The sequence below is a fragment of the Enoplosus armatus genome, chromosome 24 (assembly GCF_043641665.1).
Source record: "Enoplosus armatus isolate fEnoArm2 chromosome 24, fEnoArm2.hap1, whole genome shotgun sequence".
Taxonomy (NCBI): domain Eukaryota; kingdom Metazoa; phylum Chordata; class Actinopteri; order Centrarchiformes; family Enoplosidae; genus Enoplosus; species Enoplosus armatus.
In genome coordinates, this window is record NC_092203.1 from 1,554,321 (window position 1) to 1,695,872 (window position 141,552).

The window sequence follows — 141,552 nt, forward strand, 5'->3', positions numbered from 1 at the left end:
GGTCAGAATCAGACTCAACATGTTGCAGATGTGTAATTGTAGAAAGTAGGCCTGGCTAAACTCTAGCTCTGAACCATGTACAATATTAAACATAAATGTTACCATTTGATGTATTGTGTTTTCATTTGCAAACCACAGGTTTTGAATTAAATCTGCGTTAAGTTTTGTCCACTGGGGGGGGCAGCAGAAACAAGCTGTAAACACAACACTGACATGTCGACACCTTTTTAAGGTGCTGTAACCAGCTTGTTGGCATTCGGTTGGCTTATTCCACTCCAGCAGATAGGGAGCAACATTAGCATTCATTTGGAGTCATGTTTATGTCCACCTGATGAATATGAGTCCAATACTCACACCCTTTAACTCTTTAGGATCTGGCTGTTTAGCTGCTGAGTGCGCCACTATGTTCACCAGCTAGTGGCTAACTGTGTCTGTCTGCCTTTATAGCTGCTTTAAGTCACTGTATAAATAAAAATGCTGGTCTTCTTAGCTGATTCAATTTAAATGGACGGCTTTCTTTGAGTTTTGGGCTGTTGGTCAGACATAACAAGACATATGAGGATGAATAATGATTATTTGATTTGATTACTTTTTTTAAGGGGTAGTGACAAATACACTAAATATATATAGTATTAACAATATGAACAGTGTGATTTGAATATGCGAAGATATATATAGTATGAGGAGTAGATACCAAAATATAAAGTGCAGGTATAAGTACACGTATGGGCAGTAATATAAATATAAGTGCCACTATATGTCAGATATATACAATATGAACAGTAGTATAAATATGTATGGGAGGAGAATAAATCAATATGTATGGAAAGAGTTATATCATATAGTTAACAAGTAATGTATAGTTAAAAATGACTATTTTAACAGTCGGGTGACCAGCTGATCCCAGAGTTGTGCAGTAGGACTGATCCCCTTCATTTTTTTTTATTCAAAAGTTACATAGTCTCGCTTTAAAATGGGATTCTTTTAATTCCAGGCAGTCATTTAAGCAGGGCAAAATAAGAGGAGAGAAATGGAGGGAGAAGCACAGTGATGGAGCAGGAGAAAATGGGAGGCGCATGAAGGAATATTATTGTTTCTTCTGCATACTAATGACAAAGCCAGAGATGAGACGGAGAGAGAGACGAGAGGCCGAGAAAGCAGAGGTGAGCAGTTTAGGGAGGCAGGCGCCATCCGCATGTTTATTCAACCGGAAAGAAAAAGAGGGGATGGAGAGACTGATGGAAGGAAGAGATGGCCTTGTTTACTCTCCATCAGGACAATAATGAGCGATGATGGGGGAGAGGCAGGGGAGCGAGAGAGAGCGCTTGGGCAACAGATAGAGGTGAAAGAGAAGGATGGATGGATGGAAGCCTGGAGGAATGAAATGTTTTTTTTTTTTTTAGAGGTCTTAATGAATCGACTTACTGTTGATCCACATCGGTCATTCGCAGCTTAATAAGGCACTGTTTTTATCTCCGAGACACACCGCCTCTCAGGCAAAGACATCGCCTCCATACTCCTAAACATTAGCAGTTAAATGACAGGAAGTGCTGGTGTGTTTTGGTGGCATATTACTGAATAATGAAGGAACATGCTGATTTTGTAAAAGCCAGTGAACTTTGTTTATCCTATTACAGGGCCCACAAGGTTGTTTTTTTTTTAGCGGTAAAACACAACAGGAGACTAAATTTAATACTTCAAAAAGATGCATCAACTGTTACAAATGAGACGGAGAGTCTGTTATGCAAACAAGTTTAATCTCTTACTTTCGCAGTAAAGTAAAAGCTACATAAGCCTGGAGACATAATGCGACTTTATCAAGGACATTTTGTTTTATTTCTGACTTCGCTTCCCGTGCTTCATTGCCGTTTAGCGGGAGAATAATGAACGCACTCGACAAATTGTACTTATGTTCTTTATGAGGGGACAGATCCAGTTTATGCGTCCCCCAGTGGGGACGCACCTAACAGTGTGGGGGTCTTCTGCTGAGTGTAGCTGCGTGGAAAAACTCCAGGGACAGTGCAAAGATGCTCAGTGGACTTGTCATTCTATTTTTCACCCTAAATGTATCGGGGCCTCAAGCTAAAAGAAAACGCTTACCTTAATATTCTTTTAACTTGAGAGGCGAGATTCGTTTGGAACAATCGCACAGTGGGGAAGACAATGTCCTCAAAGCAGAAATAAAAAGAGTAAAGAGCACGATATTGCCATACTAATGTCTTACTATTCGTATTCTTGACTTTATACTTACTACTTTTTATAGAATAGAAATCAGCAAACAAACCATGCTCACAAATTAGCATTAGCAATTAGCACATATTAACACCAGCCTACAACTATCCCTTACATAAATACATACTATCAAGGAAGGATAAACAGACGGAATATACTAATAACGGATATAAATATTAACTATCACAGGAGGATAAACAGATGGAATACACTAATAACGGATATAATGGTGACAGATTTACCTCTCAAAATTCTCCTTCTCATTTCTAGCTAATGGACCATAGATTTTGCAGGTGGAAATGTTGACTGTCGCGAAGCGATTTGTACCGTTGTAGCCGGCCAACGCAAGGTACCACTGACGCTAAAACTCCACTCGGTTGAAAACTCAAGTCTCCAGGGGACTCTTTCTTAGATTTCTAGTGGATTCATATTAAAATGAGAACAATGTAAAAGGGTCTTAAATATGCATATGACGGCTACCTACGTGATCCATCTGACAAACACAATTTAATCAATTTCCTCACACTTTTGCTCTCATATCTTTCCCTTTGGAAAGGCAAAAAAAAAAGAAAAGAAAAAAGACGTAAGTAGATGCCCGGTATAAATATTGACATCGTTTGAAATAGAAATAAAAATCACGCCATAATCAATAAGTTAATTTTACCAGCCAGGGTCAACCACCATTTCATATGTTGTTTAGCTTTATCCAGTAAAATGACTGAGAAACAGTACATCTATAAGTCACAGACACACCTAAATACGTAAATGTAATGTACTATTTTTGTGTTTTCAACTCATATTAGAACAAGGAAATGTAAAAAAAATATTCATAGGTACTGCACAAGTTTTAAAGCCGCTGGAACCTTTTTAGCAAACTTTGGATCAGAAGCCTCGCTAAACTATCCGATAAATAAAACATGACCTTTTAGCAGTTAATCTCGCCATCTGACTGGATGTCTGCTCCGTTTTGTAAGACAGTGAATTCCATGAATTCTTTTCACAACAGAGAGTAAAAGGCACCGATTGTACTGTTGGCTGGCTCAACTTAAAAAAAACAAAAAAACAACTACAAACAACAATTCAAATGTACATATGCTAGGAACAATATACAGACTGGGCACTGAAGACAGGTGAACGGAGTGAGGTCTTGAGTTTCTCTTCATGGTAATCGCAGTGTTGGTGGTCTGATGCTACTGAAGAACTCCACTCGTTTCTTGTCTTTCTGCATGTCTGTGCAGAAACAGGGGCAGAAGGGGTGAAAGGCCAGACATACAAACTGTAAGGGAGGAATATTCTTCACAGATTATTTATTAGTTGGTGTCAAAAAACACAGACTACCATTACACCTGTCCTCTCCTGTATTCTATCAGCCACTCAGACCTGTCTATAAATTAGACCTTGTGAAAGGAGAACTCCAAAGTGTATTTAAAGGCGTACTACTGCATGTGTGAAAAAAGTTGTATAAATAACACACACACAGACACAAAAAGGTCTAATGAAAGAATATATCACATTGTCTGCCTGTTATATACAGAATATCTGGAAGATCATCTGTAACCGCTGGTGGATGTATTGCCATGGTAGCTGGTTGTAAATGAACCGCCGCTTTCAGCTGAACACCACACTTGTGTGTGAAGCAAGAGCTTTGGCCCTGTAAGTAAAAAGACCTGGATCCTCACCTGTTGAACAGATGAAGTGAAGGTGATCTTGACACGGAAGATCCGTCCAGCGAAAGTGGCCACTGGTGTCAGCACCACCGCAGGGACTGGTCATTTGCCAGACAGAGTTTGTCTCCAAGTGGGTGTAGTTCATGGAAGCACCGGACATCCAAAACCACTTGCCGTCCTTCAGGTACCTAAAAAGGTGCCTTGATATTTCAGTGAAGAATGACACAAGTGTTCTGTCTTGTGCGCTGTAACAAAAAGGCCTTAGGATGTGAAATGCAGTGGAAACCATAAAATCTAGCAGCTATTCCCTTGTAGAGGTGGGTCCTTCCTATTAACATGGCACGTTGTCACAATCGGAGCTTATTGGCTGCGACTTTTGTTTGATTATTATTGCTCCTTTAATGGCCTGTTGTTAACGTACCAGATGGCTGTCTGGTGATGCAGTGGTGTTATAAATGGCCCCGATATCAAACTAATGAGGGTGAATTATCTATGAGGAGAATCACGATCGTCCAAACACGACGGGTTCAAATGTGGTTTGGGGATCACAACAGCTTTTGTTCACCTGTGCCAAACAAAAATGATTTCATAGCACTTTTTCGTCTTTGAATACGAAAATATGTTCAACTACAGAAGGTGTCGTAAAGACAGCATTGCTGAGGACACTTTTGGAAGTGATCCTCGCCAATTCAAAAGTCTGAGAGAGTAGAGTATGAACTGCACTGATTAACTATTGACCAATTTTGGTATGTATGTATGATAAAAGTAAAGAATACTCATACTAAGTCATAAAACCTGATGCAGTATTTCATAATCATATATATATATATAATAATAATAACAATAAATAATAGTATCACATCATTACCCAAACTTTTGACTTACTATCATCATTTCGTGAGTAAGTCAACATCATGACTTACTACTTCATAATTTTGACTTTGTATGTTATAATTCTGACGAAGTCAGCCATAATTTTGATTTAGTATCACAAACCTTTGACTTACTATCATATAATTTGGACACAATTTCTCGATAATTCATCGTTTTGACATTGTACGCCATCATTTCACCTTGAAAATCAAAATCATCATGGCTAACTTTTATTTATTTATTTTTCTTTTTGGTGGCAAAGGGCTTCCATAAAAGCCTACGCAGAGCCAGCCAACAGTTTTAATCTGTATTTGATGTGATTTTAATTGTAATATCAATATCTTCTCTTTGGACAAGGAGAAAATGTTTGACTTTTAAAAGTATACTCCAAAAAGTAAAAGCACAAAAAAGCCTGTAAACAGGGGTAACATCCTCCCTAGGTGAAATGGACCTCGTTATTAGAAAGAGCACCTGCGCAGTCCCAACCAAACATGTTTGGTGAGGGGTTGGGGGGCGGTTCTCAGCACTTCTTCCACCTCCTTCTGCTCCTCCTCACTGTGTATGCTGAGCAGGTCCCAGTAGAAGTCTCTGCAATATAACAGGGCATCCGACCAACACAGCTTCCTCTCCACCACTGATATGCCGCGACCCATCACCACTGCACTGAAGGAGGGCAAAAAAGCAGCCACTTCTGGAAAATGAGAGCAAGAGTACATCTGGTTTGGAGATGCTGCAGCAAAGACAGCCCAGCTACTTCTTTTAAAATCAAGGACCAAACAGCAGTTTTCCTCAGTTTCTGATTTTTAGAAATTCTACACTAGGGTTTAAAAAGTTTTGATTGACTAACCTCCATACACTTCCACCTCACACAATGTCAACACAACGCTACTGTCTGTGGTTTTGATACACACATTGACCAAGCGACCAATCATCCCTCCACAGTCGAAGGTGCTGGTACCTCCACTTGGAATGTCAGGAATAACAGTGCATCTGAGAAAAAGACAAGAGACAGAAATCAAATGATAATCCTGGTTCATCACAACACATTTGGTACATTAAGTGCATAAAGTTGAATGACGCAGGAAACAGTTCATTTGGTGAATCACACAATCATTTCTGGAAAGCACTGAACATCAGACTGGTGACATCTAACAATGGAAGAGTATGTGAAGGTGGAAAAATAAAAATCACAATTATAATACTCTCCAGGATTACCTTGGGTTGTTGTTGCCGTTGTTCTCTGGGGAATTTCCAATGAGTATCTCAGCATTATTGATCCTTTCAGGTAATTCATTTCTGTTGGTGATGCTAACAGCTGTGATCCTGTACACGGCCGGCAGGAGCAAACTCCACCACATTAACGGTTCATAGTTCGTATGGGAGCAGGATCCAGCCGAAAAGCTCGGGTTTTTATCCCCATCAATTGCTTTTGAAGCAATAGCAGATCCCATTGTCGAAACCTGAGATGCTGTTCCGCTGGGTGCAACATTTGGCAAAGAGATAGCTTGGTGGTGACGAAAAAAAAAATCGAACAGCTGGTGTCATACTGTGCAGTACAATTTTAAAGCAATTTCACATTTTACATGTCAGTTATTCTTTATCCAGACTCCAGCTGCCTTGGCATTTATCCAGTTTTAAGTAATTGAATGTAGATTGCATCAGACAAACTTTAAAGTGTCAGTTCACAGAAATCACAAAAACAAGGTTTCATCTGCTGAGGTTCTGCAATGTACGTCTCAATACTTCTAGCGCGGTACAATGGAGGCAAATGGAATGCCATTTATGGCACTCAAAGCACTGAAAATTTAAAGTTAAATAAATCAACAGTATGGCGGCTTTCACTGTTACTCAGGATACTCCAAATGCCTCATGCCCGTTTTCAATGGAGAATGTTTTCTACCAAAGGCAAAATATGGTGAAATCTAATTGGGGCATTGTTTCTAGAGGGTTGCCCTTGTCATCATTTTTTGAGATATGGGTGAATTGACCTTTAAATGATCAAAAGGGAAATCAGGGCTGTCATGGAAGCAAATAACAAAAGTATGCAGCTAAGAATAGTTGAACATAATTAACAGGGGAAATGGTAGATCTGCAGTCCTATTATTTTAATACGGGCAGTGACACAAAATTTACTATGACTTCCATTTTTATGAAGTTTGAGCACTACAGTAAGGCAGCAATAGTTGCAGTAGAAATTACTGAAGAATGCAGTTCTCCTAACAACCCTAACAAAATATCTATGTGCGGAGTGAACTGATATTGTGTACAATAATTCCATGTCATTGCAATTGTACAGTTGAGTTTTGAAGCAACAGTATATTGAGAACATAAGTGAATCCTGGATCTTACCTATGAAGCCAGGGAGGAGCCATAACAGGAGGAAAAGACCTTCAAAATGAATGAGTGGTCATAAATCAAATAAGTCAAAATCAAAAATCCTAGGTCAAAAATCCTACATTTTGTTGTTATTTGTTTTAGGCTATTTTCATAAAAAAATATATAAAAAAAAGATAAAAGGTATGCAGCTTCATCTTTCAGATCAATAACTTTTAATGAAAAATTGCATCACAACTTTGCATCATTTTCCAGTTCAGTGGAAAAAGAAAGGGTTCTCTGCTGCTAAACTTGGAATACTTTTTAAACAACCTTTTCCAGCAACCTGGACTGGAGCTATTAAAGGTAAGAACAAGTACATAGTCAAGCACTAAGGGAAACAGAGGCTATTTTAAAAGATTAAAAGTTACTTTACAGTAATAGTGTAATATTCTTTACTGAAGTCACTGAAGTGCTTTCATTGTCCTCTGAACATCAATTTCATAGGTCTATCCACTCCTTACATATAAAAATTTATTTCTCTAAATTAGTGTTATCTTCTGCCAAGCAAGCATGACTTGAATAAGCAACAAGGTAATGGATGGATGGCTGATATTAAAAAGTCATTTAAGTAGAGCTAAACCGGAATGAAATTTGATGCCAATGTTTGTGATGACGCAGGCCCACTTGAGCCATTACATCGGCACACATTGGTTGAACTGCACCCTTGGGTCTGCCTTGGGGATTACCTATCCGACACAACATAAGGGTCCCCAAAGGTTCCATATTAGGCCCTTTACTGTTAAGTGTCTCAAGAAATTACATACCCTTGGCTTGGTCTGAAGTTCAAATACAAATGTATGCAGATGATGCATTTCCGTATGTTAATGTAACTTGTAAAAAGGCTTTGGCTGGCTGCCTCCTCATTGCACCTAAACATAAATAAAACTACATGCATTTCCCCAAGAAGATTGACTCGCAGTTTCACTGTCCACAGTTTCAGGAGCAGTGCATCTGTTCTTCAGTGACTACATTTACAATATTGTTTTGTGCTGTTTTATAGTCATTTTTTTGTGTTTTACAAGCTTTTTTTTTTTTTTTTACACATTTGCAGTCCATTCACACGTGGTAACGGATGCTTTTTGGCTGACCTTTTGTTGCTTCTAACTTGCTCTCATTTGAATTGTCAGTGTAGCTGATCTCACAGTCTAGCTGCTGCGGTAATAATGTAACAGTTAATGCCTGCTAGTGAGCATAGTGTTTTACGAACTGCAATCAAATCGATTGTGACTGAACAAAGTGTAGTGATACATTTCCTAATTTTTATTTTATTTTATTTGCAGCTTTGCTACTCTATGTATTATGTTTTTTTTTAATCCGTTTGTCAGTTTTTAGTTGAGTTGGAACCTCAGGTGCAAAGTCAGCACATTCACACTGATGTTGTTAAAATGTCAATGTCGATTAATATGCAAACAGCCTTGAATACTAAAGGAATCAAAATCTTAACAAAGGAGATTTTATATTAGTTGTTTGATCTCACATTAGCTTTCAAACAATTCAAATATCATACTCACAGTAAAAGTCTTTGCAGGTCGTTGGCCTCATCATGCATCCAAACATCAGAAACCAGTATAATCTATCCTGGGTCTTGCCACAGCATATGTGGTGAAAGAGGTATGCAAATCACCTCAGATGGTTTGAACGTCAAACATGGTAATGACCTAATTTACAAATCAAAAGCGACCTCACCAAAACATGACGGTGACACAATTCTTACACCTACACAAATATTCCACTGGCATGGATTCAGTGTCTTAGTCAAGGAAACCAAAGTGGTTGTGGGAAGCCCCTCTGTTCAAATGAGACACCTGAGACACTGACAGACACCACAATAATAATGTGAGGTATTCCAATCCTTTGCTTGAGCTAAAGGACAAACATATGATAGCAATGTAACAAAGCAAAGGCCCTGCAAACAAAATCCTGTGTATTATCAGCAAAATGTACTTTAAGTATCAAGTACTCTTCTACTTCTACAGTAAATGTCCCCTGTGACTGGTATATTATTCTATTTTTAGATAGAAGTTTTTATTCTTGGCTGAGGTAGCAAAGTTGTTCTATTGATAAAAAGAAAATGCAACAAAGAGCAATGGAACCAGACTTGGTGAATAAATCATGACTTACATGAAGCATGTGACTTAAACGTCCACTGAAGCTTCCACTCCACTGAAGGGATGAAAAATTGAAATGGATGAAACCATCAGATCTGTGTGGAGAGATGGGGAGGCTGCGACCTTTAATACATTAAAACAAACAGAGATGTTATATTCCCATTGTGTTCTCCACATCACCTTCATTCATTTGAGATTTGACTGAAGCTCTCTTTAATTACGGCATCTCATCTCTTTTCCTGCAATGGTTTAAGAGGCACCCGACTGCAGAATTAGCGCCACCAACTGTTTATCTTGATGCGCCGACTCCCAAATATTCACACGACCGTAGTGGGTAAACTTGGATATAGACATCTAAAACGTGAGAAGGGGTCCCAACTCTCACTGTTTTTTGTTTTTTTAAGGGGTCACAAGTCAAAAAGTTTTAGGACCACTGGTTAAATATTTAACATTGCCTTGTATTTTACGAGCTTGTGTTTTTTTTTAATGTAAAATCTTAATCTGCCAAATAACCCGTAACTCCAGGTGTCAGATAAATGTAGTGCAGTAAAAAGTGCAATATATAGTGGAGTAGCAGTATAAAGTAACATCAAATTCTCTTAAAATTTTACTTATTTACAGTACTTGAGTAAATGTACTGAGTTACTTTTCACCACTGCTGATCTGTGTGGTTTGTGCTTGTTTTCCGTGGTAATCCCAGCTAAATGAAATCAGAGAAGGAACAACACATTTCCAACACTAGTTCTAAACATGAAGAACAAACGCGACGCAGAGCAAGTTTGTCTTTAAAATTCCACCCTGTGTTATTTCTAATTATATATATATATATATTTTGCAAATAAATGATGAAGGAGCACTACAGTGTTTTTAAGCATAGCTCCTGGTGAGCATCAATAATGAATCCAGTGATTCTTCAAAAGAGAAATGGCTCTCTGAGGGTCCTTGACAAAATGAATCACTTAAAGTCCCCTTTATTCCATTTGCTACTAAGTAAACATGATGGAAGAGTGCACAGTACATCAGAGTGTGATTACACTGGCTTTGCGATATGTACATATTAGATATTATATAAAGCGTATAGTGACAAATCTGTCCCATGGAGTATTCATTCATTTCGTTTCGGTCCGTTTTTGGTCCTTGATTATGAAGACGTTTGGAGAAAGGGATTAATATGGGATGTTCATACACACACACACACACACACACACACACAATGGACTTGGACCATGCTAATGGGATTATATCATATTCAAAACACGTCTTGAAAAGATAAAAGATGTGGAGATTTTAATGCTTAATTTGGAATACCGTCTATTGCAGGTGCCTTCTTCAATTTTGCTTTGTCGAAAGCCCTTTTAACTCCTTCTATGGTACTGTCGCACTGCAGAAATGTATTTGGGCTTTAACTTTGCCATCATCATCAGGTGGAATATGGTTTCCTGAACATAAATCTGCAGTCTTTATCCCCATTTTCCAAGCAGTACGTCTCTTTTGTTTTCACTGTCAGCATTATCTAATGTAATTTCCTTCGGAATGTTCTTTAATTTCCTCTGACCTGATTTATTTATTTATTTCCCGAATTGTTGTGGGTTGTTGCTTTGTAATCGATCCAGCTGTAATGCTTGCTCCTCTTCTGAACTGCCATTTATCGAGCCGTAGACTTTATCAAAAATAAATGGTGGACTAAGTTGCCTTCTGCATTCTAATATGGCTTAATCCTACCTGTTTTCTGATGTGACCCTTGCTGACGTCTTACAACTTTAAAAATGTTTTTTCTGTTTGTATTTGATTATGAAGAAGTTTGGAGAAGGAGCCTTAATAGGGGATGCTCATTCACACACTCCAAGTGGGCAAATGTCAGCATTTTCCTTATGCATGTTATTTGAGTATATTGTAGGTTTTTAAATAGGACGATTTGAATATGTTTTTAGTCTCTTGAAATAGATTTGATCTGCCTCTGCGGGCCACCAAGTAATGACCATAAATGTTTACTATTTGCATACTCCCCTACTGTGTGAGGCATGGTGGCTTTTTGAATGTAAACTCCCTTAATGCGTGTACTGCAGGAAATAAACTGTTTAGAAATGTTAATGTAACTGAAAGACTTTGTAAGTAACCCCTAATGTTTGGCGTGCGCCCTTAAACAAAAAGAAATGAAATTGTTTCCCTTATGACTGATGTCTTAATGGAGCTTGTACTATCCTGATGTAAGTACTATTTCTCAGACCCAGCAAATGTTGCCCTCGGTGAGGATAAGATAATTTCAATTTCGTCTCGAAACAAGGTCGGAAAAAAGACAAAATCCTTTGCAAAGTTTTTCATTTTCTTTCTGCTGTGTGTGTGTGTGTGTGTGTGAGATGATGGGATATTATTATGTCGGTTCATTAGCATATTTCATATCCTGCTGCTGAGTGTTTCCAGCTCCCTATCTGTCTCCATCGGCGGTGGAGACAAGACACAGGTGCTGGATGCTGAGGATAGCTTCATGAGAACAACAAACACAACACACACACACTATGGTAAACATACAAACAACGCTGGCTCATCATTCGCCAAGATATGCACACACACAACCATCAGTCAGTGTAAGAGCTTCAAAGGGTGTAATAGCACGTTTAAATGAAAGCACACACACAACAGCATGTCATACACTCTCGTACAATCTGTCAAGTCATCAAAGCTGCTTCCCAATGTGTCACAGCACTCAACCATAACCAAACAAACACATGCCTGCTGTCCTTCACACACAAGTGCTGCTTTGTCAGACACTCGGAACAGAATGATAACTCCTACAATCATCAGCAGCATGAAATATGTAACGATGTCTCTCTCTCTCTCTCTCTCCCACACACACACACACACACACACACACAGAGTGTGGTGCTTTTTATGTGTCAGAGCTGAGTTTTCAGGCAGGAAAAAGGGGGGAGAAGATGAAAGAAGGGTTGAGCAGCTTGTTCTTTCTCCCCGTCTTTTCTGTCATGTTCACCAGAGGGAGTTTTGATAGGTGTACGCTAACACACACGCGTGCACGCACCCACTGACGCTCAGAGGCGTAAGTGTAGACACACACATATGCAGTGTTCGTGGAGAAGTGCCGCAGCAATAATTAAATTTCACTTCAAAGAACCACGCAGTTGTTTCGGTGGGAGACAGGGCTGATGCATGATTGGCTACCCAAACTAGCTGGTGAGGGACTGTGGGTGCCCTCCTCTGTTGTAATACTGGACGACGGGCTGGATGTGTATCATTGTGCATCGCTATGTGTGTTAGTGTGTGTGTGTGTGTAGATATTTGACAAGTAGGTTCACAGTAATTTACTCTTCTAGTAAAAATATTATCCACCACTTTGGCATCAAAGTAAGCATGCATGTAAAAAGAGTAATGATTAACAGGCAGACAGATATCAGCTATGAGATGTAGACTCAGATGTAGATGAAATGGTGAATGTTAACCATGAAAAGGCAAATAAATGTTTAAGAATCAAATTCTCAACGTTTCAATGTCAAAGGCAATTTACCAGCCACTACGTTTCTTCTGTGGCTGTGGAGGAAACTATGTCTCGGCTGCGGTCGAGGAGTCCTTTTTGCTTAAGAAGCTTCCTAACTGAGTGAAATGGTCAAGTAAGTGGCAGCCAGGCGATAATGCCGCCCCACAATTCCTCGCGGCATCATCTAAAAGTGACTACGGCAGTCCCACGTCAAGAACATCAGCCGTCGCACAATTATGTAGCCTAGTGCAGGTGCATCTTTCCTCGACCTCATGGCATTTCCCATCGAGGTTTAGGAAAAGACATAGGACAGCATTTTTTATTGTTTATTATTTCACCGCAGCACTAGTCGCAGAAAATGACGTCACCCGAGTATCTCGGCTTGGGCTTAGAGACTAAACATTTTTAGACACTGAGATTGAAAAGTGCCTGATGATATAGCACTCTTGTATGAGCTGTATATACCCATTCTGCATAGCATGTCACGGTTGGTTTTGGGGTATTTGTATGTCTAAAATGCTTTGTCGTGGCCAATATCAGAAAAGACGAATTGTCAATAGCATCCTTTGTACTTTCATTTATAGCTGTAAGCCTTATTCTTACTTGCAGTGACCCAGTTTCCCTTTAAGAATCAATGGATTTAATCTTAAAGTGAAAGTGCTGACACCCAGACTCCAGAATGAAACGGAACAAAATGCTGTGCTGATTGCAAATTTGAGCAACTGGAGTTACAAAAGTCCAATGGTAATAAAGCAGAGTGATAATGTTTAGAATACGTTGACACTGTCATTGCTGTCACAAACTGTACAGGAGTGTGCGTGTGTGTATGTCTTGGTTGGCACAATTACATTGTGTAGTGACAAGTGAGGATGATATCAGACAAACAACTTTTGACGGAACAGTGTCCTCTTACATTCTTTCATCACCCACTCACTCTCTGTCAAAATGACACACACTTCTTCCTTCTACTGGCAGGCTGTCAAATAATTTTGTGTGCATTTCAGGGAGAACCAGCCCCTGCTTAATTACTGCCATGCTAATTGAATCCCAGTGTGAGTGATGTATGGGGATAGGAGTCTCTGTGACAGAATGAAAATGAAATAGTATTAAGCGGCCAAGTAGATAATCCATTTAGGAATGTCTGGGAAACGGGAAGGATTAGTTAATGCAGCACCATATGGCTCGCCTGTCAGAAGACATCAAAGTTGTTTGAAATCTAAAATGTTTTAATTCTCCGTCTCTGTCTTTTTTTAAAAAAAATTTTTTTTTACTGGAAGACAAACTCCTTTTACCTGAGCTTGGACCCAGTGGAAAAACTTTGGACTTAAAAGAAAAGAACTGAACACGATTGTTGTTGGATGAATAGCTTTTACTCAGATTGTTAATCTATCAAAACGGGGGTACTGACACGTCTGCTAATTGCCATCCACCATAGAGGACTTGTTTATTTTAAGCTGTAAGTTTCTACATTCATATTTTGTATATATTTTTGATGGTAGGGTGTGTCTTCTAATTGGCTAAATGCACCTGAGGAGGTGTTGGCTATATCTGTCTGGAATGTTCTTTGTTCCTAAGTTTTACCTGAGGAAGGTCTAAGACCTTATTTTAATTATTAAAATGTATTGCAAGTAAAAGGACAGTGTTTGGGAGTTCTCTCTCTTCTCTGGCCTATAGACATTTCCTCCTATCTACAAGGAGCTGAAGGTGTGCATGAGCCTTCACAGTCAAGCAAAGTCATGTTAACATCTCATTAAAGATGAACCTTGTCCTGAAGGGTCTTAATCATAGTTGCAGACAGTGCTACAAAAGGTGGGTCATGTAAGGTTAAATCCCAATTAGCAGTGTCTGTTGGCTGTCAGAGGAGTGATGAACAGCACTTTTCAAAGCAAAATGAACCCTTCAAAGAGGTCATTAACATCTGGACAAAGGTCAAAATGCAATGACAAAGGGTTACTGCAGGCAAACTGAAATTTGAGAAATGCTACTTTAATAATTAATAATTGTCACCAACTATGACCCACCTTTGTAACAGTGTTTGCAATGGTGATTTTAGTTACTTATATATAAAACGTTACATATTTATCAAGCGTCTCAGAGTAGTCCCAGCTGTAATAGTAGTAGTGACAGTAATAAGTCAGTCTTTGGCAACTCTAAAGGGGTGTTCAGGCAGAAAGTGAAGTGAATTTGGCTGCTGTTGGTGATTATTGTTGCCCTAAACAGCCAATGTCCCAACGTTATGTTAGCTGTAAGCTTGCTTGCTATGGACGCACCGGTTGCTCATGTTGAAACTTTTGAGTCAAGTATGTTTCAACTTGAGTGAAAAATCCACTTCAAAAAACCATTTAACACGGTGATTGGTGAAAGAGGAGCCTTCTCTCTCAATGTATGTACATTTACTTTGAGCGTGTTTACTTAGAGCCCATTATGCAAATGCCAATATAAATTACCTCTACAAAGCGGTGCGGTTTCCTGCACTTTGAATTTGGCACTGGCTAATATCAACCCGTAATTGTCCGAAAACTACAATATAGCATTATAACTTCTACTTTGCAGCTTCATCATCTAATCCATCTACTTTCTTAAAGTTAGTGTAAGCTTCATGAATATTTTTCAGTCTTATGTTGAGGTAGGAGTGCTTTTAGTCCTAGTTAAACTTTAAGCGTCGGTCCTAGGAGGGATTCTGAGATGCTTGTTTAATAAAGCTGTATCCTTGTCACAGATGTGCGATACCCATACCTGCGCAGAGCAGCTCAACAGAAGCCAATGAAATGTCTTTGTGTCACTGCACAGCTGTTCAGCAGTGCTACACAATTGACACAAACTGTAGCCTTAAAGTTTTCCAGAAGGCAGTGAAAGTTAAACTAAGATCCACTGGAGCTGGTCGGTGGATCTTGTCAGTACATGTCATCATGATGATTTCATTATTGTTGAGTCCGACTTCGGTGTGGTCTTTTGTAACTGCAGGCAACAGAGCAGAGACCCTCCACCAATTACTGTTTGCTTGGCTCATCTGTTGCCGGGGAAACGCACCCGCGGAGGGAAGAGGGGAGCTCATTTGCGCAGGTAATCCATGGACAGAAATCAACAAACATGCTCATTGATGCACATTGTCGGACAGGAGCACAGGCTTCTGCAGGGACACACACACACAGCCACTCACACCCTCTCGATTTCTCTCACGGATGATTTGCAAAATACATGCAGCGAGTGTCTTCCCTTCATCCTCGACCTAACAACCGCTTTTTACTGTTCACTTTATCTGCTGCTCTCATCTTTTCTCACTCTCCCCTTCCTTTGCTCTTTCCATCATCTACTACTCCAACCATATGATTTGCTTTCCCTCTTTGTCCTTCATTCTTTCCCCTCTCTCTCTCCAGCCTCCATCTTTTGCTTCCTTCCTCTACCTTTCCTCTCCCATCCCATCCCGTCTCTCTCTCTCCCTCCATTCTTGCCCCAGCAGGCAGCAGATGGGGCTTAATGGACGCATAACTGAGCGTAACGGCCTCGTGAATAATTCCACAGGCACAAGGTGAGCCATAGGACAGCACCATATGTGGACGCATAAAAAAAAAGGTAAGAACACATACGCACAAGCTACACAATGTAACCATCTAACATATCAGGGTACCATAACTTTCTACAAATTTATTTCCATCATGATTATCATTTTGTTTCAAAAATGTGTTCAAAAATGTGTTTTTGTTTTAACAATGCCTACAAAAAGTATTGGAAGTATATTGGAAGTTTTTATTGTCTTACAACATTGAGAATTAGATTTAATGTGGCTTTTGGGACACTGATCAACAGAAAAAAGATCCTTGTGTCTAATGTTTGAAAACAGATCTCTATCAAATATAAAATACATCAGGATTCACCCCCTCCAAGATGCACCTTTGGCAGCTATTACCGCCTTGTGTGGATAGGTCTTCCCCATTCTTTTTTTTTCTAAACCTGCTCAAGCTGTGTCAGATTGCATGGCGATTGAGTCAACACTTTTCCAAGTCTAGCCACACATTCTGGATTGGTTTGAGATCTGGTCTCGCAGCCACCCCAAGACTTGTTGTTTTAAGGCCACTTCTGTGGTCCTCTGGTTTTGGCTACTCGCGCTCATTGGGCCTCGTGCAAGAAGCACTCATACGAACAGACTTGTTCTTAAGTGGCACATGTGAGTGACGAGGGAGATCTGTTTTCACTTTGACATTAAAAGGGTCTTTTTTCTGTTGATCAGTTTCAAAAAATCCACATTAAATCTGCTTTGACTGAATGCTGCAAAACAATAAAACATGGTGAACATTATACTATACTACTACTTTATAGGCACTATATGTAATATTTGAATATTGTAGAACTAAATTGGACATATCCATTGAGACAAGCCATTGAAAAGTCTTGGCTTAAAGTGGAGCTGCAGACACAAGGATATACAGTAGAGCCATGTAGCCATGGGTGGTGTGGAGGCTACATTTGCATGCACACAGGCCCACACGCTGGACAACCTCTTATGGCTCATGTGGTTTGATTTATTAAATGGAAGATACTGAGGTTTTCAGAAAGGTGGCTGGATATTTCAAGGTTGTCCTGGTTAGTGTTATATAATGTGTGGTGGGAATATCCGCAGACCAGCAGTTTGAGGTGGATCTAATTTATGGCCAGACTCTCTCTGCACTATCCAACAGTAAGGGAAGGGATGAATAAAACCAAGTTGGTAACATTTTACTTGAAGTGGGCTCTGAGGCATAATAGGGACATCATCACCATTACTAGCATTTATTGCTCATCATATATCTGATATCTGCTGAATATGTTAAACTCCAAGGACACTTTTCATGAAGCACGCTCATGAGGTGAACCCAGGAAAGGCCATTATGCCTTATCGATTTTTACTTATTAAATCTATACCAATCATAAAGAAGGACAAAGAGATGAAGAGATTTTTCTGTGCCGACTATGTAATGTGCGATATGTAATAATGTGTTACAACATGCATGGTGATGACTTTGGAGGGAATTGTTAAAATGAAGGCATTACTTCGAGGTGATGAACGCTGATTTCAAATCGACTCAAAAGCCAAAAAGGACTGGGCAAAAAAAAAAGTAGTGATCCTCATTTCAATTTCACCCTGCTGAGTTTCCTTCACTTGCCACAAGGTAGACAAAATACATCTTTGTATTGGCCCGAAAAATAGCTCATTAGCACTGCTGATGAGAAACACTAACATGACTAATGAGCCATTTTAAGAGGAAAAGGGACAAACGCTGAAGCCCATCACCATCACATGGTCACATGGGCTGTCTAAATAACAGTTCATTTTCAAAATATTAATTGAAGGTGACACTGTGTGGTAAATGGTGCTAGATAAAAAAAAAGGTACTGTGGCTATAATTCAAATAAAAAAAGTTTAAAATGGACAAAAGTGACGATCCTTAGCTCTGTGAGAGAGTGACGATGTCCTTTATCTGCAGACTTTGAGAGGGGACGAGTTAGCCAGGGAGGGAAGCCGTAGGTTCCGAGCCACAAAGTTCTGCTGTCCTTCATTGGCTGGGCGCGGCACAGAAGAGCTGCCATTGGTGGATGTGGTACAGAGGGGTGGGGAGTCACGGGGGGTTTTCCCTCTCACCTCGTAGGTCCACTGCATGTCTGCTGCCTGTGACAAGAGGAGTAAGCTGTCAGTCATGAAAATCAAAGACTTTTTCACAATGTATCACCATGAAACTGGATCTACAAATAGACACAACGATCAATAACATTATCAGAGATTGAAATACCTGGATGGTTAGTCTTGCTCTGTGCTTTCTGTGTGCGGTGGGTGTGAAGGACACTGTGATGAGAGCTCCAGTAGAACCAACAGGAGGTAACATCCCTGAGGCTGGAGTCACTGTGAACTCACTGCTGCTGCCCGGGAGGAACGTTGCTGTGAATGGCTCTGGCCTTCTGGAACCACAACCAAGAGCCGACCCAAACTTGCAAAAAACTCATACTATTGAGTTGACAAACAAATGACTGTTACTTTCCATTTTTCACAACAGGAACTCTCAGGGGACCAAGAACCTTTTGAGGAACTTCATTTGCATATAGACCAGTGGAACAAGGGACTAACTTTGGTTCCCATACGGCAGGTCCTGGTGCCAAAAAAGTGGATATGGTTCACGGAATACTTTGGCAGTTTGCGGGCTGAATGTATTGACTGTTTCTTTGTGTGTGTAAATTGCTGCCGCCATTTGTAATCCATCAGCAATCTAATTTGCCTAATCTTTTCCAGGTGTGATGGAAACAGGAATGTGTTTAGTTCCTGAATTTAGATCGTTTGGTTCCATAGTTCCTGGGTTTATTTGGTCAACAAACTATTACCTACGTTTTTACTGGAGGAACCAAAGGCAAAATTTAGTTACTAGAACCAAAAAGTCCCCGTGCTGGGGGTAGTACTTTAGATCACAGATTGGTGCTACAACTTGTGCACAGTTTCATTCACACACAAACACTGGGTGCCTCTTGTATTAACATTAGGAGGGGTGGACGTTTCTTGTATTGTTTATTGACGTTACAAGTAAATATATGATGCCAGTCTCCTGAGGAGAAACAAAGCTTAATTTGATGATTGTTTTATTGTGCTTTTGTACTAAAGGAGAAATAAATAACCATAAATCTAACCTTGCACAGTAAATACAAAGAATAACAGGATGACTGCGTTGTTATTTCCCATTTGCTTTTCAAAGCCACCGTTGTTTCTTAATCTGCTATGGAACTAAGTTTAGATCCTGTGGTTCAAAAGCTCCTGGAACTTTTTTTTTTAACAAAAAGAGCTATACAGCTTCATGTTAGAGGCGGAGTGAATTTCAGTTTGTATTTAATTTTTAGGAAACTTGGATGGAATGGAAATGAAACAAAGAAAACACACACACACACACCTGGTGGTGCTGGTCAAACGGAAGCCCACGGCTGAAGTCTTGCCGAACTCAGTGCCTTCAGTGAGGATGACATCATCCACTTGAGGCTCCATGGCGATGAGAGTGAGGGGAAACTCCCAGATCCTGCCGGACACACACTGCACAGCTAGGACTGCTGTGCACCTGGACACACACACACACACATTACAGTTTGTTTACATTTGGTTACACTCGCAATACTAGCAAGTTCAATTTCTCAAAATTGTTCACATGGTCAGCAAAACAGAGGCACTGTATGTTGGACCTTTGCACTGTCACTGCCTATATAATAAACACTGTGGGGAACATAAATGTTTAAATTGAACATTTGATTGGATTTGGAAAATCGTGACTCCCCTGATGTAAAGTGAATACGTACAAGTTTGTTTTGTATTGCATTACTGGAATGACTGTAGTTTAGGAAAATAAAGCCTACTGAAGCATACTGGAGCATTCTGATTATTCAAAGCAAGACTTGAGCAACACCTCAGGACCATGATAAGAAAGGCACTGCCCACACTCTGAGAGACGGACACTGTAAGTAAAGGTTTACACTAAATATTGTGCAAAAATAATCTAGAACACCTAAAACACCATTCTAAGCAGGGATACTGTATATGTGATGAAGGGCCACATTTTTGCAGGTTTACAGGTATTTCAACCAGAGAAGTACACTGGCTGATGTTACTGATTACCTACATCCAGCGAAGAGGAACTAATTAGTGAAATGAGCTGCACGAGGCCGTAACTGGAATAAAAACCTGTACACAGTCGGCCCTCCATGTCACACTGCTGAATACTACTGATTTATAGTCTGCTTTCCACCCGTCTGTTTTCTTCAGATCATTCCTCCACTCTAATTTATCTTGAAAAGTGTAATTTCAGCATTCCTATTTATCTTTGAAAAAAATCACAATTCACTAAACCGGTCTTTAATATTCCCGCTTTCAGCTTATGATACTTTGCCTCCTCATCTCAGTGCCCACGGCAGAGAAATAACATGTAGATAATGGAAGAGCCTATTAGTGGCACCACACCCCCCCGTCAATTCCTCATGGAGAAGTCATTAGCTCTCGGAGGTATTGATTCTACCAGGGCACGCCTCATTAATGGACTCCACAGATGAAGACGGGGGCTGATAAATGAATGTACTCTTCACTCAGCAGGATGTCACATGCAATGTAGAGTAACAAGGACAATAGAGAATTTTGACTTTTTTCCATTACATACAAGTTACAGTGGTAACAGAAGTTGGTTTAACGCTAGTCTACTGATCTATGGGTAGTGGTAATGCACCAAGACACGCAGCAATTCGCCAGCAAAGGCAAGGAAGCAAGAAGACTGCAAGCTAGTAAACCTGGATGTAAACAATGTAGGATTTAAAATACTTTAAAAATCAGCAGATGTTTTACGAAGAAGGACATGCGGAATACTGTTCTCTGCATCACTGATTGATTTCCAAACTGATTTTGACATTGAATATCCCCCGGGCCAATAAATTTGCCGATATTAGCTTATTGTAGATATATCGCTATCGAAAAGACAGTACAGAAAAATCAAACATAAGCTTGAGGTAATTTAGAAACTGTTTCTCCATTTGATCTTGTCTTAATGCCTTTTTTTGTCTTATGTACAGCACTTTCAATTGCCTTGTTGTTTAAGGTGTCACATTTCGAGTAACGAATGACATTTACTCTTGTTATTTATATTATACTCTTGTTATTTGTATACTTTAAGTATTTTTAAAAAATCGATCATTTTACTTTTCCCTAACTGCTTTTTATCACAAGTACTGTACTTTGCTACATTTCAAGTCGCATAGAGTGAAAGCAAAAGTCACATGAAAAAGTCCTGATAAACAGTCGGGGCCAAAACAGCAGCAACAGCAGAGGGGAAGCAGCTAATGTGTCTGTAGCTGCAGCTGACACTGACACTCTGGGAAACATACATGTTAAATGTGTAGGTTCACTGGCCGAGTGTCAGGGGGGTAATGGGTGTGTGGGCCAAGCCGCGCCGGGGCTAGCAGTTAGTGAACAGCACAAAAAAATGCACGGTAATGCAATAAAATGAAGGACGACGTCATTATGGGTTAAAGTAGGGACGTAATGCACCAGAGAGCAAAGCAACCTTTAGCTACAAACATTAAGACTCAGCACATGTAGACAGTTGGTAATAAATGAATGCAGAGGCCACACCCACCTGAGAAAGAGAGAGAGAGAGAGAGAGAGAGAGAGAGAGAGAGAGAGAGAGAGAAGATGGGAGAAAGAGTGAAGTAGGGGGAGAAGAGACTGTACCGTAGAAGCAGAGAGACACGAGATGAATGAATGCAGTGTTTACTGACGATGCTCAATGCAAGTGTGTTATCTGTGCAGAGAGAGAGAGAGAGAGGCTGTGTCTGTATGCTTGCTTTCCTGTTGTGTGTCTGTGTGAGAATGTGCCAGTACAGTATGTGCTTGTTTTGTTCTTCAGACTTATTATTAGCATCCTTTTGCCCCCCCCCGCCCCCACACACAGAGAAAGTATGCATATTTATTTCTCTGAATGTGTGCACTTTTGTGTTTTTCTTTTTCTTTCTTTTGTGTGTGCTTTTTAACGCTGCATCTGCATAATACTCTCACAGTGTGTGTGTGTTTAGTTCTCTCTGGTGATGAGTGTTTGTGTATGTGTACATCTCTCTCTTTGGCTTTTAATGCAGTGTGTGTGTGTGTGTGTGTGTGTGGTTTATATCTTTCAAAATGTGCCTGTATGGTTTCTTTTTTTCCATGTGTATTTTTTGAGGTGTTTGTTTGCTTTAACTGGGAACACAACCAGTGGAGTGGTTTTGTAGGGAGAATGGGATTTAACTCAAAAGCTACTGAATCCCTGAAACAAAAAGACACATTCCTCCTCTGGATATCTTTCTCAGTGTGTTCCTGCCTACTTGTCTATGTGTGTCACCTTGTCTTTGAACAGGTTTGTTTGTGTGTGTGTGTGTGTGTGTGTGTGTGTGTGGTACTGTTACCTGCTTGGCCTGAGGGGAGTGTAGACTAGATTAAGAGTGAGTGTTACGACGCCAGTCTCAGGGTCCCTCCTCGCTGCCTCGACGGAAGCAGAGAGGCAGTCCTCCAATTCTGAGCGCTCGGTTGTTTTGCTGTCTGGGCGAACCTCGCACAGGAAGTCTTTCATCATCACCTGGGGAACTGTCCCGACGTAGGAAGAAGGTGTTTGAGCAGGTGTAAGGAACTCCACGAAAAGGGAACTTGCTGAGTGCTGCTGTACTGGTGATGATCAAACTAACTTCAGCCTAGCGTGTGACCTGCAGTGCAGGGTTAAGTTATTTTTCTCACACATCGCCACCTGATTGCGACTGGCTGGCCTGTTGCTTTAATTAATTACTGCAAAGCAAACATACGACGTGATCATCAATCAATCACCTGCTGAGCTGAATCAGACAGATCCTGGCACATCTCATCTCATTATCAATGGAGCTACTAGATGACAGTTTAAACAATCTCCTCACTCATTAAATACGTGGCCTTTGCTGTGTGATGCAGTGCCACTGCTCAAAATGCTGTTATCATTTGGTCATCTTTTTGAAAAGTATTCCTCCTTCTGCTTTTTCCACCTCTGACTATGAGGACAATTCCCAACAAGTAATGACTTAAATCATGACCCTCAAAACATATTGCAGGACCACTTGGCCTGGAGTAAAAATAACAATCTGGCACACACCTTCCTGTCCTTTCCAGTCCTGATTCCCCGGCACGCATCCTGTTAGCAGTACATCCACTGTCCTTTCCAGCTGGCAGCCCGCTTCACAGTAGACCACGCCAAGCGGTGAGTTCTCAACAGGCACCTCCATGGGAATCCCACAGAGAGGGTAAATCCAACAGATGGTTGACAATTCCTGCTCTGACCTGAAATATTGATGGGGTGCATTTTCTTTTACACAGTATTTATAAAGTATTTGGGATTAGCAATGAACCACAACTGATACCTAATCTAGACCCACATGATTTGATTTTTGCTTTTCTGCTTTTCACAGGGCTCAGGATACTAGCTGCTACATTTATTTAAGTGAGCACAAATGGACTGAAGGGCATGGACTGATTCACTGCATCATCCTCTACTCTGTATTGACCACAAAGTTTGCTGCAATGCTACTCCCCCAAGGTAATGGAAATATGTCAAATAAGGAGATGCTTGTAAACACATTCAGTGATCTGTATGTTTAGTAATAAGTATTTATTTGTGTGCTAATATGAGGCGGGACTGAGCATGTGTGCTGCACTTTGTATGTAAAGACAGCATTTTGTGTTTAAAAGGTAACAATTTAACAATTGGCTTTTTGCACTAAGAATTATGCACATTGAAACACACTGAAAACTGAGCCAAAGCCATTGTACAATGCTATAAAAGAAATGGATTACAGTGTCTTTGCCAGCAGGGGCTTCCTCAAGCTGTTCAAAGGTGTGAAAGGGAGTGTGAATGTGTTTGTCAGTGTGCGAGCCCTGCGATAGACAACTGGTCCAGGGTGTACCCTGCCTCTCGTCCAATGGGACATCAACTAGGGATCCTGAGTGGGGATGAAAAATGGACGGATGGTACAGTGTAGGTACACTGTACTGCTCGCACTGTGTTGTCGTACCCTCATACAGCACAAACACCATGTATGGAGCTGATTTAACTACTCTTCATTTTGTTTATAGTGACTTTGCTTAAGGAGCTAATTTAAAGAGTTTTACTGAAAGACAGGAAACTTGTACGAGACCAGGCATTGACTCAGATATAGCTTTTTATGCAGTCAATGAGACAAACACACCTCATGCTGGCTGTACTGGCGGTACTGTTGTTGCCCGGGCTGCTGATGGGCTTCATGGTAATGCAGAGCCAGGCCTGCTGTAGATCCATAGACTTAGACGCAAACACCACAGGCACATCAAAACTGGCCCCTTCACTGATCTGTATACCTGCAGCCAAGATGGAGGACAGACACAGACGCTCACTCTGGAAACCATGGCTCATTAAAATGCATTGCAATGGTTCTCTGCAAAAAGATAAACTAAAGTCAAGTAAACAAAAAGACTTCCACTTGTACGTAAATTATCTTTCCTGGGATGTAGTCTCAGGTTGATTTATTTAGAAGCTGTGAACTGCTGATTCAGAACTGCTGAGGTGAGTGATAATTCTCTGTGGGTGCGTCACTACAATTGGCCCCTATTACATTTCACAACTTCAGTGTTTCAAAGACATTTTGAGTGTACACGTTTTAAGCTTAGTGTGCTTAGTGCCTTGTTTTGGGAACTGTATGTGTTGCCTGGTAAAATTGGTTTACTCAACATTTTATCATAATGTGGTGAAATGTTATCATATCAGTTAACACACCTTCAGTCTGGTTCAGAGGGATAGAGAAGACCTCCTTGTCTGTAGTGACTCGATGGCACTTGGCGGCCCCACTCGGGTCCTCATCTGAGACATGAAGAAATAGTACACACAGTATTATGAACATGTCTGAGTCACATGCATATGGCAAGAACAAATGAGTGTCTGTTGGAGAAAGACAAGAAGTGCTTGTGACCTGTGAGTGTGATATCAAGCACGACCGGGAGCTCAGTGGGGTTTGTGAAGGGAATGGTGATGGAGGCATTGGAGCCAATCGGGGATGAGATGCTCAGAGGCCCCTGGGTCTCTGGTTTGAGGCCACGCCCACTCAACGACACACACCATTCCGGCGTGCAGCCAGGGGGAGAGGAATTAAGTAAAAACTGAGAGAGCATGACAGGAATGCAGAGGAGGTAAGACAAAGAAAAGATTTGGTCAAGAAACGGCAGTACGCACACTCTCTTCACTATTACCATGAATCACATTTTCAGATTCACGCCATTTTAGGAAACATTTTACAAATGTACTGTAGACAATAAGGGAACAGTGAGGCTGGGTGACAAAAATAAACAAAAATTTGTAATAGTTCAACATTTTGGGAAACCAGTTAGCTTTAGGTGGTGCTGGTAGGTTGTTTTATATTGGGACAGAGCCAGGCTAGCCATTTCCCCCGTTTCCCCAGTCTTTATGCTAAGCTAAGCTACCCGTCTTCTGGCTGTAGCTTCATATCTACTGAACAGACGTGAGAGTGGTCGCGATTCTCTCATGTCTCGGCAAGAACACAAATTTCGTGTCTCATCCACTTTGTAGTCGAACGGGGCTTTTACGTCAAAAGAGTATCACCGGTCCACGGACATTTTGTTACTCATTTATCCACAATAGGCCGTCGTGATTAAGGTGACTTCTGCACCGTTGGAATGTTTCCTTGGAGGGAGTGCTCATCTCTCCCAAACACCAAAACAACATCATGTGGTGTGTTCAGCAAACTCAAACCACGTGATGTGATCGGTTGTAAGTGTCAAGCAATGAATCTTATCGACAATTTATCCAAGTTTCTTTTCATAGAAATATTCCTATCATTGCTTATATTGTTTATATTGCCGGACCCTAGTGACCGGCCTTCCATGCCTTAAAATGAAATGTACAATCAGGGCCAATGAAAAGCTTTATGAGGAGGATTGGGAGTGATGAGGCAGTAAATAAAATGAGAGAACCTGATTTAACCAATTTAAGAGGAAAAGGAAGTGAGCTATCCCTGCACCTATGTGTGTTCTTGTGTGTGTGAGTTAAGGCAGGGGACAGTGATTTATGTAATCCATTTTCTCCGAGTTTGTGTGTGTGTGTGTGTGTGTGTGTGTGTGTGTGTGTATATATATATACACACCTGAGGGCATGTGAAAGTGATCTTTGCCGTGTGGTTCCCCTCTCCGATGGATGAAGGACTAAAACGGACACCGAGCTGGGTGGAGGAGTGGGGCTCCACTATAAGCTGGAATGCACACACACACACACACACACACACACAAACAAACAAACAAGCAGAGGGAATAGCTTTCATGGGGACAGAAAGGAAGGATAAACACACTCATGCTCCAAAAGACAAATCCCTTAAATCACACTGCTAGGCAACCTACAGTTTTCCATCCTGGTATCCTGCAAGTCTTTTCCTTCCACATGACAACAGTGACTCTTTGTTTGTTTTAGGATATGTGTAAAAACACAACAACTGTGTTATCAAGTGTCTTGGTTTACTGTATGGTATTTTATAAGAGATGAAATCCAAAGCAAATACAATCAAATATCCATTGAACTACAAAGAACATCACACATAATGGTAAATCAATTTCCCCAGGGTCAGGAACAAAGCAACATCAGATGTATGTTGTGACAAATTAAGTTTTATACTGAAATAATGGAATGGAATACTGAATTGATAAAACTAAGGATGGGGCACAAAGGTGAATGTGAGTGTGTGTACTAACAGTACTTCCTGAATCCATTTCCAGGGCGTAGTGTCTGGGGTTACTGTTGGCTACGATTAGCTCAAGAGTTTCAGCTGTTGGGTTAACCAGGGGAATGCTCAGTCTGGTCCATCTGACACACACACACACACACACAACGTTTTATTTAGCAAGGTGAAAAATATACAATAAAAAAAGATTACGAAGCTGTTGAAAGTTAAAAGTATGAATTTCCAAACATCAAAGTAAGGGTTAGGGTTGCATTAATTATTTATTGAGCTAATAAGCAGTGTGCACAATTCATATGCAGCTATAATGGCCATTCATTAGGCTGTTAGTGTAATAACAGGTAGACGAAGTGATTCGAGTGATTCGTGAATTCAGTACTTTTGTCCCTGTAAGGATCCTGTAGGAATGATGTTGATAACATTCTTCCAGGGAGCTGACTGGTCAGTGGGTGGCCTGTTTAGGCAGCCATTTTCTGAACTGAACCTGCGAAACCTGAGTTACACCCAAAGGTCACTTGTTCTGCCAGACATAGTTGGCTGACAAGTAAATGTATGTGTTTTTATTTATTCGCCTTTCCTATCATTCAGCTTTAAAAATGTCCATTCATTTACACTGATACATTTTAACCCTAACCCTCTGACGCCCATGTTTGTATGAAAATGATTTTTTAATTAAGGTTATTGTGGGATGTTTCAGAGTCTTCTGCCCCACTATTGCTGACAGAAAGCCCGCACACACATCACTGAGGTGTGGGAAAATCTTGAGGATGGGATCGCTGGTATGAACACATTCACAGTGGTGTCAGTGTGTGTGCAGTGTTTGTGCATGCATTCCTGGCCAATAACCCTGCAGAGAGATAGTGTCTGTGTTGGTGTACTTGTGCACCTACTTCCCCAGCTGACAGCAGGCCTGTGGTAGTGTGAAGACTGGAGGAGGAAGAGCATAAAGCTCCAGTTGATACCAGAACTCCCCAACCAGCTCTGACTGGAACACCATACTGGCAGGAAACACACACAAATCGTATGCAAATACTGTATACGGAGACAAACAAATTGCTCAGAACATTCATTACCAAGGTCACAGAATCAGCGCACGTATATCTTTTTAGATGAGTCATGCAAAGCATTTAATTAACGGGGATCTGCATTTTAAATGAGTAATTGTTTAAAGGAGATCGGGTCAGTTACAGCGTAGTGGATCTCACCTGCCTGTGCTCTTCCCTACTCTGCCAGGGGAGAACATAGCTTTGTAAGTGAGAGTCTCCCGTGGGGGAATTGAAACCCACTTGGCTCCACTCAGGTCGTGTCCCTCCAGGTACACGTCCAGCACCAGCAGCTCTCCTCGTGGGTTACTGACCGGGATCTCTATGGCAACTGAGCTCTGGGAACACAACATTTCAAAGATGATGTCTGTTTTTGCTTTTCCTTGTCATGTTCTGATAGTCTTCTGATCCAAGTGTAGAGGGAAGATTACGTTTTACTGTAACAGGGGCTGGCAGCAGAAAACACTACTGTAGGCCCGGCATGTTCCAAATGTAATTATAACTGAACTGAATGTGCTCTTTTACTTAATTATGAATTTAGTGTCTCGTTTACAAACTAATGGCTTGACCAGGGTCTCATCTCAGACCACTAGACCACCACACTACTCACATTTATATTGAATTAGTGTTTCAGACACAAAGTAAGTTATTATAGAAGATGATGACATTTGTGGAATAATAAAATATGTTTCTTATTCTACTCTGCCTTAATTGCATTAAAAGTTGTATTGAGATGCGCATTTGCATTCTTACCAGATGAAAAAATGGATATTCAAGAGTGAGTGTGTGTGCTTTTGCTAACTTAAGCAGAAGTCTCTGCCATAAACATAAGAGAGAGTTCTAAGAGGGGATATTTACTGAGAATTTGTGACCCCTTTTTAAACAGTCAAATTGCACTTGTCCTGATTTACTGGTGGACCACACCGAGGTTTTGCGCAGGTAAAATGGAATAAAAGTGGCACAGCTGAAAATTGAGCGTTTGGTCTCATGCAATATGTATTGTATTGTAGGGCATTCCTGTTCAGAGGTGCAAAACATGGGAGGAGGGAATGGAAATGAATACAAATAACATCTGCAACTGATTTATCACAGCAGAGTAATGGCGGAGGAAACTGAAATTTAAGCATTCATTTTCTGCGTTTCATCAGACGCACAGAGGGAGAGAGAGACTAGCCATGTCCAAACAGGGAGAGAAAGATTCATGATGTTACTTTACCACCACAATGCAAGACTGAAGAGAAGAGCAGCAATGCAACAAGCTGTTTTTTTCCCCCCTCAACTTTATGTTCCTGCTTCCTCACTGGCCCCCTGTTTATTTCACTTTTAAAGGCTCACAGCAGCTCCAATCCATTGTGATGATTGAAGCAGCCAGCGATACTTATCAAGTAGGTCGTTACATTATTTTTTCATCTGGTTACATGAATAATCAGTGGAATAATCAGTAGCCAGTGGAGTTTTAAAGTTTTACCAAAAGTGTCTTCTCTTCAATCAATATTCCAAGTTCAGCAGCAGAAAGCTGCTCATTTACATCAGGAGGATTAATAAAAGTGTGAAAGTATGTAAGCAGGACTTACCTGAGCTGCACACTGTACATCAATGACCTTGACAGGCACTGCTGGCTCACAGATTACCTCGAGAGAGAAACGCACCTCATATCGTCCTGGATGACAGGCACGCACATGTATGAATATGCTATGAATGCAAGTTCAATGAAGTTCTCTGAGCGCTAAATAGTTCAACACTAAGCTTACCTTTGGGCTTGTCTGCCTTTTGCGTGTCATCAATTTCGACAAATGACACACAGCCTGCAAGAAAAGTTGTGGACCAAGTGTTCAGTTGAGTGTTTTTTAATTATTTATAATTAATCTAGTTATTTTAGCTTTATTTAGTTGATGCAACAAATCCATCATAATGAGCATTTTGTACACTCATGCACATACACGTTTCTTATTTCCTACTTAACATCTAATCCAACTCAATTGCAGATGCAAATATGATGCAGATTACAGATTACAGTTATACAAATAAATAAATACGAGTTGGCCTAAAGGCATGCCACACAAACACTACAACCCTTGTGTACACAGTAAAATGGCAGCATTCAAATGGGGGGTGGGGGGGTCACCTGTCTGTTTTCCTCGATTCCATGGGGACACAGCCAGGGTGTACGGACCACTTTGACCGGGTTTAATCTCCAGGGAGGGGGTTCCACTTACAACAGATAGGTCTGTCACCACCTACGTGCATGTGCAAGCATACAAACACACACACACGACAAAGAAGAACCATAAATACAGAGATAGCGTCAGTGAAGTAAACAATATACTGATACAGCTGAGCAGCAATTAGATGGGTTGCTGTGAAACTTTGTACAGACATTCATGGTCTCCAAAGGATGACTCCTACTGACTTTGGCAATCCCCTGACTGTTCCTCTAGCTCATCTGTTGTGTAGTGACAATCTACTTTTAGTTTTAGGAGTAATGAAGAATCTAACTATATTTTCAAAACAGAAAAAGGCAGAGATTCCTCTGTTCATCACCAACCCTTGGTAGAACACTGAAATCAATCCACCAAAACTCTCCCAGTACTCATTTCACAGTATCACAATTACTATATTATTTGGTTTACATGGGAAATCTGGTTTTATCTCTGTTACAAAAATAAACGGTTCTGGTTTAATTTTTATAAAAGCAAACAAACATCAATGGCAGTGCATTTCCTTTACAGTAAATGTAAAGTGCTGTGTAACCCTTACCAGCAAGCAGCAGTGTGTGCAGCAGTTACTTGCATGTGTGATTATACCTTGAGAGTGAGTTTGTTTGGACTGTAGTTGGGGACATCCAGCTGTGCGTGCGTGGTTTGACCTACGGAGCAGTGTAACACTACATGGTCCACAGGCAGGGGTTGCTCTCCCACTCCTCTGAGGGTAAACACGTGCTCAGTACTGTCGAGGTCATTATGTAAGGACAGCTTGCCCTGTGGGGGTAGGGATAAAGTCCAGGCAGTCAAACACACAGAGGAACAAAAGCATTCTCACACTGACGCATGAACGTGGCTGATTACAGAGCCCAGGACAAGTATCTATAGGACAAACAATTTTACTATCAAAGTCTAAAATGCATTAGACTAGAAAAATCGAAGTTAGTGGGGTTATGTCTGTGTGGGCAAACAAAGCAACACAGCAACTTCCTGCTGCAGCATGTCTCCCATTTATGCCCCACCCCCTGAAGATGCAACAGAAATGCATTGGTGGTTCAGTGGTAGAATTCTCGCCTGCCACGCGGGAGGCCCGGGTTCGATTCCCGGCCAATGCAAAAGTATTTTTCCCCCCCAAGAAAACTGATATATCTACAGTAGACACACTCTAGAGGGAAGAATTTTTCCTCCTCCATATTGCCAAGTATAATGTAAATTGCTGTTATGGAAATACATATGTGCAAAAGATAACTGAGGGAGAAGGTATTCATGGGACAGACAAAAACATCTATAAGACAAAGGTGTGTTTTTTATATCTTTCACTGATAAAGTAAAGAATAATTTTTAGCTTCTTGTCCTCAGATGATTTAACGACTGAATCATTCTGAAAAGGAAAAAGTCATTCTATGAACCATTCACCATCCTTAGATGTGAAAATAGTGAGGTATTCATTCATCACTGTGAGGGATCAACTACCATTCTAAATTGCAGGACATTGTTATCAAAAGACTGTTTCTCAAAAAGAGAAAGCTCATTTGCAGTAAAAAGAAAGTCTGCTGTGCTTCTTAGAAAAGCACTGGAAGATGACGCTGGCCACAGAGGAAGCTTAAATTCCCAGATATCATCTTAACAGCCACGAAGGCCGGACAGCGTGCTGCTGTTTGAGGCATCAAGATAAGTGGTTGTACTTGAGCTGATGGTTCCCTGAGAGGATGGAATGGAGGAAGCTAATGAGAAGAAAGGCCAAATATGAGGGCTTGGTGGATGAGCATTGGTGGCAGGGGATTTTCAAAGTGGGCTTTCTCCTTAGTGTTGCTGATGTTGAATTATCCTGAATATATATGCCAACTCGAGGCCACTGAACTGTAAAGATTTCATGGACTATCAGAAAGTCTATAATAAGCAAGTTAAAAAGCAAGAATGTGACAAAGGAAGACAGAAAACAAAGAAAATATGCAAGAAAGAAACAATGAAAACGCAACAACAACAAAAAATGCATTACCATGGCAATGCATTGAGCAGAAGGGTGAAAGGTGAGGGGGTAGCAGGCTCTTGTCCCTGCCGGCACATCCAAAACCTGTGGGCCGGAGAATCCTTCACCACACACCTCAGCTTGCATTCTCCAGTCTTGGTGGGTCTCGTTGTGCTGCGAGACACACATAGGCCTGATCATTTTCTATTAATATTAAACACTTTGGCAACATGTTAAAAATCTATTTCCCTAAACTACCATAATAACATCATCTAATTTTCTATCCTAAAACTTGTTTCAGTCAAATGATGTAATTAGTCAAAGATACATTTCAGCCATGCTCTTTTGTTGCTGTATATTCAGGATTACCACTCTCTTCCAAGAAATCCCTTTCTCATTATGGAAGTAATATCTCAAATCATTCATAATTAATCAAATGCTTTTAGGTTGGCCCTTAATAAGCAGCACACACACAGACTGATTAATACATTTTCTCTTTCACCTCACCAGTGGTATGTCTTGCGTGACTGAACGGTAGGCAGGCGAACTGAAGTCCAAGTGGACGGATCCTCCCTGTGATCACAAATGAGATTAACCATAAACCACACGAACCGACGAGCAATGCAGCATTTACAGGTTTACTAAGCTCCGACAGCTGAAATCTACCTGTGACGTAACCAGCGCCTCTAGCACATAGACCCTGGTATCACACCAGGACCTCAGGACCACCTGACATGTAAACTGCCCCACGGAGTCCCCCTGGAACCGTACTGGAATGTCCACACAGCCGCAAGCTATTGAACAGAGGGAAGAGGAGATCCAGGGATTGGAGGAGGTAAACAATCAAAAGACAAGTGTTGACAGTTAAGTAAATGACATGAACATGAGTGAAGCCATAAGGACATTTTAGTTGCAGGAACCTTTTTCAGGGGATCAAGGACCATTACCTGGGTTTCCACCAGAGCAACCTGGGACTAAATGTACCATACAATAGTTCAAAAAGTCTGTCAAAAAAGTCTGTCCCACTGGCCACTACAAAAAAGACCCCTGCAGCTCAAAAAGCACCACCATTATAAAAGAGGTGTTCAATTTTCATCCAAGTCAACAGGTCACCATTTTGGAGGGAGAGGTGGTCGAGAGAGCTAGTGAGTGAATGAGCGAGTCAAAAAGGGCTACATAACACTGCATTAGAAGTTGGTACTGCTAAATGTTAGTCAATGCGGCTTCATCAATGATACACAAAGTCGTTTCTCCTCCTGTGCCAAGAAGAAATGAGGTATGACCTGGTTATGCTGGAGTGCAGGTATTCATGTGTGAGTATGTGAATGTACCTGCAGGATTCTCCCACGGTAAGTTGGTGTCTTCTTTAATTGGTATTGTAACAGTACTGGGTAATACAAAGTACTGTGGCAAAGAAACTTCCACACTGTATTCTACCCCTTTACTGTGGTCAACACCTCTCAGCTGGGTCTAACAGGAGACAAGAGAAAAAGAGGGACAAGTAAAATATGGACAACAGTAAAACATCTCACAATACTGATGTGGAATCCCCCCCCCCCGCCTGCTTGCAAAGATCTGCTTTTCCACAGTGTGCATGTGTGTGTACCTGTTGTTTGAAGAGCTTGCGTGCTGCTGTGGCTGCCCTCACGGTGCTGCTGTGCAAGGTGTGTGTCAGCATCCGCCTCCTGTGTTCGTCAGCACTCATGCTGTGCTGGCCCCAGATGGCCAGGGCTTGTTCCCAGGCCATGTTGATCAGCGGCACGCGCACCACCTCCTGACACAGTTGCCCCACCTTGCAGCGTAGGCTTAGTGCTGATACACACACAGCTGGGTCTATTTTTGGAGTAAAGCATCACTGTAACTATAAATACACAACTTTATATTTAGGCGATACAGCTAAAGAGCAAATATTACTACTGGTGCCTCTTCTGATAATTTGGATGACAGGTTTCCTACCAGAGTTGTTGGGGATGTTGACTATGTTAGAACTGGGCTTGGCAGAGAAAGGGGATGGAAGGGGCAATTCTGCTGTGGCCTTTACCATATAGACCATATCTCCCACCTAGAGGGACACACAGAGACAGACATGGTTGTGAATAAATGAGGAGACCCCATATAATCAAACATGAATACCAACAGTATGTTAAATATGCCTGTTCTCAAACTGATTCCTATCTTGCACTCTAGCAAAGAAGAGCTATAGATTTGACTGGCTGGGGTAATATGGCGCTACAATTATATCATGATATTGTATTTTTGCAAAAACAATATTTATAAACATATGAAAAAAAGAATATGCACAATTAGCACACATACTTCAAGATAAAGATTTCATTTCGTATGCACTGTAGATTTTCTCTACAGTCTGAGCAATTAGAAACTTCTCTTCCGTAAGTGTTCACAGCTGTCTGCTGCTATTAAAAAAAAGCAAGTTAATAGTCAATTACTAAAAAAAAAAAAAAAATTGGCAATTGACAGACAGCCCAGACACACACACACACTGACCTGAGGGCAAACTAGCAGCACAGAGCAATACTTGGTGGCTGGGCAGAAGGGCAGGTAGTGGATGTTCAGAGTGTCTGATTGGCCTGACTTCAGGCAAACACTCCTCACTGCACTCAGGAACTCACTGCCGTCACCATCTGGGCACAAACACAAACGTATATATAGACCACAACCAAGCACACACGAATAAAGGCACAGCATTCACATGCACATGTATAAACAGTAATTAAGGTAGAGTACAGAGCGAGTGTGTGTTTGTGGGTTCGTACTTACTGAGCTCTGAGCACTTCCCTTCCATCTCCTCCCCACAGCTCCTGTCTGAAGTCATCTTCTCTATACTGAAAAGGGGAGGAGGAGGAAAGAAAATCATAGTGATTCATAGTATATGGATATCAAACTATACAACCTGATTCAGGTGAACCTCAGATGACCTCAGTCCTACTTCAGATCCTCATAGTTAACTCGTGATTAGGAGGAGGAACTGGAATGTTTGGCTTTGAAGACGTCTCAGGTGTTTGGCTTTGAAGACGTCTCAGCTATTCTTAATGACAACCCAGTACTCTCCTGAGGAACAACCTCATACTTTACCTCACCTCCTGAAGCAGTAACAGGCAGGAGGAACTCCCTTTTTTTACCAGCTCTTTTGATTTAGTTACTCTAAAACATCTGCATACAGATAACTTCATGTCTAAATCTTCTTTTATATGTAACTAGCTTGGAAAGTCTGCTTAAGACTGGAAATAGGGGGAAACAGCTAGCCTGGCTCTGTCCAAAGGTAACAAAAATCTGCATACCAGCACCTCAAAACAAGTTACATCTGTTTTGTTTAATTCGTACAAAAAAATGAAATGTAATAACGAAAAAAAATATGTTGCCAGGTAACCTGTGGATAGACTCCAGACTCCAGGAAGATACTGCATCGCAGGAACAGTCCTACATATAACCCCCTTAAAACCACAACTTGTACAACTTTTCACTGTCGATTTTTTGTTACCTTGGGATAAAGCCAGGCTAGCCGTTTCCCCATGTTTCTAGTCTTTATGCTTCGTCTTGCACTGAATGTTTACATGTCATTTTCGAGGTTGTGACGTACATCCTTTGTGTGGGTGACTTTGGGACGCAGCGACTTTTGTCAGGTTAACCCATGTCTGGCGCCCAAGAAAGTAAATATAAAACGTTTGTCCACAAGAAACCGCCACAATACAGTTTGTGTCTTTGACTGTGTGTGTGTGTATTAGCTGTCTCTGCTGTGTGTTGTGAACAGCGCATGTGTTACTTGGCTCTGGAGGAGGCCTGTTGAACAAGGTCGTGTTTTTTCTTTTCAGGGTCCAGTGGGTTGGACGGAGACTCCACCAGCACCACCCTAAACACACACGCACATACAGAGACGCAGAGAGGTTTGAATTCAGCAATGCAACACAAGAAACACACTGTACTGGGACTTGGAAAGCCACATTGCTGTTGAATTTTTTAAATATAATTTTTCAGTGCAGTAAGTACTGCAAACTAAATTAATTCACATCCATTGCCAGTATCAAAAATCTGGGAAAATAAACCCAAAACAATCTGGATAGCTAGATTCTACTAGGTGGAAAATCTGTCGTTTTGTATTTTGGGTACACAGACCCTTTAAAACGTTCACTTTCATGTCAATTTAACAGTCACAAGTTGCATGTATGCACGTGTTAGTGGACACAGACACCTACCTAAATGTAGCTTCTTTGTCGAAAGGGTTAGTTATGGGCACCTGGATTACTTTCAGCTGGTAGCATGGAGACTTGCACTTGACAGAGCTCTAAGGAGAAAGAGAAGGAAGCAGACAGCCTGTCATCGAGTTATCATCAGCCAACAGCTGTGGCCAGCCACTCTCTTTTACAGCTAGCCTTCAGAAACACACTGTACTCCAAACTATGTGTGATGTGTGTTAAGACACAGCATGCTAGGGAGTAGCGATTCAGTCAGACAGACACACGGTCAGCAAGCTATCAACAAATCAGTGGAAGTGTAGAGAGACAGTCCACCCTTTCAGTTTATCATACTCACTGTGGGTGCGATGTGACTGACGTGGGTCTTCAGATTGAAGGCCAGAGGGGTGCTGTACAGGCCGAAGGGAGAGCTGGAGATGAGCAGAAGGACGGCCTCCATGGGCTGCATGAAGGAGCAGCTGAACTGGACGGTCAGTTCACCGCTCGCCCTGTGAAAATCACCACAGCCATCGGCACATCAGCTGATAATTCAGCCTCTCTTCTACAGCAACCAGAAAGCCCTCCACAGTGCTTTCACAACTCAATGACTTTATTGTACAACCTCCCCATTTTCAGGTTATGATAGTAATGCATCAGCAGAATGTTAATACTATGTTTCTGAATAAAGACAACATTTCTGAGAGTAAAACCAGGGATTCAAAATGGGATATGGGCTATTTTTATAGTGCGACCTCACTTGTGAGCAAAACTGGTACATTTTAATGAGCTTAAGTCTCAAGGCAAAACTGAATTTACTCCACTTGGACTCTGAGCTGAATAAGTTGAAGAGGGTTTTTCCTTTTCTTTGCAGGGCACAAGTCTGCCCCAAAAAAGCTATTTTCGAAGTACAGATGCAAAGGCAGCACTTCTTCACTAACGATACCAGTTTTAGTCAAGTATTTATTGTTGATGAACACTACAAAGGCATGCACCAATGTTTCATAATTACAATCTTATTGCATAAGACTTTTTTTTCCCAAAGACTATTTATGCTCTAACCTGGAAAAGTAAGCCTGTAAACACTTCAATATATATGTGTCCCGAGCAGATCATTTTTAGTGTATTGTGTAAAAATGGAGTTCTTACATTCAAATGGAAATAATGCAAATTTCAATTGGTGACCCCAAGGCAAGGCGATGTCAGTCTGAATCCCAATCCAGTTAAGTGCATAATGCAATGCTAGACAGCTTGCTCAGGTATAAAACCGTCCTTGTAAGATGTTTCTGTAACCTTCTGTCACCGAGTGTTGGCAGGTTTGGTTCCATCATTACCATAAAAAGAGGTAGCGCACTGTGCACACACGTTAATCATTCTTGAAACTTGAATCTATCCGTAATTACTTAACTGAATGAAGGTCAATCTTTAAGACAAATTGCAAGAGATCTGAAAGTCTCTTCAAAGACCATGAAATGATTTCAAGACAATGGTCAATGGTGGGTCATGGAAAAAAAGAATTCAAGTTACACGTCAGAAGCGACTAGTGCTTACAGGCTCTGCATTATAAGCTCAACTAATTACTACCAGCTTTTTTGGAACTCCTGTTTCATTTAGTTACTTTTAAGGTGTTTTAACACCTTGAACCTGAGGCTTTTTTGCTCAGTTCATTCCCTTAATTACAGGCTTTTAGCAGACTCACGACATATCTTAGCTAGGCATGCCATACAGATATCAGCACACTTTTTGGAATCAAATTCAATGCTTTTAAAAACCTTTTTAAGACCTCAACAAAGAAAATTGTAATATCCATTTACTCTCTTCCCATCTAGTTTGTACCGCACGTTTGCATGTTTTATAAAAGCATCTGGTGATTTTCATTTTCTAGGTAAAAAAAACATACTTTGGAGGAATCGTGACAGTGGATCCACCAGGGAGGGAGAAGAGATGGGCATCCTCGCCTAAAAGGAAGGCCTGGTATTTGACAGGCTTAGGGGATGGGCTTTTCAGACGAACCTGGAGCACACACACACACACACACACAAAGGCAAGTTTTTATACGTTCAAACACAGGCGAGCACGAACACACAGACAAATGCCGCGGCCAGAAAACAATACAACAATGAAATCCATCTTCCTTAGCAAAGACAAAGTGACATCTAATTTTTGTTAGGCTTGTATTGCATGCGGCTTAACCTGACAATGTGGATCATTACCCAAATGTATATTGGTCTGTGTTTGTAATCATGTTGGTGTGTGTGTGTGTCTATAATCCTATTAATGTAGGCTATGTGTGTGTCTATAATCCTGTTAATGTGCGTCTGTGTGATCCCAGTTGCAGTTATTTATATGTGTCTGTGTTTGTGTCATTATCTGTCCAGGAGGTTATTATCCAAGCCATTTTCTGTCTCACAGTGCCCATAAATGTGATTTACAAGGCATGCAGTCAAAGTTTTATGAAGGTGTCTTTTAAGACCAACGTCGGTGTTGTGTGTGTTACCTGTTTGCTGAAAGTCCTGTGCAGACCTCCTGAGAGAGTAATGGTGCGCAGTGGCAGGTACTGAGGCAGCCTCTCATAAAGGTGAACGCACAGCATTAACATCTGCACTGGATTGGGGTCTGACAAGTCTGTTGGCTGAACACACCACACACACACACACACACACACTCAGATACGGGGACAAAGTCACGACAGTGAGTCAGAAAACTTGGTTCATTATGAAAAGCCTGACTTGAATGAGCCTAACAAACTAAACCAGGATGTAGGTGTTTCATAAAGCTGACTCAGAGCCAGTGGGGTCAGACTAATTCAAGTCTGTTTAAAGAATTGCATGTTTATACCTTCAAGGCACAGACCTGCGAGGACAAGGACAGATCATATCAATTTAGAATGAAGCGGCACATATTACATAATGTGAAGAATACAAGCAAAGCAAAAACTGACAAAACCACTGGCATAAACAAAGAAAGAAAAAGAACTTCTGGCAGCATGTTGAACCTAGACTCTGACATAAGTAGAGCTCAATTGCTGAACTCTTTAAGCTCCATTTACGGCAGAGCTCCGCTGCAATCATGTCATCCTAGGTTCAAGTGCAGTGTGACTAATGCAAATGTTTTTTTCTATCATGTCTATCAAGTGCTTTAAGATAATGTACGAGATGTGTAACATGACATTAAACAATGTTGAAGCATCAAATGCCTTTAGATTGCTTCTCTGTTTTAATTAGCATCATTTAAGTGTTTCATTTCTTTAATTTTTATTAACATTACTTACCTATAATTAAAGCTAATTATAAAAAAAAGTTACTTTCATTATAAAGTTATAGCCATGGGTCCACCAATTTTACAAATCAAAGTGTGTTTCCAGGTTCCAGTTGGGGAGTACTGCTGCATAAGTGAAGAAAGTCTTTTGTGGCTCCAGAGGGAGCTGTGTGAAGTCTGTTAAATGTCCTCAAGGGATGTCGCTTACCCACTTCCCAGACCTCTGTAAACTGCTCCTCATCTCTGCTTAAGGCTAGAGGCTAAAAAAAGATTGATTTAAACCTCCCTTTTCTGAAAATAATCCTGTTTTACTGAAGTAAGCCTGGTTTAACTCGTAATCGTGCTGTATGAAACACCCCTCTGATCACATCTGGTATTTACCTGTACATCTAGGTTGAGACAAAGTGCAGTTAAGGCCTGGGCCACTATGATGTTGTTGTGAAGGATCTGCTCCAGGCTGCTAGTTGTGGTGTACATCCTCCGGAAGTGGCTGCAGATCTAATTAGGAACACATCTGGTATAACGCCACCACTAAAATACAGAGTGAGTTGCACTCTCTCGCTCTCGCTCTCACTCTCTCTCTCTCTCTCTCTCTCTCTCACACACACACACACACACACACACACACAAAATTGTGTTTGGCATGATAAGAGGATTTCCCTAATCTTGTTCAGGACTAATTGTGTCCTCATCACATCAATCACAGTGCCACTTACAGACATTAACCGCCATCCCTCATTGACTCAAACACACTGAAAAGGGTCTGCACAAAAAAATTAACAGACACATTCAGAGACACACACACACGCACACACACTAACCAGGTAAGGGCAGTAGGTAGCAAGCAGTGCAGCCAGTACCAGTCCATCTGTCAAGTCCAGGTCAAAATTCACTATCCAGCGTGCTGATGGGACACCACCTGCAAACCAACACCATGCAGAAATGACCTATCAATCAGTAATACATATTAAGGAATCAAAAGGCACCGGAAAAAAAAAATCCATACTCAGGCCTTACAGTAGGAAGCGTGTTCCACCTGTTGAAGAAATGCTTTCACAATTTCAGAGTTATAGAAACACCACTTGAAAATGGAATAACTGAGCCTATTTTAAACTGTTCAAACCTTTCAACCACGTCTGTCACAGAGTATGCATAAATTGTAGTCGTATTGATCACGAACGCTGCTAATTCAACATCACCAGCAGTGATACAGTCGATACCGTAGACTCTTAACCGCGTACTGTAGTTGTTTAATGACATACCATGGATCTCAATCAATATATACATATATTCCTTTTCTGGTTCTTATTTTGACTCTAATTATTATTCGATCATTGCACGCTAGCCATTTTTAGCACAGCATATCCCACCCTGCATTTCACTGCACGTAGTGTATGAGCATGGGACAAACACAATAAATGTTGTGTGTCCTACCTGTACCCCACACAGTCTTCCTCGTGCTCTGGTAGTGCATGTTGAGCCACGAGAGCAACCGGAGCTCCCGGGGCGAGTAGATGTTACTGGCCAGTGGCTGTAAGCTGACGGGGAGGATTCCATCTGCGTTTTCGTGGTTCAGAGTCGTGCTGGAAGCGCTCTCTGGCACACGACACAGCACCAGCACCTGGGCATGTGCAGAGCAATATTCAACACTGGTATTCAACAAGAGGACATTGACGTTTTTCAGCACGAATCTACTTTACATTTACTCAGGCTTCCATTAAGCTGTTCGGAGTTAAAAAGCTTTGCCAAGTCAAAGTGCTTTGATTCAACCTTTACTTGACTGTCAATAAGTATTAATTATTTCTGACAACCGCTGCCTTGAAGGGACAGAAAGAATAGAGTGAGAAAGCTGAAGTATAAACAAGGGATTGATTGATGGAGGTAAATTGTAGCTCCATTCTATTAATTGCACAGGTGAGGAAAATTAGGACATAAATGTATTTTAAAAACTGAGCTATGGTACATTTCTGCAAGATCAGTGTGTGACTTAAAACATGAAGTGAACATACATATAATACATATGATATGACAAGATAGACAGTGGATTAGGACAGGGAAAAACAGACAGAGGGACCCATATAGAATTTTTCACCTTGTATATCTGCAGCAGCATGTCAGTCCAGGATTGTTTGCTCAGTGACTCGAAGTCAACACTGCTGTAGTCCAGACCATATTCTTCCTCATTTGACTGAGAGAAGCACAATAAGCTCTTAATATGATGTGTGAGTGAAAGAGAGAGACTATGATTGAGACCAGGATGGGTTTTTTTGTTTTTTTTTATTGTTGGAGGAATATAAGGCATCACTAATGCAATTTCATTTACATGGTGCAGGTCTAGGACCAAATTGTTGTGTGTGCATGTGTATCTGTACCTGCAGGGAGCACCAGTGTTTGAACTCCTGCATGTCTAGCAAGTACTCTGGTCTGATGTGACCAAGGCAGGCTCCCTGCACCCTGAACACAGAATTACAATGGACAGAAAAAAATGAAAGATGAAAGAAAAAATAAAAGTTCAACATTTCAAACCTTTTCAAACATGGAAAATGTCACGTCACTGGTTTCATCTATCTGCTAAAGTGCATACAGTAGGTGTCCGTTACATAAATGTTCCTTACGGCTTCATTCAGGCATGGACAGGACATTCAAGGAAAGAGCCACCATGCTCGGATGATATTTGACCTCAAATATGGCCCACTTCACCAAATTTGCAAGCTGCAATTAGCAACATGACACATTTCACTAATCAAAACTAAAGCATGAGCTTGCAGGAGCCCTGTAGGACATGCAAATGTATCTGCAATTTGCAATTATTTCTGAGCAATGGGAGCGATGGCAAGCATAAGAACAGTGTGTAACAGAGTGTTACCAATGATATGATATATCACATCAAGGAAGGAGACACGTTCTCGGGGCACTAACAGGCTGCATCAGTGGTGATGAACGTTCAAGCCTCAAGTAAAAGACAATTAACTACCACTGTGAGCGCGAGGGAGGCTCGCCACTTCTCCTCACAGTGAATCCACCAATTCATTTTCTCAGTAATTTCATCATCTATCAGAGAGCGAATTCTGCTGCCTGTTTTAAACAGTGAACAATCATAGAATGACGTGACATTAAATTAGGACTCTCATTTCATTCCTAAAATTGAAAATATAGGGAGGGAGGGCTGGTCTGATTATTACTGTAGTTGTATGGTTTCTTTTTTTTCTTGCCATACCTTGTACTGCTGACGGACTCAGTTCATACTTTTGCCATGTACCATGTTGGTAGTTTTACAGAAATGTTACTAGATACGACCCCTTGAGATTGCTGTTGTGACTTTTGCATAAATATAACTCAGGTACTTCTTCAAACACAAGACCAACACATAAAATTGCCATCACATATACATAACAAAATGCATGTCTGAAAGGGGCTTTGGTCAGAAGTCAGACAATGTCAGCAGTGTTGTAGCATTGTATCCATGGGTATTCGGCCTACCTGAGAAAAGCAAGCATAGCTTCATGCTGTTGTAGCAGCTGATTTGTGCGCTGGTCAATATCACTGGAAAATGTCTGACAGCGAAGAATCCCAGGAATCTGTTTGCCAGTCAGGTGATGAAGCATGTCCACTACAGACCTAGGCATACCAATAAAAACAATGCTATACAATTATGTCCCTTGCATCTAGAGTCAGATCAATGCTCCAACTGATGTGAAATTAAATCCCACCCAAGTTTCAGTTAAACTATCATCTATTATTTTCCTTGAGCCTCGACTTTAACTCTCTAAATATTCAATGATGAATACAAACCTAAGTAGACTGCCCACTGCCATTTAAAAAAAGAAACACTATTTGCACATGAGAGCCTCTGCTTATTCTCCAGATTTCCACATAAAAGCAGTAGTCAGCAGGCAGAACCTGCTTTCAAGGTGCCCACTTTTAATCCCTTTCAATAACATAGTTTCATCATGGTTGGTGACTAGATTCAAACCTCCAGTTCTATGTTATGTTGCCATGATATTAACTAAGCCTTCACTACATTGCAGCACAAGATTGACTTATTTGAGAACTACAAAAACATTTGTGTATATCTGCTCAGAGGGTGTGTACTGAAAACCCATACTCAACTCATATACACACCTGGAGTCTTTATTTTGACTGACTTGGTAAGTCCGTCCACTGGAATGACCCGTTTGAATTTTTGACACAACTCTGGAGGAAGAAAGGAGGCATACATTATACTAGAAGAAGGTCTCCAAATGTGACTCCTGAGCTAAACTTTTGGGAAGTCTCTTGGGTATACCGTCTGAGCGTGTGTGGTACAGAGATAGGGTGTGGTCCACTCGGCCACCCAAAGAGGCTAAACCACCTCTCCACAGCCAATAATACATTCTGGTAATATTGTCCTTCCTCTGAGGTTGCAGCAGGGAATTCTGGGATACCAATACGGGTTGGGGTGTCTCTGTTAGGGGAGATGGCTGTATCCCTGCTGGCCTCACCACTCACATTGTCACTGTCTGGAAAGGAGTCTGAAGAGGACAGATACACACACAGTGCTGTACATAAAAACACACTCCTGCTGAGAAAAAACGGAGATACACTCAAACAATTACAAACAGACACATAAACACATCATACACCCATACATGTCATTTTCTGACCTGAGGCTGAGTTCTTGTTTGCTGAGCTGTTGTGATCAAACAATGAGGAGGAGGAGGAGGAGGTCGGACCAGAAGCAGGACTTGGTGTGTGATAGCGCTGAAGGATCGCCTCTACAGCTGTGGCCCCTAAATGATAGTCACACATAAACCAATCAGATGCAAGGGGATAAATATTGATAAACAATCATAGCTGCAGCATGATTATTAGGTTTAAAGGTGACACAGTTTGAATTCCCATCCACCAATAAACTTTAATGAGGTCTGGTCCTTCAGTCTACCCATGCACTACATAGGTATATTGTGTCATGGATGTGTGTTTGTGTACGTTATACAGTACCAGTCTTGAGAACTATCTGTTGCTCGGAGCGGTGCAGGGCCATGAAGGGCCAGACTGTCAACAGACAGTTGTCAGCGACAGCATACAACTTGACCTTAAACCTGGAGGGAGAATTTGGTAGATTGGGTCAACTTTAAATGTATGGGTTTAAAGGACAATGCTGTTGACATTCTGTATTTTTGTTATTGTCAATAAATCCCATAAAAAGACCAAAACCAACAATGTGTTGTCCGTCTGTCAATACTTTCCGACTTCCCTACGCTGCAGGTTCTGAGCCCCAAGCCCATTGGTTCCTAACAGCCGATCACTGTAGTTTTTAATCAAACATTACTCAAACAGGAGGAAATTTGTTGGGGACTATTTTCAGCAGTGGATGAATGGCGCTGCTGTGAGTATTTCTGGCAGCAGGACGGGGTTTGGCACTACACATGGGATTTGCTGACAAAAAGAGAAAATATAGGATATCACCAGAAGTATCTTGTGCTTGTGAAGACAACAGCCTAGGCTTGGAACCAGGGAAAAAACTTCACAACAGGTATTAATGGAGGGTGGAAGAGGAGGAATAGAAAAATAGAAGGTAGCAATAGTAAAATGGACGAATGAGAGAGCGATTTCACCTTTGTTGAGGATGGTTTGTGAGCGAGATGAAGGAAGAGAGCAGGCAAAAAGACAAACAGACAAGAAAAAGTGAAGTGAGGGGTGGTGTTTTAGAATAACTCATTACCTGTTGTGGAGATGGTCGGTGAAGGTGATAGCTGTGCAGAGGGACAGAGGGATGGTGGAGCAGAAGGACACACTGCAGATTAGAGATGTCACACTGGCCTCATGGCTCTGGATGCCTACTGGATGTCTCTATGGTTGAAGATGGGGGAAAGTGGGATCATTTCACAGATCATGACAAGTGTTTCTGTTGAAGTGCCACGAGACCACAAGACACAAAACCCTGCACTGAGGTAACGAGAACAGCAGCCATTTCATCAGGACTGTACCTCATCATGGTTTTGGGGAGGGATGTTGTTACCCTCTGGAAAGGTGACCGAAACAGGCTGTATCTTTGTGCCATCCTCCAGTTCCACCGCATCCACTTCAGCTGATACCATGATTCCACTGCAAGACAGAGAGAGGATATGTCAAAGAATATCCTGCAAAAATAGAAGATTTGAACATTTACATGACACTTAACATTTACACTGAGCAAATTCCATCTGCCAAAGAAGATTATGTGACATGATTGAAAGCTACAGAGCAGCTGCTAAATAACTTTTTCTGGTCCTAGTTTGCACAACTTTAAGGCTTTTTTGGTGGAGAGCATTGCATTCATTGAGCCTGCTAGATATAAAACCTGCATTAGTCAGTGCTCCTCAGAGAAACTGAGAAATTTCAGCTATGTTTTTTGATAAAAAGATTTTGATGACACACCCCACATGAATCTTAATCCTGAGTCATAGATGACACTATCTTTCCTGCTTGTTTTATCCAAGTTGAGTTGTAAAATGTTTTGTGACCTTACTTTAAAGTGTATTGGCATCTAGATTTATTCCATGATAGGCCTGAAAATCAGGCCGAAACACTTTTATTGTTTCATAGAACTATTTAATTGCATGGAGACCAGTTTCTCAAAAATTAGCACCAATGGCAGATGTACGTGGAGATGAAAATGTATGACAAAACACCAAACAACTGTAGTTTACAGTGCTTAATGTAAATAGTTGAAAAGCGGCAATAGAAAATGCTTGGTTTGATAGTACAGCAATCCCTCTAAATCAAATGCTCAAAATACAGTATTATTAACAGTGAAAGCTGGAACAATTGGATGTAATGCATCCAGCTGTTTGTTCACATGTACCACCTTCTGCACATTGCTTGTGGGCACAAAATAGCCCTTTTCTAATTGTTTTATACAAATATTATAGCATGTAAACAATGCCCTAGATGTGTTTTCTTGAGGAGAATAAAGATCTTTATGCACGCCCTATGCTCCTCCTGTTGCTCGTGGGGATGTGTGTCAGAACAGTAATAGTACAGCCAGATTGTTGTCCTCTCTGAAATCTGAATAACAATGTAAACCACTGAGGAATGTGGATTAGCGTATTGGCTTAGAATGCAAGCAAAAGCCAACATTAGTGCAGACCTGCCAGTTAATAAGTCCTGGCTTGACTGATAAAAATCCCACTGAAATGAATAATGTAGTCAGTTTATGTGTGTGGCCGTGTTTCCTCTGCAGTCATTTAGCTCCAATGGCTCAACACAGCTGGTAAATTGCCAGAAGCGAGAAAAATGTAAATACAATAAAAATCCATCACTGTTACTGCTAAGCTTACCCAAAAAGCTGACAACTACAACTGTGATCGTGTGTCATGATCCAAATAATCAAAAGTGAGGCTTCCATAAAATGTAACTGTTTTTGGCCTGGGTTGAATGTGTGTGTATAAACCAACCTAGGATATCCTAAAGCCAGCAGGGTGAGTGTAGCAGTTGCACTGCTTTCCAGGGGTACTGGTGAAAGAAGGATTTGAGGGGGGTGGATGGTGATACAGGGAAGCTGGAGGGTAATAGTGATGGACAGTTCTCGGTAGGGTTGATGTCCCTCCTCTCCTCCCATCCCCTCTTCTCCCTCATCTCCCAGGTACAGATGGAGGGACAGTTTGGTCACTCTTATAGAGCCTAGGAGAAAAAAAAACACAGGTCAGTCACTCCAGGCTAAAGGTGGATTTATGGTTTATGTGTACCTTCATAGCCCCATGCACGTAGCCCCTGTGAATGACGTGCGCCCCCTCAAAAACATTAAGCAAGTCGAAGAAAGACTTTGTCATTTTCTCCTTTTCAGTAACACACATCTAACGAAACCATCTCCAATGTAAACCCTCTTCTCGCCTCGATCGCCACTCTCTATCACAGTGAATGAAGCAACATAAACACGGTGACTGCAGGGCAGTAGTCTTTTATTACGAGGTGAAAGAGAGGTTACATGGAAGTCACTCCAGCTCTGCAAACACGAGCCCACCGTCGCTCAATATCACAAAGTTAGTAAAATAATGTAGACAATGCAATGTTCCCCACGTGTCTCTATGCAAAACTAGAGGTAACCGGGGGAACAGCTAAACCATCTTTTCTTCGAGTCTGGCCAAGGTGCCACCTGGAGCTCCACATTTCAATACAGGTAGACATCTGGCTCCATCACCGACATGATGGCACAGAGACTGTTTGGGTGAAATTTTATAGTGGTGTTCCCAGAAACAAAAACCTGGATCATTACCAGGATCATGTTTATGCTGCAAAATGAAGATTAAGCAGGTAACTATTTAGTTCCCAGAATGTCAGCAAATATTTTAGCACGTAAAACAGTCAAATCTAGCTGAATTATTTCATGAATAAAGAAATACAACGTGACAAAACTAGACCACAGTTTTAATTCTACTTTCATTATTTCACAATGGCGGTATTTAACGGCAGATGGTTATTGTTTGCATCAAGGAGTACATGATGTCCATAGGATCTTCAATATGTCCACCAAAGTGAATTCAACTAAAAAGAGCCGTCATTGCCATTATATTTGACCTGCTGTATTCATATTTGAAAATTAAGTGTTTTATACTCTGGGTTTAAGGTGGACAAAAACCACTGGCCTGTTTCTGGTGGCTCTCAGCTTGACAAGATTAACTACTGCCTCGAGAGGCTTGGTCCCAGTGCGAAGCATAATTCCTAGTTTATGGTCCATCACTAAAGATTATTAAGGCCCCATGATTTAATGGTCTAAGCTGCATGAGAACATTCTTTAACTGATTGTTATTTTAATTTAGATTTAGTTTAGGTTTTACTTTATCGTACTTTTGGCCCATGTGAAATTATATTCAGAGGGATGTTACAGTCTATTAAGCTATGACATATGTTGTGCATTATCAAGTTTTCCTCCAGACATGTGTGTGTGAGAGAGAAAATGGGTCAAGTGATATAAATCGTGATGGTGTGATTTAAGCGTGTGTGTAAGAGAAAAATTATATTTACAATGCCATGACTCTGTATGTGTGAGAGAGGGGAAGGCAGTGAAAGATAAAGTAATCCATCATAATGTGTGTGTGTGTGTGTGTGTGTGTTTCCAATCATTTCTCACCTGTTCTGATAGCCTCAGGGCTGATGCTGACTGCCAAGCAGATGGACTGACCGGGCCCCAGACGGCCTGATGATGGAGCCACAATACATAGCTTCCCCTCTCTTCTGTCCTCAGTTGGTGCCGCTATTGCACTGCTGTCGAACCACCAGTTCACACGCTTTCTGACACCCCTACGCCAAAACACACTCTCTTCACACACTGCTTTCAGCTCCACTGTCTGCGGAGGGGAAGAGGAGCAAGAGACAGACTTTCTGACTCATTTATTAGTCAGAAAGTGGTGTCAGATACTCAGTAGGATGGTGCATACTGCAAGATGACAGGTGGAAGTGAAAATGAAAACGGCAAAGGAGAAGAGGAGGAGATCCAGTAAGAAAGTTGAGGGAAAGCTTAGTAAAGGGAGTAGAGTGAAAAACTTTGGAAATGGAGGGAAGGAAGAAAATCATACGCTGCAGATATACCCTTGTTGATACCTTGGTGTAAGCTTCAGGCTGTGGTGCAAAAGATTCCATGTAGAAATGTAGGCTAGAGGGGGACATTTCCAGTGGGGCGCACAGCACTACAGACATTTTTAAAACAGCAAGGGAAAGAAAAAAACATTACATTTAGGTACCTGAACCTAGTGCCATGTGAGAAATGTGTTCTGTACACATCACATGTAACTGTGATTTTAGTTTCATTACAGCAGAAACATTTTAGTGAGTAGTACATACAGATATCACTCACTAACACACACAACTCTAACCCCACATTAACGACCCCACCTGTAGCCTGTATGCGCTGTGACTGATGTGTCGCCATGGTGACAGACTGGGGAAGAGGCTTGATGACACGCTTCCTGCTGCCAGCTGCCAGCGAGGAGGAGGTGGAAGAGGAGGACGCGGTGCGGAAAGGAGACAAAGAAGCTGTGTGCCATCTCACTCCGTTGACCAACAGCGGCAGGTCAAAGTCATAACTGTCCGCCTGCGGGAAGACATTTCCTTGACTGTCCTTCTCTACTTCTTTGACATTTTAATACATCACTTTTACAAACATTTTAAAGCTTTAAGATGAGAGGGAGAAAGCTCTGCAGTTGACCGTTCGCTAAGCCCTGTCCCCCTCAGTTACCGTTGCTTATTAGTTATGATTTCCACTCAAATTTCAATTTGGGACGCAAACCAGCACATGCCAGTTATGCCATCTTGAATCAACATCTCTGTGTGGCACGTAAACAAAATACTGCGAGTACCAGCAGCATCAACAGTAAACAACACAGACTAATAAACACATATTTCACATGGCTTATTGTGGCTGAATCTAAATTGAAAAAGGTATTGTCCCGTCTCTGCCAACACTTATAAGCTGTGAAAAGATGAAATTAATGTTTGCTCCAGCAGCTCTCCAAGCTGCTACAGTTTGATTATCAGCCGTTAGACATTTAAGGTCATACTTGCTGCCTCATATCCCACCGCATGGGCAGGGAAACACCGCATTTAGCGGTGTTTCCCTGCCCTCGTCGCTACATAACAAGCAGCAAACGCGCAGCCTATGATAAATGTGGCACTTTCACCTTGGTTTCTAGCCTGTCATTAAAACTGAAGAAGGAGAAGAAATCATTTTTGAAACAATGCGCCCTTGATTTCAGGCAGAGGTAGACTAGTATTTCTAGCAAGCTTTTATCAGCTGTAGCTAGCTAGCTAATTCACTTCATTGGTTTTGAAACATCTCGCCAAAGAACTGCATTTGAAAATTAGCCAGCTGGCTAACGCTGGCACATTCACAGAATGTCCATTAATGTGAGTTGTCTTTAATAATAAATAATAATAACAAAATTAAGCTAATGTTAGGCTTAAATATGCACTTGTTGGCGACATATATGATTTTATTGATATTGAGTGTCACTGCACACGACTTCAGCAAGAGGAGAAATCCAAAGCTGGACAGACTAAGCTAAGCTATGATTGGCTCATCGCTGTTCAGAGGAGGGGTTTTGAGAACAGTCAATCCACCGATGCTAAATGTGCATTTGAGCTCGGTCCATTCAATTTTTTACAGTACTGTATCTACTGGGAGATGTTTGGTCAAAATCTCACATGGGTGGGGGAGAAGACGAGGGAGCAGTCCACAGTCTGGTAGCCCTGGACCTCCACAACTTTCACACCCGGCTCCTTCTCTGCTCATAAAAAAGCACAGAAACAATCACAATAACAAAAGCACACACTGAGCAAAACTCAGTAAACACAATACAATATGCTGTGTATTTACTCAACAATTTTATTTCCCGTATCATTTCCAATCTTCTATTCTAGCCACAGCCCACACAGACAGTAATAATATTAATAAATAACAATGACATTATGGCCTATGTTGCATGAACAAAACCGCTTTTTGTTCTTAGGACATATTACCCACCCACCGCCTTATATCAACTGTGTGATATGCTGCATTGTGTGTGTAAATGCGTACTTGCTGAGGGCTGAGGGAGCTGCAAAGAGAAGTCTTTGTATTCTGACAGGTCGAAGGTGACCCGGGCTGCAGCTGACGAGCGGTTTGTCAGAGCGAACAGTATCGCTCGCTGAGAACCAGTATGGACCCCGTGAAACTGGAAATGGGGCTGAAAAGAGGGAGGGGGAAATGAACACCACAGTAATCTCAAAATAAGAGAGAAACATCATCTCAAAAAGGTGGATATCTCGAAACCTAGAAAATTGCATGTATTATGAGGCCTGACACCCGCGTTTTTGGTGTATCAGGATGAATGAAATGAACAAATGCTATTGCGGCGGGTTGATTAATTATCAAATTATTTATCATTTCAGCAGAATAAACAATACTACAAATATCATACGGAAAAGGTGAAATTGTTACCTTTCACTGCGCTTTGAACGAGAGTCAAGCTAAAAGAAAAATTGTCTCTGTATTCCTTTGATCTTTTAAGTTTGAGTGAGAGAACTTATCGCCAAACTCCACTCTTGACAACACCTGACAAGGAGAAAAGTTTCTGCTTTCAACAAATGGAGTTGTACAAAAGCAGTATATCCTTGACTCCACTTCTTTCAAAAGGTGAAACCCCTGCTGTTTCCAAAGACACACACACACATTCACACACAAAGACTGATGTCTTTTCGTCCTCCTTGCACTATCACTTTTCCCCCTATTTTTCCTTTCCACATGTATGAGCCAAGGTATTAACACCGATGTGGAGATTAGTGATGATAAAAACTATGGAAATGATCCCATTTCACAGGATCCATCACCACAAGTTCAAAAGACGAGCATGTTCAAGTCCAGAATGTTCTTGACTGCTGTAAGTGGGATATGACAAGCAAGCTTTTGGTGCAATACTTCTTTCAATTCATACAGTTACAATGACCAACTAGTACATTATAAAATGTTTCATTGATACTATTTCTCAACTCGAAGATGATGCTACTTAAAGATGATTCCAAGTCCAGTATGCTATTTGTTCAACCGCTGCTGATTTAGTTAAATCCTGTATGTATAATGTATCTGAGAGATACACTGTTTATATATAGATAACTATCAAGTTTCTATAAACAGCAAATTGACAAGAGGAGTCGGTGCCCTTCATTATATTTTTTTCTTATCTTGCATTTATGTCAGTCAAGTATATTATATAAATATATGCTATATACATTTTGCTGTTTTGTATAAATGGTGTGAAATACTAACAAAAACTTCACAAAAAAGAATCATTTCATGACAGCACCAGCTAAGTATCAGCTTGAAAATAGGTCTGACGATCCCCAACTAACATTAATACATTTTGCATGAGCTTTCAAGCAAAATGGGGCAACGGACAGAGGCCAAATACTACTCGTGTATCCGTCACACAAACCTGGCAAAATCATGACAAAGGACTTTAAAAACCAACAATGTAGTCGCTAGATACCAAAGGACAACCTGCAACATCATTGCTTTAAAAAGGACCAAAGAAAATCTCTATGGCAGCCCCACCTACATAAAGCTGGTATTTACAGGTAAATGCCTGTCTGCAAGGCCAATGCCCAAAGACACACAGCGTGGAGCAAAGTGTTCAAAACCAGGATTCCTGAGCTATAGAATAATATTTCAGGGTACGATGTTCTGCAGCACAGTATGTGTGTAGGATGTCCACGTCCTTCATATATCAAAGACATACACATTTTCCTTCTTAGAGAAAGAGCTCAATAGACCACCTACACACAGTTCCGGATTTATATGATAAGTTTTCCAACGGGTAAAAAGAAGGCGCATGGAGTCAGTCAAAATGTTCTGGAAAACAAGGACAGAGATCATCTTTACATCTCAGCGTGGTGTAGTTCGTGAGTGAGTAAACTGTGGCAAATTCAAACGAAAATCTAAATGGGTTGCCCAGTAAAGCCCAGGACTCCAATATGCCCCAAACGCTGCGAAAACCACAGTGATCTCTTCCACATCTACACCCCCTCCCTTTTGGGGTGGTGGTTTCTTTATGTAAAGTATCCTTGGGTTACATGAAAGGCTCTTAAAATCTAATTTCTTATTATTATTATTATTATTTACAAATTGATCCTTTGTACCAAGTGCAATCAATATGATGAACAAACCGTTCATTATACTGATTGCACTTGGCGCAAAATATAGATTGTTTTATTCGACAATAATAAGGGTAAATGTAAGACTGCAATCACTCAGTCATAACATACAATTAAATTGTGGAGGATAAGAACACAATAAAGCTAAAAGCTTATTCCCATTGTGGTCCTAATTAGACAGGTTCAAGCAGAGTAAAAGCAAAATAATACAAACAAACCTTTATGATTAACTATTTAACAAGCATTTCTTCATCTTCTGTTGCTTCAGAGATCCTGGAACACTGTTTCAGAGAACTGCAGCAGTGTATACAGACATGCTTTTCCCATGGAACCCCTGAATCTTAAAAAAGGTATAATTTTAGTTGAACTATTATTGTTACATAATTATGATAATCTCTAATAATAAGACTTTTTAATCATTTCGTAAGTAATCTATACTATTCTATACTCATTTTTTATTTTGTCCACTCCTTGAAAATGTACTCCAGTGTACTGGCAGATAATGTCAGTCCTTATTCATTTAATTTGGACCAAAAAATGGTGTCATGAGTCACATCATAGTTATCTTGGTTCCAGTTGCTACGCTGAGATATGTTAAGGAACACACAATCATTTCTTACTTTGAGAGCCAGGGAGAAACTGATATTCAGCCCCGCACCCCCCATCAATGGGTTGAGATGAAAAGGAGTATTTGTTAGGGAATGATGTATTTGTGCTTATAGATATTTTTCTGAAAGTTTTTGTTTGAACTAAGGATAAGGAGATTTTGTAAATGGTGCGTTTGAAGAGAAAGAACACTATGATGATGTATAGATCACAGGTTTAGTGGATAAAGTATGGTATACTGGAGAAGAGTTGTGAAGCGTGCTTTAATTTTGAAGGAGCACACGATACACAGAAGACCTTTCCGTTACTCAAGGGACAGTGTAGTTGATCTTCCCATAACTTGCCGTATCAGCAGAGTCAAAGATGAACAGGATTTTTAATGTTTTAGACTTTGAGCTTTGTCTTTTGATCGCTGATTTTCATGGGGAATAAATGTTTAATGGTGCACTGGGTATTGAGGTTAGATAAAGATAATGTTTTCACAAGTTAATTTATGAGGTTTTGACAAGTTGGCTTTCATGTGGGTTATCGTGTGCTGTACTCTCTAAGTAAATTTAAGAAGTTAATAAATGATTTTATGCTAAGAAACTGTTACGCAATTCTCTTTTTATGTAACCTCCTTTTCTCTTGTCATGTTTATTGCTGTGGTTCGTCACAGAAACTCACCACACCGATGTCTACATTTGGAGGTTCCACTGATCCGCCCACTCTGAGCTCAATGGACTTCATGCTTCTCAGAGCTATCTGCAAAACACACACACACACACACACACACACACACTTAGCGTGCATAAATTCCTCTCTTTATTTCTTATACACACCCACACTCTGGGACAAATCACCATAACATGAAAATTAAGAGCGCTCTCTCTTCTTTCTAACTCTCTCTCTCTCTCTCTCACCTCGACTCTGGTGTCGAACTTGAAGACAGAGTCAGGGTTGAAGTGGATCTCGAGCGCAGCCTGACCCCCACCTGGCACCACGCCCTCAGGTGGACTCACCACCATGCCTGGCAGAGGGCAAATGTCTAGCACCTGCCTCAAAACACACGGAGACAGAGAGCACAGAGTGGGACTGGCTATTTTTCTTGTTTGATATGAACAAGTAACTGTGAAAAAACAAGAGTGTGTGTGTGTGTGTGTGGGGGGGGGGGGGCACCTGGTAGTAGGCATGGTACTGTCCAGTGTTGTGTAAGACAGCAGTTCTGATAGAAGGCATGTTGAGAGGTACTGATCCAAATTTGACCTGTTTCTCTGCTAGCTGGACACTGGCGAATCCAACCTGGGAAGAGAAGTTGTATATCATTGTTCTGTGATATTCAATCCGTAAGTGCTGTATTCTATATTTGTAGTTTACTCACCCTCCCTAAACCTGCCTTGTCTAATTCTACTCCGGACACTGATTTCCCACATTTCACAAAATGACTTTTTGACATGTGTTTGTAGCATGTGTACGACTCAATGAAGAGAGCAATAGTAATGATGCTTCGTTTTTTCCATTGGAAAAAAAAGCATGAAAGTCACAAGCCTTACTTAAAACACAACACTTCTTGTTTCTCAACGGTGTTCTGGTCTACTGAGGCTGCTGCAAGAGAGAGTAGAAATCGATATCTGCCTCTTTGATGAATTTGGCCTCATATGATTGTTGAACATTGGTTAACAAAAAAAAAGAATGAGTCAACAAAGAGGCTCTTTCTGTTTGATCACTGGTTTCATTCTGTTTACCACTGATCTTTTAGATTGTTGACAATAATATATATTTTGCTATTAACCTTCATTGTAGCTGTCTTGAGCCAATCTCAAGGTGACATCACATAATTTATGTTTGGCAAAAATGCAAGGCACATCCCTGATAGTTGTCTAAGAACTGGGTTTTCAACAATGCTGCAAGAGTGAACTGAAAAGTTTCTATGGATGTTTAGATACTTCAATGCTGCTGTGAAAACTAAACAAATTACAGCTGACGTTCAAGTGTACAATTGATACACAAGTGTTTTTTGGACCCTTGTGAGCTAGTTAAGAGAAATGTGCACAAACAAACCCTACCGGAAAACTCGCGTGAGGATTTACATTGTTTACATTTTGGTGAAAATATGATGGCTGGGAACGTACTGAGCAGATAAATCAATCTTTTTCAACGATCGAGCTGCAACTCAATACCGGTCCCCGCAGTGTTGGCTACCGAACAACAAAGATGTACTGCGACGAGAACGGACATCATCTATCGACTCCCACGCCGCTACCCTCCTGACTGCACAAACAATAAGCAGTTTGAGTTCTACAGTTCTCGCCTTCTGTCCATATATGCACACTTCCTCTCTCTGTAACGTCACAAAGCTGTTAAAAGCCAATAAGTAGTAAGTGTGAGTAGATCGTACAAATGAATCTTCCCTATTCTAAGGCCGAACCTTAGCTACACAGTGCAGGCGTTGTTTGTTGCCCTCGTGGACACAGAGGTCAAAGTCTCCTTCTGGAGGGGAAGAGAAGGAGGGATGCCACACCACCTCGCAGTCCAATTCTCTGTACGGCTCCACTGTACCTGGGGGGGGGGGGGGGGGGGTTGTTTTATCAGCTCTAAATCTTCAAATCTTTTCATTATAATGCTCATTAACAACAAAGCTTCTTAAAGACAAACACAACAGAGAGGGAGAAGATGGAAAGTGACATTCTTGATATGAAGGCTTTGAAAATGCTAACTCAGGCACCTGTAGCTGGTCGAATGGAGAACAGGATGCCACTCTCTGTGACCACTGGTCTCCACGTGAACTCTGCGGCGAGGTTACGCTGATTTCGAAGGGTAACTGAGCTCCTGTATCCTGACTGGGCGAGCAGAGTTGGGGTGGGGCGGAGCACCAGCAGGGAGGTGGACAGCTCCAGAGCCAAGGGGACGACCTTGGCCTGGACCAGTATCTGACCAGGGTGTCGCTGGTTCACAGAGTAGGATACAGGTCTGGAGGAAAGAAGTATGTCTTTATTGCACTTGAACGTCCATGATTGATTTTCAGGTAATAAAAGTGTGTTGAGCCGCTTCCCCGCCAACCTGTAGAAGTGACCCGGCTTGTTGCTTTGAAATGTCAGGGGCAGGGAGTTACGGGAGTTGGGCGGCAGGACGTGGGAGAGGGGTGAGGAGCCTTGCAGCTCAGGGCAGCCCACCTCCAGCTGCACCCAGACGAACACTGACAGACGATTGATCAGCCTCAGCTTCTGGACACACACTGACTGCACACACACCTCGCCAAAGTCCACCAACAATGGACCTATTGAGAAAAAAGTGAGACTTTTACCTGGCTTTACAACACGAAAAACAATTCCTGTTTAAAAACTTAAACTTAAAAAATCATTTGGAACATGATTATCAACAATCACTGTAATAAATAAATGTTGATGTTTCATAGTAGCAAATAAGGAGAAAGAACAACACACAGACTACTACTTGTCATACTTAGCGTTTTGCTGTATCTCAAGCTATTATTAGAAACTGTAACTCTTGCACTCCTGAGCTAAATTTCTAACCTATGTCAACTTGGTAGAGCTCCTGAGCTGTCAGAGTCCTGTTGCAGTCTGCCACCTCCTGTCTGGTCGAGGGAACTGCATTCACTACCTCTGAAACCTGGAGAGAATGCAAGAGATGGAGAGAAAAACTGAAATTCCATTCTGTGCAATTATTAATTGATTTGTTACAATTTAAATGAATTTAAAAAAAAAGGTTTTATTGGGACCACCTCTGATCTGACCTGACTGTTGGTCTGCAGGGTGTTGGATGTCATGTCTTGGGGACAGCCGGATTTGGTTGCTAGGAGTGCAGAGCTGTAGTTTGGCTTGGTCTCGGAGACCTTACTGCTCTCCAGGTCACTGACGTGGAGTGTCGGGGGAAGAAGCCCTTGAGAAGGAACAATCCCGATATCCACATTGTCCTCCACTGTTTCCTGCTGTCTAACAACCAAGAACAAAAAAAAGGCCCAACTTCACTATTTCCAACTGTTTACTGTTAGATTGCCTTTAGGTCAGTGATCAGAATATTCGTCAGAAAGCCTACCTCTCCTTGATCTTCTGCAGGCGTGTCTGTCTGAGCTGTTTGACGAAGTCTGAATAAATCTGTTGATGCCGCCGTTTCTGCTCCTCCTCTTCCTCAGTGAAAGCATAGTTGGTGTCCACATAGCGATAGCGCTGTACACCAGTGAAGATGGTCCTGAGTACAATAAAGACAGGAATCTTCCATTTTTATTTCATACTTTTGAGGAAATTTGGATTTGTTGTTTCTGATTGTTTCAAACACATCTCAGTTGACAAACTGGCTGCTAATCTGCACTGAGCCTGTGAATGAGTGTGTTTCTATAACCTCTACCTGTACTGCCTGTGCGCAGAGGCAGGCCTGATGCTCGTGGCTCGGTCATTAGGAAAAGCCAGGAACTGCTCCCCCTCTGTGTTCTGACTTCCCTCCCTGCGATGTATGTGAAGTCGTGTTTTGTCGGCGCTGAGGACAGCGGCGCGCGCCATCTCACGGCAGCAGGCCAGTTCGCTAGGACGAACGAGAGGCCGTGCTCCGGTTGGGTTGGTCACTGCTGGAGTGATGCCTGTGAAGCAGCCAATTAGAGCAGGACAGGTACATGCATCAAAATGATCTAATTAAAGGACAATTCTGGTGATAGTCTTTATTTCTCTTCCTGTCAACAAATCCAACGAAAAGACCCAAACCCTCAGTGAATTGATGCTACTGACAGGTATTGTGTGTGTGTGTCCAAAGCCTGATATATCTTATTCCTCTGTGCTCCATTGTTGTCCAAATCAAAAACACATCAATGAAGCGCACTGTTGTACTGCGTGACATGCTCCTTCACTAATATGAACACACACACTGTGGCTGTGCTTGGGGCCGAGAGCCACAGACAAGTTGGGAAAGTCAAAGTATTGAGAGACAGATATTGTTGGTTTTGATCTTTTCATGGGACTAAACCTTCAATATTCACCAGGATTTAGTTTAGGCGCAGGGTGTGTGGTCTCACTTCGGCAGACAGCAGACAGGTGTAGAGTGACGGTGTGGAAGCTGCAAAGCTCAAGTCCAGTAACATCTTCAGCAGTGTTGCCACCCCTCTGAGCAACATGACCCAAGATGTCTAGCTTCTGACATACCAGGAAGCTCCCTTGCTGCCGTGCAGTAAAAGACAAAACTACATCCTGGGGAATGCAACAGAAAAAAAAAATTCACATTCACTGCTCCACTTGGACTTTTAAATAAGTAACTGAATCAATCGCCATGCCTACCTGGCATTGCCCAGGGGAGATTGTGCCAGTGGAGGGCTTGGTGGTGAAATGCGCTAACTTGCGGAAGCGAAAGTTTATGGGAAGTTGAGGGCAGAGGTTGTGCAGCACACACAGCAAGTCGACACGTTGGCCCGTCACACAGGTGAGGAAATTAAATCTTTGTGAGGGACTAGGCACCAGAGACACAGGCAGTCCGGAGCCTGTCACTGCCAGCTCCACACTACTGTTTCCTAAAGAGACAAAGAAAAATACTGTTTTAATCAAAGTATCAGCCTGTTCTATCTTTAATCAACTAATGAATAATCTGCTCTGAACTGAAGTGCTGACTCGAAACAGTCCTCTGAGCACTTGTATTGAATTTTATTATGCAATGTGAAATGAGTGTGTTGAGAGTACCATTATGGTGAGTGAAGCCATATCTGCTTCCCACTGACTCAAACAGCAGGAAAAGACAGTAGTCTTGCCGGCTGGCTGAGGAATCACGCTTCTTCTCTTCAGTTGTACTGAAAGAGACGGGGTGTTGTTGTGGGGTAGTTTACACAAATTTTGACCATATTAATAACAACACTACATGCTCCTCGTTAGTATAGTGGTAAGTATCCCCGCCTGTCACGCGGGAGACCGGGGTTCGATTCCCCGACGGGGAGTAGTATGCTTTTCTCCCCCAACAAACCCCTATAAAAACAATCTTTACATTTTTCTATTATATCTACAGGATAAGGTACAATAAGTTCAACAGTTTCATACAGCATTAGTCCATTGGCATTTCTAAGCATCAATTATTTAAATATTAATGTTGACATTGACATGAAATTCTATTCTAGTTGTTTGCACATTAATTTACCTCTTGCAGATGGGGCTGAAGCGTACTGCAACAGTGGTTTTGTCATATGGTCTGAGTCGACCCTGCTTGGGGACACACACCAACACCTGAGAGACATCTTGGGTGGCAGAGCTGCACCCCTCCATTCTCTCCAGCAGGGCGGCGTCTGTGCTCTTCTGGAGATCTGTTCCCTACACAGCCATCACAGTCAAAGCCTTGTTTAATTTTCAGTTCAGTGGTACTGGCCGCCACCCATTTTCCAAACAAACTATCAACCTAGCTAACAATGTCCTTGCCTAAACACAAACATGCCTGTCTGCACAGCAGCTGTGCAGCTACACCTACTTTCCCTAAGTGGAATCACTCACCACCTCAGTCCCAGCAGCAGTATCCTGGAGCAGGCAGACCCAATCACATGCCTGGGGCGCGTTGTTTCTGAGAACCACATTCTCCACACGGGACGTTCCAAAGTATACAGGTCCAAACCACAGACAAGAAAGTGGAGCCCCCTGTAAAATTTTAGGTTTTGTTCAGCAACAGCAATAAACACCTTCACACGAACATTATTTAGGGGGGGAAAGCAATAAAAAATTAACATCAATATATGAATTCCACTTGGACCACAGAAATACCTGCAGGTCAAAGACCTCAAGTCGTTGGTCCACCACCTCAGCCCTGATACTGAGAACTACAGCAGAGCGATTCTGAAGTTTCACCCTGGGACAGAGGAAGGGTGAGGTTCAGGTAGAGTGGAAGTGCATAACTCTAACTCAAAACCACCACTTCAATGGTTCATTTCCCATTGAGGTGCACATTTTCCAGAGTAAAATAATGCCAGATTTACCCATAACACTTACTTTACCATTAGTTACAATATTTTCTCCATGACAAAATATCATGGAGATAGCTAATTTCATGACCTTCCATAAAAATCTTAGTGACTTAGTATTTAGGGTCCAATCACTTCAATATATGCTATCTGTGTTCACAGTTATCTTGGACTGGTGTCATAAAGTATTTCTTACAGAGCCTTCTCATCAATCTGCCTGGGTCCATCTGTATTTAGTTCCACGTTCAGCCACTGGGTGGCGCCAGCTGCTATGACTCCAAAGCAAGGCGAAAGTCTGACTGAGGTGTCTCCATTGTACTGCACCTGGAACGCACCTTCATTGCACACACAAATACATATGCATATTCTCACAGGGTGAATTTACTAAATAGTCCCTAATGCTTAACAAGATCACAGTAAGGACAGAAACCTTCACTTCAGACAGTTTTTAGTACAGAAACAAGCTCGCTGCATTAAAAGAATAAAGGAAAACTACTGTAAATTGTTATATATCAATGTAAGTTCTGAAGTTTCCCATTCCATCATCCCACAACTGTCTCTCTAATCTGATTTTTGTTCATGTTAACTGAAAGATTTTACCACTTTCATTTCCATTAAATGATTTTGAAAATATTATAATATTCTGATCAAGTAGATAGAGGAAATTGCAGCTTTCTGCAGCTAATACTTAAATTTGATGGGTCAGGGAGTCTGTGTTTTCGACAAATAATATGTCATCAACTCGTGAGCCACTTAGATACAGTATCTTCAGGCCAAGAAGGAGATGCTTGATTTACCTGGTGCTGACCCCTGATTGGTTATATGGTGATGTTTGCTGATAACCTGACTGCTGGCAGCAATACAGCCAAAGTCTAGCACTGAGTCCATTAGGAGGGAACAAGCCCTGGGAAACCTCGAAAAAGAAAGGCAAGAGTTAAAATGTTAAAACATGGTGTGCGATCCTAAATAATGGTTAATATACTGTACATCAGTATATCATAGGTCTAGCCTGTTTACCCCATCAGTGGGATTTTGATGGTCTCCATATCATCTACGCGAATCAGGAGGCAATCCCTGACCTCCTCCTCTTCCTCTGGTGTGAACTCCAGCACGCCGCTTACAGACAGACCAGGGGCCACCACCTCGGCTAAGCCAGACACTGTGAACTTGAACAACTGCGGGGAAATGGCATAGAGGAGAAGAGGGAGAGCAGGGCACCATTCAAATGTGTAGAGAGAACCACTTTGGTGGTGCCTTTTGATTAAAATACTAACACACATTTTAAGAGATAGACATATGCTAACACAGTAACGGTACACTCAGATAAGGCAGAGAGAGTTCATGGTGGGGCAACTTCAGAGAAGATAGGACACATTGAACACTCCTAATATTAATATTAAAATACATTTCACCAAAATGCTACCACCTAGGGCATGCCTGTTGACAAATAGGATGAAAGTTATGATGAATTGATAACATACGGTTAATAGGACGTGCTAGCATCAAACCAACAATATCCATTAAGTTAGCTGGCTAACTAATTATAGCTAACGCGCGAGGAGTTGAATGGCGTAGCAAGTAATTTAGCTAGCTAATTCTTATTTAGCTAACGTGACGTCGTTTTTTATTTTTTAATAATATTTTTTTATTTAATAGTAGTATTCAGTTAGCTAATTGTTTAAAGACAAACCAGAGTTTACGCTACCTTTAACGCGGGCTTTTCAACCATTATTTTCGTCGACGTTTTCCCAACATTTGTTGCCGCGACGATAGTCTTGTACACCCGGCCGACTTTCACATCTTTGAACTCGACAAACGGCGGGTCAACTCGAACAGCACTTCCAGCCATCATGACTTTCTCGTTACTACTTACTTACAGACGCCAAACGCCACAAATATACTTTTCCTGTAATTAGCGTGCATGTAAAATCATTTATCACGCAATTTTGTCGAGGTGTTGACTCGCATACCGATAGTCAACTTTGCTGTTGCTATCCAAACGTTGCTCACTAAACACTGGTTGACAGTTCAGGCGGTTTCTAGGCAACGACTCCAACTCCCGTAGTGGCGCTTGTTTTGCACCCTTGGGCAATCCAGGTGGACGGTGCAGCCGTTGACACTCGACAACAAGACTTTATACACAACCAAAATATCTGGTTTGTTTTGGAGGAATTAAATGTTTTTGATACCATAAATGCAAAGACAGACAATCATTATTATTCAAACAGCTGAGCTGGGGAGGGGGGGTTTATATCTAAAATTGCCTCTTCAAATTCAAGCTTAAAATAAAGTGAAACAAACATTTGTACAAAGGCAAAATTATCAAAAGAGTTGATGTGATTTATTTCACAAGAAAAAAAAAAACAAGATAGTCTTTCTTTAGTACACAGCATTTTACAAAAATATAACTGGATATTGTTAGTCAAACTAACATCACAAAATAAGACTGCCCTTAAAAAAACAACAAAGATTTCAAAGTATTAACATCAACGTGAAAGACAAATGTCTCACCTTTTATGTTTTAGAACAGAAATAAGATGAATGCATTGTATTAATTTGCTGGGATTTCACACAACAGCGCCGGGGCTCTCCCATATTTCATCATCATAAATATTAGAGGTAGATGTGATTTTATCTGTGGCAGTCAAATCGAGGCTGTGGCAGTCGTTGGCATTTGTGTCTTCAGCATTTTGGATGAAACCCTCTGCAACCTGCTCAGCACTTGCTGCTGGAGCATCCTCGGATGGTCCCGAGCATACTTGATCACTCTGCAAACCCTGGTCCTGGCAGTTTTGCGGCAAGTACCGGTCAACTACAGCTACTACTACTCCACCAGCCAGACAGGCAGACTGGAGCACATCCCTGGCTTCCTCTGATGGCCTCCCTTCATGCTCCCCTGTTGTGTTAGCTGGTGTGTCTTTATCCTTTACACCCTCCTGGGTGTGAGGTCTGCTCTCCAGGCCAAAGAAGTTGTTTCGGACAACAAAGCGCACACACTGCAGGAGCACATTCCTCTCATGGCGGACGTCTGGGGCCAGCAACTAAACAGAGTGAAAGAAAAGGGCTGAGCAGATGCATCTAGATAAACTAGATTATCTAAATTTAAATATAATTTTACTCTCTCAATATAAATTCCTGTGACATATGCTTGTATAATCTCAGATGTCTCCTCACCATCTCAAGTAGAGTGGGACGATGTGTCTGCGGTGTATCTTGGTGTCCTCCTCTACCACCCCTTCCTCCCCTGCCTCCTCTTCCCCCTCTTCCCCCTCTTCCTCTTCTGCTGTGAGGTGTGTGGAGGGCACGGTCAGGCTGGGGGACTTTGTGAGCCTCTGAAGAGGTTTCCCTGCCTGCAGAGGGTCCTCCGTCCTGGGAGTTTGGTGGTATCGCGTTTAGGAGAGCCTGGTTTTCTCGCACAAGGTCTTTGGCTCTCTGAATGGGGGTGGCTGAAACACAAGGAAAAAGGATGATTTGTTACTGCCGTTATTCATATAGAGACTGAATAAGTGTCATTTCTGTCCACTATTTCCAAACTTTCAATGACCTGGAAGTTAGTTCATTGAAGACTGAAATGAGTTGTAGCCACATTGGATCATCCTGATAAGATTGGAACTACCTAAGGTACTCTCTAAGGTTTCTGTAGCAGATTGAGGATGGTGGCAAACTCACCCTCTGGTTCCTCATCACTTTCGCTCTCACTCATGGAGCCGTAGTTGGCCACCAGGGAGCCCAGAGCTGAGCTCATCCGTTTAGGAGCCACAACCAGGCCACCGGTCCTGGACTGAGCAGCTGAGTCCTCTCTATCAGAATCTGGAAGCACACGAGAAACACATTGCAATACCAACAGTAGTTTGTCCCGACACAGATCTGACAATAAAGACGCACGGTGTCACTCACCATGGTCACTGCTGGCCAGCGCTCCCAGTGGATCACCGTCCCTGCAGGGCTGCGTGAGGGGTGGAGGTCTCTCTGCAGCGTTGCCGTCTAGTGGGTGAGGGCCTTGAGGGTGTCGCCCGTGGAATCCTCTGTTACCCCAGCCACGACCTCGACCCCGACCCCGACCCCGTCCCCGTCCTCTGCCTCTCATTCGTCTGTTAATAAAATATTGAAAAGTCTAGATTTAGATTAGATTGGCTCAGGCCTCACGTCAAAGCAAATGAGCGCACGTACATCCTTGTTTCTGGTTGCAATGAAAGAGAAAATAAGAAAGATCGATGCAAAATGCATCAAATTACCCAAACTGAGCGGTCTCTAGAACGGCTCCTGTCTCCTCCCGTACTTCCATCACTTTTCTCTTCTTGTCCACATTCTGAAGTGTTGGATAGTTTCTGAAAAAGACAAATTAAAGTTTGAGTTGAACAACAACAATCACTACACCTTGGACGACATGGGTGAAACCTATAGAAAACACTGAAAATCTGGATTATTTTATGGTGAAATGTCATTAATAGTTCGGAGATAAATTAGAGAACCTGCCACAGTTTCAAGAATCTATTTGTGAATACTGACTTGCGCCTCTCCTCTCTCCATTTTGCAATCTCTTCTGGTGTGTCCAGCTTGATTCTTTTAGCTCCCGGAGCATGGTTCTGCAGTCGGGATATAAAAAAACCCCCAAACATTTAAATCAGCAAAAGAAATTGCTGCAGTTTGAGATACACAGAGAGTTGTTTCACTTACATTTTTCCAGTGGATGCTGACTATTTTTTCATGAGCCATGAAGGTGCAGTCGGGCACGGAACACTACGGAAGAGATTTGATGGAGGCAGTCAGTAAAACGTGCATCGGGATTTCCACAAGTGACATGATGAAATGAAGCAAAAATAGACTCAAATGTCAAATTACCCTGACGTGTTGAGAAACATGTTCATCGTATTTCTCCTGGTTTTTGAAGCCCCGGTCACAGGTGTCACAAAAATGGGAATACTCTGGTTCCTTCTTATTTTTCTGCTGTGGGTTATGGACAGATCAGTTCACCATACGGCTGTGCTTATTCTTTGTGCAGAGTGCACTGCTGCTGTGTGACAAACACCAACATTAAGGTCACAGATAGTTACCTTTTTCCCTTGATGGTTGGGGGGTCCATAATTCTGTCTTCCACCTCGATGTCCTCCTTGTTGCCATTCACGACCAAATCTCTGACCTGAAGACAAAGGCTGGAGTTAGAGGCATGACAACACTGACTGCGCTTTGGGTTTGATCTCCATTTAACAGACTGCTGTGTGGGCTGCTCACCGTGTGGACGTTCATAGCTTCCGCGGCCTGACGATGGGAAGCCGAACCCAGCCGCTGCCCCGTGATGCCATCCCGCCTGGCCGCCGTGGTCCCAGCTGGGCTCGGAGGGCGTCTCGCACCAGCTCCACATGCTGGGGTGGAAGCTGCTCGAGCCCGGCTGCTGCTGACGCTGGAAGGGCTGGACAGAGTTCGAAGCGGGACAGCCGAAGTCCGGCGGAGGATAGCGCCCGCGTTCGTTCATACCGCACGGCCGAAGTCTCTCCTTCACGTCGACAGTGACGTCTATTTGAAGTACACTGGAGGTTTCTCACCATGCAGCTCTCACATGTGCATGTTTTTGACCCCCGGTTCATACACACGTTCGTCACTTCCGCGAGAGCAGGAAGGACATAAACACACGCGCCGAGGCAAAACACAAAATAGTAACGACACCCATGATATTATAGTTATGATAGTTTTGTGTACATTTTACATTCACGTTCAACTGAAACTCTGTTCTATCTGCGATTTTATTTAATGTATTTTTTTTTTTTTTAAACCGGCGTATTCGCTACAACTTCTCGCGAGCTCCTCTTGGGTTGCCAGGTTGGGGACGGGGAAACCAGGGACGCCCGTTTTTTTTTTTTTCATACGCCTGCGCTGCTCTGCTTTTGAGAAATTAAACATAGTTGTGCAGTCATAACGTAAACAACACTGAGACAATATCTACTATTTGTAAAAACAATAGTTGTATGGATGTGTGTGTTCGGGTAAAATATCGCTGAAACCATGAAATCACGTCTGGTATCGGGCGATATCGAGTGACGCAGCTGGCAACCCGGCAGCTTCCTGGTGCTCGCGCTCTCGCCGCGTGTGCCTCAGACAGAGTAGGGTAGTCCGTAAGTGGAGCCAGCGTGGTGCCTTTGAGGAAAACCTGAAAGCTCTCCACTTTGAGAGCGCCACAACTCCACAAAGTGACTGAGCTGCTGCCAAAATGCTCGTGTTATTTGAGACCGCCGCTGGATATGCAATATTCAAAGTACGTATATTCTGCTTTTGTTTTAGAATGCGCAATAGTTCACGTTACGCACTAGCTATTTGAGTTAGCCACACAGCTAGCTACCCACAGCCCACGTTGGTTCAGTCGTAGGCAACGTAACGGGCAAATGACTCAATTATTATGTGGTCTTTTGATCCGCGCGCTAAAGTATGTGAATGTATAAATGCCAAGTTTTTGCCTGTGCACGAGTGTCTCTGCTGATGCACAAGCTAACACTAAGTTAGCAGTCCGAAGGCCTGGCAACCACGTGTGTGCATGTTGAGGCTAACTTCAGTGAATGTAGCCACTTCTCACCGCACGTCCACGTGCATGTAGGAAGTTAAGCAAATGACGGTGCTGTTATATAAACAACACTCAACCTGAATGTAATATGTAGGGACTTGTGATGTCATCCACAATTGTAGATATATTGTACATACAAGTGTTGGTTGTTCTTGGGCACCCCGTCAGCACTGATCAGACCCTTTTTTTTAAAACGCATTGCCACTAACATTTAAGTTACTGTTATATTACAGGTCCTCGATGAATCCAAGCTGCAACAGGTCGACAGCCTGTATAAGGAGTTTGAAACTCCTGAAAAAGCGAATAAAGTGTAAGTCCATGTAACTCAGCCTTCAACAGATCATAGCACCTGGTGGCTTGCTGTAGCTGGCTAGTTGTCATTGATTTGATAAAGTGTAGGTCATGCAAAGTGGGTGAAATTTGTTTTTTTTTGTTCTGTCCCCGCCAGTGTGAAGCTAAAGCACTTTGAGAAGTTCCAGGACACAACAGAGGCCTTGGCAGGTAATGACATGTCTCTTTTTCTTTTTTTTTTGTGTCTGTAACGTACACCTTAGACCCATGGTCTGTGATGTAGTTCTGTGTCTGATTCAAACATGAGGCATCCCACAGTATTCGTCACTACCCCTGAGACCGCACCTTTTCATGTTAGCAGGTAGTTCAAATGGCGTAGAAAGGTACTTTGTAATGATAGAACATGTACATTTTCATACAGAGCTAGATTACATGTTCTCCACTATTCCCCCTCAAGCGCGTTAGGTTGACCGTTTTCTGTGTGGTGTATGGTGGTGGTGGTGTCGTAGTGTGTTTAATGCAGTGTTCCTATCCTCTGCCTCGCAGCTGCCACTGCCCTCGTCGAGGGAAAAATTGGCAAGAGTTTGAAGAAAGTGCTGAAGAAAGTTGTTGCCAAGGAGGCTCACGAGCAGCTGGCCATCAGTGATGTAAAACTCGGTGGGGTCATTAAAGTAAGTGACCCCATGTTTACATTATCGGTGCAGCACCTGTAGCGTAGCGTCATGATGCAAGAGTTGTCTCTAACCGACTCTGGTTTTTCAGGACAAGCTGGACCTGAGCTGCGTCCACAGCCCCGCCGTGGCTGAGCTGATGAGATGCATCAGGGGCCAGATGGAGAGCCTCATCACTGGACTTCCTCCCAGGGAGATCAGCGCCATGTCTCTGGGGTTGGCTCACAGGTAGGTGGCACGTGGACGCAGCAGTGTGTCTTCCTTACTGTATGTCCGTATCCTGATGGGGATCCTGTAAATGAACAACAATAAACAAAACGTGGATACCGTTGAGCGCGACTGCCGCCTATGATTACACTTGCTGTCTGAAACTTCCGCTGTAGATTTTCCTCAGCATTCGTCACTACCACTGAGGCAGCAGTCTCTCCCCATTCATAGTAAGATCAAAAATACGTCGGTGTGTGAAGTAACCCATGAATACGCCTCCTCTTCTCTGTGTTCTCCAGTTTATCCCGCTACAAGCTGAAGTTCAGTCCGGACAAAGTGGACACCATGATTGTGCAGGCCATCTGTAAGTTATGTTTTTATGATGCAAGAGAAGCGCTTAACAATACTTAGTGATGAATAGGGCGTTTTTTTGCAGAGAAAAGGACTGTAAAATGACAATTAATAGACTCGCCATTTCACCCCCCCCCCTTTTGTCTCCTCAGCTCTTTTGGATGACCTGGATAAGGAGCTTAACAACTACATCATGCGATGCAGGGAGTGGTACGGCTGGCATTTTCCCGAGCTGGGAAAAGTCATCACAGACAACTTGGCCTACTGCAAAGCTGTCCGCAAAATTGGTACAAAAAAAAAAGAATGGTTAAAAGCCCCGTTCACACAATGCGCCCTACTGTACATGCTTAAAAGTGACAATATTCCTAAGTCGCTCAATGTGTCTCCAGGCGATCGCACTAACGTGGCCGGCTCCGATCTGTCGGACCTCCTCCCCGAGGAAATCGAGGCAGAGGTCAAACTGGCCGCTGAGATCTCCATGGGAACAGAAGTGTCCGAACAGGACATCGGCAACATCAGGCACCTGTGCGATCAGGTATGTGTCTTCTTCTGTATTTCATCATTACACGTTTATACCAACATGTACTGGAGTATCGGGGGAGCTCACGTGACCAGTGGTGATGATGACGACAGTTGTCTTTTTATCCTGAAACAATTCGTGTGGGGTTTTTCAGTCACTACCTCATCTGAACAGTCACATTTCTCGACTCCTGCCCTCAACTGCGGGAAGGGTACCGCTGAATTTGATTATCTGCCGGCAGTTGTAATACAAATCTACGAATCTCCTTCTTTTCCACAGGTGATTGAGATTTCAGAGTACCGCACTCAGCTGTACGACTACCTGAAGAACCGAATGATGGCCATCGCCCCCAACCTGACAGTAATGGTGGGCGAGCTGGTCGGCGCCCGTCTCATCTCACACGCAGGTGAGTCACGTAGGAGGAACTGCGCGAACGCCAGCCAAGCGGTGATGATGACGACGTTATGTCATTTCCCTGAAAAAGACTGATGGTTTTAAGTCACTACCTCATCTGAGCTTGCGTTAAGGGGGCCCAGTGGACAGGTACTGGTGGGAGCGTCCTATTTACTCGCCTGTCTTGTTGCTGTGTTGTCAAGGCTCCCTTCTGAATCTGGCAAAGCATCCGGCCTCCACAGTGCAGATCCTCGGAGCAGAGAAGGCTCTGTTTAGAGCCCTGAAGACCCGCAAAGACACACCCAAGTACGGCCTCATCTACCACGCCTCCCTGGTGGGCCAGACCACTGCCAAGAACAAGGGCAAGGTGAGTTCAGAATGGCCGGTAGCTGGACTAGGGCGTGATCATCACAGTCCGATGGTTGGGAAAATAAACGTATCATATCTGTCCAGATCTCCAGAATGCTGGCAGCTAAGGCAGCCCTGGCTATTCGCTATGATGCCCTGGGAGAGGACACGAATGCAGAAATGGGAGTGGAGAACCGTGCCAAGCTGGAGGCGAGGCTGCGCCAGCTGGAGGAGAAGGGAGTAAGTACAACTGCAGCCTTTTCTTCTGTATCATAGGTACCACTCTGAAATGAATAAGTGCCATTCATAAACGTACGGGGTGATCATTCTCAGTTGTTTGATTTTTAGGTTGACCCCTGAGTTCTCTGATTTGGGAAAACCAACATTTATACATGTATTTGATTAACACATAACAGACATGTGTATCACTCTTTAACCCTCTGAATATTTTTATGAAGAATATCCAACACTGCATATATTGATATTGTCCACATAAATCTATTTATTCATTGTTCTCTTATCTACTGTCTTTCTATTTGCTGGTAACTGATCTTGTCTCCATTGTTTTTTTTTCCTTCTCAGATCCGAAGAATAAGTGGAACAGGCAAAGCAATGGCCAAGGCAGACAAATACCAGCACAAGAGGTGAATAGTCACAAACTGCTCCTTTCCAAAGCGCATATATTTCCACGTGTTAAAATGAAAGGCGTTAAACACTCACTCTTTTCTCCACAGTGAAGTGAGAATTTACGATCCATCCGGCGACTCCACTATTCCCTCCACCTCAAAGAAGAGGAAGTTTGAGGAGGTAGAGGAGGAAGAGGCTGCCGAAGAGCCCGTAACGCCGGTGGTCAAATCCAAAAAGGCCAAAAAGGAACCAGTAGCAGGTGGGTGGGATGGGAACGAGCCTGATCTTGTGGCTAAGTGTCCGCGATGGAGTTGACGGTGCTCAAGTTGTCGTGGGGTTTTTTTTGTGCTTGTTCTGTAGAAGAAGCAGCCGAAACGTCAGCAGCGGCCGAGGAGACGCCCAAGAAAAAGAAGAAGAAGAAGGACAAGAAAGCGGAGGCCGAACCCGAGGAACCAAAGGATGAGGAGGAAGAGGTAGCAGTAACAGAGGTAAGACTTTGGAAACTTGATGCGAAAGTCTAAAGACGATTCATGAGAGATTTGACGAGTTTTCCGGTGCTGTGCTCACTTTTGTTCTCTTTCCAGTCAACAGAAACAAAGAAAAAGAAGAAAAAAAAGAAGGTCAAGGAGGCAGAAGATGACTGAAAAGAGTGTATATATTTTCTGTTGTAGTTTTTGTCATTTTAGTTTTGTGTCATACATTTATATCTAATAAGGGCAATACTGTATTGAGCGCCTGTTTCCGGACATCAAAAAAAAAGTTAATGTCATCATTGGAGTTCCTTTTTATAACTGCAAGTACATTTCCAGTCATAAAATGAGTGAAAATGTTGTCATTTTTTTTTTTTTTTAAAAGATGTGTAATAAGTTTGTAATCTACTATCCTGGATTGACAGTTTTTGTGTTGATTTTTATTTGCAAACACATCTGTATCAGACTCACCGCAAATTCACCGCAGAGCAGAGAGTTGATGAGGAAAGACTCCCCAGACCTTTTTATTGTCTCGAGACTGAACGTCTGCCCTGGTGAAATAAACCATTTTTTCCTGTATTGGTGTGGTTTGGTTGTATTGGATGTACAAAATTCGGAGGGTGGCTAATGTTTGCAGACCAAAGAGAGATATCGCCGTGTAACTGACATTACTGAAGTCTGTTTGCTTAGTTTAGGACTTCAGCATGCCACAGATAAACACGTCAATGAACAAATTTGTAGAGGTGAATGTTATACCAAGTTAAAACCGGACACTTAAAGCATGCAATCGTCCATACAAAATTAGGCTTCTGCTTCAAGAAAAGGTACTTTGGTTTTTGGGGAAATAAATGGTTATGAAGGTTTATAACCATAATACAAATCTCATCTGCACACACTAACCCCTTCATTAGAAGACTATTTGCTTTTTAAAGTACTGTACTTGAGTACAAATTTGGGACAGGCCTACTTGCACTTGAGTATGTCAATTTCATGCGACTTAAACGTCTACACGTTGTTTGTTTGAGAGCTTTAGTTACTTTGAAGATGAAGCTTTTGCATACAAAACATGATGAGCTTGTGGAATATGATGCCGTGTCATGCATTAAACAGCCCAACATTGGCAAATAGTTTAAATGAGCACCACCTTGACCAACTACAACAGTAAAATGCTATGTACACACTACAGCCTCAACAACACTAATCCAATAATATAATATATAACAGTATAATCATTTTTTCTGCTCTGCATAATGAGTACTTATTACTTTAAGTACTTTTCTATTTATTGTTTTAGATCCCTCAAGTAACACAAACCACCATTGTACCATTACGAATTTACAGTATGACATATCAAAACATAAGTCCAATGGTAAATATGATAAACAATTAATAAACACACAAAGAACAGGACATATACTTTAAATGGCGTATTTTTACATCGCGGTCTTGTTTTGTTTTTTTAAACACAGGTTACTTATGGGCAGGCATTACCAGAGGAGCACAGATCCGCATCATCAATCGGCTGCATCTGTGCTCTGCTGCGGTGCCTGGCTTTCGCAGCTACCACATGGCACGGCTGCGTGAGAGCCAGGCGTGTTGTGGAGGAGCAGATGAACCGCTTGGCCACACGTTAGATTCACACACCGCCAGGCGCCCATAAAGCGAAATAAGTAACATAGCTAAAAGATGTCGCAGTTACAAGCGAGGTTCTTCACGGAGAACAAGAGGTGAGCTCTCTTATTCCCTTTAAAAGAATATTAGAACACTGGAAAAAAAAAAAAAGGACAGCAACGGCTAACGTTAGCGGGCTGGGGAACTAGTTAGCTGTAACTTACAGTACACAGTACGACATTATTGTGAGGCACTACTCAGCCTTTTACCCATACATGTGTACATGTCTACTGTACATTTTGTCTCAGCCTCGAACAGTTCGTAGCTAATGTTTTTAGCTTGTTGATTTAGCTAGCTAATGCTAACAATCCCCAGACTTGATTGCCTGCTTTCCTGATATATGTTATACGGTAACTTATTATTATTATTATTATTATTATTATTATTATTATACATACAACTTATTTAACCTGTGGCACTTAACTGAAGACATACCTTTCTGTGTAGGTATGTTGTAGATGACGTCCCATTCTCCATCCCTGCCGCCTCCGAAGTACAGGACCTCAGCAATGTCATCAACACACTTCTGGAGGCTAAAAATGGTAAAAAAGCTTTACTTTAACTTTAAATATTAACAAGTATGTTTTGCTCTTTCTGGCACGCAGTTCCACAGCTGAATTCCCATTTGCAGCAGGGCTTCCAGTGCTGCTGGGAAATAAGGGTTATTATATATTACAACTCAGGCCAGTGCGGTTAATATCAAATCTATTACTTAGCTTTACTTACAGTAGCCTGTGCTTAATTGTTTGTTTTCTAGGATTTTTGTTATTGTGTATTATTACTAAGCACTACTTCTGAATATGTATGAAAAATAATATGCTGGGTTTTTTTTTTGTTTGTTTCCATAGCGTCTCACAGCAAGGTGGAGTTCGACTTCCTGGTCCGGGGTCATTTCCTGCGAACGTCGCTGTCCTCTCACATGGAGACAGAAGACATATCGACGGTATGACCAGCCTCTCTCCTCAAGCCGATACGCTGTGAGCCTGCTACGTTACTGGCGACTTGACAGTCTGCGCGAAGCTTTGTTTCCACGTCCCAGGGGTCTTTAAAGGCGATTTAAGCCTCAGAGGTGCAAGCCGGGGCTGGATTGTCTGGGAACACGCCATTTGACACTGATGCATGTGAGTGTGCCGGTCTGTGTTTCAGGAAGACGTGGTGGAGATAGAGTATGTGGAGCGGATCACGGCCCCGGAGCCAGAGGAGTGTATGATGCACGACGACTGGATTAGCTCCGTAGACGCAGACGCTGAATGGTAAGATGACAGACGGCAGACTGTCAAAGGGGAAAGAATACATATATCCATGTCCCCTCGTTTTCTTACTTTTGCATTTTTTTTTTTTTTTTTGCAGGATCCTAACGGGGTCATACGACAAGACGGCCAGGATCTGGTCTGTGGAGGGCAAGGCGGTGATGACGGTGGCCGGACACACAGATGTGGTCAAAGATGTGGCCTGGGTCAAAAGAGGTGAGCGGGACAGAATGGCAGACGCTCTCTCTCTTCTTCTAATAATAATAATGATGATGATGATGATGAGGACCTTTCTTAAAACATGTGTTTCTGCGCAGATGGTCTGACCTCTCTGCTTCTGACGGCCTCTCTGGACCAAACCGTCCTGCTGTGGGAGTGGAACTCCGAGAGGAACAAGGTGAAAGCCAGACACTGCTGTCGGGGACACACGGGGAGCGTCGACACTGTTGCCGCAGACCCCACCGGCTCAAAGGTGAGGAGGGGTGGATGGTGGTTCAGGGGAAACAAGAATGGAGGGTGACGAGGGGCACGTTTAACACAGTGTTGTTATTTGTGTTGCTCCCGCACAGTTCTGCAGTGGCTCCTGGGACAAAATGTTGAAGATCTGGTCAGCAGGTAGGTTGCCAGAGTTATTGATCGCGTTTTAAACATTGCTGAATAAAAAAAGCAAAATCTCTAACAGGCTCCCGCCTTTTTGTTTGTGCTGTCAGCGCCCGCAGACGAGGCAGACGAGGTGGAAGAACCTGCTGACAGGCCGAGGAAAAAACAGAAGACCCAACAGCTAGGCCTTACCAGGGTGAGTAGTGGTCCAAGGGAGCTCTTATTAGCATGGCTAACCTGGTGAATGTGAAAGAAAAAGAAAGTGAGGTTCCCGTCTTTCTCCCGACACAGACTCCCCTGATGACGCTTTCTGGACACAACGAGGCAGTGTCCTCCGTCCTGTGGTGCGACAGCGAGGAAGTGTGCAGTGCATCATGGGACCACACCGTCCGCGTGTGGGACGTCGAGACGGGAGGAATGAAGACTACGCTGGTGAGGTTTAAAAGCAAGCAAAACTTGACACGGATTCAAATTGAATGATTTCGCAGTAGCATTTACATTCAAATTAGTAAAATATTGAGAAACTGAGAAACATTTTGACGCTATTTATTTGCCATTTCCCATAATCAACTCCTTTCTACAGACGGGCAGTAAAGTGTTCAACTGTATTTCCTACTCGCCTCTGTGTCGGCGGCTGGCCTCAGGCAGCACTGACAGACACATCAGACTGTGGGACCCTCGCACCAAAGGTACCACGGCGCTCTAAATGTCCGAGAGCATTTAGTCTGCGTCTCTTAAAATCCTTGTTGTTTCAGCAGCATTGTTCTATTTCCGCTCTCTTTCCTCCTCACGGTTATAAACCCCTCCTCCTCCTCTTCCTCTCCAGACGGCTCGCTGGTGCTGCTGTCTCTGACCTCCCACACCGGCTGGGTCACTGCCGTGAAGTGGGCGCCGTCACACGAGCACCAGCTGGTCTCCGGTTCCCTCGACAACCTGGTCAAACTGTGGGACACCAGAAGGTCTGTGGATACTTGGATCGAAATATTCTTTATATTATTGCCACATCAAGGCAGTTCGGACTTTAATTTCAGTTCAGCAGCTAATGAGAGCATAAGCCGGGTCTTTATCTGTGCTGTTGCAGTATGAAAGGATCGCACGTACAGTCACGTAGAGCAGGACGTCCTGTTCATTCCACACATCTGAGAGTAAACAGCGTTCTCGCTAGTGGTGCTTCCTGTCTTTGTCAGAATGAAATACTGTGTCTCTCGTACTCGTTTGTTGGTGCTTGTACTTTGGTGTATTTTTGAGGCATTCAGTGAATAAAGTTAACGCGCAAATGTTGCTTTCATGTCTCCCAGCTGTAAGGCTCCTCTGTATGACCTGGCGGCCCACGAGGACAAAGTGTTTTGTGTGGACTGGACAGAAAGTGGGGTGAGACCGTTTTCCACTAATGTAATCCCAAAGAAAAGAATATTTAGTGCTTGATCCAGTCGGCATGACTGTAATATACTGAAGACAAAATGTACTGTATCTTTAAATGTTTCCATTCCACACACACAGATTTCATTTCATGTATAACTTGCTGTCTCTCTCTTTTGGTTTTTTTTTTTTTTTAATTCTTTTTTTATCTGTTTTCTATTTTCAGCTGATGTTGAGCGGAGGTGCAGATAACAAGCTGTACACCTACAGATACTCGGCCGGTCAGACAGATGCGGGGGCGTAGGCTTCGCAGCCAGCACGGGCTGCAGAGATCCACCACAGACGCACAGAATGGACAGACACATCAGTGTTGTGACAGGAGGAGGAAAGCGGCAGTGAATTTGTAAATTGTACCGTACAGAACTTTGCTTGCTTTGTTTGGTTACTGTCCTGGTTATTTTTACCCCACCCCCTCTCAATTTTTACGCATATTTTCTTACCAATTGTCGTTTGTTTTCCTGTAACCCAAGAAAAATCATAAATTAATTTTGTCTCCTAAAATGTCTCTTCTGTTTAATTTAGTTTCATTCAGTAGTGCTTGAGAGTAGACTTGTGATATTTTGACGGTGGTGCATCAGTTTTATAAATAAGTGTATGGAAATGTGAAGATGCAAGAAACGCAGAAGAGCAATATAATGAAATTTACCGGACAGTTCAACAGTTCAACATACAAATCACATTAAATTATTGCATTCGATTTTTATTGGTTGTTTTTCCTTTTAGGTCCAGGTAATTAGACTATTGATTGGTGGATGTAAGAAATCAGCAATTAGACCATTATATTGGGGAATTTCCATTAAATATTATTGTCTGCAGAGGTCTGATGTATTTCACATTTTGCAACCGTTGCACACCATCAACTTCCTCGTGTTTTTGGACAGCGAAAGACCAACTGGTTGTCTTTCAGATAACTAGACTTTTTTTTTTTTTTTTTTTTTCCTCCTCAGACTGGTTTGGCCACAGATGAGATGAAACGAAGAGCTGTCACTCTGGTTGTTATTGTAGCTGCCGCAATATCAAAGTAAATACGGCTGCTTTCTGATCAGTAAGGGAAGTAAAGTCCAGAGGGATTAAATCATCAAGCGCGGTTGTCTTCAGTCCCCGGATTGTGGTTGTAAATCATGTCCAGATTTCACGTCCAACTTTCGCATTCAACACCTGTTGCGGCCGACGAGCTGCGAATGGCTCCCCTCGTTTAATAGACGATCTTCGCGGCGGAACAGCAGTGACCCCTTGTGTCCAAACAGCGCCACAGCTACTTTGCATATCCTGTTTCTCGGACTCAAAAGAGTATGACGGGGCTGTCGGAGGGGAGAGGAGGCTAGCCGAGCCTGCGCCGCATAGATGATCGCGCTGCTGGACGCAACTAAAAAGCAAGGTAGAGGCACGTTCATCGCATTAAATGAGAAAAAAAAAAAAAAAAAAAAGACAACACGAACTGCCTTGTCGCTTAACAAGGTCGATTTTCACCAGGCAGTGCTGTGCTGGCCACGACATTTGCTACTAGCTAAACTGCCGCTAGCTCCTTCACTGACGTTGCCTAGCAGGTTTTCTCGACTACCGTTACGTGTACGTCCACTTTTACACCCTGTCGTGGATTCATTCGCGGCATCGATGCGTGTCAGAGTGGCCCGCGCCTCTGCGTTCGTCTTCTCCGTGTCGTTCAGGTGGCTTTTCGTGTAACTGAACACCTGCCCGACAGCCAGCTGGCTCTCCGTCCTCCTGACTCCTTGGAGTCGCAGGTGTCTGATCCCTGCTCCGAGAACCATATTAGATTAGCTTTTTAGCCTCTAGCACCGGATAGTTTGTGTGCAGCCGCAGTTAACCCTCTATGGTAACCGATTATAACGCCATTATAATTCCCTCGGAGGGGGGGGGGGGGGGGGGGTTAGATTTACATTAGACATCCATGCAGTTTTACCCCGAATCCTATAATGCTAACAAAGTCTGCTGTCCCCCTCTCTCTGTCATTCTGTGGTGCTTTCTATGTGAGGACCCTGAACCAGGAAAACATATGAAACCAGATGGACGGTCATGGACATCCATCACTATTACCACACTGTTACTTTTGTCCTTATTTCTTCCTCTGTCCAAACATCATCTGTGTATTTCTTTTTGTCCTCAGAACAGAAAAAGGCTGATATTCGATGATGGACGGGTATGTGTAAATCTCACATCCACAAAACTGATAACTGTAGCCAGTGCATCATTATTATTATTATTATTATTATTATTATTATATAAAACACTACAGGCTGTGTATCTACTAGTGTCACTGACTTGACTGACGGGGGGGGGGCCCACAGGTTTGCAGGGGACATGCTGAGCGGCGGCCGGGCTCTGCTCGGCGAGGACAGCTCGGTGATGGCTCGCATGCAGAAGAAGTTCTGGAAGACCAAGCAGGTCCTCATCAAAGCCACGGGCAAGAAGGAGGACGAGTACGTGGTGGCCTCGGACGCCGACCTGGACGCCAAGCTTGAGGTAGGAGAGGAGAGGAGAGGAGAGGAGAGATGGATTTGAGCTTTTTAGACCCCACTGAGACACCACAAGCTCAAGGTGCCCGCTCTTAATTGTACACGAGAGTCGGGGGGTGGGGTGGGTTTCAACAGGGTACAGTTTGTTCCTCTGCCTCTTAGTCGCTTCTCACCGCCGCAACACATGAGAGCGGGCAGCTGGGATTGGCTGAAAGCCCGGCTGGCGTTCAGCCTTGACAGGCGGGGGCCCGGCCCTGCGAGACGGTAGAGTTTCACCGGGCAGCCAGGGAGACGCACTGTGAGGCTTTTGTTTGCTCTGGAACAAGATCAGGCCTCTCCCGTCCTCCTCCTCTCATTGTCCCTCCATTCACAGAGGGTCAGAAAGGAAGGGGAAAGGGTTAAAGCGGAAGGAGGACCACACTTCTAATATTTTTGTTGCCTTTTGTTTCTTTGGGGGTTTTTTTTTGCTTGATGTTGAGCCGTCTGTGGCGCAGCAGAGCGCTGAAACCACCGGGGCTGATTAGATTTGGAGCCGCCTCTGGACGCCAGCCTCACAGCTAATCAGATTTTATCAGGGTTTTTTTTTTTTTTTAAATTTTTTTATTATTATTTGATCACATCATCCAGCCTCAGCGCATGTTCAAATGTCACCTCGGCCGCTTTTGCTTCGTGACCCTGTGAGCTGCTTTTTTGTATCCACACTGAATCATTCTTTTATCACGTCCATCTCTCTCACCAGTGTCTTTTCCTTCGTCTGGATGGTGGAGGAAACGGAGAACACCGGCACGGGAAAATCTCTATTACGGAGGCGAAACTGAACGTCCGTCTCTTGCTCCCCCCGCCCCGCCATGTTATTGCTGTGACTCAGACAGAGCAGAGCTTGCCGTTACGTAAACGTCGATGCCGATGAATGGGCCGGCGTGGCTCATCTCGCCAGTGAACCTTAAAAGAAGTGTGTTGTGCAGGAGCGGTGTGGCCCGTACGCAGCCAGGTCAGACAGGAGGTAGTGACTGTTTATTGTGCAGTTAATCAGTAACTGCACAAGTCACCCCCTCCCTCTGCACTCTCGCAGTCTTCAGGTCTGCCCGGGTGCAAGCCTGATAGGGGCTGTTAGCTTAGCTGCAGTTTAAGGCTCAAGACAAGCTTGTGGGTAGTAGGTGCCAGTTTTGTTTCTGACAAGGAAGACGAATGTGTGGAAAAAGACGTTTGATGATGATTATAAGCGCCTTTGTCGACAAGTTGGTATCGTGTAACTGTCTTATTTCCTGTAACCGGACTAGAGCATGTTCTTCACAGAGACATTTTGACGTGCGACAGCAGGAAAAGCACGGTCACGGTTTGGTGGTAAATGTGAAACAACTGCTTTTCCTGCTTTGAGAAGTCAAAATGTCCGCTGTGGGGGGGGAAAAAAAAAAGGTGTACTCACTATACACACACACACACACACACACACACAGTCTTCCCGAGCCTAATTCCAGTATACTTTGATCTCCAGCCGAGGTGACCCCCTTCGTCCTTGGGTCTTGTGGCCTTGAAATCTGCGTTGCTACGCTACGCTCGCTCATCTTTTAGTCGCCGTTGTCCACCAGGTGGGAGGAGAGGCGGCCGACTGCCCGACAGAAAGCAAGAGGCGGGGAAATACGTTGTGTGTACAGATTGGAGTGCTCCTCACACCGAAAGTGTTCTAATTGGGCCCGTTTTGTCTCCGCAGTTCTTCCGCTCGGTTCAGTCCACGTCCACCGAGCTGCTGAAGGTCATCGAGAAGTACCAGCACAGGATCACGCGTGAGTTCCCCGACCATTACGCGACATCTCTTCACCGACTAACAATATAGGACGTGTTCACTTCAGACGCTGTAAGTCTGTATCTCTCGTTCAGTTTAGTTCTTTAAGCCATTTTGTCCATTCCCCAGGCTTGTCTCAGGAGGAGAACGAGCTGGGCCTGTTCCTGCGCTTCCAGGCTGAGCACGATCGCACAAAGGCTGGCAACATGATGGACGCCACCAGCAAGGCCCTGTGCACCTCCGCCAAGCAGAGGTCGGCGGCAGAAAACGACGACGCCAGCAACTCTTTTTGAAATTTGAGAAATGTTTCGACGTGTTCTCCAACGTCCATTCGCCATCTTTCCTCTTTTTTTTCTCCCCCCCACAGGATGGCACTTTGCCCGCCACTGCACCGCCTGCACCAGGAAGTGGAGACGTTCAGGCGGCGCGCCATCGCCGACACGCTGCTGACGGTGAGCCGCATGGAGAAGGCCCGCACCGAGTACAGAGGAGCCCTGCTCTGGATGACCGACGTCTCCAAAGAACTGGACCCAGACACCTACAAACAGCTGGAAAAGTTCCGCAAGGTGGGGGGGGACGCTTGGTGACTTGGGCTGACGCTCTCCTAATGATCCAGAGTGTGTGTTTTTCATTGATTTGTCTCGTTCGTCAGGTCCAAGCCCAGGTCAGAGGGACGAAGGGCCAGTTTGAGAAGCTGAAGAACGACGTGTGTCAGAAGGTCGACATGCTGGGAGCGAGTCGCTGCAACATGCTTTCCCACTCCCTCTGTACCTACCAGGTGTGTGTGTGTGTGTGTCAAAAGTATAATGTGTCTCTGTTAGCCTACGCTATGCTTCATGAGGGATTCGTACAATCTGCAATGCTTTATAAATCTGTTCATTATATTAGATAAAGTCCTAACTTTCCAGAGAGCTTTTATTTTGAAAAGCGTGGTATCTTGATCTGTCCACCCGCCGTTTATTCAATATTTCCTGTCGCGGCAGACCACTCTGTTGCAGTTCTGGGAGAAGACGGCCCACGCCATGTCGGGAATCCACGAGGCCTTCCAAGGACACGTCCCATACCAGTTCACCACGCTCAAGGTGCGCAAAAGGGACACTCGGGTTCGATCCCGGCAAATTATCTGTTAAGTCTCTTTCATGTTACTTTGAGCTGTGCTCTTCCCTCCTGCAGGACCTGCGAGACCCGCTGGAGGAAATAACGGAGGCGCAGCAACAAGAGGATAAGAAGGAGAAGGCTCTACAGAGCAACACAGACAGGTGAGGGAACACACTAAACACACACACACACACACACGCACAAAAAGTAAAAAGTAACCTGAAAAATCTTGTGTTCTTGAGCCACACATACATGCATATCCTGCCACGCCATCTGTCTCTGTTTTCATGCCACGACTCTCCTCTCTCTGCCCTGCCATCATTAACACACACACACACACACACACACACACACACACACACACACACACACACACACACACTTTCCATCTCTATATTTTCTGCCTGCTCCTGTTCTTTGTCTGTGTTTTTTTTGTTTTTTTTTTTGCACACAACCACCTCAGCTGTGTCTTCATCAAACATGAGGCCAATGTCATGCCCATATTTACTCACAAGTAAGTGTGTGTGTGTGAGGCTTTACATGTGATGACCAGTAGTGGTCCGCGTGGTAGTTCATAGCTTTAGAATGGTGAACCCGAGGCCGCGCTTCTTAACAGCAGCTCCGAATCAAATAGAGCATGCTGCATGGCTAAAAATAGCCAAAACTGTGTCTCGCCAGCTAGATAAGGCGCTCTCTCAATTTTTTTCCCCTCCTCTCCCTCCCTCTCCTTCCTTCTTCCCCCAGTCTGGTGTCCTTGGATGACGTCAAGCCATCAGGAAGTGCCTCTGACGCAGGTATGTGCTGCCCCCTGTAGACTGAACCGCAGAGTTAAAGTGAACGCTTTTCTCACTTACTTTGGCACTCCTCAAAATCAAAAAAACCTCACATGGTCTGTTTTTTTAAAAAAATGTTTTATGTGCCCTCCTTTCCAGACCCCGCCCACAGCAGGGATGGACAAAGCCACGCCAGTGACAGTGGTGAGTTTTCCAGTGTGTGTGTGAACCTCTACCGAGACTGTACATGTGTGTGTGTAGTACAGATGTGCGCATTGGACTGACTGCGGACCGGGTGCCTGTTGACTTTATGATCCTTTGTGACCTCAGTGCACCAAAACACTACCGCACCCACTCCGGCGCTGCACAACCTCAGAGGACTGTCGGCGGGCTCGGATGACGGCCTGATGCTCATGGACTGTGGTCTGCCACGGCTCCCAGCCCCAGCAGGCGACCCGAATGAGCCCTGGGGCTTCGGAAGCCTCCAGTCGGGCCTCTCACAGCTGCCTTCCACTGGTAAACTGGCTGGCTAGCTCCACTCTCTACTCTACCTGTGAACTCTAACTCCGAGCTGCCTCGCTGGTTCTCGCTGGTTCTCGCTGGTTCTCACTGGTTCTCCGCTTTCCCGCCTTGACCTCTCCTGGCATTTCAACTGCTTCCCTTTTGCACTTTGGGTCTGGATTCAGTCTGCCGGGCTGGTGCAAGGGGCTTTGTTTCCTTCAGTCTTCTTTATGACACTCCTTCTATTCTGGGCTGCATTTACTGACCACTTACAGTGGAATTGCTTTCTAATACAAGCACCCCGCGTCTGCTCTCAGGTGGTCCGCCCCACTCCGCTGGGACAGGGCCGAGACCGGAGGAGGAAGACGGCGAGCGGGGCGACATGGCTTTCCTCAAAGACCTCCTCAGCCCGGGCCCGGGGGCCAGCGACGAGTTCAGCAGAGAGTGGCAGGACGCTTTCGGGCTCTTCGACTCCCCCGCCGTCCCGCCGTCGAGCGCAGGCGCGGCAAGCGGCGGGGCAGCAGCGCGCCCGCCCTCCAACCCGCCCAGCCCCACGGGCTTCCTGCCCTCCCAGCTGCTGGACCACAGTCTGAGCTCCACAGGTGAGCCACGCTGCACCCTGCTGGAGGGACGAGCTCACTGCAGCACACTGACTGATGAGTGTGAAACATTAGGATAAACAACAGGGTCTTTAATTACTCTCCTTCTGTCTTTTAGGCTGGTCAACCCCACCTATGTTCCAAGCTCCGCCCCTGCAGCCTCCTCCTGGTCAGAACCAATCAGCTCAGCCGGCTCCAAGTTCTGCAGCGAATGGTAAAGACCTCCACCTGCATTCTTGTCTGTACTTGTGTATTATCTCATCTCACAGTCAATGTGGTTAAAAGCTCTGAAAAAGACAGTTAAGTGGACACGACGTGTGTGTGTGTGTGTGTGTGTGTGTGTGTGTGTGTGTGTGTGTGTGTGTGTGTGTGTGTGTGTGTGTACGCAGCAGCAGCTCCAGGTGGATCCAAAGACATGTCTGCCTGGTTCAACCTGTTTGCAGACCTGGACCCCCTCTCCAACCCCGACGCCATTGGACGCTCAGCAGATGAGCTGCTCAACGCCTAAAGCTCTCTCTCTCTCTCTCTCTCTCTCTCTCTCTCTCTCTCTCTCTCTCTCTCTCTCTCTCTCTCTCTCTCTCTCTCTCTCTCTCTGTATGTGTGTTGGGCGTGCAGCAGCGTATCACGAAGAAGAACACACATTAACAGTGCTAAACACACACACACGCACACGCCTGTATTCCTGTGAGCAGGAGTAGACATGTCCACGTCCGCGCTCATGCTTGTGTTACACTGGAGGACGTTATTTCACAGGTGGCTCTCCTCAGCGGCTCCGCGCAGCTTTGCCAATGACCGTTAACTCCACGCGTGAAAGCCACTGACTCGTGTGCACGCAGCAGAGACCTCACGTGGCGTTCGCGTTAACTTTTTCGCCGTTAGCTGTCGCGGGCTGCTGTTTAAGCGGGAGAGAGTGTTTGGGTTGCAGGCGCTGCGTGCTTTCCTGCGCTTTTATCCGTGTTTGCGTTGTTTGGGTGTGTGTCAGTTTGCTGTGTGTTCGGGACCCAGGATGTAAAAAAACAAAACAATCTATTTACTGCTTAGTGTTGTTTGTACATGGTAGCACATATGAATGAAGTGTGTGTGTATATATATATATACATATATATACATATATATATATATATTGGACATAGTGTATGTATGAGATCAGATGGGGACTCTGTATCGCAAAGCAAGATCTTTGGACGTTTCTGGTGTCGCAGTGCTGTCTCATTTTCAGCTGGAGTGGATCACCACGGTAACCTGTGCTGGACACCTGACCCAGTTACCTAAAAGCATCTTAAACGGGAGCAGGTTTAGTCCAGAGGAACGGAATCCTGGCATGCACAAACGTCCCGAGTTTAGTTCTTTCGCGTCTTCTCTTCAGACCTTTTTTTTTTTTTTTTCCGCTCAGGCTATCAGCACTTCTTCTCTCTGCTTGTGGCAGCAGGAACAGCCTTACACACCAAGATGTCACTATGCAAAGTAAATGAATTGTCTGTGGATAATAATCCCATTGAATTCCCTAATGATTCTTCTTCATTCTGCTTTCAATATTAGAGTTAACACAGCCAGTTGACGAGCAGCTGCGTGACACCAGTTATCCAGGGTCACTGATGCTGGGGAAATCAGTGAAGCCCGGGAACCCAAAGTGCAACTTGCTTTGTGATACAGACCCCTGCACAAACGCTGGATCTCGAAGACTCCCGCCGGTTTGATAAATAACGCAGTGCTTTTGTTGATCTCAGTTTCCCCCGTCAGCGTTTTCAGTCTAATGGTCTAAAGGCAACACCGGAACTGCGAGCCGCCTTGATGGTGTCATCAATGACGGAGCCGGAAGTCGGATTACAGGCACTGTCCAAACCAGCAGCCTCGCCTTCACGTTCATCCTCTCGCCTTCAGCCCAGATCCCACTCGCTCTCAGAAAAACAAACTGTAGCGTGGGTTAAAAATAGGACGCATTTGAAATCATTGACAGTCCCATTTGGAGGTTTGAAATTTCACAGTCCACTAGTCCCAAGGCCAAGAAAAATGTGCGAAGGACGAAACATTTTATTTTGAAGTTTTAAAGTAGGACACAGGAAGTAGATTCATTCTGGGTGGATGGGTTATTTAAGTTCTATAAGTCGATGCTCATAACGGCATCTAAGCTGCGTTGAAATGTATTTATTTTCACATTATATCACTATCAGATGTTTCTGTTGTGCAGTACACTGAAAGAAATGACACTATAGAATAACACTGTATAATGTCTATTTTTAGCTCTGCGTGTTGTGTATTTTTTTTGGAAAGATTTTTGAAATATATGATTGTTTTATGGGGAAAATAATCAACACTGGAGAACTGTTACCATGATATAAAGTGGATTTCTTAACCCCCCCCCCCCCCCCCCCCCCCCCCTCCATGTGGATTTAATTCCCACCGATCATATTTTGTTTTCGACTGACATTTTTGAATGTTTACAAATTACTGAACAGTTGCAAAGTGAGACGTCGAGATGTGAATGTGACGTCCCCGTGCACCGACCCGAAAACCCGAATCCTCTTGTTTTGCGTGCCTGTGGCACTCGGCGGACCTGAGCAGGGTGCATCATGGGAGAAATATCATCATGAGTCTCGGAAAAAACACTTTTTATACAAGCTGCTCATTAGTATCTCTGGTTGTTTTTTTTTTTTTGTTTGTTTTGGTGGGGGGGCAAAATACACCCCTACTACTACACAAGTTGTCATTTATTTTTTTGTCTTATTATGAAAGTGACACGTGGAAGGAAGCAGGAAGGAAGCTCTACTTTCGCTCCCGTCCACTGTCACAAGGGAAACCGCTGTATTCCTATTTCCGTCGCATCGTGTATTCTACTGTTTTACTCTTGATTTACACACTTTGTTAAAAAAAAAAAGAAAAAAAAAAAGAATGTATTTCTCAAGTCAATCACAAATGCTTTATTTAATTCAACTATGCCTTTTTATTTCACTCGAGGGGTTTAAACAGATGAAAACTTGGCAGTTCTGTTTCCAATAAACTGGACAAGCAAACAAAGAATCACCGCGCGTCGAGCCTCATTCCAAAATGCTGTTTATCCACTTTGAAAAAAAAGAAGTTTGTATCTGAAATAAACATGTATTTCCACGTGTGTGAATCCGCTCTCGTCAAACTACTTTTTTTTTTTTTTTTTTTAATCTTTATTTTATTATTTTGTAAAGAGATGTCAAAAAAAAACAACAACAACAAAAAAAACGACAAAGAGCGTGTCGCTGCGGGTGTGATTGTTTTTTCAGCAAGTGGATATCTCATTTTGGAACGGAACTCTTTTTCTCACGCCAAGTCAGGTCGCTTCTCTCTACTTGGACTCCGCTACTGGTTTACATCTTTCGGGATCTCCGCTGTGTGAGGCTACATAGATAGCAGCTGTTGGTTTTGCTCTCTGAATAGTAAGTGTAGACTTGTTAGTGTGCGCTGAGAAGTTAGTATATCCTTTTTTTTTTTCCTTTTTTTTTTTAACTTGTATCCTATTCACTACAACCTGAGATGGACGATGTAATCTATTCTTGGTTAAAATTCTCTGCAGACCCAAATTACACTCCTGATAAATAAATACATTATTATTCACAATAATGAGACATGTAGTAATTCACAGTACTCAGCGGAGATAAAGCGGGAGGGGGGAGGAGGAGGAGGAGGAGGGGTTATATGGTACAATTGTTGACTCATTCAGATACATATCTTTGTCAGCCGATAATACAAACACAGTGTGCCTCTATATTTACATTTCCAGTACATTCCTATCCCACCGTAGCAGGCACGGTCAAGTTGTAATGACATATACAGGAAGACGGGCCGGGGGGGGGGGGGGGGGTGCGGGGGTCATGGAGAGGCTGTCGACCGGCAAACTACCTCCTCAAACATCCAAATTAGTCTCTATCACGTGGTGTTTAAAGGAATAAAATGATTTTTCTTTTCTTTTAAAATTCTTTTAATTCTTTTAAAAGGCCCTGGAAACGTTTTCTTAGTATCAGTCGTTGGCTCCTGCATGAAGTTTCATCAAAGTGTGATGAGAGTTGGCGGGTTCTTTGGGTTGCCAGGCCGCTGTCAATCAAATCGGGTCAAACCGCACCCACTCATAATGGGTTTTTTTTTTTTTGGTTTTGGTTTTTGGTTCAAACTTCAACTCTGATTGTTGCTTATTGAGTCACAAGCTGCGATACATGATTATTTTTGGCCACTTAGGGGCAGTGGAAAGCAACCTGTGAACACAACACTAGCTCGTCACGCTTCCATTCAAGCGTGGCACTTTTTAAAAAAAAAAATCAAATAAATAAAACAAATGTATTTCAAGAAAATGAAAATTTCTGCCCACAACTGTTCTGTGAATATTGGATTCGTTGGTTCGCGGAAACAAAGAGTTTGTGGAGCCGATTCTCCGGTTGTTAAAAGAGCTCCAGTCAAAGCAAATGATGGATCCGTGTGGAGGACATGATGGAAATATGGCGTTTCCATTTGTTTCATGTATTAATGTGACGAAGGTTACTGAAGTCACATATTTATATATATCTTAACTATTTTCCCACTCATTAGCTTTTATTTGGACTCGTGTTTCTGGCTACCTGATGAAGTTAAGTCCAATATTCACTCTCTTTTCGCTCTGGTTTGGTCTCAACCAACTCCTGAGGAGGAGAACTTCTACAAATATTGATCAGTGCAGCTTTAATGTTATAGAGAAATACTTTGATTTGACACCAGATCTTCGACCCTCATGGTCTGCGGCGTGGTATCCGGGTTCATCAACCTCTCCATGCTCATGGGCGGAGGGGGGGGGGGGGGTTTCAAGCCAGAGGCCCTTTTTGGACACATTTCACAACAACACTAGCTGAGCAAGACGGAAGGAAATCAGCATTACAGTGAGAGTGGGAGGGGGGAGAGAAAAGGAGAGAAAGAGGCAGGGGGAAAAAAAAAGGAGGAACAGATAGGGGGCGTGATGGCGGTGGAGTAAAAAGGGAGGATTTGAGCAAAGGCTGGCGCTTGGGAAGGAGGGGCAAGCAGACACGGGTTGAACACGCTGCACACATCATAGCCCTGGCCTGTGTTCCCCCATAGATACACACCGCCCGGCAGGGGACCAGCTTACTGCTACCAGTGAGTGTAACGAAGGCATCAGCTTGTACCAGTTTACGGTCTCACTGTAAACGGCTGATTAAAAGTACAAAACAGATGTCTGGATGGAGTTCACACGTGGTCTGAACACACAGACGCCGTCGCTTACTCGTGTGTTTTCTCCCGCTCGTCCCCGCCTTTCTGCGCGTATCTACGGCCACCGCAGTGCAAACACCATGCGCGTACATGCTAAAAGGAACCGGCACGATCCGAGCACTGCGCTGGTTCAGCGAAACGGAGCGGTCTACGATGATCAGGCACATTTTTAAAAACTTCTCCTTGTCACGACCGTTCAAGTTTTGCTACGATATTATCTGGCAGCACCAAAAAAAAAAAAAATCCGCCTCTGTGGTCAAACTCCTGGTCGCCGAGGAAACCAGCTGCCTCTTGTGTTTTTTTTTCCTTTTTTTTTTTTTTCTCGTAATGGAAGGCATATTTCATATCAAGAGAAATAACTACAGATAGAAAAAGAGATATGTCCGTGGAAAGGCGACCATGGTATAATATATATACGATGAAATAAAAGAGTCTGTCCTTTTTCGCCCTTTTTTTCCTCCCCAAAAAATAAAAACAAAACAAAACAGGAAACATAACCAGCACTAAAGGTAGAAGAAAGCGATGAAATGTTAGCTGCAAACACCCGCACAGGGCTGCAGGACTCTCACGTTGTAGTCGTCTGAGGAGGAGAGGCAGTGGGAAGCGCTTTTTCAACAAGATAAGGACATCAGAGAGAGCTTAGCTGGCATGCTGAAGGCATTATATATATACATTTTTTTGGGGGGAGAAGAAGGGTTGTTTTCCTAGTTTCAAATGTTTTCTGATTTACTTGGTGGTGGTGGTGGGTGGGCGGGCGGGCATGGGGGCGGTTCTTTTGTTGGGGGCCGTGGTGACTTAATAGCCCGTCGTGGGCCGTCAGAAGCTCTCGGGCTCCTCCAGGAGGCAGGGCTGGGTGGACAGAGGCACGAGGGATGGGGACAGGCTCCGGAGGCCCACCCCGGGGCGGAAGTTGAGGTCCGGGGCGGGGAGTAAGGGCTTGAGGATGCTGACGAGGCAGAAGGCAGAGCCGCTGTTGGGGATGAAGTTTACCTTGTTGCGGTCGGGACACAGGAAGGGAGGGATCTCCTGCAGAGGCTTGGGCCTGGAGACACACATGCAGGGCCACATTCAGCCCTCAAAACACATAACGCCACAAATATTCACTCTCTTTTAGCTCTGCTTTTGGTCTCCACCAGCTCCTGAGGGAAACATCTGGCTCTTTAGCTGCTAAATGCTCAGCTAGGTTCACCGGCTAGCCGCTAACTGTCTGCTGTTTGGTGCTGAGCAGGTAGCATACAGTGTTAATGTAAAAATAAAGATTACAGCAGCTTAAAAGATATTCAACACCTTCAAAGGCAGTTTAATCATTTGCTAATTTCTACTCACATGGACTCCTCGAACACTTTGACCTTCTCGCAGCCCTCTGGAGGTTCTCTCTTGAACATGTAGCTGTTGTTGGGTCTGGGAGAGGCGGCGTATTTAGGCAGCGGGGAGTAGGGGCCCAGCTCTGGAGGTCAAAGGTCAGGGTCAGCAACAGAGCATGCTCAAAGAGGCTTTGGCAGGGCACGTGTACTATGTGCATGGCACAATATGTGGAGTGTGTGTGTGTGTTGGTCACCTTTGTCCTCGTAGGGGCTGCCTCCACCCGTGTCGTTGAGGACGGTGAGGTAGGAGGGCGAGATGGAGTCGGGGCGGCTGCTGCAGTTGCTGTGGTTACCGCTCAGGCCGCCCCCTGAGGGAGTCTGTGTGTCGATGCTGCGGGTGCTGCTGCTGCGCTGTGGGGGGACGGGTGGGGGTGCACGGTGCCCATCTGGGACATCCTGTGGCTGTTGCACACACACACACACACACACACACAAATGAGGTCACAATAACAATGTTGCACCGGGGGGGAGGGGGCTTAACCCCCGGCCAGTGGGGTTAAAAAAGCCTTGAATGTTAATTAATACAGTTGTCAGGGAAGGACACAACACCCAAACCCTGATCTGTTAGCTCGGGGAACTCACAACGATGGTCTCGTCCTTTTCGGGGGTGTCTTGGATGGTGATGCGTTCGATCTCCTGGTTGAGGCCCTCTACGCTGTTGCGGAAACGAGGGGCCGACGACTTGGATATAGGGATGGGTATCAGAATGGTCTTGGGCATAGGCGACTGCAAAACACGAACACACACACACACACACACACACAGCTGCGGTTAATATCGATTCTGCACCTGTTTACAGATGTTGCAGGGAGCCCTTTGACTTCCATTTGGGGGGGCTTATTGCTCAGCCCACACTAGCCATCGACTTCTGATTTGTAGAACCACCAGATCTAAATGTGACTTGATGCTGAGGTGTGACCCGGGTATGGAATGTTGACTTTAAAGGACAATCTATTACTTGGAAAGGAGTATGGGAAAATAAGTGAATTGATTCATGGACTTAATTTTATTTGACTTTTAAATGATGATTGATTAATTGTAGCCTAACTGTATCTCAGAGAAGACTTTTACTTTTAGGTCTGACAGCTGCCGAAAAAATTGCCCGTATTGAGGTGGAACCCACCTCATAACCTGAATATTATTAAATGGATTCTGTTACTGTTGTTTCCCTTGGACTCTCTGTACTGTTTCATGGCATTTATTTGCACACCCCATATGGCAAAATATATTGTTTTTTCCCCCTTTGACTTGTTTGTTTGTAGTTTGCTCTTCATCTTCATGTAACTTTGGGCATGGTTAGTGTGTCCCTGCTGGCTGGTGGCTCTGCGTGTCAGTTAATGAACTTGTCAAAGGCATCATGAGGAAAAGTTGCGTGAGAGCTCCAGCCAGTCCTTTATCTTAGTCTCACGAGGAGGCAGCAGGACAGAAAGCAGGACAGCTGCACTGTAGCAGACTCCACAGGGAGCGTATGACTGGCCCTGCCACTGTCACCGACACAGAGTGACGTGACAGCAGTGGGCACTAAGAGAGAGAGTGTGTGTGTGTGTGTGTGTGTGTGTGTGTGTGCAGTATCAAACTGACTTTACTGATTTGTTAAAAAAAAAAAAAAAAAACCCACGTCACATTTCAAATTAACAGGAGACACATGAACGCCAGAGCCAAACAGGGACATGAGGAAAAAGTGGGACGCCCTCAAAACTCTCCAGATCAGGGAGCCAACCTAGTTCCTCTCAGAGACTGAGCCACTTGGCAGGCACACACACACACACACACACACACACACACACACACACACACACTCTCTCTATTGATCACCTGCGACTGGATGATGGTGTGGCTGCCATTGAACGGGGACTTGCGGTCTTTATCCCTCCGATGGCGGCTGCTGCGTTTGCTGCGCTGAAGCTGCTGGCGCAATTTGGCAATCTGGAGAATTTCACAGACAAGACAGGTACTGTAATGCGGACATATCACGTCAGCGGTGCGTTGAGTGAAAGCAAAGCTCAGAAACGGGCACTTATTTACAACACAAAAGAGAATCGTTCTGTCCAACTGGTTGTTTATTTGGGCTCCAAAATCAGGAAAAGAAACTGACCTCCTTGAGCTGGTCGGTGCTCCCACAGGAGGCCGAGCGTTTGTGAGAGCCCCTCCTCCTCTCATCTGCCCAGGCCCTGGGGGTCTGACACACACACACACACAGTGGTTAGAGATAAATATCGAACATGCAAGCACAAAACAACCCCATTAGGAGACACATGGGAGGGAAAAAAGCAAGAGAACCAGACGTAGATTAAAGAATCTATAAATAATGCAAATAATCCATAGTTTTTGTTTGGCATTCTGCATAAGTCATTAAACGTGCCATTATTTTGCATTATTGGGTTTAAAGGTTAAACAAAACCCAAACTGTATGAATTATGAATGAAGTCTGGTGGAAAAAGATAGTACAAATGAATGTTGTTTCTGTGAGTCACGACTTCGCTGAAGTTGCTTTTAACGTCCGGATGCCTTCCAAACATCTAACATCTACATATCTGACACTTGAAAGTAGGGGTTCCCAAACTGAGAGCCCCCAAGGGGTCCCCAAGATAAATACAAGGGGTCACAAGATCGCTGCAAATAAATGTAAATGTTGCTGGTGACTTGGGTCCTTAAAAGGTACAGCGTTATGGGTTTTATACGACAGCAACAATGTGTGTGCTAAGACGTGTTCTCTTAAGTGTAAAAACAGAACAGACACAACACCCAAACCACTCGGGCTGAGATGACCTGCTGTTAAAGAAATATCTTACAGCTGCTGTTTGACCCCGAGACTGGTTCAAAGTCGGTCTGTGAGTGATAGTCAGAGGCAACACGGCACGATGATGCAACCGCCTGCAATCCCTCTCAACCTCTTCGCATTGATTGCCTCCTTTCACGGACACATATACATCTTGCAAGCCTTCAGCGTGGCTTGTCTGACGCAAGAACACACAGGGACGTAAAGACTAAGATTAATTAGGAGGCTGGGTTGCCATTCTCACAAAGCACTATTGCAATGTGGTGTGCCCCAGGGCTCCATTCTTGGGCCGCTATTCCGTGTTTAATCTAATTTTCCAAATGTCCAACATAGTTTCTCTCATGATGCTTGCAGAGGACACAACTACAATGTTCACTCATTGATCAAAGAAGCTAACTCAATGTCTTCCAGTCTGTATGTCCACTATTTGGTCTTGGTCTCATGTGTCCAAGACTTTGGTTTATGACCAAATACCTGCAAAACTAACGGCCTTCCCACCAGCCTCCGCTGTACTTAGTGGTTAGTCCTAATTGGCAAGTGTTAGCATGCTAACACGTTAAACTAAGATGGACATTATACCCCCTAAACGTCAGCACGTTAGCATTGCTATTGTGAGCATGCTAATGTTAATTTCAGCATTGTAGTTTAATATTTAGTGACAATTTCTTTGCTTAAAGTGTACATATATCATATATGTTTACAACTTTTGGTTTCTTCTCCAAAAACTCTTTGTTATTAATACAACCCACGCAAATCCCTGCATATAATTGGTTAAATCGACTTCTGGAAGCTCAACTTCATAAATTGCCAATTTATGATTTCAACATTGTCCAAATATGTACAAGATATCTAATATCTAATCTTCCCAAACATCTCAGTAGCAGAGGTAAATTTTAGTTACAGGGGTCCTAACTGCTTGAACTCTTTTTCCTACCTCTGTTTTATAACCTTGTTTTGTTCATTGTTATGTCACAACATGTTTTCAACAGTCTAAATTTGTTTAATATTATTTAGATGGAGATAATCAATAAGATTTAAGACATTTTGTTCTTCTCTGCATATACATTTTCATTATTTGTATGTAATTTGTTTGATTTTAAGCTCTGCATTTAAACAAAACTCTTGCACCATCCACCCAAACATCACTCCACACACAGACATACCCCCCCCACTCCACCCCACAGCACTCACCTGCGTTGCTTTGTCCCTCATGTAGGGAACGTGTTGGTTCTGGCTGTCGTCCTGAGGCCAGGGACCTGTCAGGTGAGAGCCAGCGAGCGCGCCCTGTGAGGGCCACAGCTGGACGCGATGGCGGGAGCCCGAGAGGAGAATGAGGAGCAGAGCGCTCAGAGGGGAGGAGTGGGGGCGTTGGGGGAGACGCCGGAGGACGTGGAGGGGAACCGCAGAGAGATGCAGGAGGTTAAGGCCACTGATGCAGTCTGAGAGGGGAAGAGAGAGAGAGACAGAGAGAGAGAGAGAGAGAGAGAGAGAGAGGAGATGTAAACAAGTTATTTGTCAACACATGGTAAACACGTCAACAAATCAACAGACACACAGCTGGCCTGCAGGATAAGCTCATGGCTGTCTGTCTAGGTTCGTGTGCGCTTGCGTTTGTGTCTATGAGTGTGTGTGTCACCAGATTGATGTTAATCCCTCCCGTGCTGGGCAGAGCGGATATGCCCCCCTCTTAAGTCTCACACAGCCCCCTGGTTAATGGCATTAAAACAGCTTAAAGCAGGGGCAAGGCACTGAGGGCAGGTGCCGGCTTCTGCCCACCTGACCCTGATTCAGAGCTGCAGCGGCGTGTTTTGCATGGGCGCACGGGCCCACTTGACACCCATGGGTGTCAGCCAGCATCAGCAAATTTCAGATTCCAGCTTTGCATTGGAAAACAAACACAAAAGTCCTCCTAAATATTCAATATGGAGGGTTTTTTTTTTTTACATTTTATAAACCACACAATTAATGAATCTTGAAAATAATCAGTGTCTTAATAGACAGATAGATAGATAGAACATGATTGTTAGTTGCAGCCCTAATTTACAATATAAAGCTAAATTACATGCATCTGGAGGGTAAGGGCAGTTTGTTTTATGTAAATTGTGGTGCAAAGAATCTAGCTTGTTTAGAGCCTAAAATGCATTCAGCGTGATTGTGCTTTTTTTTTTTTTTTTCTGCCCAGGGACCAACAACATCCCCATTACATAATACATTCCAGAAACGAATACATTTGTTAATGACACAAAAAAAAGATGGAAAAACAATGATTGTGCAATGTTGTTTTGTTTTTTTCTTGCTTAAAGCAAACCTACATAACTTGCACTCTGATGACAAGTAACAAGTACAGGATGGCGATGAATGCTAAAACATAGTGTAACAAGTAGAGAAAAGTCATAAAGTCAGCAAACTGATAACGCCAGCTTCTACGTTAGCCACCTTAAGCTACCAGACCAAGTAAGGCTGAAGCAGCGAAACTCCTGAGAATATTGAATTATTTCTAATGGATTTCTTTTTGTAGAATGGAAGGTTTACTATTTCTTCTTTGAAATGTTACATAATGTCACTTTTTATTTAACACATTTTTGGACATCTTAATGAGGAGGAAGGGGAAGGAGGGTTTCTTGTGGGTCACCAGAAAGTGTCATTTCAAATTATCCAAGTTAGAGAATATGTCATAATCATAATGTCTATTTTTTTAGTGTAGGATATTATGCTAAATTGTGTTAAATAATTAATTGATGAAGATTGAACTGCACTGACAAGTTCACTGTGGTATCAAACCAAACAAATCTATTTTAATATCAATATTCACGGCTTTTATACAATGCTTGAGATCACAAGTTCAAACAACAGAACAGCAGTGCAGCATTTATGAAACTGTACACACTAACAACAGAATCCATTTTAATGGATGCAAAGCACCTTGCAGGATTTTATTTTTTTTTAGCCATGGCTGCTCCCAATGGGACCTGAAAAGAAAAGCTGCCCAATCCTAATAACAACATGCTGTACGCGCTGCATGTATCCACACGTACGAACGCACAGCATCGACTGGCAGTGCCGGTCCTGGAGCTAAATTTGGCAGGGGGCCTTGACCAGCGCACTGTTGCTAGGGAACGGGGGCCGACTGATCTTCACACAGCCGCGCTCTTGTGTGTGTGTGTGTGTAAACAGGGGTTTGGGCATCAGCAGTCTACTTCTTTATTTTGACTGCTGCCTTTCCTGTCTCAGTCTGTGCACACAAATCAGCAACCCACTACAGTACTACTGTAAGCTGACAGCAATAGTAACACTGGTAGTATTAGCAGTGGCTGTAGTACTGGTATAGTGGCTGTCTAAAGTGTCAATCCATGCAACACAGAGTCACAATGTTGACTCTTAACCTATTCAGAGATAAGACTTGGCAGTATCTTAGGTGTGGGTTGCTTTTTTTTTTTTTGGAAGGAGACTCCACCCATCACCACCTGAGGTCAATTAAAACCAGATAAGCTCATAACACAAGACAGACTTAATTGATCAGCCAAGAGCAAACGAGGGGCAGCCAGTTTGCACAGAAAGCAATAAACACAGGATGTAAAGATGCTATTTTTCTCCATTAATCCGTTTACATTATAAAATATCAGAAAACAGCGGACGAATGCACACATTGATGCCTTTGAATAGCTTATTTTGTCCAACAAACAGTCCAAAAACCCAAAGATAGTCAATGCACTATTGTACTCTTTGCTATATATTATAGTGGACTGAGCAAATATTCAGATGTGAGAAGTCAGAACCAGTGAATTTGTGGCACATTTTGCTTAAATTGTTTTGGGGGGGGGGTTTGTTGTTAACCAATTAACTAACCAATTAGTTAATCGTGTTAGGTCACAACTGCCTTTGTACACTGTGTGCCTTGGCTGCCATGTCTGTGCATTTTGAATATAATGGAAAATGAATGGGACAAGAGGACTTTACAACTGCACAAAATGATAAATAGATACGTTTATCTTGCAAGTTGTTAGGTTTCATGATCAAAAAGGGGCAAAAGCAGAGACAATGCTTACAATGCACGTTTTAGGGCCTACTAATTCTTAACTACAAATGAACTTCAATAATAAATGCCACATTTAATTCATGAAAGATGGCTCTCAGCGTGTCTAATCTCCACGCAATCGCCTGTACAATGTAGGCCTGTTTTATTTACTGAGAGACAAGCATGCCACCCCTCCCCACACACACACACACACACACACACACACCATCACCATCACCATCATCAAAACACCACTCCACGCTACTATAGACCTACTCCATATGACAGAAGGGCGTCATCCAGGCTCATGATATTGAGGCTAAATGTGTTTTTACGTGGGAGGAAAAACGTACTCACCTGCCGAAATGTGGTCTAGGTGCGCTGCACGCAAAGGGGCATGGAGCTCTTCAGCACCCCAGCCCCCTTTTGATGTTTGCCGCTACTCGAAGACGCTAAAGCGGCGGTGGCGACGGGCAGGGCAGAAGGACGAGGGGGCAGGCTACAAGTGAGGGGAGCCCTCTTACATATAAACAAGCTGACATAGAAAAGGTAGTAAAATAAAAAAACGTCTTCGCGGGTACCGTGGTGAGACAGTAGGTGTCAAAATGGGCGTTGCTGTATTCGCACCCTGCCTCCTCGTCGTCGTGGATGGATGTGTTTTTCCTCTCTCCCCGGCTGATGCGGCACGACGGCTGGAGCGGCTACCGAAACGCTTTCTGGTCGAAGAAAAAACGAGTATAAAAAGAGGGAGATGCGTCGCGCACCTGGCGGGGTTCGTGAGGTGTCGGGGAAACGACGGGGGGAAAAAAGAACAGGACAGAAAATACAGAAGGGATAGAAAGAAGAAGGCGGTGATGCTGGGCTAGCCTCGGTTGACACGACGGGAGAGGGACCAGTGTGAAGCAAGCCGGAATACACAACACAACTTCCGGTTGTCTTTTTCAGAGTAAAATGTTTACTCTGTCGCGTCTTGCCAGGGACTCTTGAATCATGGTGTCTAATGAGATAACCACACAATAAATATGGGCTCATTCTTCCAGACGTATCATTAAAAAATCACCCTAGAACACTCCAATTTGTGACATACGTTATTCAAACTAAAATTCAATAGTGACATACTTTATTTTATTTTGATTGCAAATCGGTCAATATCCGGTGCTGTCCAGGCTCCTTCTGGCTGACTTGACTCAGCCGAAGGCGCGCTCTGACGTAGCGTACCAACGCCGAGCTGCTCGTGCTGATGCTGCAGTTGCTAGGGCGCGTGGAGCAGACGGCGGCGACAAGTGAAGTAAACAAGTGGAGGAGAGGAAATGTCTCCCTCGTGTGTCGAATAAAGCAACTTAAAGTGGTTGTTATTGTATACTTGCATGGTACATGTGACCGGGTTACAAAAATCGGCGTTAAATCTGTTTCGGACATATTTAAACCCATTTACAATTGAGGAACATAACTGTACGTCATACAGTCCTCTGCTGCAGCCCTGGTCTGACGTAGACAAAAAACCAATATGGCTCCCAAAATGGTACCCAAAAAAAAAAAAAGGTGTAGTCGTGCCATTTCCTGATGATAATACCATTTGCGCTCCTACTTAACATAGCTTACCCACTTTCAATGGCAGACAAAGTATGGAAAAACATGCATTATTAAAAGGCACACCAGAGAAATACAAATAGGCAATACACAGCTATTAGTGAGAGATTTTAAAAGCAATAGTGACACACTTATTTGCTGTTAAAATCACAAATTGACGTTTTTTTTACACTAGTTTTGTACAGATTCAAACAAAATAGAATGTATAGATTAATGAACTTTAAAAAAGGTGCATATTTTGTACCCCTGTTTCCAAGTCTTTCTGCTCAGCTAGGCTAAAAGGCGGCCAGCTGTAGCTTCACATTTAGAATACAGGCATGACAAGAATATAAAAGGCTTGGAACCCACGTGAGACATGTCCTTCACAGATATGACCAACAAATATTTCATACATTTATTGAGAATTTTTTTCTTCCATATCGACTTGAAAATGTTTACAGAAACTGTACCGAGCAGACGCATAGCAATGGAATCAAAGGCCATGTCCATTGAATGCAAAACAGAACTCCATAAAAATGATGCAAATATCAATGCAATACACATACATGTTTTTTTTTATACAAATTACAGATTACAAAAACATAAATGAGATATTTTCATATGCCCTGAAGCAGCGCTGAAAACACAGAATGAGTACAATGACATTTCAGCACGCCTGTACAGCGGTAGGCCCCAACAATTCTAATGCTTGCTGACGTAAAGAAACACAACACACACGTGCACACTCACGCACTCTCTCTCTCTCTCACACACACACACTCACACACACACACACTGAATCAGTCATTTGAACATCGAGGGATGAGACAACAAAAAGCAGAAATAATATCCAGCGTGCTTCAGAGGGGTTTGGTTTTTTGTTTTTTTGTTTTTTAGACTAGTTTCTGATTTCCAACAGAGTTCAAAAAGCAGAATCCGGGCTTTCTAGTGTTTCTAGTCTTTCAGTCACATACAGACAGCTAAACACACAGTCCACAGTGAGGTCAGGTGATAGTGGTACAGTGATTGCGTCGGCCACTGTAACAGATCCCTCCGGAGATTTGATTCTGATGATTGCAGTGTTAAAAGACCCCAGAGTTTGAGCCATTCCTGGTGTAATTGTGCAAGCAGAGGAGTCCCATGAAAACCCACCTTTCCAGTCAGCTGGGATTGATTGTTAGTGTTTGTGCCCCCCTTAAAAATAGTCCAGAGAAGAAGGAAAGAGAGGAGGATTGTCATCCATTTTCTCCTCTTGCGTCAGGGGATTGGGAGGGGGGGGGGGGGGGGGGGTTGATAGTGTCAGTGGATTGTTAACAAAACGATTGTGACTATTCATAAGTGCAACAGAGATTAACATATCAAAAATAATGATGGGATAAAACGATGACCAAAAATGATGGAAGCGATAAAAACATCGAAAGCATCTAAAAGCTACATCCTATTGCACAATTAAAAATTATGATACAAAAAAAACGGATACATAGTCAAAAAAGACAAAAATTGGTATTGCATACAAATCAAGGAAATAATAATAAAAAAAAAAAAGTTAAAGTAGTGTGTTCCGTCTTTTAAGACCGTCAATTCTTTTACAGAGCCTCCCCTCGAACTCACTTGATACAGCAAAGTACGAGGAAGAGAGCGCTCAAAGTGTTGATTGTTTTGCGTCGCCTTTTTTCTTCTTCTTCTAAGTTTAGAGACCACTTTCTTGTCGTGGTCGCAACAGACTGGACTTCTAAAACACTGATTTTAATCGGTTGAAAGTGCACATAGAGAAAAAAAAAAAAAAAAAGGAAAAAGGAAAAAAAAAGAAAGAAATCCATTCAAAACATAGCTATGCTCATGAGAACGAAACATGAAACAAACCGACAAAAAGGGAGATTAATAAAAACGCGGAAACAGAAGCGGATGAGAATGCTGCATAGCTGGATTCCATTTAAAGCAATGCCGTCATCGGAAAGACACACAGGAGCGAGACAGACCTAATTACTGTACATGATCAGACTCGACTGTTTGTTCACAAGACACTCCATAGCTTCCTCTTGCTGATTCAGAGCAGAGAGCTCAACAGACAGAAACCAAATGCTCTCTGGTTATATATATATATATATATATATATATATATATATATATTTTGTTCAGTCTTGTCAGAGGGTCTGAGTTCACACTTGCGTGTCGCTGGGCTCGCTGGCCAAGCTCCCCCCCCTCAGGTAAATAGCCGAACTGGACTTGGGCCGGTTCTGGCTGTGACCTTGGCCGCGGGCGGACCCGTTGTTGTTGACCTCCGGCCCCCTGGTGTCTGTGATGACCCATGTGGTGGGGCGCCACTTCTTCAGGGAATAAGGCGTTTTGACGCGCTTCTTGATCTTCTCTCCTGTCCCCAAGGCTCCATCCGGCTGTACCAAGACCTCCCCTGGAAAACACCAAGGAACACTGATCAGCGTCTTGTTTTTTTTACACCAGTCAAACATATTCAGTACCAGTCTCCTGCAGGTCTCCATGCAAAACTACGTGTCCGTGAAAAGGTCACTTTAGCATCACTACTAATTATTAAAAGGGCACTCCAGCAAGTCAGTAGTACACTTTCATAGAGTTGGGGGACTCAAGAGACATATTAAAAAAAATTGACAATATAACAAAAACATAGAATATTGGCAGCCTTATATTTTAATTTTTGTTCTGACAAAATAGGTAGTAGAGTAAAAAAAAAAAAATCACCTAGTGAGGCCAGGTCCTGTGTTGTGAAAGACAGGTCCAGGGAGTTGGGTCTCTCAGGCCTGCGGGTTCTGGGCTGCCGGAGCAGGGCCTCTCCTCTCATGGTGACCGGGGCTTCCCCCTGGAGGTCAGCGGTGCCAGATCCCGATCCCGAGCTTTCTCCTGGGGGCCCCGTGGTTTCCCTGCTTCCTCCCTCCCCGCTCCCCTCCTCCTCTCCCCCGTCGCTCTCTCCCCCGCTCTCCCCGTCCCCCTGGCCGTGGCCGGTGTTGCTGTTGTTGTTGTTGGTGTTGGGCCGGGCCGAGCGGAGAGCGGCGACGCTGGAGGACGCGTCTCTCGGATCGGGCTGCTCTCGCTCGCGGCTCAGAAGTGGCTCGTGTTCGTCTGGGCTGGCTGTGATGACGCCGAGGCTCAGGCGACCGTCGTCCGACCTCAGGGCCCCGGAGCCGTTCTGAGTTATGCTGGATCCTCCGAAACCTGTCGCTCCACCCGTAGCCATAGATGAGAGCCCAGTGCTGGCGTGACCGTTGACAGCGCCATTAACGCCGCCGTTGACATGCGCGTCTCGCAGAACGGGTGTGTTGTTTGTGCCTGTACCCCGATGAGCCTCCACAGCTGTGTTTGTGCCCGTCACTGCACCAATGTTCATCTTTGTTCCCTCCACCTGCCGCAGGTTGGACTTCCCCGAGCGTCCAAACTTGAACCTCAGCGAAGACGATGACGATTCCTTCTTGGTGGGCTTGGTGCGCAGGGGCAGACTGGACGGCCTCTTGGGCAGGTTCTGCTGCTTGGGCAGGGGGAAGATGGCGGTGGGCATGGGGGCAGCGGGGTCTGACGTGCCCGAGGCCTCGCTGGCCATCTTGATGAGGGGGTAAAGGAGGCTGGAGCTGCCGGGGCTCAGTGGATCCGGAGAGCAGAACTGCTTCTGCGAGTGCTCCATCAGGTTCTCGTCCGAGCTCTCCTTCAGGTTCTTGTCCACCTCTTTCGGGTCGAGCTTGGTGGTTTCCAGGTCTTCCTGGGTCAGGTGGAGGCAGACTGGGACTGTGGCGACCCCTGTAGGCCCTTCAGACTCAGAGATAATAGTGGTGGTTGTAGTGGAGGCTGAGGGGCTTCCTCTCAGGCCCATGCTGGTGCTGCTGCCCTCTGGGCTGGGAAGGCGGGCGTTGGCTTGCTGCTGGCGCTCCTGGTTGATGGAATTCCTGTTCCTCTCTCCGGTCCCTGCCCCAGCTCGACCGCTTGCGGAGCTAGTGGTGTCGGCCTGCGCGTTCTTGGCCACGCCCTCGTGCTCCTCAATGTAGGTGGAGGGATGGTCTGTGTACGGGCCAGACTTCGGCGTCATGCGATTTCTGGCAGAAAAGATTGAAAGGCCGAAAACGTTAGAGACACCATCTGAAACAAGCACCACAACGATAGAAGCAGCTCAGCGTTCAGGCTCACCTCTCATTGTGCAGCGTGGTGGACATGGGGTTGAGCGTAGGGCTCACAGACTTGGAGCGGTCCCATATGAGGAGCAGTTCTGCCAGTCGCTCCTCGGCACACTGCGCTGTGAGGCGGGCCTCTGCGTCCTGGTCCCAACAGTCCTCCATCGTCTCTTTCAAAGAGCGAACCGCCTGGGGGAGACACAGTTTAAATGTTGGACAACATAGGAGGAACAGCAACCAATAACCGTTTTTAATGTACATATACAAACCGGCGGCACCCGATCCACCTACAAAAGGCCCTTCCTCCACCTCCCACACTCCCTCTCCACACCAGGGTCGTAAACACGATGCCGTTAACCCCTAAACCACGGGAGCGCCCACACTTCAAGAGGATTTTAAGCTTTGGGGAATCATTAACAAGATTCTTCCAAAGTTACATGCATTTCTGTGCCAATTTCCTTTTTGCATTGCTGTCATTTTTACACTAAATCAGGACTTGTGGATTTTGAAGCCAGCACGGACAAAAGGAATGATTACAGCCATTGAAAAAAACGTCAATGCATATACGGGAATGTAAGTGTTGTTTTAACTTATCTTTTAACTTTATGTTCAACTAAAACAGCGACTTCATCTATATTTATCCTCACATCGCCCTACACTAGTCTGGACTATTTCCCAGCTTTATTGACAGGGATTCCAGTTGGAATTTGGTTACACATAACAGAAGATAGATAGAAAACTTAATTTAAGTCTACTAGATACTCAGATATCCACGTGAAATTCTTTTTTTGACACATGGTATACAACCCCTACGTCCACACTTTGATTCTAGCCAGTGACCTTCATTGTACCCCTCTTTTGCTCCCAATGTTTCCTGACTGTACTGTCACCATTTAATAAAAGCAAAATACCCCAAAAAAAATCTATCTTTAAAAGAAATAAATGAATAAAAACATGTAGAAAATAGTTGCAGTGACATGTTTCACAATGCGCTGACGGTGTTTATCTCGAGTTGTTACAGTATTATAATCAGCATTCTGGCTCTGCGTACCAAACTGTTCTCTTTCCAGGCCTCGGGGAATTTGGGCCGTTGCTTCTCCCTGGATACCAGGACCTGCATGTCCTCAAACGTCGGGTGGTTCCCTGCCTCCGCCTGAAAGGCCATCTGGTACTCTGGCACCGACTCTCCTAGGAGGTAGCAGAGGAAGAGAAAGGATGCGTCTTAGATACGTTTCATGGAGCAGAAATATTTATTTTCTCTTTCTGCCTTTGCTCCCATTTAGAACAAATATTATATATTTAACGGCTTTCTGCTGTATGTAGCGTAGGAGGGGCTCATTTTTGTGTTGTTTGTGATAATGATGGTAGGAACAATTAAAGCAATACGACAAGCGTTAGTGCATTTGGAGAGACGCAGCTCATCTCAGCCAGACAACTCAAAACAGACTTCACACAGCCCCCTCTGTCTCAGTCTGTCTGTCTGCCTGCCTGTCTCACCAGGGAAAAGGTCGGTACATCTCATGAAGGTCTCCCAGTAGATCAGGCCCAGGGCGTACATATCCACCTGCTTCAGCGCCGACTCACAGTCCCTCAGGTTCACCGCCCCCTCCAGCACCTCTGGAGCCATGTAGCGGATCGTCCCCACCTGGCAGACGGAGCAGAAGCAAAGCAGAGAGGAAGGAAATAAAGACACAGGGAGGAATGATATGTTAATGCAGCAGGTTCCAAAGTTAGACATTTACATTTCCACAGCAAACTTTATTCTCCTACTTTATCCCTTTCTGCACGGTGAGGACATCAGATAAGAGCTTTCCATGGGTTCTTTGTGTTCTCTGCACAACAATGTCCACGTCAAGGACTGAATTTGTGCTTAAAATCTATTACTGGTTACCATGACGTAGATCCAATGCTTTTTGGTCATTTCTTGAGATAAATACATATTAATATGTATCTCTAATAACAAAACAAAAGGGTTGTGCATCGTGCAGCGCCCTCCATTGATTCCAATGGTTCCACTCGAAACTGGGTGGGGTCGCTAGACAGCACCGAGCTTCCGAGAATCCCAAACCGGAACCGTCTCAAGAACCAGAGCTAATCTGGTGGAAAGCGAGTTATCAGTTTTTTTAGTTCCACTCTGCCATCTGCAGTAATGGCAGTGTCACTAGAGAGCGCGACATATGAATCAGCTGGCGGTTTAATCTTTCTACAACTTCACCCTGGAGCAGTAAAGCCCCCCCACCCCCACCCCGCGCACGCTTCCTGACCACAGACTGCCTGTTACGCAAATATAAATGAATGTCACTGCATCACATCCCGCAGATAGAATGAGACAACTGAAGCCATAAAAGTGTCATTTTAAACCATTTTATATATGACGTATTTTGATGGCCGCAGGAGATGTGGAACGGAGCCAATTTCACTTCTTTTTAGTAAACGAATACCTAAAGATGTTCGTACCTGCTGAATGTTACATTCTCACACTGTGTGTTTAAGTTAATCGTACTGCAGATTTGAGATGTACTCTTTTTATTATCTCCTGTTGTACTGGATTTCCAGAACACCCACCTCACTTATAGCGGCGTTTTCCTCCTCCCCGTGACGCGCCGGCCTGTTTCCTGTCAGCTTCATGGACAGGCCGAAATCGATGATGACACACGTGCCGTCAGCCTTGACGAGAACATTCCGGCTGTTCAGGTCCCTGTGGGAAACCGCTGGCTTGTACACGTCTTGACGGAGGAAAGAGAAGGAATGGGAGGGGGGGGGAAATGAGGAACAGGAGAAGACACAAGAGAAAAGATTTGGGCTAATTTATCTTTCATTAAAAATTTAAGCCTGTACAGCACTCCCAAAATTCCCTGCCTCACAGATACAATGTACTCAGGCAGTTTTTGTGGCATTTGCTAATGAACGATAACATCCAGAAAATCCCTCCATATAGCTTTCCATTCCCCTCATTACTTATTGTTCACCAAAGCAAGCTGCACTGTCAACAGACAGCTAAACCCTCTAATCTAATCTACAACAATGGGATTAAGACCATATCACAGAGCTGCCTCTGCCTGCAGTCTTTTACTGTCCAGCAGAGGGCGCGGCGAGGCAGGGGGCCCGCTGGGAAGTTTGTGGCAGCCACCACAGTTATCTGCCGCCTGCTATTGATGTGCAGGAGGAGTGGGGGAGGATGCCGACTGTACCAAAGCCCAAGAGATTCTGCTGTTTAGTGGCTACACGCAGACCTGACACGCAGCAGCCCTCTCTTTCTCTGCCGACTTTTGTCACATGCTTGCACAAACAGAATAACTTTTATTCCTATCTTTACTTTACACAGTTTGACATGTGTCCAATGCCTTGGTCCAATTGTCACTCCTGCCTCCTAAGACTGATTTCATTGTGCCACAGGGACAGTCACATGTCATCTGAATCCTTATCTTGCCCCCGCCTTCCTTTCCCCCGACTTTGTCCCTCTCTCCGTTTTTTTTTTTTCACTCCTCACTCCGAGGCTAGCTTGAGGCCAGTCTATAAATACCCTCGGCTGGGCGTGCACGCGGTGCGTACGTGTGTGTTTGTCAAAATGCAGGGATGCAAAGCGCTCCAAGCCAAACAGACCCACGTGGAGCTTCAGTGTGCAGGTCATAAGAAGGCTCAGGGAGTGAGACAGGATAGAGAGCGTAATACACACACACACACACACACACACACACTATCTAAAGCTTTCTAAATAATCTGAACTAACTAGGCTAAAAACACAAAAAGCTTTCCCATTTTCCACCACAAGTCTTTGTATGTGTTTGTGTTTCAGTAACAGATGGAAGCAGGAGCCTTTTAACTCGAGCCTCAGGAAAATGTGAGCAGTTATGTAATTAACTCTGTGTGTGTGTGTGTGTGTGTGTGTGTGTGTGTGTGTGTGTGTGTGTTGGTGCGCCCTCCAGCTCACCTCCTTTGAAGAGCTCGGTGTGCAGGTACGCCAGGCCGCGGGTGACGGAGTGAGCGAGCCGGCAGCTGCTGACCCAATCGTTGGTTTGGACGCTCAGGTAGCGACTTAGAGAGCCCTGAGGAGGACACGAGGAAAAGGGGACAAGGGAGGGGGGAGGGGGGGGGGCACAGAAGAGCAGAATCACTGACTTGGTGTTTGTCACGTCAAACGCAAGTCATCAAACAGCAAGTGACGCGTGTGTTCAACCATACAATTTTGTGAGCCCATTTGAAAGATGACGATGGTTAAGCTTCTGTAAAAAGGAAAAACAGCGTATTGCCGAAGATACATTTTGCCGAGTAGCCCATCTATGCTATCTTCCTCCCTCTCTCACCTTTTCCCAGCCAATGTACGGCGTCCATCATTTTAAAAACTGACTGATCGAGCTAGCTAGCTAGCTAGCTAGCATCATTCACCACAGTGAAGCAGCCCTCTCAATAAGTGAACTTTTGCGAGGCTCACCCATCACAATATTTGCCGGCGATGCTACTGTGTGCAACCTAAAGTCAAACACATTCACTTGCACTAGAACAAAGCTAAAAGCTAAAGCTACAATCTCATGGCTTCTTTGTCGTTAGCAAAGTCCCGAGAAGGTCAAGGCTGACATTTTGCAAAAAGATTATCTTCACGTTAATAACTTGGAGCTTTAAAAGGAAGGCTGACCTTGTGAGAGTTTCACAATAAAAACTGACTTGCAGAATATTTCACCAGCACCCAGGAGGAAAGCAATGTACAATTCTGGTTTAAGAATCTGGTGTAAAGATGACTTACGAGGGAGTATCAACAACTCCACAGAAATGTTTACTAGAAATTATATTGAATATTATTCATTTCCTTTCGCAATCATCTCCATCAGCCTTGATAATCCATTATAGGCACTGGCGCACAAACACACAAACACACAAACACACACATACACTTCATCTTTTCTCTCAAAATCAATCACAAGGCAATTCGCGCATCCGCTGCTAAAGAAAATTACATTAGATCTGTTCGTTTTAAATAAATTATATTATCATTTACTTGAATGCATTATGTGTCCCAGTCTCTTGTCCTGGCTTGCACCGCGTTTCCATGACAACGCGTATTAAGAGTAATGGTTACGATGCATAATAGGCTCCTTTCATAGGCTGGCTGTGGGTCAGCTGATTTGCAATTATGAGGCTGAAGGCTTGACAGCAAACATATGCAGTTTTAAAAAAGGTACAGCCACATTAACAGAGTCCCTAGAAGCAGCTTTCTGCAGCCAGGGTCAAAGTTAAAGATCTTGAAGTTAAATTAAAGATCTTTAGGTTTTGGACTGTTGGTCAAACAGAAGCAATTTGAAGATGTCACCTTGGGCTCTGGGAGATTGTGGAAGGCATTATTCACTATCATCGGACATCTTTTAGACTACACAGTTCATTAAAAAAAGAATCGTCAGATTAATTGACAAAAACATAATTGTTAGTTGCAGCCGTGATATTTTTTTTTTTTTCCATCTGTCAGCCTGCATCAACATTTCTAGTTCTCGTTGTCACTGCTTTGCCACGTGCCCATATTCTAATTCAAGTTGGCTCAATTTGGACAAGGTAACATTACTGTGCTGTTAAAGCTAGACTCTAGACCCTATTTTTCATACTATTTTACGGCTGCCATTTTCAACAGCCATTCAATGTACAGCATGTACATGCTGTAATTCCCTTCACACGTACGGGGGAAACAATGCAGCATGTAATCCAGCATTACTGTTTGTAATTTGATCTCATTGGTACTGCTCACTCTCCTACAGCTGTATCAGAGCGGGATCAAGTAACTGCTAATGTTGCTGCTTCACATTAAAAAATAAAGTAGTCGACAACAAGACGTGGTCATTTCTTTTTCAGTCAGTGGATACGTTTTAAAACATGTCAGGAAACAATGGAACTAGAAGGAGCAGCCAACCAACTTGTTTTACTGTGTCCTGCTGTCCTAGTGTGTACTGATCGAGGTTGCACATGGCATGATGGGAAAAGGCCAATTATTGACTGACTTCATATTTAACACAACATGTGTTTGTTTGGCTGCACTGCAAACCGCTGCACCAGTTGCTCATCTTGTTGTATTTTTGACAAAAAATTGAGAAGCTCAACAAGTGTTTGCCCCCCCTCCCCTTGAATTCTTGGAACTTTAGTATTGAACTGCCAAAATCAACCAGGACTGACATCTTAAGGATTACAACTTCACTGTACAGTGGCAACCAAAACCAAAGCAGCTAAATTTCCTCCAAAACTTCAGATCTACACAAATCACATAGGACACACACACACACACACACACACACACACACTCTGCATACAAATCTTCCTACTCACATGTGGGTAGTAGTCCATGACCAGCAGGTACTCCGTACGTCCCTCTGGGCCTGTCCGCTCGTCGGCAGCCACAAACCGGGCGATGTTGTCATGCTCCAGCAGCGGTAGCCGGTAGATGGAGCATTCATTGAGGAAGTTCTGCCGGTTGGCTGCGGTGAACACCTTCACAGCCACGGGCCGCTCATCCAGAGAGCCGCAGTAGACGGCACCGTATCTGCCACGCCCAATCAGCTGAAAGAGGGAAGAAAAAAAACTATTTATAGACTCTTTTTTTCCCTCTTATGATTGTAAACCTTAAGCTGTCACTTGTCTCACGAGAAAACATGAAAACAGAGTGAAAGAAATGATAATTTTGTTTGCGCTGCTTTGAAATGTCATGGAAATACTGATAAGCAAAGTTACGGAAAGGTTTGCTTGACAAATACAAGAGGCAAATCATATCAAGAGAAGTACAAACGCAAATAAAGACAGCCAGGCAGGCAGAAGGGAGATGGGAAATAAACCAAATTACAGGCGAACAGCGGGGTTAAACAGTTGAAAGTCAAAGTCAGTTCCAAATCATTCAATTAGTTTCCTGAATTAGCCAGAGGACAGCATGCCATTAAGGCCCAAACATTCTGCTCCAGTCATCTGCATGGGAGTAAGAAATTAATTCAGGAGTGCATTTATTTCTGTGTGTATATCTACCTCCACTTCTGCTAAAAACTCATTTATCTCTGGCTATAAAATATACAGAGAGAGCAGTGGGTTCTGTTTTGTCTGCGAGTAAAGGCTCCCTTGCCCTGCCTGCCCCTCCCGAGTCTGATGTGAAAGAACATGTGCCTGCATTTGATAATGCACAAGGACGGTGTTCTGAATTCAACTCCTGCCTGAAAAGATATCACTGGTGGTCTGAAATGCACTAAATGTAAAAAAGAAAAAAAGAGAAAAAAAAAGAGGGGGGTGGGGAAAACATCTCTGTAGTTGGATCATTACATTCAGTACTGATTGGCTGGCTGTCTTTGTGTCTTGTCAAGAAGCACGGCAGAAGCATCATTTTCTGAGACAGCTAACACAACACATAGGAGACTTCGTACCACTCCATTTGCATTTTCAGACCATTTTTAAAAGCATACCATGGAGTCTTTGATTTCTATCAGCTTTCTTTCCTGCCTTCCAGTCAGCCGCTGGCACTAGTTTCACCTCCCCCACCCCCCAGTATGACCTGCAGAGACTCGAAACCTGCTTGAGACAGACGACTCGACGCTTGGTTCTGGTTTTGTTGGGAAACAATTGCTGCTCTGGTGCATTGTGGAAACACCAGCGCCATCCTTTTAAAAACAAAGCTTGTCGAGCCTTTTTCTCCCCCCCCCCCAACCTGGGTTTTATTCGCACACAGCCTCCGTTCAGGACACATGACTCCAGCAAAACAATATCAGGGCGAGCGGTATGAGGGTGCGAACGCTTTCAGTGTTACATGAATCATTTCAAACACTTAATCCAACCCAAAGTCAATACAGAAATGAGGCCCTGGATCATCTATTGTAGACAACTGCATAGGAATCCATCTCTACTTCATCTTGCAGGCTAACCATGCTAGCAGCCTATTCATTTGCACTCGCCAGTTTGTTTACCTGTGCGACGCAAAGACATGACATGAGCGATAGCGGCGTTTTTTTTTTTAGAAAGGTTGAATTTAAAAAAAGAATCAGTCGTCTGCGTTCATTTCTCCTGCTCGCCTTTTAATCTCTTCATCCTGCTTGCATTGTCATTGTGGCTGAATATCACCCGGACTCCACTGACTTCCGATCACAATATGAGCTCTCCAACTCTCCATATCAGGTTTTCCAGGATCGTGTGTCAGTGTAAGCAGAATCCTATTTTTGTGGGCCCCCGAACACCCCCCCCCCCCCCCCCCCCCCCACGTCACTTAATGCGTCCTGCCATGATCGGATGATAAAAGGTCACATTGAAACGACAAATGTAACCGCAAACCTTGATGTATTTTTGAGTGTATTTTTGCCTCTATGCCTTCGGTTTCTCATTTTCTCTTTCTGACTCTCTCCTTCGCACACGCACACGCACACACACACACACACACACACACACACACACTACGTGTTAAAGCCAGTGAGAACGTGACATGTCTGAACCAATGATACAAGCTTTCATCCTCTAAAAAAAAACATCCAAAAATCCACAGGATTTTGGGGTTTAAAAGATATAGTGAGGGGAATTTACTTTTTATTGACGTGACCACCATTATCATTAAGAACTAAACCTATATGCCAGTGTGGAACTGGAGCAGTAATGCTACTAATTCTTCATTAGCCAAACTGCCGTAAAACAATTTACAATCACAATTAGTGAGAGGAGCGTTACACCGTTACACTAAATACTTTGACTCTTTCCTGGGCCAGAAAACAAATTGATTCAAGCGATGAACAGATGACAAGCCTGTCTGTCTTTAGAGACGAAATAATGCTTTGTATTACACTGGGGAACAATTTGAAAAAAACATTTCTGTTGAGTTCGATTTTTATGCTGATTAAAACTAAAATTGGCATGCTGATTCCAAAATTGCAGTCAGTTTTTTTCTAGCACGTCAAGTTTTTTCTCCACAGCTTACCCTCCAGATAAGCAAAATTCCACTGATTAGCTGTAGTAAGACTTGCCAGCTGATTACGATTGGACTCATCTACAGCTACGTGGCAACTTGTTTGTGCAGTCACAATTGAGACAGTGCGGTGAGAGGTGTGTGCAGCTCCCAATAGGTCAGTACTATCACACACATATCTGTTAAGTACAGTATTTTTCATATTTTTTAAGAAAACGGGGATCCTATAGTTCAAAAACTTGACGTGATAGAGAAAAACTGAGATCAGTTTTGGATTCCGCACCCAAAAATTAGTTAATAACAGCCGTCAGACCTAACTCAACAAAAATTGTGTTCCCCAGTGTTATTGGTAGAAGAATTTCATATCTGTAAAAATCACCTAAACAATCCAACATCTTTCAGCGCACAGAGAAAGTTACAGATGATCATATAAATGTTGAAAAATATTTGAATTTCAGTGTAGTTAAAAGTTTATAGTGTGTGAGAAAAGAATCTTGCAGTTTGAGCCCTCTCTGTGTGCACTGACCTCCAGCAGTTTGAGATTGTCTAGGTCCAGAGAGCTCTCAGAGCCCGCCGCCTCCATCATATTCAGGTTGTGGAGGCCTTGCTTACCATCTCCTGTTAACACACAGAAACACGCACACACATACACAGAGATCAGAATTCAGGAAACTGCAAAACATGCAGATGCATTGAGTCAAAAGATCAGTTCTGATCCCATTTACTGAATCAATCGAAATTCTACCGAAAACGGTTGAAAAAACGGCCTTGAATAATGAATGTTCTCTGCTCTTCCTCGCAGCGTGGCGCCATGGTAACTCACCGTGCATCATGCGGTAACCAAAGAAGGCTGCTACAGCAAGCACGGCCAGCACGGAGACTGTTGCCAGGGTGATAATTACTGTCTCTTCGTAGCGCAGTGTGCGAGAATCTACGGGGGGGGGGGGGGGACACATCAAAAACAAAAAAGTACATGTCAAACTGTGACCTTAGAAGCCATGTACTGGCCTTTGATATGTGACCAGGAAGTCTGATATCCATACACTGACTTAGCAGTGTATTATTAGGTACACCTGTACAGTTAGTAGACCTGCAGTACAGCAGAGTTGATTCAACTCTGTCTATAATTTTTGTACAAATATTCATATATATAATGAGCTTATGAAGAGAGACACTTGGGAACCCATGTTAATACGATTTCATCTGAAATAGCAAAACAACATACGGATGACTGGCAAACAGTGCGTTTATATTACATGGTTGACCCTTTACTGCAAATATAGCATGGGTGAGTACACACAAAACAAAGCTACAAGAGAGATTTGTTAGAATTTACTTTGTATAAGTTACAGGGAACATGCAGATCCCTTTCTTGAAGTTCTGCCATTCTCAGTGTTTTCCCCCGAATCAACAAACAAGCAGGTTGTTCAGTTTCTACATCACACACTTTCCTGCCTTCTGTCTGTGATGAGCATATTTAGCACCATACCAGAACTGCCAAACTAGGAACAGTCATCAGCTTTAGCCTGCATTGCTGTCCGTACTTTTGTAGTTTGCTCCTGAAATGTAAAAGGTTAAATGTCCCTGTGGAGTTTTGTGACCAGTAGTTTTGTGAGTGGGTCCCCGTTTTGTTTGCAACAACAAACGCAATAAGAAGCATAGCAATGCATTAGCAAGGGCAAGGAAGAGGAACACTGCCAATAATAAACTTGGATGTAAATGTAGATACTACTTTTTTTTTTTTTTTTTTTTTTTTTTTTTTTTAAATCAGCTTTGCAAATGTCTTTAGTTAGTGAGGAAATGCACTACATTTGCAATGCAACACATTTGTTCGACCTCAAGGACACACACACACGATGTGTTTGGGGGAGTAACACTGAATCTAAACACAACTTTTGCTTGTTTCCAAGTAAAATCCACAGGGCTCCTTCAATTCTCACAGTGAGCCACACTATAAGCCTCTTGGCTCTTTAGCTCTGTCTACGCATATGTTGTTAATGTACGATTCTTTCCTTGTGTTTTAATCTGACTTTTCACATTTTATTCTTCTATTTTGTGTCGTGCAAATACACATTTTTGGAGTTCAGAGGCCAGTGTTGCATAACACTGAAATGTGTTTCTAACACAGCTGTTCGGGTAAAAAAAAGAAAAGAAAGGGGGTCTATGAATCACTTTGTCTATGACTGCAATATTTTGAATAGACTGGCAAGTGGGCACACATAATGTTTTCCTTCCCAAATGGCAGGTTAATAATTGTACACAACACAGGCTAACATACACACACACACACATTTAAATGTCTTGGGTATGCACGTTATGCGTGTTTGCGGATGATCAGGCATGCCGTGAAGCGCATGAAGGAAAAGGGAGAAAAAAACCAAATCAATTAAGCCAAACAACCATGAAACATGGTCAACAGACTGGAAAGCAGTGCAGGGAGAGAGAGAGACAGAGGATGTGTGGGAAGTGAATGGAGAACGCGGGAGAAAGAAAATATGTAAAAACAGAGAGCTGGTCAGATGAATTTGGTTACAGTGGCAGGTAGAAGCAGTTAGCTGGGGTGGCTGCAGTTTCAGCTGTCCGGTATTTGTGATTAATGAAACCGCATCGGCTAGAAGTGCTGCTCTGGAGACAAACACACACACACACACACCCCTTAAATATACCATCACTTGCCCTGCTCTGCAGAACAGAAACACAGCATAGAAGTCCAGAGCAGCTGCACGGATACACACAGAAACACTCTCTCCTGCATCCGTTACATCGACACACTGGTGCTGCCGTGAGACACCAGCTTTATCAATAATTGATGTCTTCGAGAGCTTAAGGGGCATGAGCATGCATGCACACACGCCATGGTACACACACACACACACGCAGACATATGGAGGTTGACATGGCTCCCCTCAAAAGCCAAGGTCAACGAGTTCCTAATCAACGAGAGGGTTTGCACAGGAAGCGATCTGATAAACACAGACGCACGTACCGACACACCCAAACACACCAAAAAGCTGTTTAGAATCGGCATAATATTGATGACATAGCCTACTTTTACATCAAGACCATATCTTAGATATTCAAAATGTCACCTGGCCCCAGTGGTGGAATGTATACAAGTACATACAAGTACTGCGCTTAAATAAACACCAAAATTGAGTGTTTCCATTTTGTGCTACTATATACACTTCTAATCTACTACAGTTCAGAGGCAAATGTTGTACTTTCGTCTGACAGCTGCAGTATAGCTACTTTGCAGATTCTGATTACTGCAAAACACAATCAATGAATCAATTATGTTGTATTATTGTTATTATAGATTATGCTACCCAGCAGTATATAAGCAGCACAACTTTTACCAGCTGCAACATAAAAGTGATGCTTACACATTAATACATCAATAATTACAATCAGATTATATATCTGCATAATGAGTACTTTTACTTTTGGTATTTTAAGTATATTCTGATGTAAATACTGACACCACTACTTTGTGGTGCTGCTACTTTTACTTATATACTAATACTTATTATAAAGAGTACGGCCTAGACCTGCTCTGTATGTAAAGTGTCATGACATAACTTCTGTGTGATCTGCCGCCATATTAATACAATTGAACTTAAGTAAAAGATCTGAGCACGTCTTCCACCACCTAGCCCAGATGTCATCACGCCATGGTTCTTGGCTTAAGATCACTCAGACAGCCAACTGACTGAAAGCCATTTCCTCCTTCTAATAATACGAGCATAAATCTGCCCCGACGTGTCAGGAATTAATCGAGTAAAAAGCCGAAACAGGATTTAAAGTCATGACACAACCCAAACTTTAACATCACTGATTAATCAATGTCTTTCGAGCACCGAATGGTTATATACCCCCCCCCCCCCCCCGGCTCTCTCCACTCTTTGTCTCGTCATCTGCCTACTCGGTGGAACAGTCACCGGCACGCCCGCAGACAGACAGATAGAGCAGACGCCTTGTAATCCGTGGAATGTGGAGAGACGACATGGATGGTAGAGTGCGAGTGTTTATGTGTGGGCAGGAGAGATGATGAGCCGCCGCCGCCGCCACCACCCCGCACCCTTCCCCTCCTACCACACACATTGCTTCCATTCACAGCTAAACCTTGAGAGGAACGAACATTTAATAATACGTCTGTTTGCTTTGTTTGACACCTTACTAAGAACACAGTAACGACGAAAAAAAAAAACAGGGGGGCATTGAGACAAACAGAATACAATATCAACCACTTTCACAGCCCTTTAGTGGATATAATCTATACCGGCTCGAGTGAAGACACTGAAAATGCCACAAAGCTTATCGGTCGGTCAAACCAATTCATCTCAGGTTCATAATGGATGGCAATCAGGAAGCTCAGGTCTAAGCCGTGTGGCTGAATGAAGAAGCAGAGGAGGAGGAGGAGGAGGAGGAGGAGGAGGAGGAGGAGGAGAGAGAGAGAAAGTAGCTGCAAGTAGGTGTAGGTTCGACAGCTCTGATGATATCAAACATCCTTTCATTCTTTTCTGTTAATAGCTTTGTGTTTCTGTGTGGGCCGGCGTTTTTTTTCTTCTTCTTTCTCTCTCCCATTCTTTTCTTTGGTAGTCATTTTCATTTCCCCCGCCTAATACACCCAATTGTTTGAGAGATGATTGTAACCGTGGCAGAAAAGTCTCTGTGGTGCAAGAAATGACTCCATAAAAACTAAAACTGGGACCCCTGAGTCAATTAAATGTCCACTAATAAGAAATGATAATGTCACACCATTCAAAATTAATTCAGGCAGAGAAATCACAGCTACCTTCTCAATACAATACGACTCCTCTTGGAGTTTATCCTGGCAGTTGAACTGACCTGACCTGATTTCCTTCACTAACTCTATTTTCAAAAAGAAAAAAAAAAGAAACGGCACAAAATTCAATAATAAAACCATGAAAGTATTTGCGTAGGCTGAGATCTGGCTTTGAATCCATCTGGCTGACTTGCTTTTGTCGGTTAGCTGACCACCGGTCACATAACAGGAAGATGCATCACGACGAGAAAGGAATCCTTTGGCAAGGAATTCAGTTAAACTCACTACAAAACAAGCAAGTATTGGGTATCATATTATTGTATGGCTATATGTACAGAGCGTAGCAGTGATTGATGAGCTGTGTCCTTACAGATGGGCTGTGCGGTGGTGGGGCTGGGCGGTGGGAAGTCCTCTGTGAAGTTGACGTTGCACATGTCGCTGCCGCAGCAGCAGAAGTGGTATGTCCCATTCTGCATCTGCGGAGGGAGGTTGGTCACCACGCAGCGGTCGTCACGGCAACCCTGGTGGTCGCCCAGGTGCGTCCAGCAACCTGACAGAAGAGGATGTTGCATGCAGGATTTCAGGATTTCCAGACACTCACCACAACAGCAGCTTGTTAGCTAGCTGATATTGGCTAATGTTAGCTCAGCAGCTACCTATAGCAGTCACCATTAAATATAATGGCACTTGAATGTAATGATTAAAGAAAAAAGGCTTAATGGCTAGTTTTTCTAGCTTTTTCAGACTACCAATGGCTTATGGTTGCTAAGTGTTAGCTAACGTTAGTAAACCTTAGATAGATATTACTCAAGACTAAGCTACTTTGAGGACTTTATGACTCTTTTCTTTTGCTACCGTTACATTTTGCTCTGGATAATGGCAGCATCTGCCATTATCTGTAATTGTCACTTCTAGCAACAGTGGCTACTCTTCAAATGTCACACAGTCCCGCTTTAAAAGTGGGCTGAGTATGTAAGTGTCTATTAAGAAGATATTTCCCAGCATTTGTGTGATGTGTATAAGTACACCTGTAGACAGCGTCTCAAGTACCTTGTTTGACCAGTCGCACTTCGCCTGGATGACTTTTCTCCCATAGGCCAAAGCAGTGGCTGCCCTTGGCACATCGGATGGTGGTGTTCTCTGGGGAGACCCGGCCTTCGCCCCCCGCCACTCGCTCCACCTCCCACTGCTGCTGCTGGTCCGTGAAGGCACACTCTCTCTCCTCGCCCTGCGCCGCTGTGAAGAGACAGGAGGAGTTGGAGATGAGTCAAATCAAATTTCTAGCAGCAAAGTGAATGAAATAGTTTGATGACAGGCACATAAAATTCTAAGATGGAGGCAGTTTGTGGGTTTGTGTTAATGAGCATGTGTGGTGAGGAGAGAGGGAGACAGCTCAACTGCTTCATTAATTTATGCCATTTCATCACATCTCCATCGATTGTTGTCTCATCCCACCGACACACTACGTTTATTATGCACATTTTAGATGAAAATCTGATCCTGATGTAGATGAAAATTGAAAGTCACTCACATCAACACAAACACACATATTTACATATATATTTTTAAAAATACATACACATACAGACACGTCTCGTCTGCTAAACCAGCTACTAAGACAGATTGACGCGGGTACTGCATCCGTCTATACAGGACAAATCCACAGCTGAAAAAGAGCTGTCTGTCTGAAAAGACTGCTGCCTCTCACAAGCCAAAGATCAATAGAAACGCCCATTGACACTCGAGCATGGAGGAGATAACACAAACACATGCAGAGGCGCGGAGGAAAAAGTGGACATGGGGGCTCAAAAACAACCCTAATTAAAAACAAAAATGTCAGAAAATGAGGGAAGGATGCTTGTTAATTAGCGGTGAATTTCTGCTAGCATGTTAACAATGTCAGGGAGGAATAGTTTGAGCCAAAGTCAGTGTGTGTGTTTGTGTACATAGCCTGCGTTGTGGGTAATTTCAGATAAGGGAAACATGATGTGCCAGTTCGTTTCCCTTTCTCCCAACTCCTCCCTTTCCTCCATCCGGCCAGGCAAGGGGGGTATGTTCCAGAGGGGTGGAGGGTGATTGTGCCCTGCCCAAGGTCAAGCTAGCCTGTGTGGGCAGCAGAGGGTGACGCGATGGAGTGGTAGCTCTGCCGGGCACGGCGCCAACTTTCCTCCTCTGCTCCCATCCGCAGATAAAGCGATCAACCCTGGCCTACTGTGGGCATCGCCTGCCCTCAACCTGTGGGCCTTTACTGCCTACTGTTTTGTGGGACTGATACTCTGCGTGTACACGCATGGTGGGAAAGGAGTTCAAACTAAGGGTTAAGTATGTGGAGTAATTTTCACTTTGATGAGGAAACTGAATTTCAATCAGCTGACGGAGGCATTGCCAGGGTTAGCATTTAGATTCCTGACAGGGCAGACCATTCTCCACTGGTATGTACTTACAGCACATTAACATGCTCTGGGTTAAAATGACCACCAAATGGTACAAGCACGACGTAATTATCATGCATATTATGTCATACTGTAATATTCTCATTGTATCAAAAGGCTACAACAAAAACCAAAAAAGCACGACTAACCCTACACCAAGCATGGAAAACACCAAATAAATACTGAGGAGATGAACACAGGCACAGAAAAGCAGTTGCTGTTTTTTTTTTTCTTTTTCATTTCAGCCCAAAGCCAACTCCAGCTTGGAAGATGTGGAAAATAACTGATCTCAAAGGACCATGATTTTTCCCCAAAATGAACACCAGCTCTACCATGAAACCAGAACATTACAGGGGAGACATAATGGGCAGACATTCATTCATATTTTACCACTTTTATATTCCTGCAGTGGGAAGATGAGCTCTGATCTATTGGAGTCAACTGATGATACCATTAAAGAAAAAAACTCCACCCAAAAACTCAATTTATCGTCAGTATTTTTACTGAAAATCAGTTCAGATCCATTTAAAAAAAATTGTATTACTAAAATCTATCTATGTGAAAATCTAAATATAAAGTTAGCATTTGATTTAACATTTGAAGGGAACGATGGCCTATCTGAAGCAGAATAACAAGGGCTTTTATGTGTTCTCTTTATTTTTCTCTTTTCTATTATTGAAAACAAAATATCTCAAGCTGTCCTCGTCACTGGAGGACATGTTAACAGACAAGTGCAGACAATAAAATCTGTTTGATCAAGCCACTTCAGCATTAAAATAGGGGTTCAAGTTCACTGTATGAAGGGTCAACTGATTGCACGTCATGCAGTTGCTTCATATTCTTTTAAAATCATATTGAAATGAACTGGGATGGCCCAAGATTTGTTGGCAGAACAGTGCATCATGTGCATCAATTGACCATTCGTTAAACCTCTCCCCGAAACAGTGATTGTCCAATCGTAGCTTAGCAATCACAACTAGGCAAGCCTAGGCCTAGCCTTTTAGCATTTCCAAAAAACAAAAATTCAACAGAAACAGCGTGAGGAATGGATTAAACCATATGTTTGTCTGCTCTAACGTAAGCTAGACATGTTAGCATAACATTAGCAGCTCCGTACTGTGAGCTATGAGCTTTAGCCTTGGCCTCTGAGCACGATATTGTGTATGTAGCCATCCAGCGCGTATGTAAGACCCCTTTCACAAGGTTCTTGTTTTAAAATAAGTCTGTTGGAAACATTAAAAAGTCAGCCAGAGACAGCATTTTCAACTGACTCATAAAGCTACTGTTAGCTAAAACTGCTGGCTAGCTACAGCTGATAGAATCTGCTAGCAACAGTTGTCATTTCAGCCGACAAAATTGACAATCACCGGTAGCCTGCGTCTGTTCACCACTGTCTGAAATCAACGACCCATTGTTTAGAAAATTACCAAGAATTTCGAGTGAAGTCTGGCCCCCGTTATCATTGCAAACTGTATATGTACCCGTTTGATACAAGACAATATGTGAAGACCGTCCACAAGGCCAAAGGCTTTAACTCTGAATTTTGGGATTTTATATTTAGCCATTGTGGTGTGGTTAAGAGACACAATGCTTTCATTCAGTTGACTGGATAGTAGCCACTTCTAAAGAAGGTACAAGGCTAAACATAATGTCTCAACAATGAATCTGCCTCAAGCACGCTTCCTTTCTAATTAACCCTAACCCAGAATTCAAGGGGAGTGGCGGGTGGAGGTGAGGACGTGAACTGTAGTGGAGGAACTCTAGTAAAAAGAGGAGAAACATAAAGGAACAATGGGCGGAAGTGCAGAGCCGGTGACAACACCCAAAGACAGAAAAACAGACTGACCTTGTACACCAAGATTGGGAGAACAGAAATCCATAAAGTGTAGAGAGTATCTCCTGTCTTTCTCCCAAAGCTGGGTAGATACTGTATGCTGATATTAATTATTCATATTTTTACTACAATTCAAGGCTATGAAATGAAACCCCATAATGAAGCTCTGTCTGCGGATACAGCTATGGGCTTATATTCCAAGTTAAATCGAGAAATTGATTTTGGGTTTTCATTCAAGTGTGTGATTGATATTTGCAGTTTGGTGGCGTCATTTTTTTTGTTATTAATACAAAACAAGAAAGCAATGCCTCCATAAAAACACCACTAAGAATGAAGTAGGCATCACGTACCCTGATGATAATGTATGTGAAAATAGTAGATAATTGTTTAATTGTGCGGGCACGGCTCCTCTGAAATATATTTATTGGATTTAGCGGCTCAATATACAAAAAAAAAAAAGTGAACAGAGAAGTAAGACAGTGCAGCATGTGATGGAGCGCAAACCCAAGCAGTCACAACTGGGCTTTGCTCATTTGCAGTCTGAGCCATGGGAGCACTTCCTGCGGTCAGATTTCATTGGTTTGTCTGCCGCTCGGCCTGGCTGTGGTTGGCTCTTTGACTGAATTCGGCCTTTCTTACGAGCGTTTCTGGTTGGACGCCAACCTCTGTGTTGCATCTCTGATTGGGCCATGGCAGGCCCTGCCGCTGGTTCTGCTCTGTGGAGCTTGTTGTGTGATCTTGGCTTCCACTGCAGTATTGGATTGTGGGTCAGAGTATTGCAGGCAAGGCCAGTGGAGCGAGGCAGATAGAGAGAGAGAGACAGAGAGAGAGGGAGAGAGAGAGGGGAGTCATATCAAAAGGCTTCAGAGTAGTTTTCTGCTCCAAGCTTGTTCATTGGATGATGGCGGGCACTGCTGAGTGTTTACCCATGGCCCAGTTATTTGCTAATCCCCCCCCACTAACCCTCCTCCCCCAATTGGCCTTCGGTGCACCCTCCCACCCACCCCAGACTACCCCCTTCCCCTCAGCCTCGCTGCTAAAAAACAACAGCGATCTAATCTGGCTCTCTCCTTCCTACTGCCAAGGCCCATCGGAGCGATGCAAGACACAGCAGTCTGAGACTTGATTAAAAGTCACCGAGAGCACTGATGTGTTGGCTGTTTTCTCCCCGCAACTGGTTCCGAGTTCACATCCAAGACTGGAGACAGAAACAGGGGGTGGGAGGGGCAGGGGAGAAAAAAAAAAAAAAAGCAAAAGGAGGCCTTCTTGACTAAAAGGCTGAAACGTGCTCCGTGCACGCACCGTCTCCTCTGCAGACATGCGTGCACTGTCGGCAGCCACTGAAGTATACATAAAAAGTACACATATAAAGTTGTGCTCTTGCTTTGGGTTTTCACGGGGAGAACTGGCATTTGCAGTGTTCACTTTTGCCGCTGCGCTATGCATGCCCACGTGCGCAGTGTTTTCGTTATTGCAAAAAAGCTCAAGCTGCTGCACGCCGACAGCCATCACAAGCATGCATCGGTCCTAATCGTACCTGCTGCTGCTGTTTGGGTGCATGCTTGCTGCTGAGGTAGGATGGACGGGCTTCAGGGGTATTTGCTGACACCCCCAATTTTCCAAGTCCCCTGGTTGAGTTTAAAGATGTGGGGGGGGCGGGGGCTTTAATCGGTCCCATCTGCTGCCTCGGGACTGGCCACCCCCCCTCAAAAAACACCACCACTCAGTCTGTGTCTGTCTGGGTCTGGTACAGTTATGCTAATCCTGGGGCTTATACTAGCCTCAAAGCTTAGAGGCCTCCATTATTGACCATGATGCATTTATACCAAAATCCACCACCCCTCCTTTCCTGCCTCCCTGTATACCTATAACTTTCCAGAATATGTGATGAAAACAGGGGGGGGGGGGGGGCGGCATAATCTCAGATTATTTATGAACAAGCAAAAGTTTGGCAAAAGCACAGCATCTGAATTTAGTCTTTGTTTATAACAACAAATCTTTGACAGGCTGATTTTCCCCACACGTCCACCTACTCCACTGTCACCACCTGTGGTTGTCTGGTATGATGGGGCTTTCACCTGTTAGCTACCTGGTGGCTCCCAAATATCTTTGTCGGTATCTGCCTCAAAAATCCAGGATCAATCGGACTCTGCTTATAACTCCCAAAAGCCATCTTCTGGACTCCTCGGCTGATTTTTCTTCCTGGGATGTTTCTCAGAGGGATGCTGTTCAGTGCACAATTGGTCTGAAACCTGTGCCTTTCACCAACGATTGCTTGTAATTCTGGGATGTAGTAACTGCCCCTTGTTCTGTTGCTGCAACTATTACAAGCTGGATAGAAAGAGTAGTAAGATATGCATGGCATACAGTGGACAACTACAAAGGCAATATCCACAGATGTGGCGTCCCAGCTACCAGAGAAAATAAAAACCAATATCACCTTAAAGCCTTGCAGCCTTGCTAACAAGTACCCTTCATTTTTCGAGCTTCTATCCATGAAAATACAACCAAAAAAAAAAACATACTCTGAGCAACATTTTTTTGCGCGCTCTAGACTTATTGTCTCTGCTGGTCAAGGAGAGCGCTTCGTGTTAATCATAGGCTGTCACTCTGAGTTACCATCTCAAGGCTGCACCTTTTGTTTTCTAAAACATCCACTAATTTCCCCTTTTTGCCAAACCAGAAGGCCGGCTGAACACTGTTCTATTGTATCTCACTTTGCTTTTACCTCAGCTCAGAACTCAAACCAAGGTACTAAAAGAGACGGACATTGATTTTTTTTCATCTAATAGAGTACAAGGCTCACTGGTTTACAGACCAAATGGACCCCCCCCCCCATACCCCTTCCATTCCAGCATTCATTGGTCTGCTTCTAGCTGTAGTCAGTGTCATCTCTTCTCACGAAATAATGATGCAGACTGAGTGCAAAATATTATGGAATCAAAGTGGGCGCAGTGCTTTCATATCCTTCGGCCTCTGCGACTGCTTCCTTATTTTCCTGTCAAAATTGCATTACTGCATTTGTAGAAATACTGATGTCATATTGTTGGCTCACCACTATATTACCTCTATTTTTGCTTCTACACACGGGTTGCCTCGCAGTTGTACAACTGATTCTAACATTTTACAAGCTGCCTTTTACCTGTTTACCACCCTTGTGTTTCCCTCCAGAGGGATGCTGCATCCACATCTCGAAAAAGACCATAATGCACATTCAGCAGACTAGCTTGAGAGCCAAACGGTGATGCGGCTTGGTAGTGGGGGTGGGGGGCTCCCTGGGCTTTGGGCAAAACCGGTTGCATTAATTGAAACGCACATTAACGTCACACACACTTTGACAAAAGTCACTTTCACAACCTTGATTTGTTCTAATTATTGTGCTGCTTTCTTACAGTCTCTGGTTTTCGTTATAACATAAAAGCCTTTTATAAAGACATCATACATTTACATTTGTCATAGAAATGTGGATGTGATATAAGCTGATGGCATAATTTCAGAGCTGAAACAACGAGTCAATTGGCAACGATTTTGATCATTTATAGATGTTCATTTACGTTTTATATTCTCTGGTTCCAGGCTCTCGTTATGTAAGAATTTGCTGCTTTTCTCCGTTTTACATCTTTACAAACTGAATATATGGATTTTGGACGGTTGATTGGACAAAACAAGATATTTGAAGCCACCGCCTTGGACTTTAGGAAATTTTGATGGGCATTTTTCACTATTTTCTACACTTCAGCTTTGCACTCCTGTAGCATCGTCAGACTCAGGATAGACAGTCATTTTTATTATTAACATTGCTGTTCCTTGTCAAAGCCTGGTGCCTACATTACCCACAACTCAACCAGCAACAGCTCGTTGTGTTGTGCTAATGTAGCCTGGAGCATCCAGCCTCAAGCAGAGATGAGGAGCGGGCTACAGAGGTCTGGTGAGCTCACTTCTTTCTAACTCCACGCCCCCAGATTTTATTCATTTTCAAACTTGGGTGCCTTCACAACCAACCCACGCTGACTCAAGTGACATGAAGTCTGATAGAGGACATTTATCAGACTTCACACAGCTCCATCTGGAGTTTTTTTTTTTTACATATGGAGTCGCGCTCCCAACACCTGGAAAGTTCTGCTTTGAGTCGATAATGAAAATAATCTTTAGCTGCAGCCCATAATACATCAAGGAGATTTCTCGCTCTCTCTCTCTGTGCTGTTGAAGCCCTTCCATTCCTTGTTTTCAAAATGTCTCTGCCGCAATGTCATCAAGGCAAATTCCTGAGCATGTATTGTACTTGGCATTTAAGCCATGCTGATTCATCCCCATCTTAGTCCTCTCCTACCAACCTTGCCACTAAAACCACTGATTATATGCTGGGGCTGACGGCAATCTGTACCCGGCTCACCAAATTCTGTAGGCTCTGATCCGAGGCTAGCCCCGCACGGCGAACGGACCCACGGCCATTCAGCACCAGTGTGTGATCTCGAGCCAATAACTTCACTTTCTGTTGAGCCGCTGACGTGACCGCGGAGCCGACAGCTTCAACAGTCCCCCGTGGGCCCGGAGAGGCTGGAGAGAAGCGGCCCCGGTTGGGGAACAGTGGGCCTGTCAACGCCACAGTATGGGGCCCGTGAGACACACAGCACCGAGTTTGGACAAGCGGAGAAAATGAGCAGTCTTTTTTCTATGCTATGGTATAATACTTCTGCTCTAATCCTCTTTGGACCCTCAAACCTCCAGTCTACCTGGGACAACAATAAAAACAATGCCTGAATGTGGGTTGTGGCATACATTATGAACATGCATGCGCTACAAGCTGAGCAGTACTTGATAAGAATTTGGGCTGTCCCGGTCTAATGTCACTGCTTAAGAACACCTGTGGTCACGCCGCAGGTAGTGTCTGCAGGCCCGTGCCACATTTGGAATGGTTCCTACTCCAGATTTTGGAGCAGCAGGCACACACCCAAATACTGATTAGTCACAGGGGACGGGGAGAGGAAAGGACGACCCCGAGCTCAGCTGCAAACAGGTTAAACAGCGTGGCAGGTCGGAGGAAGTGAGTGATGAACGGAGGTAATGGGCGAGTTGGGGGGTGATGGAGGGGCAATAACGTCGCTGGAGACGAGACAGAGGGAGCAAAGGGAAAGGCGTTGGGGCAGAGAGATGACTAACACGCTCCGGCAGACTATTAGGCCCTCTGCTTCCTCTAATAATCGTCATTACAAATATCATCCTGAGAAAAGGGGCACTGGGATATCTCTGCTTTGCTCTCATGAACCAAACAGCAGCGCATAGAGCGAGCGAGCAGTTTTTCTCCTGTCTCTTTACAGTCATTATGCCAACAAAGTCTGACTGCTGCCTTAATTAATTTTGCACAGTGCAACGATTAGAAATTTATTGGCTGTTTATGTGGCATGTGTGCACATAAGTAGCCATTAATCTTCTTTGTACCGATTATTGAGGGAATATGTCAATCCTCTGCTAGTCACTGTCGTCGTTCAACTGCCCTGGGGGGGGGGGGGGGGGTAGTAATTTGCATGTCATATCTCATAAAAGGTGAGCTTATCAAGGCGACAATATTTTGCAATGATGAGCGTGATTTCAGCGTGGCTGCCGAAATGATTTACATTTTGCTGAATATTGCGATTTGGTGATGGAAATTGCGCTCAGCTTTTTCCACCCCCCTCACCCCCACCGGTCCCACGTCACAACCTGACAACTCATCCCTTCAGTGAATGCTTCACGTCCCGCTCTCTCCGCTGAATCACCCTCCATCTCCTCCTTCTCCTCCTTCCTTATTTATCTACTTGCGCCAGTGTTTTCAAAATGAAGTTCATGACATGTTCACTTTGCTGTTTGTTTATGTCCAGACCTCATAAACAAGAGGATGTCAGAAATGCTGTCGGGGCATTGCTACGTTAACAATTACAGTCCCTGCTTGTCATTTTATTCAAGTGGGAATTAAAAAATACTCAGGATACCACTTGTCTCCTAAATGCAAATGCAAATGCAAATGCAAATAGGGGCATAGTCTCTCTGCACTAGCGGCTTTAAGTAATGAACATAGTCCCACTGTGTATTCAAATTACGCTCTACACTCACATATTTCCTCTGCAATAGCAGTTATTATTCTGGGCTTCTGATAATACCCCGTCTATGAATGGATGGAGGAGCCTCAACAATAACACACACACACTCCCAGAAATGATAATACATTGTTAAGAAGCTGTTTATACATACATTCACACCCACACACTCAGCTGTAACACCGGATGAGCAAACCGGGCAACAAGACCACCTATTTTCAAACAGCAAAGCCTAAGCACCATGTCGAACTTCTATCAACCAAATTACCCATCTTGTAAAATACCTTTCCTGTCTTCCCACACATTCCACCCCCCCCACCCCCTCCTCACATGCACTGTTCCTCCATCTCTGTGCAGCACAGCTACTATCTTATCATGCTCAAGGTCTCACAGAAGCCTGGCTTCAGCCCAAAAGTCTTGAACAGGGGCCACAACTTGGCAGACAGGGACTGCGGTATGTTTGGCAGTGTTTTTCCAGGCCTTTTGTACACAGAATGATTAAAAAAAAAAAGGAGCCAGGGGTGCATTTTGCTGCTCTCTGTTCAAGAGGAGATATCTGTGAAGGTTTGCTTGACTACAATGAGATGAGCTACACAGATCACTCAAAAAACAAAATGAGCCAGGCAGACAAACAAGATGGGAAAGGGAGATAAGGGGCAGGCAGGTCTGCCAGACACACGAACACACGGGTGGGGGGGGGGGGGCGATGATCTAGGAAAATGGCTGTCTCTAAGGCAGATATCTGCATTAAAATTACAAATATAACAACACTAGAACTGTCTCAGTACATAGAATTTAGGTAAGGGTAGATCACATTACTCAAGCCACAACCTCTGCACCAAGCGGCTATGTGGACGAAATACAGACAGCAGAAACCAAAAGGAGAGCATCAAGTATTTATGAGAAGCACATTTCCCTCTTCCCAAAAGAAAATCAATTCACTGATAAGCCACTTACCAGCCACAGAAGTCAGGAGAATCGCCAGGCAAACCCCAAATTTAGCGAGTGATTTCATCGTGATTCGGCCCACAGCCATGACAGTGTACATCGACTTTGGTCTCGTAGTTGGAGCTCCTCCAAGTCTTGTTTATACTTCTCCTGGTTCCTCTTCTTTTCGCGGATACCACTTTGTTTTTTATTCGCCCCCCCTTTTTCTTTTCCTCACGTCAGCTCAATAACTTGAACTGATCTCTCGGGCATGGAACACATCGAGAAATGAGGCGAAGAAGGGGCGCTGCTACGTTATGTCGGGGTCGGTAGACGGGATTCGACGGCTAACATTCGCTGCCAGTAAAAGTTAAAGTTAGCCCTGCTATCGACTCCAGCACAGTCCGGGCAGATGAACCGAGCAGCTAACTTGTCTGGCGGATTTGCCATCTACAACTAGCCTGCGAACAACGTCCATATCTGCTAGCTAACATGCTAGCTGCCTAAGGGCGACTGTCTGGCACTCGAAAACTTAGGCAAAGAGGGCAAATGTCGCAATAATAACCGTCGCACAACTACTTCGTATAAACACAGACCATTGTCAATTGTACATTTTTTTTGAATAGTACACCCTTTCGGCACAACATGTAGGAATTTGACAAATAAACGTTAGCCAATTAGCTCGGTTAGGTTTCAAGCTGACTGCTATCGACGCTAACCGACGTTAGCCTACTAGCTAGCCAGTTAGTTCTCCGGGTCCCGTCTCATTTTACGGTCTTCGTTGTGGGGGGAAAAAATAATTCTCAAGGCAACGGCGCCTACAATGGGCTTCTCCGGTGTGCGACAAACGGAGGTTGTTACTCCCGTGCTGGCTGACGACGAGTTGAGGGAATGGATATCTCTTGGTCAGTTCCTCCCCGAGGCGTTTGGCATTGACGGTTTGGAGCTCCGCTGGGCAGACAGACAGACAGGGCGGCTGGGAACGCCTCGTTTGCAGGCTTGTCTGGACCGCTCGTCTCCGGTATCAGGTTGCTGCGGGTTGGCGTTGGGGGTGGACGACAGTCCCACACGGTTAGTTAGGAGGGGTGCTGCAGCGCCGCCGTGCCGCAGACTACGGATACAGCACCCTGTCAACATATGCTGCGTTCAGGCTCTCCATGCAATTCCCCGACTTTTTGTTTTGCTGTCAACACTGTGAAGCTTGGCTCAGTTTGAGCATGCGTCAAAAACCGGAAGGCAACCTGTGTAATGCCTGTATTTTACTGCAAAAGGCCAAGCTTTTATATTTGCCCACTTATTTCAAATATTTTAAAACGAGAGATAAAAGCAAAGAGATAGCTTTGTTATTATTATTATTATTATTAATATTATTATTATTCCTTTGGGTATCACCACCATCATTATTTCAATGTTTCATCCATACTACTACCGCTGATTCCAATTGCTATGAGGCCTAAAGGCATCAATAGTTAATCGACTATTAGTGTTGCTTTACTGCCTCTGTGTGGTCAAATAACTGTACACAGAGTTTAAAGCCTAAAGCACAGAGTGTACGGTTGACACAGTCGTTATTCCAGCAGGTGGCGGTGTTCGCCTGTGCCTAACGGCAGAGCGGCGTGCGTCTTGCAGTTATATAAGCTCTAAAATAGTATTTAGTGCTGCTCAAATACTTTATGCGCCTTGTTTCGATATTAACTGTCGAGGCATGAATTGCTGTGTAAGTCTCTGAGGCCTTCAATGTGCCTATGACTATGATATATTATGGAAACATGATAAAGTGGCATTTGGACGCAGCAAAGTCACTGCTGAAGAAATAACGCATGTTATATATAGCAGCACTTATTTGTCCCCACGTATAGCCTCCATCCAAACATGATGGATGAATTATTACACTGAGGAAGAGGGTGGGGGGGGGGGGGCGTGCCAGTTTGCGCAAGGGACCTCAGCTGACGGGACAGAGCATAGCAGGCTTTGGATGTTGCTCTCCGGCTGATGTCGACCAGGGATTTCATCCTCGGGTGTCCCGAAATGCTGCTTTCGCTGAAGACATACGACCGAGCTGGTGTAAAGTTGAAGGGAAGCGCGATGGCAGGGTAAACAAACAACAAACAACAAACAACAAAAACAGCGCCAGTGTGCATTTACGCACTTTCGGACAGCCTGGAACGCAGGATCTCAGCCGTCGCCCCCGCCGCTTGGGACAGCCCTCGCAGTCTGCTTCTTCCCGGTACCTGGCTGTCTGAATGAAAGGTGGGCCACACCATGGCTTCTGCTCCACCTGAGGCGAGGAAGTTTGCCCGGGGGCTCAACAAACCGGGCACCGCCGCAGAGCTGAGGCAGAGCGTCTCCGAGGCTGTCAGGACGTCAGTGTTGATGGTAAGGTGTGGGTGGGTGGGGGGGGGGGGTGGGGGCTGAACTGTTTGTTATGCACTCGCACAAGAGAGAATATACATGATCATATACCATGCAATATTTCATAAACAGTAGTGTTGTTTAGGGTTTCCCTCCTGCCATTAGGAAGTCAGAGGTCAGGGTCAATTCAAAACAGCACTTCCACAAAGTCTGTGGGGGTCTTAAACCCTCATCTCTTTATAGTTGAAAAGCTGGACCACCCATTCCACATTCTATAACATCACTCATCATTTATTTGGGGGGTGGGATGGTGACATTTCTGCAGTTATTCTGACATTTGCTGGTGCTCATTCCCCTCGTCTGACTCTGCAGGGTGTCTATTGTTACAACTTTCTCAAAGGGGGTTGCCAGGTAACTGAAATATACACCGGCAGCTCTAAAGGGACAAGAAAGACGACACACACACACACACACACACACACACACACACACACACACTCGCGTGTGCGCGCAAAGGCATGAGCACATCTTTGGTTCACTCTGTCATCTGACTCCCCCAGGTGCACCTCGCAACCAGATAGGTTAGACAGAAAACAGCTGAGTGATAAGAAGGTAAGAAATGCCAAAGACACCTTCTATCTATGTTTTGGGCCGCCTGGCACGTGCACTCGGAAAAAAAACCATTTGTCCGTAATGAGGATGATGATGGCATGAGCATCATCCCTTATGTGAGTCGTTCCCTCATAAGTCATTTCTCGTATTTAGATCGTGTGTTATTGCGTCTGTGGTTCAGTCCCCCTTTCGTAGCGTCCTCATCCTCAGGGACTCGTCCACAGGCACTGACCCGACTAACCCCCGTGACTGGGTCTTTTTTTTGGCCGCCGTCTCTCTCTCTCTCTCTGTGGTCCCAGTGCGCCCCCTCTGATCTTGTAGTAGAGTCACCACCAGGCTCAGACAGTTTAGTCTCAGTTATGATGAGACCTGAGAACCAGTTTCGTAGCCACGAAACCAACCTGAACTGTCAGTCCGGATCCTGGCATGCCAATAAAGTCAGCTCAGGGGTCCAGGCACTGACCAGTGACCCTGAGATCTTGCCAGTGCTAATGAGCTTGCATCGGGGTTGGCCGTGGGTCATCGTGTTACACTCGCATACTGTGCGTCATTGCCTTCGTAGTACAGTGAGGTCATGCACTCAGAGAAAGGAGGGGCAGAAGTGTGCGTTTTGTTGTGCAAATTGATGTCAGTACGTTGGCTACCATTTTGTATGTGCTGTGTGTTTTTCTGCATTTCATATTATTCGCTCAGGAAGGGAGTGTGTAGACCGGAGACCAGCCAATATGGCAGAATGGCTAGCTTTTGTGAGAATTTCACGATCCCTCGTCAGCAAATTAGGGTTGCACTTCCATAAAAGTTGGGAGTCTCAAAAGAGATTAAAAAAAAAAAAAAATCGGAGGGAGCAGCAGAGGCCGAGATATCCTGACTGGCAGGAGGAACTAAAAGGGTCAATGTCTAAAAACCTACATTTCCCATAATGCAACCAATAATATATGTGGTTAGATCCCCCCCCCCCCCCTAACACCTATCAAACCCTCCACCTCCAGTTTGTAACACAGGTTTTTCCTGTTCTAAATGTGTAGTCTCCAAGCCCGAGCTGACATGACCCTGATGACGTCACTATGACATAATCAGGGTTACGAGTGCCCCTTCAACGAACCGCCGGCATTTTGCTCAGGCTGAATTAGCAGAAATGTGGACTTTAAGGTATCAGAGACTACTTTGTGCCTTTGCGGTGGATCACAAGGCATACGCGTCTGGGTCCCATTATGTGCCCGTTCTCCTGCACCTCTATTTTTGGTTGTGTTTACTTATGGTGCAGCTGTTTCCCCTTCCCATTAGACACGGAGACTGACACGCTGGTATGGTAAAAGCAAATATATATATATATATATATATATATATATAGTACACTGGACATCAAAGAATTTCCGCAACAACTCCGATTTCACCCTGCAAGACGCGGGGTTGACTGGCCTTGGAATTGCGGCGAGATGCTTAACGGGGAACTTTGATCTGCTCGAACTGGTTTTGTAAGTTGAAGCCAAAGGGGATGCAGGAAGTGCTTTGCAGATGAAGGGCAGGTGTTGGCATATGAAGACTGTGACATCCTCCTCTTCCCGGTGTATACACGTGGAACGCAACCCATTATTTAGTCTTTCATCGCCACACTCGCCAATTATGTCATAGCGGCCTGTTAATTCTGCCTCAGCCCACAGTGTGTGGCGCGGCATAATGGATGTCAGATCAGATCTCTGGGCTGTGTTTAATAATGGATGAGATGATGTTAGGTGTCCCGACTATTTTTAAACTCGCCCTCTTTCTCCTCTCTAACGTGGTGTCACACGAAGCACCCAGGGGGCCATCAATTATGAATGCCCGCATATGTGGTAAATCATCTTGATTCAAGGCAGAGGCCAGATCAGGGACTAAGCCGGACGCTCCCGCCCACCCACCCACACACACACACACACACACACACACACATGCACCATAGTTTCTGCAGGCGTGGCTGGCTCTCAGCTATACCTTAGCAAACAAAGCGGAGGCCAAGCAGTAGAGCAGTAAAGACAGCCCCTGCAGTTTTAATAATCACTTCCAACTGCGGGGAAATGCTTGCTTAGAGGTTTTTATACCTCTAACTGCCCTGTGTCTGCCTTGCAGAATGAGTGTCTTTCCTGAATCCTCCATGCACACAAACATACGTACATGTACATACATAGAAATCGCATGCAAACGCTCTCAAATTCTGTCTTTGTCTTTTTATATTTCCGGCCGTTTGTCTACCCTCGTACCAGTGAGAAACCCCGTAATGTGCATCCTGGTAGCCTTAATAGCACCTCTCGTTTATAGTTGGTTCAGACCAGCAGTTCAAACTGCGGAATTCCACTTAAGAGTGAACTCCACTCTGGAGGATTTGGTCTGATTAGAGCATTAAAAAAAAAAAACCAAAAACCTGGCAGAGATAATCTGCAGATTTGCAGATGCTTTAGCACTGCTGACCTATATCGGTGTCATGATACGGGAGCTGTGACGGAGCGGGGCGTTTGGTCGTCTGCTGGGTTTGCGGTTGGGTCCCGAGTTCCTGCCGCTGATAGCTGAGGCTAGGGCTTTTCTGGCCTTGTGGTTTGCATGTCGTCTTTATTTAGGCGACCTCATATTCTGTCTCGTTACCACCCCTTACATGCTGCCTCATTGCTTTCGCGGGCCAGTCTGGCATGTGTGTGTGTGTGTGTGTGTTTGCACATGTAGGTGGGTCTCGAATGTGTCCTGTCAGCCTCAAATGTCTTTCCTTTCAGATTGACAGAAAACAGCAAGATCCAGCATCACTGTAATACAAACATTCCTTCTTCCTGACATGATTCTGACATGTTGCCATGTTTCCACCGTATCCAGCAAGCAAGGCCGTCATCGTTCCTCACAGCCTGCAGGCTCACAAATGAAAAAGTCTGTTCTTGTTTGAATGCCACATCGAGAGTCGCTGCGTGTTTTTTTTGTTTCTGCTGCACGGCCCGCGGTGTTGACTCAAGAGAGCGTGTAAGGGAGATTTCAGCCTGTTGCAACATCTTCACTGTTTTTGAGGTTTCCTTTGCTGTTTATTGTTGGACCCTGCCGAAGGTTCAGCAGACAATAGCGTTTGCACTTCAAGTTTAGCAGACAGTTTCACAAACTCTCGCAATCCCAACAGATTTTCGTTAATTATTGGCTCATTACTGCAAAGAAAAGTCTGTTAACAGTAAAAAAAAAAAAAAAAAATGTCTCTTACCATTATTTGGTCTGGGTTGTGTTCTAATTTACTATATTACTTTATTATCTATTATCTTATTTAATTAGCTCCAAGCATGACACAAAAACAGAACCCCACTAGTTTTTTCTTTGTTGTTGTTGCTCAGAATGCACGGGGCATGTCAGCTCCACAGCGAGTGTGATCTTGAGCACTTTAATAATAAGACACTGACGACAGAAGGTTAAGCGAAGCATGAAAGTTTACGCATTTCTGGCGAAACAAGACTAATGCTGTGTCCCGAGTCCATTTTACAGATTAGTGTTGATTCTAAACAGGTTTTTAGCATTTAGTGCGTTCACACTGGAACAGTGACACAAAGTGAAGCATACTCAAACCAGATAGTATGCAGAGTGTGCTGTGGATGGACACTATTCTCCCACAATGCAGTGCACGAAGGAAATGGAGGAGCGGCTCCCAGCTGAAAAGCATTAAAATCATTTGTGGGTAGTGGTGAAACGTGAAAAAAAAAGGTTCCAGAAAGGTTTCAGAAAACAAAACAACAGCATGAAATCTTCGGAGAAACATATATAACGTGTACAAGACAGACTGACATCAGAATTAGAGTCACCTTTGTTGTACACATACACAAGGAATTTGAATTCACAACACAGTTCCCAGCACAGCGTGCAGGATTTACATTTGACAATGATTCCGATGTGTAAATGTTAAATCAATGTGTGCATGTTTACCATTCATAGATCCATGGGTATTGGACGTCAGTTAAGTTGGAGGACTTGTAAGAAACCGATGAAAGACATCCGGGATGTTTTGGCTTCATTTTTGTACAGTGGGAGGAAGTGGCTACGCGTCGTCCATCTTGGACTATGGACCCTCCCCGCCTGGCAAATGTACGTTACAAAATTGATGTTTGTAGCCGAAATAACCCTGATGACATCACCCTATCACTATGGCTTCTGTGTAAAACCTTGTGCCATTTATTTATAGCGGTTACGAGCCTTTTAACGTGGCCGTGATTGACAAAACTAGTCGCTGCTTCAGTCGGCCGTGCAGCCAGCCTTGTCTGCAAAAATTGGGCAGTGACCATAAAAAATTCCTCTGACCCAGTTGACACAATTGCACACCCAGTTCCCTGTAGCATGTGTAAAAATAGCCGTTTCACTTGAGTGTGGAAACATTCATGATCCTTTTGGCTGCCTGAGAATCCTTCCACGTGAAAGTTGGGCCGAGGCAGGTCGAATTAGAGCACATTAACCAGTGGCCTAGTTAGAGCGCGGTATAGACGAAGGCCACGGCAGTGTGCGGGCTTTGCTTATTACTGGTTTGTCGGCCACGGAGAGAGTTGAACACAGCCAAAACCTCATGTCAGGACAGACTTTGTGTTTTTTTTTTCCAGTGTGCACAAGGATCCTGCCCCAGTCTGCCGGATAACCTGCAGGCCTTTCATGAGACACTCAGTACCCAAATCACATGAGTGTAACCCAGATTCTACGGCGACACTCATTATCGTTAGCCTGAATTTAGGTCCCCTGGTGAAACGATTGGCACATTTGCCTGAGATGAAGAGAATTACAGTCACAACTTTGTATTCTCATAGCATAATGGGACTGCGATGTGGGCCGCTAGCCTCACAGGGCATGGCTGTAGATTCTTAGGATAAAAAGTGGCCCCTACTTCTTTTGTATATAACTTGAAAAATTCAATAAGCACAGCCTCGAATTCACTAATGAGGCATGTGGCTTCAGTCTAAACAGCAAACTTGTTTGAATAAATGTGTTAACGCTATGTAATCACGCTGGACATGGGTTCGCTCAGTCTGCGGTCACATGACTTTGGCCGCACTTGCAAAAATAAAACTCACAGTAGATTAAGTCTCTCAGGCCTAGTTTGGCAAAAACGAACCCGAGATAGATTCGCCATGCACCCTCGCATCAGACCATTGCAGTGCACACTTGGCTGCCATGCCGTCTTCTTTTGGAGTCATCCCTCCGCTTCGGGACACGTTTACAAAGCGTGTTTTGGGAGGAAGCCCTCATGATTGCGTCGCACTGGCAGCATTTTCTGCTTTAATTCGTGTGGACGTGGAGGGCGCGTTTCCCAAAAATCCGGGAGGAGAGATGGGTGAGAGTGAGTCATCAGTGTTGTTGCAGTGCCGGGAGCGGCCTGTGGGCGGCAGCAGTGATGCATCTCCTCCTGTTCTCTGCTCTCCGTCCTGGAGGTGCTGTGGTGTAACATTCAAACGTGTAAAGACAAGGACTTGTGCTTTCTTAGAGCAGTGGAGAAGTGTGTCTTTAAGCTACGGCATGGCACGTTCATCAGCCGTGGAAATTTCAAGTTTCATTGAGTCGCTGACCCTATAAATCTTTACACTGGTCTGGTTTTTATTTATTTGCTTTGTGCAGCTTGTGCAGTGAGGCAAAAACGCTGACGTGTATTGGCACGAGTGAAGGCTGTCCCTCAACAACACCTCTTGGCCTTCCCTAAAATAGCATCGTCTTGTTGCCAGGAGACCAACCTTAATCTCTCATATTCAATTGTCGTCTGGTTCTTGCGTTGTTACAGGAAAAGCTGATTTTAAAAGGAACAAAAAAAAAAAAAAAATCCATGTTTTGGTCTAAAACTGCCAATGCAAAGTTTATGATCAAGGAAGGATGTGCTGCACTGGGTGGGTGGGGGGAGAGAGAGAGAGAGGGGGGGGGGGGGGGGTGTCTGTGTGGAAAAGGCTATTGGGTGCAGTATGGGGTGCAGTTTGGATTTCATTACATTAACGCGTCCTCTGAGGAGCAGCCCTAATGTAATGACGGCGTTCAGAGAATGCTGCTGAGGCTTTTTGAAGGAGGCTGAATGGAAAAGTTCAAGCGAAACTAGTTAACAGTTTTAAAGGGGCGCTCCGCCAATTGTACGCTTGGAGGCCCCGAGGAGTGCTACTCAACCTTTGGAATTCTCCCCAAATCTACAGCGAATCATGATTCCAAATACATGCTCTGCCCCCTGCCCTCTCTCTTGCTTTTTAACATGATTCGCCTTCTTGCTCGTATTGCTGCATCACCCGCTTAAAAGTAGGTGAGTGTGTCAACCCCTGATGAAATATTTACGGCAGCCGGCGGAGAGAAGCCGAGGAAAATCCAGAGGAGTGTTTGCGTGTGCACTGAAGTTAGCCTTTACATAAAGCAGAGATGTTTCATTCCGCAAACATCCGCGCTGCTGGAGGATGCTAATTGGACGGTGATTTGCAGTGGGTTGCCAGGTCTGGTCCTGGTCGCCCCCCCCCCCCCCCCCCGTGACGCGTCGCGCTCGATGGATCATCAGTCCGACGAAGTCTTAATGGCCGCGGGGTCAAGAGAAGTTAAAGCCTCCCTTTTTTACGTCTTAGAGCGCCTGTGAATGACATCAGGAAGATGACTGCATCGCTTGTAATTCCATTGTCAGTGGGCGAAAGAGGAAGGAGGGAGAGAGGCAGGGGGAAAGAGTAAAACATTGTCTGCAGCAGCCAGTGTGTGTGTGTGTGTGTGTGTGTGTGTGTGTGTCTTTGTTGGTAACAGCCTGCCTGTACTGTTGACAAAGCATGCCGAGTCAGAGAAATGACTAAGCTGTGAGAGTGAGGGAGGGAGAGAGAGAGGGAGTGAGGCAGGAGGGAAGGAGTGAAAGTGGCAGGCATGCGTCAGTGATGGAGGGAGGCGGCAAGGCTGAGAAAAGAGGGAGAGAAAGCCAACCGGTGAGGACGGGCGAGTGAGCAAGGCGCGAGAGTCTGAGCATCCTCATCCTCCCCGGCAGAAGGAGGGAGGAAGGAAGAGGAGTCGGGAGAGTCGACGCCCTGCTCCAGCTGAATGAGCAGCTCAGCTTCTCTCCTCCGCACGCTCATCCCTCCGTCCCCCCCCCCCCCCCCCGGCGGGCTTTACACAGGAGGATACGGCTCAGCGGCCCGAGCGGAATGATAGGGAATCCTCCCCCCCCCCGGCTGTGGGAGATAAACCTGAGTGAATTTTAAAAAAAAACCAAAACAACCCGCGAGCACACCTGTGAGAGGATTTCTTTTGTTTTTTGGTGTCTTGATGTAGAAGAGGTCAAGGTTGAGGGGAAGTTAGGACCGCCGCGTCTCCCCGGAGCTGAAATTAAGGTGAAGAGTTGAGAAATTTCGGCGTGGCCGGTGGCGAGTGTCTGGTGGCGCCATGGGCTGCACCACCAGCGTGGTTCTGCTGGAGGGGCTGCGCTCCATCCTTGAGAGGAACTGCGGCTACGTCAAGGGGGCAGCGGAGCTGGGGGCTCTGGAGGAGGAGGAGGAGGAAGCGCTGAGTCTGAGGGGATCTCAACTGCTGTGGATTCCCACGACCGCTCTGGTAAACCCACGAAATATTACCCTTTTTTCTTTTTTTTGTTGCTGTCGCGGTTTTTGTGCTGTCGCAGCCATGTTGTCCCACTCTTTTGCATCCAGCATGCCTGTAGGGAAGTTTCGGTTTCAGTTCAAAATGAGTTCAAATCTGTCGATTTTCTGACATTTTCTGACACATAACGCCATCCAAGGCTTGTGTTTCTGAACAGATAGCGGCAAAAAAGGAGTATTTAGCAGAATGAACAGTTTCTGGGTCCATATTACTCCTCTAATTCTCCTCTAAATTGATTTACAGTGAAGGATTCCCTTTTTGCTTTTCTTTCTGCATTTGATCAGTGATTCCACGAGCTAGAGGCACAGCGGTTTCTTTTTCTATACGTATAACTTATATATGTGCTGTACTTTCTTGAGAATAGGTGGAAAATGAATAATTTACAGATTCAACGTGAGTTACCGCACAGATCAGCAGAATTTCGGCTAATAATCCTCCTAATAGACTCCCCCGAGGAACTAGATTTAGAAGTTGAGTAGCCCCCCTCAATATCACACAGTCACTGGCGCAGCACATCAAAAGCTTCACATTGGGCTACGAGGAAATGTAAGAAATCTAGGGCTTGAGACCCCCCCCCACCCCCCCCCACCCCACCCGGTCTGTAGCCATGTTGTCTTCCACTTGGATTTATGCGCTGCTACATTAAGCTACTTCCCTCAAGTTAGCTCCATTAGCCGGCAGCCTGCCCTGTGCTCAGTCAAAGAGATTTAATGGACAGTCAATAGCAAGGGGTGGGTGGGGGGGGGGGGGTTAAGTCGGAGTCAAGGACATTCACCACAAACCATTATCACTTTTGGATGCTTGGTCTCCCGTAACCCTTCCTGTAAAAAAACAACAAAAAAAACAACAACAACAACAACAACAAATGCATCTGCAGGCAGTTGCATTGGATGTTAATGTCTTTCCATTAACATCCAAATTACAGTGAAGCTGCAAAACATACATTATGTCCTTGTTTTCTTTTGACTTTGGTCTCTCCGAGCCGGAAGGGGCTAAATCCTCCCTTTGCAATGCTGTTTTTCACCCATGTATACATTTTAGAGATAAGATACGATACGATAAGCCTTTATTGATCTAAGTCAGGTATATTCAGTATTTGTCTATAACTTGAAACATACCCGGACTAAACCAGCAGCAATTCAAGTTAAAGGGTAAAGTGCCATTTTGCGATTTGTGATGTTGGGCTATAGAAAAATAGATGAAATAAATTGACTTGACATCGTGTCAAGTTCAACTTTGGTGACCTTTGACACATACATTTTCCCCACTGACCAATAGGACGCCAGGGAGTCCGACTTGGCGTAAGCTGTCATTGGATGGACAGGGTGTCGATCGTACGAATGTGTCTTATGCGAATTTGAATTTGTTGTCCAGTTAGCAACCAAGCTAGACTGTGCGGGTCTTGAGCCGAGCTCCTCGCGCCTCTGAGAGGCTCTGACATCACGGAGACTCGGGGGGGAACTCCCCTGTCTTTTGTCCTACGTGACTTGTCCCACATGTTTGACGCCTGCACTACCTGGAGCCGCTGCAACATAATGTTGACCGCGAGGCAGAGCTTTAGGCCGGGGAGCTAACGTGCATGGGATTACTACATGTGTGCAGTATGTGTGGTGGAGGAGGTGGTCGGGGGGGGGGGGGGAGTTTCACTTCTTTTCAGGCAACACCCTCACACTCTCTCTCTCTCTCTCTCTCTCCCCGGGGCGCCTGTAGCGATGGTCGGCTCCCAAACATTACGTCAACCTGCTCTTATGCAATTCTCCACAGACTTGTGTGACGCTCTACGTCTATATGTGTGCGTGCGTGCCTGCCTCTTGGGAAGGGTGTGGAAGGCTCACATGTTCTAATGGGTTCAAGCTGTGTAAAAAAACAAATGGACGCCATCCTCCTCCTTCTCCTCCTCCTCCTCCTCCTCCTCCTCCATCACTCTCTTACAACTTTTTTTTTTTTTCCCCTTTCACGTCAAGCTCTTGTGCAGATGGCCTTGAAAACTAATTTACACTCCCGCCGCCCATGGCACGCACATTCAGACACAAGCTCGCGCATCCCTCGTGGTATCGCTGGCGTGGCACCAGCGTCGGCTCCAGGAAAGCGCGGTGGCGTGAGAGCGTGGGTGAATGAAGCGGGATGACCTCAGCGCAGCCGGGGTCTTTGACAAGAGGCTGATTATCACGCTGGGCTGGTGACGCTGTCACTGAGGCCTCCGCAGCACAGTCAGCAGGCCATTACAGACTGGGGCCAGAGGGAAGTCAAGTCAAGTAACCTGCGTTAAGATTTGCTTTAAATACTTCACCCCAAAATGACCTTTAGAGCGCACACTGAGTTTCCCCGTTGGGTTGAATCTCTCCGAGAGGGCTGCTAAAATGCTTCCAACCAGCTTGAGCGTCAGAATCCGAGTGCATTCAGCGAAACACTTGTGTTGTGGCTCAGAAATTCCATCCGTCATCCATTCATGGCGGCTATTCCCGTGGCCCCGTTGGACCAGCGGAACGGCCGTATTTCACAGCCTCCGCTTGCAGTTTCCTGTGTTTTTTAAAAGGAGCTATTTCTCTGAATGGCACATTTCAGCAAGTCCCTTTGAAGCGGGCACAGTTAAAACAAGTTATGCTAATCATGCACAGTGCCTCACACATCAGAGGACTGCGCCGTACGAAAAGTGAAACTCACACACACACACACACACACACACACACACACACACCCTGTGCGCCCGCCTTTGTGCTACATTTTGTTAGGAGCGATAGCGCTGAAACTGCAACGGAGAGACTGCGGCCTTTGAAGTCATCCTGACCCGTGACATGTCACCCCCCCCCCACCACCAGCACCTCTCATTCTGTCTGAGAGCCCCAACTTCTCTCCCCATACATATAATTGGAAGAGTTATTAATCATGCGTGTTGAGTCAGAGAGATTCGGTGGCTTGTAAGCGTCGGTGTGGTTTGGGAGTTGTGTGTGTAAGCCAGCAAAAGAGAGCGAAAGCCCTCCAAAAACCCGGATTTGCATTAATTTACCTACAGCAATTCCTCGCTGAAAACTTGAAATGTCATCACCCTGAAACGCACTCTCTCCGATAGCAAACAGCTGAGCCGAGGCGCCTCCGTTGCTTGAAGATTAAAGGGGCGCTGGACTGGATGGGGGAACAGGGGGCAACTCAAAGTGTTCCTGAAGCAGCAGGAGGGTGCAAGTGTGTGTGTGTGTGTGTGTGTGTGTGTTGTGTCTAAGCGCCGGATAAGGGGGAAGTGTGTTTTTTCGTCTGACCCCGCTGTGGGTGCCTGCTGCAGCGGATGCGGCGTTCAGGCGCAGTTCAAAGCAGACGGCGCGTGGAACTTTATCAACGCGGATTGAGTGTCCAGGTGCCGTTACTGTGGCTGGTTGTTTCAACAGGAATGCAGCTTTCTGCCGAGCTGATGGTCTGATGATCTTTTATGCCCTGTCACATCATCAGATCCTAAGCAATTAAGGGGGCAAGGTAATGGGCGTTATTATTAGTACATTATTATTAATGATGGTAATATTATTAATATCACCTTTGTTACCCCTTATTCCCTATACCTACTGATAGCTACCCAGAA

General features: G+C 44.0%; 7 protein-coding genes and 4 non-coding genes across 14 annotated transcripts; 7 read left to right on the forward strand and 4 right to left on the reverse strand.

Moving 5' to 3' along the window:
- Nucleotides 1-18,198: 18,198 nt before the first annotated feature.
- Nucleotides 18,199-62,669, reverse strand: LOC139306810 (cilia- and flagella-associated protein 47-like). The gene is made up of 67 exons (XM_070930763.1): nt 62,526-62,669; nt 61,838-61,995; nt 61,618-61,733; nt 61,017-61,155; nt 60,624-60,708; nt 60,360-60,500; nt 60,013-60,182; nt 59,565-59,671; nt 59,169-59,398; nt 58,874-59,081; nt 58,252-58,480; nt 57,943-58,095; nt 57,646-57,839; nt 57,420-57,509; nt 56,947-57,163; nt 56,612-56,856; nt 56,315-56,445; nt 55,066-55,188; nt 54,810-54,941; nt 54,574-54,651; nt 51,191-51,338; nt 50,818-50,897; nt 49,510-49,708; nt 49,219-49,304; nt 48,749-48,965; nt 47,076-47,301; nt 45,627-45,744; nt 45,362-45,489; nt 44,638-44,738; nt 44,301-44,426; nt 43,943-44,168; nt 43,780-43,851; nt 43,138-43,275; nt 42,030-42,111; nt 41,750-41,845; nt 41,092-41,278; nt 40,479-40,576; nt 40,039-40,155; nt 38,897-39,031; nt 38,300-38,412; nt 36,761-36,911; nt 36,424-36,512; nt 35,994-36,080; nt 34,991-35,055; nt 34,718-34,854; nt 34,169-34,274; nt 33,819-34,045; nt 33,544-33,682; nt 32,879-33,006; nt 32,720-32,785; nt 32,243-32,386; nt 30,847-31,020; nt 30,168-30,279; nt 29,785-29,847; nt 29,617-29,702; nt 28,205-28,380; nt 27,890-27,997; nt 27,013-27,124; nt 26,411-26,519; nt 25,227-25,379; nt 25,034-25,117; nt 24,471-24,618; nt 23,381-23,565; nt 22,671-22,848; nt 19,652-19,813; nt 18,512-18,677; nt 18,199-18,390 (listed from the first exon to the last, which is right to left on the reverse strand). Exons 1-67 carry the CDS (start codon nt 62,667-62,669, stop codon nt 18,199-18,201), a joined length of 9,330 nt encoding a protein of 3,109 aa, XP_070786864.1.
- trnag-gcc (transfer RNA glycine (anticodon GCC)) lies at nt 31,288-31,358 on the forward strand. The gene has a single exon. It is a non-coding gene; the product is annotated as a tRNA-Gly (tRNA).
- On the forward strand, nt 59,744-59,815 carry trnad-guc (transfer RNA aspartic acid (anticodon GUC)). Its single transcript has one exon. It is a non-coding gene; the product is annotated as a tRNA-Asp (tRNA).
- Nucleotides 62,670-63,317: 648 nt separating the features above from the next.
- Nucleotides 63,318-66,293, reverse strand: nufip1 (nuclear FMR1 interacting protein 1). The gene is made up of 10 exons (XM_070930887.1): nt 66,053-66,293; nt 65,875-65,960; nt 65,663-65,767; nt 65,498-65,560; nt 65,330-65,406; nt 65,056-65,148; nt 64,718-64,911; nt 64,490-64,630; nt 63,995-64,266; nt 63,318-63,861 (listed from the first exon to the last, which is right to left on the reverse strand). Exons 1-10 carry the CDS (start codon nt 66,291-66,293, stop codon nt 63,388-63,390), a joined length of 1,746 nt encoding a protein of 581 aa, XP_070786988.1. The 3' UTR covers nt 63,318-63,387.
- Nucleotides 66,294-66,932: 639 nt separating this feature from the next.
- nop58 (NOP58 ribonucleoprotein homolog (yeast)) lies at nt 66,933-71,830 on the forward strand. Of its 4 annotated transcripts, none has more exons than XM_070930611.1 (15): nt 66,933-67,070; nt 67,607-67,683; nt 67,822-67,874; nt 68,211-68,335; nt 68,427-68,563; nt 68,842-68,906; nt 69,046-69,180; nt 69,283-69,428; nt 69,693-69,819; nt 70,010-70,173; nt 70,260-70,394; nt 70,737-70,798; nt 70,889-71,040; nt 71,142-71,269; nt 71,366-71,830. In XM_070930611.1, the coding sequence occupies exons 1-15, from the start codon at nt 67,026-67,028 to the stop codon at nt 71,423-71,425; spliced, it is 1,611 nt and encodes a 536-aa protein (XP_070786712.1). In that variant the 5' UTR covers nt 66,933-67,025; the 3' UTR covers nt 71,426-71,830. The 4 variants fall into 4 exon arrangements, with proteins under 4 accessions (XP_070786712.1, XP_070786713.1, XP_070786714.1 ...); XM_070930612.1 differs by having other exon boundaries at nt 71,145-71,269; XM_070930613.1 differs by having other exon boundaries at nt 71,148-71,269.
- On the forward strand, nt 69,502-69,590 carry LOC139307008 (small nucleolar RNA SNORD11B). The gene has a single exon (XR_011599566.1). It is a non-coding gene; the product is annotated as a small nucleolar RNA SNORD11B (small nucleolar RNA).
- On the forward strand, nt 69,853-69,935 carry LOC139307009 (small nucleolar RNA SNORD11B). Its single transcript, XR_011599567.1, has one exon. It is a non-coding gene; the product is annotated as a small nucleolar RNA SNORD11B (small nucleolar RNA).
- Nucleotides 71,831-72,846: 1,016 nt separating the features above from the next.
- On the forward strand, nt 72,847-76,677 carry wdr12 (WD repeat domain 12). Its single transcript, XM_070930701.1, has 13 exons — nt 72,847-72,978; nt 73,370-73,464; nt 73,771-73,865; nt 74,069-74,175; nt 74,273-74,388; nt 74,490-74,644; nt 74,742-74,787; nt 74,883-74,968; nt 75,064-75,204; nt 75,356-75,461; nt 75,599-75,731; nt 76,071-76,143; nt 76,358-76,677. The coding sequence occupies exons 1-13, from the start codon at nt 72,938-72,940 to the stop codon at nt 76,433-76,435; spliced, it is 1,272 nt and encodes a 423-aa protein (XP_070786802.1). The 5' UTR covers nt 72,847-72,937; the 3' UTR covers nt 76,436-76,677.
- Nucleotides 76,678-77,496: 819 nt separating this feature from the next.
- Nucleotides 77,497-83,942, forward strand: ical1 (islet cell autoantigen 1-like). Its single transcript, XM_070930691.1, has 15 exons — nt 77,497-77,569; nt 78,317-78,349; nt 78,498-78,672; nt 80,377-80,449; nt 80,578-80,701; nt 80,816-81,014; nt 81,101-81,226; nt 81,432-81,530; nt 81,622-81,707; nt 82,291-82,340; nt 82,479-82,523; nt 82,650-82,835; nt 83,138-83,422; nt 83,538-83,633; nt 83,809-83,942. The coding sequence occupies exons 2-15, from the start codon at nt 78,339-78,341 to the stop codon at nt 83,925-83,927; spliced, it is 1,674 nt and encodes a 557-aa protein (XP_070786792.1). The 5' UTR covers nt 77,497-77,569; nt 78,317-78,338; the 3' UTR covers nt 83,928-83,942.
- A 5,516-nt stretch (nt 83,943-89,458) lies between these two features.
- Nucleotides 89,459-98,873, reverse strand: fam117ba (family with sequence similarity 117 member Ba). Its single transcript, XM_070930937.1, has 8 exons — nt 98,840-98,873; nt 93,977-94,224; nt 92,102-92,185; nt 91,822-91,932; nt 90,589-90,732; nt 90,201-90,408; nt 89,969-90,089; nt 89,459-89,684 (listed from the first exon to the last, which is right to left on the reverse strand). The coding sequence occupies exons 1-8, from the start codon at nt 98,871-98,873 to the stop codon at nt 89,459-89,461; spliced, it is 1,176 nt and encodes a 391-aa protein (XP_070787038.1).
- A 1,655-nt stretch (nt 98,874-100,528) lies between these two features.
- LOC139306600 (bone morphogenetic protein receptor type-2-like) lies at nt 100,529-128,114 on the reverse strand. The gene is made up of 13 exons (XM_070930499.1): nt 127,482-128,114; nt 117,235-117,420; nt 116,555-116,734; nt 112,222-112,329; nt 111,925-112,016; nt 108,803-109,033; nt 106,431-106,545; nt 105,065-105,225; nt 103,997-104,144; nt 103,551-103,687; nt 102,516-102,688; nt 101,085-102,424; nt 100,529-100,779 (listed from the first exon to the last, which is right to left on the reverse strand). The coding sequence occupies exons 1-13, from the start codon at nt 127,570-127,572 to the stop codon at nt 100,529-100,531; spliced, it is 3,213 nt and encodes a 1,070-aa protein (XP_070786600.1). The 5' UTR covers nt 127,573-128,114.
- Between the last annotated feature and the right edge of the window lie 13,438 nt (nt 128,115-141,552).

Coding starts and splice junctions, on each gene's coding strand:
- wdr12 (XM_070930701.1), top strand. CDS start 72,938: ATGTCGCAGTTACAAGCGAGGTTCTTCACGGAGAACAAGAG. Junction 74,645..74,741: donor CAGACCCCACCGGCTCAAAG/GTGAGGAGGGGT, acceptor GCTCCCGCACAG/TTCTGCAGTGGCTCCTGGGA. Junction 75,205..75,355: donor GAGGAATGAAGACTACGCTG/GTGAGGTTTAAA, acceptor TCCTTTCTACAG/ACGGGCAGTAAAGTGTTCAA.
- fam117ba (XM_070930937.1), bottom strand. CDS start 98,873: ATGGCCTTTGATTCCATTGCTATGCGTCTGCTCG. Junction 94,225..98,839: donor CATTGCTATGCGTCTGCTCG/GTACAGTTTCTG, acceptor TTCCCCTCTCAG/ACTGCATCAGTGGCCTTAAC. Junction 90,409..90,588: donor AAAAGGACGAGACCATCGTT/GTGAGTTCCCCG, acceptor TGTGTGCAACAG/CCACAGGATGTCCCAGATGG.
- LOC139306600 (XM_070930499.1), bottom strand. CDS start 127,572: ATGTACACTGTCATGGCTGTGGGCCGAATCACGATGAAATCACTCGCT. Junction 105,226..106,430: donor CACCGAGCTCTTCAAAGGAG/GTGAGCTGGAGG, acceptor TCCTCCGTCAAG/ACGTGTACAAGCCAGCGGTT. Junction 102,689..103,550: donor CCTGGAAAGAGAACAGTTTG/GTACGCAGAGCC, acceptor TGTCTCCCCCAG/GCGGTTCGCTCTTTGAAAGA.
- LOC139306810 (XM_070930763.1), bottom strand. CDS start 62,669: ATGGCTGGAAGTGCTGTTCGAGTTGACCCGCCGTTTGTCGAGTTCAAA. Junction 25,118..25,226: donor GCTTGATATCACACTCACAG/GTCACAAGCACT, acceptor TTCATGTCTCAG/ATGAGGACCCGAGTGGGGCC. Junction 23,566..24,470: donor GCCAGTACAGCCAGCATGAG/GTGTGTTTGTCT, acceptor TCAATATTTCAG/GTCAGAGCAGGAATTGTCAA.
- nufip1 (XM_070930887.1), bottom strand. CDS start 66,293: ATGAACGAACGCGGGCGCTATCCTCCGCCGGACTTCGGCTGTCCCGCT. Junction 65,768..65,874: donor CCAACCATCAAGGGAAAAAG/GTAACTATCTGT, acceptor CATAACCCACAG/CAGAAAAATAAGAAGGAACC. Junction 63,862..63,994: donor GTCCCACTCTACTTGAGATG/GTGAGGAGACAT, acceptor CACTCTGTTTAG/TTGCTGGCCCCAGACGTCCG.
- nop58 (XM_070930611.1), top strand. CDS start 67,026: ATGCTCGTGTTATTTGAGACCGCCGCTGGATATGCAATATTCAAA. Junction 69,181..69,282: donor CAAAGCTGTCCGCAAAATTG/GTACAAAAAAAA, acceptor ATGTGTCTCCAG/GCGATCGCACTAACGTGGCC. Junction 69,429..69,692: donor TCAGGCACCTGTGCGATCAG/GTATGTGTCTTC, acceptor TCTTTTCCACAG/GTGATTGAGATTTCAGAGTA.
- ical1 (XM_070930691.1), top strand. Junction 81,015..81,100: donor AGCTGGAAAAGTTCCGCAAG/GTGGGGGGGGAC, acceptor CTCGTTCGTCAG/GTCCAAGCCCAGGTCAGAGG. Junction 82,836..83,137: donor CTCACAGCTGCCTTCCACTG/GTAAACTGGCTG, acceptor GTCTGCTCTCAG/GTGGTCCGCCCCACTCCGCT.